This window comes from Alexandromys fortis, unplaced genomic scaffold (genome assembly GCF_014885135.2).
Source record: "Alexandromys fortis isolate MF-2015 unplaced genomic scaffold, M_Fortis_MF-2015_v1.1 scaffold_375, whole genome shotgun sequence".
Lineage (NCBI taxonomy): Eukaryota > Metazoa > Chordata > Mammalia > Rodentia > Cricetidae > Alexandromys > Alexandromys fortis.
The window spans coordinates 62,046-189,765 of NW_026068279.1; the positions used below are offsets into that span (position 1 = coordinate 62,046).

The window sequence follows — 127,720 nt, forward strand, 5'->3', positions numbered from 1 at the left end:
AGAAATATTTGCAATCAGAAAATACATAGTATTTTTCACTGGATCCTTTAGAAGCTAGCTCTTCCTTATTCCATCACTGCTCCTCTTTCTAGCCTCCCCTCTTTATTCTGAAACTTTGTAAGCTTATGTTGGGTGGAGACCTCATTTTTAATTCTCTGTATCTTCATATCTGCTCTTCTGAAGAAGTTACTTATTCTAAATTATGTAGATGATGAAAATAAACTACAAATTAAAGACATGGATTTTCTAGAGCTTCAATGTCTAAAGTGAAATCAAGTTCTCCAGATGCAAACCTTGTATACTTAAAAACAATACTCACCCTTTCTTAATGAGACAGTGGAAATGTCATACAAGGGTAAATGGTGAAACCATAAAAACTGATATCAAACCTGTTTTAATTATGCTCCCAGGCATATTCATACTGTGACCTCCAGGCTTCATAGTCAAGGAGAGCTTATAATGCAGCACAAAATAAAGTCCTAAATAGTACTAATAATGTTATGAGGTTGAGATTGTTTTCTCTGTAACTCATTTGTGTGGGTCCCTATTATAAACTTGTAGGTGACTGGGTGGTGTTACACTGTCAGAAGGATGGTACTCTGTGAGCATTATAAAAACACTAACAACCTCTCTTGAAGAATTTATGTTGTTTTCTACGTAATTGAATTCTTATAACTTTGTTTAAAAATTGCTGAAGAGGAAAAAAGGACAATCGCAGAAGTCACCATGGGCAAATCATGGAAGCAAGCCCAGCATGCAATAATAGAAATATGGACCATTTGTTTTGTTTAGCTATAAAGTGAGGCTCTCCTGTCAGTCTTATTTATAGAAGTGCTTTAATGATCTACGGTACTAACCAAAACAGACAAGTCACAAAAGATAAACAATGTGACTCTCTCATTTGTGCTTTCTGAAATGGTTATACTCATAGAAACCAGGGCATACAGAAAGGAAGAAGAGTGTAATTTTGACCAATCAGTAGAATTTCAGATTTATAAATTGAAAAAGTTCTAGAGATTGATCATATGTTATGTAAAACACTAGCAAATTCTATAATTGATGTGGTAAAGCAGATAAATATTGTATTTTAAACCACAATGTCAGAAAATAATTTCTGGCTAAAAGGGTAAAGCATTATACAGTACATGATACCTTTATTCCTATATACTTATCTGTGATTTAATTTTTGAATTCATCAAGTACACATTCAGCATTCTCTCATGATGTTTTCTATGACGCATATCATTAAGTTCTTAAAACTTCATCTCATTTACCCCCTAAATATAATGTATTGTGATCATCTATTATGAAAGCAAAACTCTCATCTCTTCCTATAGCCTTTTCATTTTCTATCCCATATGGTACATCTGAGTGCAAATAATTCTTAAAATCTCTCTTGTCTTGTGTTGTGGAACATCCTATGTGTGTGCCTTTGTTGTTGTCATCTAAGACAACTTCACCGTTATCATCATCAAATAAAATGTCTTTAAACATTTAATTTATGTTCCTGTGTCATCTTATCAGCATCATGATTGGACAGAAAAACTTCAATAAAACGCTAATAGCACTGCTACACACTTTGACTGTATATGTGAGATTATACAATAATATAAAAAGACATAACATACAGATAATATAAGAAGACTTAATATAAATTCTAGCACAGTTAGATTATCATCACCTGTCGCTAAAATGATAAATAGGAGCTCTCAAGAACAAACTCCATGTATGAAAGTTGAACACACTTGAACATCCTCACCTACATCTCTTCTCTACTTCATGTCATCCCCAGTTGTTTCTCAGTCCGTGTTGTGACTTTAGACAGTACACATGTCATAAACGTTTAACTATCCCTCACTTTCCATCTCACACAAAAATACCTTTATTCATCAAAACTGGAATTCACAGTCTTGAATGGGATTGGTCTTGCCCAATAGGTAGTTTTTCTTTAGAGTCAGCCTTAATGTAACTGATTTCTGAAGTTTTCTACTTAGTGCACAGGCAAGTTGGCTATTATTGTCACAAAATCTATAAAACATTTGAACGTATGTCTCAAAGGCAAATTTAAGACTATCCAATATATGCTTCCATAATCTTAGAGAGGCTTGCTGCTTCTACATTCTTTAAACATACATTTAATTCTAACAATTGTAATTCAACATTGTTTGACATATACTACTGGTTTATTAAAAAACAGATTACTGAAATAATAAAAAGTCTCATGCTGGCACATTTACATTCATACACTTAAAAACTGTATTTGAAAAAGGGGGAAGGTGGGTACTAACTCATTTCTCACATGTTTTCCAGTTTAGAAGTCTCAGGCTGCATACTGGATATGCCTGATTCAAAATTCAAATTGTAAAAGAAAGTGAGAAAGGAACACCAAAATGGAGACATCGACAGAACAAGAAGCAGAGGAGAATATGGGAGCTCAGAAGTAAAAGTCAAGAAGAGCAGAGGATAAAGACGCTTCCTATGGGAAGGGAATGAAGAATCAGATTCATTGGAAGGAGCAACCCCCTCACCATCTTCCCTAACCTCACCTGGAGCACTGGCAACTGTGAACACAGCACAGTGAGACCAGTGATGGATGGAGAGTGACAAACAGAGTGTGGTTTCTGCAGCCTGCTTCCTTATCCTAGGAAGTATCCTCCATTGCTGTTTCCCACATATAGTGAGACTGGGACATCATCTGTGCTGTAAGTCTTACTCTGTCCTAAAGCAAGGATGCTGTTTGTGAAAAGATCAATCATAAATTCAACAACCAGCCTGGAGGAGGTTCTTCCAGGAAGTCTTCAAACCAGAGGTCCTAAGAGTTGTTATTTCCAGACCATTCCCGGGAGCATTTGGGCTGTTTACTTTTTAGAAATCATTCTACAAGAGTCCCCAGGGGAAATTAAAATTCTTCTCAGTAACTGAGATACTTGACTCTCATCTGATCGGAAGCCAAGGTCCCCTTGATCATCTGGGATCTCAAATATTTGAAATCTTATAGTAAAGCATTCAGGATTTGATAGTATCATAAAATGCAGCTGATAGTATTGTATTCCTGCCTTGGTATCTGAGGGAACTTTTCTCTCACATTTCCTGAATTGTTATATCAACACTGTTAGATAAGAGTAATCTGTGTTATAATTTTAGAGTGCTAAGTAGAGAGTTCACATCACTGAATGCCTACATAAAGAAAGTGGGTAAAGTTCACTCTAGAGACTTACAGCACACTGAGTGCTATAGAAAAAAAAAAGCAAACTCACCCAGGAGGAGTAGATGACTGGAAGTAATCAAATTGACGGCTGAAATGAATAAAATAGAAAAAAAGAAAATAATACAAACAATCATTGAAACTAAGAGCTGATTCTTTGAGAAAATCAACAAGATAGACAAACCCTTATCCAAACTAATCAAAAGGCAGAGAAACAACATTCAAATTAGCAAAATCAGAAATGAAAAGGGGGACATAACAACAGACACTGAGGAAATCAAAAGAATCATTAAGTCAAACTACAAAAATCTGTACTCCACAAAATTGGAAAATGTAAAAGAAATGGATAATTTTCTGAATAGATACCATATACCAAATTTTACTCAAGAACAGGTGAACAATTTAAATAAACCTATAAAATTTAAGAAGTAGATGATTTTTTCAAAAGCCTCCTTTCCCTTCAAAAAAATGGGCCAGAGGGTTTTACTGCAGTATTCTACTAGAACTTCAAAGAAGAGTGAATACCTATACCCCTCAAAGTGTTCTACATAATGGAAACAGAAGGATCATTGACAAACTCTTTGTATGAGGCTACAGTTACCCTGATAAATAAACTACACAAAGACTCAACCAAGAAAGAGAACAATCTCACTTTTGAACATGAATGCAAAAATAATCAATAAAATATTAGAAAACCAAATTCCGGAACACATTTAAAAAATCATGCACCGTGATCCAGGCGGTTTCATTCCAGAGATGCAGGGATTATTCGAGATTTGAAAATCTATCAATATAATCCATCATATGAATAGACTGAGAGAAACAAAACATGATCATCTCATTAGATCCTGGAAAAGAATTCAACAAAATCCAACATCCCTTCACGATAAAGGTCTTGAAGAGATTAGGAACACAAGGAACATATCTAAACTAAATAAAAGCAATATACAGCAAGCTGACAGCCAACATTAAATTAAACAGAGAGAAACTCAAAGTGACCACACTAAAATAAGTCAAGATTGTCCACTGTCTCCATATTTCTTCAACATAGTTCTTGAAGTTCTAGCTAGAGCAATAATATAGCAAAATGATATCAAAGGGATTCAAATTGGAAAGGAAGAAGTCAAACTTTTGTTACTAGCAGATAACATGAGTATACATAAGTATCCACAAAATTCTACCAGGGAGTTCCTACAGCTGATAAATACCTTCAATAATGTAACCAGATACAGGATCAACTAAAAAAAATCAGTAGCCGACCTATATACAATGATAAAGAAGCTAAGAAAGAAATCAGAGAAACATCACCCACACGGTAGCCACAAATAGCAAAAAATATCTTCAGGTAAACTAACAAAAGAAGTGAAAGTCCTATTTAACAAGAACTTTAAGTCTTTGAAGAAAGAAGTTGAAAAAAATAGAAAATGAAAAAAATCTCACTTCTTTTTAGATAGGTAGAATCAACATAATAAAAATGGCAATCCTAACAAAATCAATATATAGATTCAATGCAATACCCCATCAAAATCCCAACACAATTCTTCACAGACCTTGAAAGAACAATAATCAACTTCATATGTAAAAACAAAAATAAAAAAATGATAGAAAATAGAATCCTGTATAGTAAAAAAACTTCCTTCTGGAGGCATCACAAGTCTTGTTTGAGCTACAGCAATAATAACAGTTTGGTATTGGCATAAAAACAGACAGGTTGACCAATGGAATAGAATACTGATATTAATTCACTAAGAACATCTGATTTTGGCAAAGAAGCTAAAATTACACCATTGAAAAAAGACAGCATCTTCAACAATGGCATAACTGGATGTCAACATGTAGAAGAATGTAAATAAATACATCTATATCTATCCCCATGTACAAAACTCAAGTCCAAATGGATTAAAAATCTCAATATGAATATGGCCCCACTGAATCTGATAGAAGAGAAAGTGGGAAGTAGCATTCAATGCTTGAGCACAGGAGACCACTTCTTAAATATAGCACCAGTAGCTCAGACACTGAGAGCAACAATAAATAAATGGGACCTCCTAAAACTAAGAAGCTTATGCAGTAAATAAGACAAAAACTTTAGCCTACTGAATGGGAAAATATCTTCATTAACCCCACATCAGACAAAGGATTGATCTCCAAAATATATAAACTCAAGAAATTAGACATCAAAATTTCAAATAATCTAATGAAAAATATGTAGTATAGAACTAAACAAAATTCTCAACAGAAAAATTTCAAATGGACAAAAGATACTGAAGGATGTGTTCAATATCCTTAGCTATCAGGGAAATGCAAATCAAAACAACCCTGATACCATCTTACACTTGTCAGGATGTCAGAGATCAAAAACACTAATGATAGCTTATGCTGGAGAGGATATGGAGTAAGGGGAACACTCATCCATTGCTGGTGTGAATGCAAACTTGTTCAACCACTTTGGAAATTAGTATGGTGGTTTCTCAGAAAATTGGGAATCAACCTACCACAGGATCCAGTATTACCAGTCTTGGGCATATACCCAAAAGATACTCAACCATACTACAAAGAAATTTGCTCAACTATGTTCATAGCAGCATTATTTGCAATAGCCAGAATATAGAAAAAAAACTAGATGCCACTTAACTGAAGAATGGATAAAGAAAATGTGTCACATTTACACATTAGAGTACTTCTCAGGGGTAAAAAAAATGACATCTCTAAATTAGGATGTAAATAGATGAAACTAGAAAACACCATCCTGAGTGAGGTAACCCAGACCCAAAAAGATGAATATGGTATGTACTCACTCCTAAGCAGATACTAGCTGTAAAGCAACGAATATTGAGCTTGTAGTTCATGATCATTGAAAAGCTAAGTAACGAGGTGAACCCAAAGAAAAACATATATAGATTTACCTGGAAAGTCGACATAGATAAGACCACCTAACAAAACTGGGGTGGGGACAGATGGGAGGGTCGAAGAGGAAAATGAACAGAGAAGTCAAATATTATGAGAGGGTTTCGGGCTACCCTGGGGACTCTTGAGGTTCCTAAGTCTTTGTCACAATGTTTAAATTAGAGGTTTCAGTTCTGCTGGTAGTGTGAAGTATGTCTGATAGAAGAACAATTGTTCCTTAAAATCTGTAATTGTTTCAGGACTATGGATACCATAATCATTGGGCAGTAAAGAAACTCATGACAATTACATGGGATTTACACATAATCTATATACAGCTTGTCACATATTTTCAATCATTCTACAGATTAGCTATGATGCCTAAACTGTCTTCTGCTCAAAAAGGTCTTTCATAGGTTTTTAAGGGTCTCACTCTATGACCTAGAATTTGTAGGTCTCCTACTGTAGACTCTAAAACGCTTTTTTATCAAAATATGTGTATACGTTGTATTCACAACCAGTTGCAACATTGGATGCAGAATCTACAAATATAAAGAGATAGCTTATTGTTCATCATCTGTATGATAGTCCAAGAACAAATGACTACCATAAAATTCAAGACCTTTGTCTGTGTTCATACTCAAAACATTCTGCTTATGGGGTCTGGAGAGATGATTTGGTGATTAAGACCACTTGTTGCTCTTCCAGAGGACTCTGGTTTGATTCCTAGAACCCACTTGGTAGCTTATCCTGTGTGTAACTCTAATTCAAAAAGATCTGTCTCCCTCTTTTGGTCTCTGAGGGTACATTGCACACACACAGTACACAGACAGAAGTGTTGACCAAATACTTCAACACATAAAATAAAAAAAAAATAATTTTTGGAACTAAGATAAACACTACTTCTCTAATTAAAAAAGTATACCATAGAAAAATGGAAACACATACATATATGCATGTGTGCATATATGGACTAGCTTACAATATAGCAGATTTGCTATATTCTTTCCATAAAATGAAGTCTACTACTTCAGGAAATAATAGGAAGAATTGAAAGGCAATTCTCTGCACTAAAGTAGAGACAGTGGCGAGAGGAGGCAGCTACAGGATGAAAGGAAAGCTGTTCAACCTTAAGCTGTGGTTTGCTCTGACAGCATAAGCTTTCTCAGAACAGGTTTCCTCAGTGACTCTGACTTCCTGTACACTATGTGTTCACCTGGCTGCTGCTACACAGTCATTGATAGTCTAGGATCTAATTGATGTTGGGTAAAGTCATCTAAACATTGCCATTAGTCTCAGATTTTCTTAGCCTGCTGACTGCTCTAATTTTCTAATCATGGTCATTTACACAGTTTTTATAAACAATGTGATTCAAACATGACTTTATTTCATCTTTGTGATGTATAATTTTTACATTTTTAAATTTATTTTTTAATGTTAAAGTGCTGAAACATTACTATTTTATCAATGCAAAATAAATTTTGTTTTTATTGAAAAAAAAAAAGGGACTGAGGAATCTTAGAACATGTAGACTTGCCTTTAATCTAGCAGTCTATTAAGTGTATGTATGTCTTAGCTGAGGGCTTGAATCGCAACAATCTGTAACTGTACGTAAGCCATACACAGCAGTTTTTAACATTAAGTAATTTAATAGAAAATATAATTTTCATGAACAAAGTAACTTAAGAGCTTGTTAAAAACAGCACAAGCAAACACAGACCTGTTAATGAAACAATTTATTCCATGCTTAAGAATACGTTCAACTTTCTCCTTCATCTTTTCCTTTTCTGCATGTTCTATTTCTGCAACCTTTGCTGTGGAATCAACTCTTACTCGAGAGCCAAATATCTAAGATGAAAGACATAAAGGCAGAGTTAAGTTTCACTCCTTTTTCACGTTCCAATAACACAGTGTATCATTTTTATGAACACACATATCAAAGTATATATGGATGTAATATTTTAAAGATTCTAAGCTGTTTAATGTAACCGACTCCTGAGTTAACAGCAACCAGCAACAGAATTTCAGGAAATATAGCCACATACTTTTATTTTGTCTGTATCCATTCCAGTATTTGCAATAAGAATTTTAGCATTTTCAATTCTCTTTGGTTGATTTACTCCAATTTTTTTATCCAATAGAAAACCTACAACAAACATAAAAATAGTAATAAATACTTTAAGGATATACTTGTAAACCTGCAAAGTTGTCTGTATTACTAAATTAGTGATTCAAATAATGCATTTAAAGTTCAATGTACATGTTCCCAGAATCTTAAAAGCATTCCATTATAGCAGTGGTCATAAACATCAACTCATTATTTAAAATAAATTTAAAAGCAGAATGCAAGGGTCTGGAGAGATAACTTAAGAGTACCTGCTGGCTTTTGCAGCGTACCTGGGTTCAATTCCCAGCACCCACAAGGTGGCTCACTACCATCCAGAACTCCAGTTTCAGGGGATCCAATGCCCTCTTCTGACCTCCAAAGGCACTTGGCACACACATGGTACTGATATTAATGTAGGCAAAACACTCATACACATTAACAATGAAGTATATAAGTAACTGTTAAATGAGAATACACACAAGGGAATACTATAGCATTAGCAGAGAAACAAAACACACCACCAGGACACTTTTGTTTCTATTCATACAACAGACCAGAGTCTACTGACTATAATGTAAAAAATTTAAGTGCATTTTTACTAGCTTAAAACCAACAAGACAAAACAAGCAGTGAAGAGCGGAAATCAAAGGATAGTGCTATGCCTTTCAAAAGAACTCCATCTAGCCCATCATAGTGGTATGTGCTTTTAATCTCAAACTAGGGAGGCAGAGGCCGGGACAGTCAAGAAAACTCCACGTAGTAGTAAAACAGAAACACAGACAAACCTGGCCCCAATCTATGCAAAGTATGTGTGACTAGAGGTAGATGCTGATTACCAGCCTAGCTGTGTTGACTGGATGCCATCATATGACCTAATAACATCTGCATAGGCTTCTTTCAGACACATAAGAAACTTAGCTCATTAATTCCAACCTGTGCTTTCTGATCTATTCAGATTATCTTGTCCTCAGCAGATCATCACTACAAGAACTAAAGGATTGAAGTTCCAATTACAATTCCTGGCACAGAGCACATATACAAAGATGGGGAGCAGCAAGCGACTCTTTAAGATTTTTCCCCCACCTGCCAGACCATTAGAAACATTAGAAACATTACAAAGCCCCTGAATATCAATGGAACCAAAACATTTTCAGAACTGCATAAACAAATGGCATAAAGCACACAGCAAAACCAGGATTTCAAATCACGTGTAGCTTCAAAGCACAGCTTGACTCTTCTTACTCCTTTTAAAACAATGCCTACACAGTCCATGGTCCTTTTGAAAGTAAATATAAAGACACTGGAAAACCTATGCCCTGCAAACCACACTATTAAGAAAAAAAGCATCTCCCAAGACTTAGTCCTCAAAAACTACAGTCCTATTATACATTAACTATATACAATTATTTGTCAGTTAAAGAAACTTTGAAAACATTTTTTCTTAAAACAACAGAATGAGCTGAGCGAGCTCAGACATGAAGAGCACTTCTTACTGTTACAGAGGACCTACGGGTGGCTCACACCAGTCTATAATTGCACCTTGAGCAGAGCTACCACCTCTGGCCACTGACATGCACAAACACACAGTCAGACACAAACAAGCACATGACTAAAAACAATCTCGTAAACAAAACGTTTTCCAGGGCTAATGATGTAATGTAGTTCAGTTAAGAGTGCTCACTTAGCACTCACGAAGTCCTATCTAGATGGATCCTCATATTGCACAAATCAGTGAAGTTTGGGAGACAAGGGCAGAAGGAACAGCAAGTTCAAGGCAATCAAAGGCTACAAAAGACTATCTTTAAAAACAAGTAACAAGTTGGTGATGGTGACACATGCCTTTAATCCCAGCATTAGGGAGGCAGGGGCAGGCCCATAGGCGGATCTTTGTGAGTTTGGTCAGACTGGTCTACAGAGCTAGTTCCAGGACAGCTAGGGCTGTTTACATAGAGAAACAATCTCGAAAAACCAAAAACCACCAAGCAACAAAGCTGGGCGGTGGTGGTGCACTCCTTTAATTCCAGCACTCGGGAGGCAGAGGTTCAAGAATCTCTTGGTTTGAGGCCAGCCAGGTCCATACAGGGAGTCCCAGGACAGTCAAGGCTACACAGAAAAACCCAGTCTTGAAAAACCTAAAAATAAAACAACAAAAATATAAGTAGCAAGGTCTGCAGAGATGGCTCAGCAGTTAAAGAGCACTTGCTGCAGACCTGGATTTGGTTCTCAGTACTCAAACCGAGGTGCACAGCCGTCTTTACTCCAGTTCCAGGGAGTCTGGTGCCTTCTGACCTCATGGGCACCAGTCATGCATGTGGTACACATACATGTAAGTAAAAGGCTTATATGTACATTTAAAAACTTTCAATAAAAAAGATAAATGCCACACAAAAGTCATAAAAGTTAATCAAACAAAACCCTTTTATCAACAACCTGCTAATTAAATGATTTGACTTCTCCAGACTGGGCTTAAAAAATACATGTAATCTTGAAAAAAAAAAAAAGCTCTGGAAACAGCTTTTGGTAAAGCTATCATTTCTCTATTAGACAGCAAATGACTCCACGTGAGAACTCTAGAAGCTAAGATGCTGCTGATAAAGTGTGGAAGATGAAGAATACTATCAACACTACCAATTGATTAAAATGTCAAAAACAGTTGCAACGTGAATGGTTCTTAAAGACAAACTTTTAAGCAGGGATGGATGGGAGCCGACCAAATCTTTTTCGTATTGGTACACATACATACCTTCATCTAAATAGGAGTCTGCCAGACTCCCACCTAGTTTCTTGATGACATGAATGGCCTCCAGATTACCAGAACCCTTCAGTCTGAGAACAGCTTCTACAGCTAATTGAGTAAAGTGGTCCTTGTGATGAGTAAGGAGTTTTGAGGATAATGTCGTTCCTGCAATATTCATTAAATCTTGCCGGAATCTGACTTCATCAGAACTAATGGAACCAATCAAAAAAGAAAGCCCACCTGTTATTGAAATTATTCAAACATATTAAGCATAGTTTAATTTTCAAAATTTACCTAAGTACTCGACTCTAACCAGTCCTGTAATGTCAGCAAAATCAGGAAACATGTAAACAAATGGGACACCATGTTTCCCATCAAACTGCCAAACAGGATGAAAAGCCTAAATAAGCAAAACTATCATATGTTGTCAAGAATGTGGGGAAACAACCATGTGCGACATACTCAGCACAAATAGAAATCGTTTCTGGCTGGGCAGTGGTGGCGCCCATTTTTAATCCCAGTACTCAGAAGGCAGAGACAGGCGAATCTCTGAGTTCAAGGCCAGCCTGGTCTACAGAGAGAGTTCCAGGACAGGCTCCAAAGCCACATAGAGAAACCCAGTCTTGACAAAACAAAAGAAGAAATCGTTTCTGGAGATTTGGTAACATACATAAGAGTAAACTAAAACATATACATATGTTTGGACTCAGCAATTCCACTTCCAGAAATATTTCCTGGGCAACAAATTTCCCACATTAAAAAGCTAAAACTTCTACGGAGAAACCCTGTCTCAAAAATCCAAAAAAAGAAAAAAATGCTAAAACTTTTCAAAAAGACATTTCTGCAAGGGCAGAGAGTATAAGGAAATCACCCTTCAGAAACACGTTATTACCCAATTTAAAAGAGATTAAAAAACCATGCACAGAAACACATGCCTGTCCCAGCACTCAGGAGTCAGAGGCAGGTGGATTTCTTTGAGTATGAGGCTCAAGAGTCTACACAGCAAGACTAGAGCAGAGAAGGCTGAGGTGAAGAATCAGTTCCAATCAGTGCTAGCGGAGATTACGAAGGCTATCTAGGCACACTCGTGTATGTTTCTCCTCGTCCTCTAGATCAGACTTTCCCACCAGGATCTTGGTGCACCCACCCATGATCAACAGCAGAGGTCAACAGCGCCTCTCTGGCAGCCTTGGTGGCTTCTCTCCAGCCTGCGATGATGGTCTGTGGATGGATCTTTTTTGCAATTAAAGATTCTGCTTCCTGTCAAAAAAAAAAGTATACAAATAAAAGTAATAAAGGATTGGATCACTTCAACTGCTCAAAATCAGTCAAATAACAAGAAGGAAGTATCAAATGGCTCTCACCCGGAGGAGTTCTGCTGCTAGAACAGTAACAGAGGTAGTGCCATCACCAACTTCATCATCTTGAACCCTGGACATATCTAGGAAAAGAATAAAATTATTTCTCCACATCCCTAAATTCTTTTAAAACATTCACAACAAATCTAAACCCCACTTATAGGTTTCTCCATACCTGACTAAGTTTGGGAAACTTTGAAGTTTCAAATACTATAGCCTGAGTATGTCCTCCCTAAGTTCATGGAAACTTAATCCCTTATCTTTCTGTCTCACCCATATTATGACAGCAAGCATCTCACTGACAGGGCCCACTGGTCTTGGACTTCACAATTTAGACAAACGACTTTTATCATTTAAAAACTACCTAGTTAGTGGCTGTAGCAGGCGCAAATGGTTGATACTTCTAAAATTCATTTTAGTAATGGCAAATGATGGCTATCATTTGAACAGTTTAGATCTAGAGACTCACCAACTAAAACTTTGGCTGCTGGATTGTCAACACCAATGTTTTTTAGAATGGTGGCGCCATCATTGGTTACCATTAGCGAGGCATCTCGTCCACTGCTTAGAAGAATTTTGTCCTGAAAGGAAATGTGTTTGTGTCAAACTGAAGTTAAGTACTTGAAAAATACCTCGAGTCAGTAAATGCACTCAGCTGTCCACTGCTCACACGGTAACACTCTGGATGGTTATTTGGCCACCAAGTGTTTTCAATGCAAGTATCCTACAACCAAGCCTCAATGTTCGCTCAGAAACTTAGAAGTACAGGTAACACAAACTAGCTTTGTTACAGCACGACAGACAACGATGGAAACAAATGTTCAGGAACAAAGTTAAAAGCAAACCCCAGAATATGATACTGTGGTCAAAAGGAATATAACATATTCTTATGCTAACTAAAAGATCAGTTAAAAAAAAAAATCGGCAACTGGGTTATCAGCCTCCAGAGGAAGTTCGACTAACATAGGGTGCTGAGGACAGGCTCAAAGAAAGCAGTGGAGGCCCTGAAGGAGGTTACCAGGGAAGCTGAGTTTGCTGAGTGACCTTGACCAGAGAGGGATGGGGGGGGGGGAGGGAGAGACAGAAGGGGAGAGTCAGAAAGAAATGGCTTGGGTTTAGTTATGTCTTGTAATTGGCAATGTAGGATTTGTTCAGAGTGTCCGATATCTAAGGATATCTGGACAGTTGGTGAATTTAGTGGAGTCAGTTGGCAGTAGGTATTCAGCAATCTCTTGGGCAGAGGAAAAGTAGGAGTGTGAGAAAAGAGATAAGATTTATGTGGAATAAGTGATCCTGAGAGAACAGGAACTGGAGGGGATGAATACTGATAATAGAGGGGGTCAGTGTGATGTGGCCGTCTGACAGAAGGAGCTGCCATCCCTGTAAGTGTAGGCAGAAACAGCTAGAGAATCCACTTCTGTATGAGGGATGGAGGGAGGACGTCTTTCAAAGTTTTTCTGGTGGGAGTGTAGAGGATCTGGGGCAGAAAGGAGAACGTGAGGGCAAAGCGTAAGGAAGTATGGAGGGACTAAGTAAGGGGAGGGCAGAAAAGGAAAGTGAAGGATGGGTGAGCTTTCAACGAGAAGTTTGGTGAGAAAAAGCCTGAGACAGCGGAAAGGACAGCCGAGTCCTTTGGAAGTTAGGCGTGGAAGGAAAGCGTGGTGGGCAGGGATGGTGAGAGTGGATCCCAGAGTTTGTTAGAAGGCAACGGCGCAGACAAGGTCAGCCGTGAAGGGTACTATACAGAGTTCTGGAGAAGCCTAAGCGACAGGGGCAAAGGTCAGCCTTAGGCAGTGTCTATGTGTTTTGGAAGGGTGAGGATGAATAGGTTTGTAAAGGTCTGAGAGTCAGAGGGCTGGAGCAGAAAAGAGAACATTTTAAGGGATTGTTTGTGGGTGGGAGGACAGGTAAGGCTATAAAAAGTTTATGCGTTAAAAAAAAAAACCAAACTCTTGAAATTTAAAACAGGACACTAAAAAGCAACCACACACCAAGAGCACACTCACATAAAACAAAAACAGCATCTGCTATTTTAAAAATGTGTTTCGAAAATCTAGGACAAACTTGTCCATAAATGATCAGAAAATAGAAGCAGGTTTTGCATCTAAATGGTGACACTTATTGCCACGGGAGAGCAACGACTGGGGATAGTGATACAGGAAGAGGACTTTTTATAATGTAATGTTTTGGACTGCAAAACATAAAAAAAGTGTTTATGCTAAAGGCTTTAAACAATTTTTAAAACTTATTTTTTTGGCCAGCCGCCTCAACACAAGACCACATCTCAGGAAAGCAAAGAAAACTAGAAACAAACAGAAAAACGCCTTCTAAAAATTTCCGCTTTTTCTTACCATGCCCTTTGGCCCCAAAGTGCTCTTCACCAAGTCTCCAATGGCGATGGCACCAATAAAGGATGACTTAAAAGAGAAAAACCAGAAAAGGCAGTCAAGACTTACTCATGATAAAACACGAAAAGTACAATTTTGTCATTTACAAGAGGCGGGCCGGGCTTACCAGGCGCGCGGTCTCGGCTCTCTCTTCATCAGCTCCAGCCTTGAAGATATTCACAGGTGCGAGGGATAGGGAGGCCTGGAAGGGGAAACCGAGACACTCCGTTTCAATGCCTGTACTCTTTAACACGTTTCTGGGGCCTCTCGCTAGATTGGGAAGTATATTACCTAAAGGAAATTTCATTTACAATATAATTTCTGGAGTCCGTCATGGGGGGGTGGGAATTGATTTAAATAGCGAGAGTTAGAATTGGGCGACAGGAATAAATCTACTGGTGTGTAAGGCAAAACGAAAGGCGACATTAAGGCGGGGGCAGGCAGCGGCCTAGGAACAGGGGCACCAACCACCACGAAACCCTCCATCTTCCACAGGCCTACGCCGCCACCCGCCCTTCAAGCCCCGCCCCGAGGAGGGCGGGGCTGACAAGAGTGCTAGAAACTTCTTCGTTTGGGTTGAGTCCCGGGGGTCGTCGGGGACCCCTAACCACGAAGAAGCCCGATTTTAGTAAGAGATGCTGGCTTAGGGCGCATCCTCCCTTCGCGCCCCCCGTGAAGAGCTCGGTCTGCGGATCACACGCAGGCCTCACCCCGGCCCGGGCCATGTGCGAGCGGCCCAGAGGACGGCCGCAGGGAGCCTGCGACCCCGGTTAGACAAAGGGGAGCAGCGGGGGCACCGGCCACAGCGGGACCCGGGCAGGAGCACAGGTCGTGGGCCGGAAGCTAGGCTCACCATGGTTCCGACGAACTCAGCACAGAGGATAATCCCTCGCAAGCCGCGCCGGGAAGACGGCAGGAGAAAGGAAGGCGGAAGTGACGACACGCGCTACCGCAGGGGGCGGGGCCGAGCGCGCAGGCTTCCGCCCGCACCGCCGCCGGCCTCCCGCGGTAGTGGGCTAGGCCAGAAGCGCAGCTCGCCGTGGAGGGGGCGGAGCCTAGCTTTCGCCACGCCCACAGAGGGCGTCACTGGGGTGTGGGGGGGCTAGGGGCGGGCTGCTTTAGATTGAGTAGAACGCCAGGACAAAGAGACAGTGTACCCGGTGGGTTGCCACAGAAATGTTGTTCCTGCTTATGTATATTTTTGAGGTCAGATGTACAGTTTCAGGTGTTGCACACTAATCATTTCTGTCATTTACTCTCCCTGGAAGCAGTCACTCAATTTTTCGTGTTTTTTTTTCCCCTTGTGGGGGCTATTTACCAATATACTACTAAGCAATACTCTTATTATATTTATATATTTATTATGTATACAATATTCTTTCTACGTGTATGCCTGCAGGCCAGGAGAGGGCACCAAACCTCATTACAGATGGTTGTGAGCCACCATGTGGTTGCCGGGAATTGAACTCAGGACCTTTGGAAGAGCAAGCAATGCTCTTAACCTCTGAGCCATCCCTCCAGCCCCCTCTTACTATTTTTTTTGTTTTGTTTTTGTTTTTCGAGAAAGGGTTTTCCTGTAGTTTTGGAGCCTGTCCTGGAACTAGCTCTTGTAGACCAGGCTGGCCTCGAACTCACAGAGATCCGCCTGCCTCTGCCTCCCGAGGGCTGGGATTAAAGGCGTGCGCCACGACCACCCGGCCTCTAACTAATTTTATTTTAGGCATAAAGGAATGTTCACTTAATTTTTTAGACAGGGTCTTACTGTGTATCTCTGGCTTGGCTTGCAACTCAACGAGGTAGACCAGACGGGCCTGCAGTTCAGATCCACCTGCCACTGTCTCTGGGGTACAGATATTAATGGAGGGTGCCACTACTCTGGAGTTCTTTTAACTTGAAAACGCTGTAATTGCATGGATATTAACTGCCCAGGACAAGGGCTAGTCAGTCTTTCAGTGAGACTTTTACCTTGGCCCTGGTTATCCACTTGCAGTTTTTCCCTTCATTTTGTTTTCCCTGGGGAGAGGGGAACTAATGTGACTGTTACATGGCATGTCAACGGAGACCAAGAACAGTCTCCTTCCTCTTGACACCCTACGGTATCTAAAGCAAAGCTTCAATACTTAAAAGTTTTTCCTCTTTTACAAACTTAGCAAGTCCTTTTATTTTGGACAATTGATAACCCTAGGCATTTTCAATGTTTAGTTATCTCTACCCTCAGACATAGTAACTTAGTTTATATTAGGTGGACAAGCTATGGAGACTCAAATCTAGTTACCAATTGCTTTTGAAGTTTTTAAGCATTCTTTGAAAAATAATGTGTGCCTATGTATGTGTGCCATGGTACACGAGGGCAACTTGAAGAAATCAGTTTTGTCCTGCCAAGACGTAGGTCCTGAGGATTGAACTCAGGCTGTCAGGATCAACAGCCAAACCTTCACTCACTGAGCCTACTTTTCAATTTTTTTATTTCTGCACATGTGCGTGCGCATGTGTATCACAAATGTGTGTAAGTACTGGCAGAGGCCAAAGAGGGCATCAAATCCCCTGGAGCTGGAGTAGTGAGCAGTTCACTAAGGCACTAAGAGTGGTTTATATTTAAATGGTTGGTAAAAAAGCCACGACACATGAAAATTTTTATGAAATTGTATTTTTATGCCAACAGAACTTTGAAGAAGGATATATTCTTGTATCCTGTGACAGTTACAAAGAATTAAAAGATTATGATAGTCTATGGGTCCAAGCCTACAATAGTCATTATTTTAAACAGGTCTGAGACCCTGGTTGACACTATTCTAAGGTCCACTATGACCAGGGGTAAATTCAGGCCCAGCAAACTGTTACTTGAAACTTCCTAGTTTTCTGTTGCAGGGAAATTTCTCTAGGACATGTGTTTTAATGGGCAGATCCCAGGTGGTGTTTGGAAGCAAGTCACGCTGAGAAGCTAACATGCCCGCACATTTTAAAAGGCTAATTTTATCGCAGATAAATTATATACTAGGAGTTACTGCTCTCCTGTCCGTCCAGTGGATGGCGAGCAAACTTGAGATTGTGGACGATGGGCTATCCATGTCCCCTTCCTGTTCAGACTGTGGAAGAGTGGTGGACACAAGGGCATTTGGACCCTGTACATCATTTCAGATCCTCTAGATCTGAAAGGAAGCCAGGAATCCCCTGTAATGAGGGCACTGTAGACTTTTGCTCTTTCTTCTTCATATCTTTGGTTTCTTCCACCCATCCCCCTTTACTTGGTGCCTCTCCCACACCTGAGAGTTAAACATTCAATCTCTAGCACCAAGCTCCAATGAATTTGAATTTCAGCTTGTTTTTAGCACTAGCCATCTAGGGCTTCCGAAAGCACTCTGAACCAGTTCACTCACTATTTCAGAACATCCCGCTCGCTGAATGTATCATTTTACCCCCAAAACATCTTCTATAAATTGTATAGCAGCTTATACTGGGTGTGTTCCAAGGTCCACGGAAATAGTGAGACTGTGGGAACTGTTTCCACAGGCATCTTCTGGTTTATTTCCTTCTTTGTTCCTCAGGTTTTCTCTTAGCTCTTCCCACTGTCTTTGTGACCCTCCCTGTGTGTTTGCTTGTTTGTTTGTGAGACAGGGTTTCTTTGTGCAACAGCCCTGGCTGTCCTGGAACTCTCTCTGTAGACCAGGCTGGTTTCGAACTCAGTCTCTGTCTCCTTTACTTCCCTGTGGTTTGGATTCCTTTTAGTGAATTGTCTAGTGTTAATTTGCCACCCCTAAGCTACATCACCTCTGTGCCTCAATTTCCTGGTGTATGAAATAGACATAGAATATATCTCATAAAAGCATTGCTTAGAGGATGCCTGAGCTACAAGCTCTATTTAAGTTAGCTATAACTCCAATATGGTTTGCAAAATATTGTTTCCTCAGTTGCTGTGCTTGGAATAACATGCAAAGCTCTGTAGGAGATTATCAGACAGAGGTGACTCCTATGAAAGGACCGTTTGACCTCCAAAGGGGTCGCGACCCATGGGTTGAGAATCACTAGTTTGGAGTCAGATAACAGAAAAACACACAACATATGAGACCTCTCCACATTCCTCAAGAACTTTCCTAATACTAGAGAAGGGAAGTCAGGACTCCACAGTCAAAGTCTACTTGGACTCTTGCTGCTTGGCACTAAATTGCCCTACCATTCACACAATGCTGCCGCTTACTAGTTTGCCAATGGAAACAGACAGGACAGTCTTTAAACGCATAGGGGGCTGGAGAGATGGCTCAGCAGTTACGGGTGCTTGCAGAATACAGGAGTTTGGTTTTCAGCACCCATCTCTGGGAGCTCACAAATGCCTGTGACCCCAGGTCTGGGGAATCTGAAACTCTCTCAGGCTCCCAAGGATATCTGTACGTGTGTATACACATGCAAATGCACACAAAAATTAAAATTCTTAACGTTTTTAAATAAAATAAGCTAGCATTTGTGATAGCGCATGGCAGTTGTTAAGGCGCTCACAAGTCAAAAATTTGAATTTCTATGAAAAACACCTGTCCGTACTAAAACAGTACGCATTACAGTTACTCTTTGCTGTCTGTTTATAGGTGGATTCTGGATCCCGTGGTTCTCAGTGGGGACAGTACTGACCCCTCTGGCAGTAAGCAGGGAAAAGTTTTTTCAAAAATTTGTGGCGCTTCTATAAAAGAACCACTATTCGACTTTACAGGAGGTGGGAAATAGTTAAGGGAGTCTCAATAGCCACAGTGCACAGGAAACACTTCTTCCAAAACCAGTGCGCATTTCCTAGGGTCCATACAGGCTTTACCCACACAGTTGAATGAAATATTCATAAGGAAGTCTCCAGAACCTGTCTGTTACACACACACACCTTTTTAAAAAATAACACCCTCCTCAGTTCTCCTAAGGAAACTGGCTACTGTCTAAAGGTATCATAGACGTTGTTGTAATATGCTATATGCTATATATGTCTTAGGGCTTAGTTCATTGGGAGGAGAGGCGTTGCCTTCTGCCATCAGTGATGGTCTAGCTATAGACTGTGTCGACGACAAAGACTGCTGTCTCTGTGACTAGCACAGGGCCTAATTTAAGCCCACCTGCTAAATAAGAACACATGAACAGTTACTGTCCTCAGAAGCTCTCTTCAAAGGAAAAAGACATAATCAGAAATTTTAAAATTCTGAGCATTAACACCCTACTGTTGAAAGATGCTTTGTATCATCACAACCAACTGGAGTGTTCTCTAATGTGTGGCATGTGTACACACCCAATTATTTGTGGATTCGTCTACCCCTCCATCGCTTAAATGACTTCCATCTCTGCTGTATTAGACAAGGCTTGGCAATCTCATTCAGTGGTTAAAAGCAGGCTTGGGTTCCCAGAACTAGGGAGGATAAATTGGAATGAGCACACATATTAGTGAGAAAGTCTGCCAAGTGAGCACACATATATTTTCTCTTTGAAAACAAATCTGGCTGGAGATATGGCTTAGTAGTTCACAACTCCTACTGGTCTTGCAGAGGACCCTAGTTTGTTCTTCATCAACTGCAAGTTGGATAGCTAACAAACTATCTGTTGGGAATCAACTCCTCTTCTTACTTACAAGGGCACTGCATCCACATGCAAAACACCACTCCCCAACATAAGAATTATTAAAAATAAACTCTTTTTTTTAAATGTAAGTGATATATGGAATATAAATACAGTAAAACTTTAAATAAGTATCCAACCAAGCTTTTATTTGGGTTTTTATTGCAATCTACTTTTGGCAATAAGGGAAAAGTGACCATAAGAACTCATCAGATTTTATTTAACAAAGCAGTTTTTCATGAATGCTTAAGGTCAGTGTATAGTCAGCTCGGCTTACAGTATCAACTTGAGTACCTCATCACGGATATCTATGCCAGAATGGTAACAGTAAGGCATTGCAAGATGCTACATTGTCTAAGATCAAACCGTATTTTACACATTATAATTTTAGGATAGTAAGGTATACTAATAATCCACAATAAATAAGAACTTTTAAAAAGTGTTGCTTAGCCCTTGTTTAACAAAATTCCATTATTAGCTTATTCTTTAAGTACTCCAGTTAATAAAGGTTTGATTGTACTTCAAGAACTCTGACTTTTCCAAAGATTAAAAATTAGTTATTAATTCTTACATTAAAAACAAAGTTTTAAAGCACATCCACAACTTGTCCTTAAGAGCATGTTCACATCATATATAACTTCTTATGCCTGACAACATGGCTTCTATGGCAAAGAGAGTTACATACCAGGACCACTAGGTGGCGGTCCTCCCACCCCACTGCCTTCAAAAAGCCACACTTGGCCGCAGTGTAAAAGTTATTTTATTGCCATGCTACAAAATGTATGAATTGGCACTGACAGGGAGAGTAGAGAACAAAGGGCAAGAAGGGGTAGAGGGCAAATGATGCTGTTACACATACAACAGGGTTTTCATTGACAGCGGTTAAGTTTTGCCAATACTAAAAATGCAAACCCAAAATTAAAATGCTGATAATGAAACAGCATTAAAACACAATTTATGCATAGTACAGTATCACGTCTTTCATTAGAGAAACATGGAATGTTTAGAAATTAACCATAGGGGTAGAATTCATATCTCTCATATACAATTTGGCAATGGTAGTCCCACTGTAGACAACCTTTATAAGAGAAAAATTAAAATCTAATAAGCTACCTTTATACAAAGTTGCTATTATTTATGCCTTTATGTAGGAAAAAACATTTATAATGCAAATTAGGACATACAATAATCTTACAGTATTATACAATGTAATGAAAACAGAGATATAACACAAAGTCTGTCCTTTATAAACACCTGTTTTGCACTTCCTAATGCAAATGTGGCACCCTGGTGACTGTACTGTTGACAACAGCCTGTCTCCATGCTGTCTTGTCCAACTACAGGATACTATCAAAGAATTGTGTTTCATTACACCCTGAACAATGAGGAAGCAGGAATGGGGAACAGGCAGCAAGAAGACCGGGTGCTGGTCTGGGCAGAGTACATTGTGAAAGGTCTGAATACTTTCATTTTTTAACTTTTCAAGCCAAAATGTTTCCTATATATTCTGTAATTTCGTACCAATGCCTCGACTCAAATTTGGCAAACATTAAGGAAAAATAGTACCATGTACTTCACATCAGAAATGAATGAGATGCCAATACATTACTTCTGAGTGTCTCTGATGTTACGTCTATTTCAAGAATATATATATACACTTATACATACACACTACACATTGCACAAAACACTTGGGCATTTTTGGGTAGAAAACAGTACAGGGGAAACTGGGAAGTACTTGTTAGCTTGAGGCAAATACATGGTGGCACGTTGTTGGAAAAACCATGAAAACATAAGGCCCCTGTCCCATTTTTAATAGAACATTATTGAGGTACATTTTTATATGCTGTGCCACAGATCTGGGGTGGGAGCAGTGGGGAGAATAACAAACATCAGTTTTGACTTATGACATTGTGTGTGGGGTCAACATTGATAACTGTAATGACAAAGATTGCTTGGCAAAGTTTAAGTCCCGAATGTGATCTTTTCTGGGTATACTGAGAAGTGAAAGCTTTTTGCTGAGTCTTCGAGAGTAAAGTGCATGTCTCATCACTCCACAGCAGCAGGAACAAAAGGAACTATTTGCCAATCTTCTTGGAAGGAGGGAAGGCACCATATTTTCATTTTTTCAAAGGAAGATGAAACTGAGAAGCAAGCCATTGAGAAGAACACTAGTAAGACCTATATCACTTTTCACCCCTGGTCTCAAAAAAAAAAATGTTGTCAGGATCTGTATGAATAAAAAAGGATTTTATTTGGGTAGGGGGAGGAAACAAGGGTTATATTTTCAAAACCAAAAAGTAGTGTCACATAGTCTAATCAACAAAACCAATTACCTAAAATTAAGTTTATCTCAGAAAATCTGAGACATATGGCCACAAATATGAGGCAATAAAATATCTCACTCTGAAATTCACCAAATAGTAATAGGTACATTCTTCCGAGACAGAGCTTAATGCCCATTATGAGACTACTGTAAGGACAGGTATTCTAAATGACTGATTAAACAGAAAGAAAGGCAGTTTCCAGAAGACATCTAGAAGTTAACATATCCTGTTTACCTCTTCCTAATGAATATTCAGCTAGTCCCCTAAAATCAAATGGTTAGCAGACAAATTGGTCCCGTTTTCATTCTTAAACCATACATTATTTAAAGCATAAACTGTAGTGATTTTATTAGAATCACCAAAAATTAAATAAATCTAACTCAAATCTGAAGGAAAAGTGAAGAGCACAAAGGAAACAAAGAACACCCAGCCTCCAGAGCAATCAGCCCCTCACTCCAGAGTCAGGCTGTCCTAATGCTCGCTCTCAGGAAATCGTGTACACTGCTGCTATCAGAGTTCTTACCCCATGTTCAAAAAACCACCGCTGAAATTTGGCACAATTAGCAGTCTACTCAGAAGAAAGGACAAACGGAAGAGGATATTAAACAGGAATCTGCACGTCTGGTCATTGCTCTCTTAGGGAGAACAGTGAACATTTTAGTAAGCACCAAGTTTACAGAGGAAAAAAGGAGGAAAAAGAAAATTCTGCTATAAACCAACGGCACTAAAAAACCATGAAGACAACTGAAATAATTCATTTTCATATGGTCCCACTCTACTGGTCTGCTAATCTAGTCATGGTTTTATGATGAGTTCCTGAATACAGAATGCTCTAGGACTGAGACCTGTTCTTGTTAAATCAACTTTAGCCACATCTGGTATAGCTATATCATTATATGAAACTTCCTCAACATTAGAGAAAAAAGTAAAATATTTTGTAAGGCTACCTGTCCTTCCACTCTTGTCTTTATTCTACAGTGGTTTAGGAATCTGGAGCATTCTTGATTTCTAAGAGTCCAACATCTGGACTCTCCATTAGTTTATATAAACGTTCATTTCAGATCCTCAAGACTTCCCTGTACTTGCTATGCTGGCAACATTAATAGCTCACCAAAATCAGGGGATAGTAAGAGCCTAGCTCCACGGGAAGAACAGCAGAGTGGGCAGAGTGGGACTGCAGCCATGTAGCTGAGCAATCCCCACTAAAGTGCTGGGGAATGTGCCCACAGGGAGGACAGGACCATGGGAACTCATATGTTCTTCCTTTTTTTCTCGGCTAGTAAAGAGATCACCTATGGACACAAATGAAATTTAAAATCGAGACAATGCTTTTTTCATCAACTTGAAGAGTAAACAGCAGATAAATAAATACTGGACAAGGGCAACCCTGTTAGAAATTAACAGTCAGTTCCAAATGGACCTTCAAGACCATAACTTGACAAAAATGCAAACCAAGTAACAATAAACACACAATCCCATTCCAAAATGATATATAAACTCAAACATTATATTGTAAATTGAGAAAGACATTACAAAACAAAGTAAGACAACCCAAACACCAAAGGGGGAAAAAGCTGAAGCTAAATGGGAATTTAATGGCACAAATGTTTCCAGAAAACAATGTGCTGTCAATCTACCGAAAAGAAACGCCAAGAGATCATGGTGTGGATGTTTCAAATGTTTTTGGGTAAAGTGACCTGAGACTGACTCCTAACCCTATAGTAATTCTGAGTAAGATATCTGGACATGCCCTTCAAATGACACCATGAGATGAGTAAACAAAACTTGGTCTCCTGTCTGCCTTCCAAAACGCAAGCAACTATATTCATGATACTGCACTCTTTCTAGTAACACTGAAGACAGAGGAGCTGACTGGTACAAAAGGAGGTGTGGTTCTTTTGCTTCGTCGTCGTCGTCTTCTTCTTCTTCTTCTTCTTCTTTTTTTTTTTTTTTTGGCCCAAGTCAAAAAGCCTTTAATTAATGAAATAAGATTCCTCATGTTCCATGCTGGAGACCATACACTGTGAACAGTGAATCTACAAGTCCTACCTTCAAAGCCTAGAGCTATGTTAGCAATGCACGTTATCAAGAGACTTTATCAAAGGTTTAAATGCCAACACAACTTAGACGTGAAAGATACACATATGTCCTGGATATGGAATAAAAATCAACCAGCATGTCATTCACTTCAAATCTCATTTTAAATAGGCACTGTGAAAATGGGAATGCTGCTGTACAACAATGAGTAGAATATAATGAAATTAGTGTTCTGTAAGGAGTACCTGCTCTACATTAATTCCCTTTAAAGATGCACATGAAATATTCAGAAAAAAATTCATCAGTCTATAAAAGGAGTTAGTGTAGAAATGAAAGTGAAGCATTGCATCTTCATTCTTAAAAACTTCACGAAGGTGCAGACGATGTAATGCTTTCCAGGCTCACATGGGCAGGTCAGTACTATTGTGTCTCGTTTTCCTAGACGTACCGTCGTCACGGGGCAGTGCTTTCTGCAAGTTGGACATAGCAGCAGTTCTCTCGATGTCTATGACAGCATACAGCTCTGTGCGCCTGGTAGGGGTTTGTGGAAGGGGAGTGGTAGGGGTTTTTGGAGTCTGAGGGTTGTCGGAGTCACTGCCACCTTCCAAATCCACCTGTATATAATTGAGTTGCCTGTGTTCTAAGCTGGGGCGCCTGATGTCAAAGTTAAAGACTGTCGGTGTACAATCCCGACGCCTTGAATAGTCTATTTTGTGAGCACTTGCCGGCACAGTTACATTCTCTGTATTAACATAGTTATGCATTGGATCTAGATTATTATGGTAGCCATTTAGAGATGGGGTCTTTGGTCCTAAATTGTCATCTTCATCCCTACTTAGTTTGCGGGCTTCCCAAACAGGAGGCAAAGATGGTAAATTCTCATAGTTTAACAATGCAGTTCTCCTCTGAGCTGAATTGTTGATGTTCTGAGTATCTGAGGTACTGGCAGATGTCAGACGACCTCTCCTGACCCCTGAGGCACTAGGGATAGATAGCCCATTGATATTTTCATACACCAGTTTGTTAACAGCGGGTACGTCTCTCCGTTCGTCACTGTCATAGCCAGTGTCCCAGTCTGCGCCATTCGCACCACTTCCACAACCTTGGTCTCTTCCAAGCTGCTCCAGTTTCTCCTTTTCCATTAACTGCTTCTGAACAGGGGTTGGTCCTAAAACAAATTTGACTCCTTCGGGTTTTAGAAGAACCTGAGGGTCCCTGTCTTCAGTATTACTTGGTTCTTCTTTTGGTGTGTTGCTTTCCGCATTAGAAACTCTCGCCTCCTGGGGGACATGCACACTTGCACGGTTTTTTCGCTCTTCTTGCACGCCTGTGGTGTTAACATAAGTATGTACCTAAAAAGACAACAAAGCAAATCAGTCAAGGGTAAAGCACAAAGCAAAAAGAGCAGGATTAACCAGGGAGCTGGGGAGATGGCTCAGTGGTTAAGAGCACTGGCTGCTCTTCCAGAGGACCTGGTTCACAATTCCTAGCACCCACATGGCAGCTCCCAACTGTCTGTAACTCAAATGCCCCCCTTCTGGCTCCTATAGGCACTGCATACATCAGGTGCAGACATACACATGGGCAAAACACCCATACACATAAAAATTTTTAAAAAGATATTGGTCACGCCAATTCATTTTATTTATTTTGAAGCGGTCTCATTGTGTTGCCGAGGTTAGCATCAAACTAGATCCAACTGCCTCTACTTCAAAATGTTGGGATTATTGGTTTGTGCCACTTAAGTTAATTTTATGACTTCCTCTTTAAATATACTGTTACCTTAAAACATTTGCACTTATTTTTTTGCCTAATAAAAAGACAGGAGGAGAAAAAGGATGCAGAAAACTTTAAAATAACACACAGCATTATATTTAACAGCATTGTATTGGGAACCAGCTGATCATGGTGACACATACCTATAGTCCTGGTATTCTGGAGGCAGAGGCAGGAAGATAGCCAAGTTTGAGGCTATCTTAGGCTACATAACAAGACCCTGTCTCAAAAAAGGGGGGAAGGAAAGAGGATTATCATTTTGCAAATGATTTAGAAAACCTTGCTAAGCTATTAAAACCTGGTTAATAAATAAGAAATGACAAGAACTGACAAGGAATAGGTAATTTTATCACTATTTCCTTATGCTCTGACCTGACAAAAAGAAAATCCCTATGTAAGAGTTCTATAAAATACATAGATGGAAAGTAGATACCATCTAATAAGATACCATTACCACTTAGAAAAGCTCAAGAGTATTTTAGAAAGAGAACCTAAAAATACCAGAGGTCCAGACCAAAAAAATTTTAGGATTAAAAATGAAATGCAAAATTGAGGAAAATGTAATTATAGTAAACAATATAACAGTTTACTACATAAAGAACACAAAAATTGATTTAAAGACACTAAAAATCCCCTAATGATAAATGACCATAACTTAGAAAAGACAAACTTAGCTGATAATATATATAACGTTCAAACAAATATGTGGTTCCACATTTGAACTAGTGAGGAACACTAAATAGCTCCAAGCAACTTTGATGTGGAAGTGTCATATATCAATCTGTTGATTTCATTGGTTAAGCAATAAAGAAACTCCTTGGCCCTGATAGGTTAAAACATAGGTGGGAGGAGTAAACAGAATAGGATGCTGGGAGGAAGAGGAAGTGAGCTCAGACCCGACAGCTCTGCTCTCTGGAGTAGAGACGCCAGGCTCCGCTCTCCTAGGCAGCTCCGACCCAGGATGGATGTAGGCTAGAATCTTCCTGGTAAGCGCACCTTGGGGTGCTTACACACATTATTAGAAATGGGCTAGTCCAGGTGCGAGTTAGCTGAGAAGAGGCTGAATATAATGGGCAAGCAGTCTTTAAAAGAATAGTTTGTGTGTTGTTATTTCGGGCATAAGCTAGCCAGGCAGCTGGGGTGCTGGGGACGCAGCCCCGCCGCCCGTATTACTACACAACTTCAATGCCAAAATCTACCCTTGCACCTATAGTTCACTGGTAACAAAGACTAAGACATCAAAAGTAGGATAAACTCTAAATCACTAAGAACTGACTGAGTTTGTCTCTCTTCATCGACAGATGTACCTCTCTACAGACATACAAACTACTCAGAAGGCTCTTCAATTCCAGCACTCAGGGGGCAGAGACAGGCAGATCTCTCTGGGAGTCCAAGGCCAGCTTGGTCTATTGTGAGTTCCAGGCAAGCCAGGGCTCCATAGTGAGACCCTTTCTCAAAAAAAGGAAAAAGAAAAAAAAAATTAGGCTCCCCTTACATCTGTACATATTTCAGCACATTAGCAAATACATGCCATTTCTCCAATTTTCAATGCAGAAGTAATTCACAGTGGAAGCTAAAAATCACAATGAATAAAAGCTCCAAGTATTAACACAGCAACACAATACTGCACAAACAGTTTTGCACTCAATGGCAGCTGCTTACCTGTTCCTCGGCCACGAGCAAAGGATGGGTAGACTCTTCACCGACTGAGGGTAAGCGAGCGCTTCCCACAGAAGGATGCCGGCTGGAGGGGTGGGATGAGGCATCTCCAAACGAGGGGTAGCGGGGATATCCGTTAGGTAAGTTCTGAGCGGCAAACCCTGGAGCTGAGGAGAAAGGCAGGGTATGGGAGTAGGGCAGAGAATAAAAATGAGTGACATTCTTGTCAGGACACACAGAAGCTAGAGCACAACAGCAGCGCATCCAATCTTACTTTATCAGCTAACTGGTCTTTCTGCAGTACTGATGATAAAACATTCCCTCCAGCACAGTCAAGCATTTCAACACTGAGCTATACACCTGGCTTTTAACTCACATTTTAGGTAATGTGCGATATTTAATGTTTTTATTTTTAAAATGTTTGTCACTAAAGCTAACAGGGGTTTTGTTGTTGATGATCATTTCTAATTGTTATAGATTAAATGTCCATAACCTGTACCTTATAAGTGTCTGACATGTAAAATGAGAAAGAAAATGTCTACTTACTTGTGGGTGTTCGAGGGGTTCTAGGGACTTCCAACTCTGTCTGATGATTATTTCTTTCTACAACAGGCTCTTCCACCACATTTATACTATTATTTTGCATAATCTCTTGCAACATATTAAATAATTCTTCTGCACGGGCACACTTAAAAGCAAAGATTCCTACAAATATAAATCAAGAGGGAAACATGGTCACAAGAGGGGGCTGGAGAGATGGCTCAGAGGTTAAGAGCACGACTGCTCTTCCAGAGGTCCTGAGTTCAATTCCCAGCAACCACATGGTGGCTCACAACCATCTGTAATGAGGTCTGGTGCCCTCTTCTGGCTTGCAGGCACACGTGGAAGGAATGCTATACACATAATATAATAAATAAATAAATATTAAAAAAAAAAAAGCATGGTCACAAGAGCAGTGGTCAGCAGTGACTGCAGGACACCCGGCTGTAACTGGACACCTGTATAACACCTCCAAGGCTCAGGAACTGCACAGAAGAAAGGGCAGAAAACTGTCAGACCCAAAAGGCAAGGAGTTTGGGATGGAATGTTGACTTCCAGGCACAAGCTGCTGCACTCTTAAATGCACAGCAGCCATGATTATATGCATAAGGACTGAACTTACTAAACCTACCAGCATACCCTGTCATGGGGTAGGGGAACTGGCTCAAGGGGGTCTAGGATTTCTACCGAGTTAATGGTTAATGTGGGACAGAAAGACATTTTATCAATGGTGAAGGCACAGTAAGGTACCTGTGCTCCTGTAAACAAACCCTCATCCATGTTCCTGTAAAGGACTCTAATGATAAACTCACTGGAGTTCTCCCAAATCCCCTCCCCATGACATCAAAGTAGATGGGGACTAACTGGAAAGAGAAAGGGACCAGCAACAGCGGGAGCTAAAAAAAGGGAGGAAGAGGGGCTACATGATCAAATTTTATTATAAACATGCATGAAAATGCCAATGAACCCCATTTTATGTATAATTAATATACAGTAATACATTTTTGAAAAGTTATAAGAACTCAAAGAAAAAGAATTTGTGAAATAGGCATCTGTGGTGGTCTGGATAAAAATAGGCCTCCTGGCTCAAATATTTGAACATCTAGTCCCTGGTTGTGTTGCGGGAGGTCCTTCCGCTCGCTCCAGCCTATAGCTGCTGAGATACCAGCCCATTGGGGCGTGGTCTCTCTCCTTTTAAAAAAGCGGCCACTTCCCTCTCCTCTCTCTCTTCACTTCCTGCTCCGCCGACGACTAGACTCCCTTCCTGGTTGCACAGAGGGCTGTTGTCTGGGACGGTGATCTGTAAGTTTTTTTCCCCTTGAAATAAATACCACCCTATTAATCATAATTCCAAACTGGTATGGCATGGTTTGTGACCTACGCCTTCATGGTTGGTGGAATGTTTAAGGATTAAGTATGGCCTCATGAGGGAGTGTGTAACTGGGAAGGGTTTTTGAGGCGTCGAAAGCCCAGGTCAGCACAATCTCTGCTGCTATCAGTGCATCAGGATGAAAGGCTCTCAGCTACTGCTCCAGCACCATGCTCCCTGCCCTGCAGACAACTGTAAGCCAGCCCCAGTTAAATATTTCCTTTATAAGGTTTGCCTTGGTCATGTTGTCTCTTCACAGCAATAGAACAGCGACTAAGACACCATCCTAATGTGCCAACAGCAAGAAACAACTTCTGATAAATCAATTATAGACATCTTATTTCAAGGCATAAACCCATAAAGCTAAGATAATTTCAGTTTGTTTACAGGACTTTTCAGAGCAAAGGGGATCTATCTGCACATATACTCCAGAGGCTTTAACAGCAGGGGGAGCCCAGTCACCAGGAACAATGCAACACTCAAACAGGTCTGCTTGTGGGCATTATAATCATGACCTGGTTCACTATCGCAATCCCATGAGACAGGCATTATCATTGCCCTCTACAAAGTTCCAACAGAAGGCATATAACTTGCCCAAGCTACTCCATTAGTAAGGAGTCAAACTTATTATCATCATTATTATTAATCAGTTAAAAAATAAAACCATGTTCTATCTGACTCCCGTGTTTACACTGCTTTCCCAAGAAGTTAGGATCAAAAATAATACTTAACCATTTTACTTCTACCAAGGGCAAAGTGTTTAGTGCATGCTTGATAAATGAATGGACATTAATCTTTTCTTTCTTTCTTTCTTTCTTTCTTTCTTTCTTTCTTTCTTTCTTTCTTTCTTTTTTTCTTCCTTCCTTCCTTCCTTCCTTCCTTCCTTCCTTCCTTCCTTCCTTCCTTCCTTCCTTTCTTTGCTCTCTTTCTCTCTCTTTTTTTTAAAACTGAGACAGGTTTCACTGTGGAACTCTGGCTGTTCTGGAACTCACTCTGTAAGACCAGGCTTGCCTCAAACTCCAAGATCTACCTACCTCTGCCTTCTGAGTACTGGAATTAGAGAGGTGTGCCATCCCTGCCCAGCCATAATTTTCTTTTTTTTTTTTTAACCATTCTGTTTGGGAGTTTTGTGGGGAATTTATTTATTGGCCGGCTTGGAATTCGCTATGTAGAGTTTGCAAGAATCCTCCTGCTTCTGCCTCCCAAGGGCTAGGTGTACAAGCAAGCATGTGTCATCATCATTCCCAGCCTTCCTCACAGAAATGAAACGCTGTACACAGAATAACTGAAATCATAATGTTTCAAATATATCTGAAGAAATGAAGGCTTTACCTACCTTGTCCAGTCTGACACCTTCGACCACTTTCAAAAGAAAAAAGATTTGAGTCGTAGCCATATCGTCGCAGGCAGAGGTAGTGCCATTTTACTGAATCACGTTTACGGGTGTATAGAATCAGTTCTGTGTCTGTAAGCTCCATTATGCCAGAGCCTAGCTCATTCCCATCATCATCCACATTAATGACCTAAAAAGAAATAATAGCATCTTAAACATTTCACCAACTTTCAGAAAAATGCACTGCTGATAATTATACCAACTCATTTTTCATCCACCTGTCAATGTGTGTAGGGTATGATCTATATAGCAATAAAATAATATCCACTCACATGTGTAAAGAGTTTACATTTCCACTGGAGAAATAAGATACAAACACCAAGTCACACTATGCTAGACGAGCTGACAAATGAACGCAGCAGAGACTAGCCAAGGCAGCAACAACTGCCTACGGCAGCTGAAAACAGTAAGGAGGGATTTTAACTAGACTTGAGTAGGATTAACTTTATAGAGGAAATCCAGCAAAAGGGAAATCTGGTGGCTCACAAGATACAAACACAATATGAAGAAACAATGCTGAAACACAATGAAGAAAGTACCTTTAAAAAGGTCAAATTAAGACAGGCCCAAAGTTCATCTTAAAAAAAAAAAAAAAAAAAAGGACTGTAATGCCAAGCTCCAGAAAACACCCAGAGATGGGCTGAGTTAATGGCTCACTTGACTAGTGTGCATGAAGCCCTAGGTTCCATTCCTAGCACTGCAAACAAAGAAAACGGCCAAAGACTAAGAATAAAGGGTAATGTTTATGGAGACACTGTCATGCCCCTGGGCACAAACAGGAGATTTGTATATACTTTCACCACTTAATTTTTCTAACAACCCCTGACTACAGGTCAACGGTGCACCAACGGCAGTAAGACTTATTAATCATACAAACTGCCCCAGAGTGCAAAGCTGTTAAGTAACAGAGCTGGAACTCATGCAAGATACATGCCATCCAGAAGCTAAGACAAGCACACTGAGGTCAGACTGGAAGTGACACTAAATAGCTCTGGAAGAATTTAGCCTATTTTAGCACGTTACTGAAGGAAGAAAGATGACCAATTGTGCAGCGACCACAGGGTAAATCCAAGTGCAGTGAAGAAATCAAGCCAAAGATGATAGCACAAGCCCTACAATCCAGCTAGAGACGAAAAAGAGTACTGGGGCTACAAGGTAGACTCGGATACAGAGCAAGACTGTCTTATCAAGAAAAAATATGGCCTGGCATGGTGATGTAAGCTTTTAATCCCCGCACTCAGGAGGCATTGGCAGGCGGATCTCTGAGTTAGAGGTCAGCCTAGGCAACAAAGCAAGTCCCAGGACAGTCAGAGGAACCCTGTCTCTAAAAATTACAAACAAAAAAGCGAAAAGCAACAACAAAAACAAAAAACCCAAAAACAAACAAACAAACAAAAAAACAAATTAATCATCCATTTAAGCATGCATGAAGATGTCTAAATGATGACGCTACTGTTGGGATCTTAAGCATCTCCCTTCGTCCTAAGTGTCAAAGCCATAGACCCCAACCGTGGCAGCAGCACTTATAAAGTGTCTTCCAGTCACTGTGGGCATGTCTCTGAAGACCCACTGCGTCCTTTTCTGTATCCCCACCACGACACTGTACTCTACAGCACTCTGTCTCGCTGTGCCGTCCCATAGCAGCAGGCTAACAGATCACGTACTGTAACTTCCAAGGCTGACCCCAAATAAAACTCTTCTTCAAAATAAGGTCTTTGTTAGTGACAGAAAGTTGACAAGTGGTAAGACTACAAAGACTACTCGAAAATGACGTTTTAAAGAAACGATTATCACAATCATGTGATCAACGGGACACAAAGGACCAAATAAAAACTAAAGGAAGATTCCTGTTATGGTTTGTCCCCATGGCCATTCATCTGCGGAGGCTTGGCCATCACTGTGGCAATGCTGAGGTGGCGGTACTGACTTTTAAGAGGTGGGCATATGGGAGGTCCTTAGGTTACTGGAAGTGTGCCCTCAAAAGGGTCAACATAGGATCTGTGAGACCCCGGCTAACCCAGTCTCTCAGAGTTCTGGTTGTGTAGGCCACTGAGATACTATACCACAAGGCAGTCAAGTAAAGGGGTCCTTGGTTAGGGCCAGTGCTATGTTGATTGACCTCTTCTATTCAAAATTGTAAGCTAGACACACCTCTTTCTTTTGAAGTATTGAGCCAGGGGCATTTGTTACAGTAATGGGAAATGGACCAATAATCCATATTGTTAGTAAGAAAGTACCATTTACAATCAAATAAGAAAAGGCAGACTGTGGGAAAGATGGAGAAATAAAAGGTTCTGGGTAATAAAAAGAAAGACGGCAAGATGAGTTAGTGTTCAAGTACATCCAAGGAGGCAGAAGAAGAACAACATAGTTTTGCTGGCTTTACTGACCTTAAACTTGTTCCGATGGTTATCTGGGACAGTGTCTTTATCTGGACAGCTACAACAGCTACCCATGGCTTCTTCAGAAGACCATGTGAGCACTGCACAGAAAATAATTTGAAGAAAATTATACCAGGATACAAAAGTTGCAAAACAGGAAAAGACTAGAAAGCACCACACACAAGCATGATACTTTGATGCAGAAAATAAAGCCCAATGATGTTAATGTTTAGAATTAAATTTCATTCAACCAGTTGGTCAATTCTGCTTGGTGATACATGCCTCAGAAATGAGCATTTCCAGTTTAATTTATAAAGGTCTGCTTACTCTAAAACCATGTACTACACCTAAACAATTAGCTTACAGTTATTCAATAGTTAATCAAAAAACTAATTGGGGGAGAGGTTTCCGAGACAGGGTTTCTCTATGTAGCCCTGGCTGTCCTCAAACTCACAGAAATGCACCTTCCTCTACCTCACAAGTCCTAGGATTAAAGGTATGTGCCACCACTATCCAACAAGAAACTAATCTTTTATGGCTTATCAGAAATTTCATGTCCCTTCTTTTAAAAAAAATAAAAGCTGGGCATGTGGCACATGTCTTTAATACCAGCAGAGACAACCAGCTCTTGGGAGTCTGAAGCTAGCCTGATTCATAAGGAGAGTTCCAGGCCAGCCAGGGCTGCATGCGTGCGTGCGTGCGTGCGTGTGTGTGTACAATTTTTTAAAAAGATGCTACATTTTTAGCTAGCAGGTATTTTGATTCTTATTACTCATTGTAGTCCCTTTTACGTGTACTATTAGACAAGAGTTCATTGGCAAGCAACACACAACAAACTTTAAACAGTACATTAGTAAGAAAGAAGGCCAATTTAATCCAACCTGTAGAATAAAACACACAACACTGGTCAACCTTTGTCTATTTACTTGTGATATATTTTGTCTATTTAGTCCTTTGCCACAGAAGGTCAGATAAAGCTCACAGAGGTGACAGTAAAGGAGAATGTCACAGAGGTGACAACAAAAGAGAATGTCACAGAGGTGAAAATAAAGGAGAATGTCAAAACATATACTTCTAAACAAATCAGAGAAGCAGAATACATTTGCCATTTGCTACATGGGGTAGGCAAAGATGCACAGGAACCAGACAATGTTCCAAACACAGATGTGATTAAAACTGTTTAAATTCAGTGGGGTTTTTTTTGTTTTGTTTTGTTTTTTTTTTTAACTGCTTTCAGGTTTAAAAACCAAAACCAAACCCCCTGGTATGTGAGGTCCTTTTGTCTATGTGTTGCTTTTATTGGTTCATATTCATTATTGGTTAATGAATAAAGAAACTGGCTTGCCCTGATAGGGTAGAACAGAGCTAGGCGGGGAAAAACTAAACAGAATGCTGAGAGAAGGAGGTGGAGAGAGAGAAGTCATGGAGCCACTGAAAATAGCCATTAGGAATTTTAGTAAGCCACAGCCACGTGGCAATATACAGATTAATAGAAATGGGTTAAATTAATTTAAGAGTTAGCCAGTAAGAAGTTAGAGCTGATGGGCCAAGCAATGATTTAATTAATACAGTTTCTGTGTGGTTATTTCAGGTCTAAGCTAGCTGGGTGGCTGGGAACCAACAAGTGGCCTCCTCAACGTGGGTAAGATACCAGCCCAACCTCTCTGCTCCCCTGCTCTAACTACCCTACCTCTAGTTAGAATAAACAAACTACCATCCCCACATCAGCTGTTGTCTCACATCCTTCTACAATAGCTGTCTGCAGCTTCTCTTTCCTGATGCCAACCTATCAGGTTAATTAGAATTTTCACACAACACCATCTAAGCACTCTAGGTTGTCCAACTGCACCTACATCGCTTTGTCTTTAGCAGAAATTGTGGCTGGCTATCCACTTACATACTGTTCTCCCTCTATTATGAGCTCCTTCCCAGCAGGAGTGGGCCTTACTCATCCTTTCTAATGTTCAACAGTAAGTGGGTACTTTAGGCTATTTCTGAACTAAGTGAACTATATTACACTAAGGTAAAGAATGCTTGGCAATTAAAATTAAGATGAAAAATTGTACTATCATATAAACCTAGAAGAATGTAACCTGCAGTATTCTCATAGTAAAACGGCATGGTCTTTTAAGGTGTTCTGTGTGTTAAGTCAACTAACTTTGCTGTGATTTCTGAAGACAGGTATCCTCTCTTCTTCATTCCCTAGGGCACTAGCACACTATTTAACGTAGCACATGTTCTATATATGTTTTAAGTTTTTGACTGACAAGTATCAAATTATTAAAAGAGAAAAATATTTTTAAGTTTACAAAAGGTGTAACTGGGCTGGAGAGATGGCTCAGTGGTTAAGAGCACTGCCTATTCCCAGCAACCACATGGTGGCTCACAACCATCTGTAATAAGATCTGGTGCCCTCTTCTGGCCTGCAGGCATACATGCAGACAGAATACTGAGAATACTGTATACATAATAATAAAAAAAGGTATAACTGATAGAAACATTTTGAAAATCTTAAAATTATGTCATTCTTTCCCTATCCTCCTTAAACACATTCATTTTAACTATGGAAGGGAGCTAGTCAGATGTGCACTTAAAATTCACCTGCCTGCAGGCTACATTAACCCAAAATTCTTCACTTTAGCCTTGGGAAAACTCTTCAGACAAGGGTAAAAGACAGCCACTTTTTTTTCACCAAAATATCACAAGAATGATCTCTAGACAACATACTAAAATTCTTCTCTGAAACCTCTTGAGTGAGCCTCAGTCAGTTCAAATAACTCTTAGCATCTCTGTCTTCCATGCTCCTACTAGTATGCCCCATTAAGCAGTGCTAAAGCACTCCACTGTCAGAGTTATGGGATACCTGAGGAGAAGAGCTACTAACAGGGAGTGGAACCAGCCCAAAAGAAGTAAGTTGTAAACAAATCTGAACAGAACTGGAGACCTGAAGAGCGTTTTGACATCAGATGCAAAGATGCAGAGTTTAGAGTTTGCCCATCTGGTTTTTGCTCTTGCTGTGGGTTAATATTTCCTTGATATGCTCCCTTCTCTATGTTTTGGAATGGTTAATGTATATCCTATGACATTATATGTTGAAGTATGTGATCTGCTTTTTTATTTTGGTTTTTATAGGTGATTACAGTTAAGAGATTGTCATGCATCTCCGAGGAGACTTTGGACTTTGAAGTAATTTGAGACTGAATAGACTATGGGGACTTTTGAAGTTGGACTGAATGAAGCTGGGTTTTGAGATGAGGCGACCACAGCTGAGAATGAGGGACAGACAAGACAATAAGACGACGCCCTTTATTAGTGGCATCCAGCAGTCAGAGGGGTCATCTGACCTAGGGTGTGGGAGTAAGGGAGACAAAGACATGACAAGATATTGGTAATAGGAAAGAAACAAAGGAGAGGGGTAGCCAACAAATGAAGGGGGGGGGGGGCAAAACCAGGACAAGGTTTTGACATGATGAGAGCAGGGGCTAGTTCTCGAAAAAAGCTCAAGCTGGTGAACACAGGCAGTGGTTTACATTCCAGTTTTGGGAAAGAGACCTGTTTAGAAACTGAATGAGAATTTTGACAGTTTCGCTGATGTGCACAATGCACTCAGGTTGTTCTCTTCCTATACCTCTTCACCATCCTCCTTCCAACTTGTCTGTTCCAAGACTCATGATGTCTGGTCTTGCTGTGTGACTCCTTTAGTTTAACCAGGACCATACCTGTGACTACTGGACTAGGACTAACAATGGAAACAATGGAACCTGATGGGGTCACCAGTGGATGCCAACTGACTCCTCCTCTCTCTGACTCTATCAGTAAGAAACAGTTCTGCAGTAAGGGGCAGGGTGCCCTGAGTCTGCCTGCGTCTGCCTGAGGACAAGCCCATTCTTGTGTGGATCCAGTGCAGACTTTCAGAGTTGGTAAGAGTTCCTGATTGCTACGGCTGTGCATTGCCCTAAAAGATGTGAAATCTCTATTCAAATCTCCGAGGCCCTCCTTCTGACGCACAATCTCCTAACAAAGGGAAAGGAGAGGTACTGGATAGTTTTCACTTTTGAATAGCACATTAGTATCTGGTTGCCACATCTCAGCTGTGACACCTTATAATATTCACTGACACTTTAAACACTGAATAAAGACCCATGTGCTCTCATAAGCACACGTCTCCAGAACTCGACACACACGTAGGTGATCTTATGCTCCCCAAGGACAACACTGATATCTGACGATATTCAACAGCAACAGGCAGCTTTCACCTGAGATCAACTTCCACAGGCTGTGTGAATATTCTCCACTAGGAAATACTGTGTTTGTTTAATTAAGGTCATTTGCACTTATTTTCTGGGAACGAGGGAGTCAGTAATCAAGACTCAACATGGTTACATTCAACAAAACAGTATTAAGTTGATTGGTTCTTTCTTTTAAGGTAAATTTCAACTTACCTAGATTTGGCCATGAATATTGTTAGCCTCTGATGCTGCATCAGGAGATTAATCATATTTCAAAATACGATGTCTTCATTTAATGACTTAACCTAGAAATAACAGAAAAAAATCAATCTCTTTCTGGCAGTTGAAGCTGGAACCTCATACATGCTGAGTACTTCTTTTTAACCACTGAAGAACACAGTCCTGAGACTTTGCTTCTTTTAAGATAAAAGTTTTCACTCTAAGACTTCTGGTAGTACTACTAGTTCAGCTGACCAATATAAAAAAAAATTCAAAGATCTAAAATATTGATTTAAAATTATTTAATATCCAAGCTAGATTTTTAAAAAAGATAAAGTAATGCATCAACCTAAGTTCTACAATGACTGGCTTCTGGACTACGGCTACAGTACTGTCCAGTCCACTTCTATATACATATGTCCTACTACAGCCACGACACTGACCAGTCCACTTCTATATACCTATGTCCCACTATATTACGACACTGACCAGTCCACTTCTATATACATATGTCCTACTACAGCTATGATAATGGCTGATTCACTTCTCTAAACATATGTCCTCTGCTATAAATATGGCTCCTTTCCAGACTTAGTCCTTTTTAAACCTGCGGTACACTAATTCTGCATTCTTGGTGATTCTTCCTAAACCTCGAGACCCCTTTAGAATCCAGGCTCTGTATCTTCTATTCCATAAGACCTCCCAGTCAGGGACATTAGTAAATCTGAAAGTTGATGATAAGAAAAACATTCCAGCTGGGAGGTGGTGGTGCACGCCTTTAATCCCAGCACTCAGACAGCAGAGGCAGGTGGATCTCTCTGAGTTTAAAGCCAGTCTGGTCTACAGGGTGAGTTCCAGGACAGACAAGTTATGCAGAGAAACCCTGTCTCAAAACAAAACAAAACAACAGCTAAAAGAGAAACATCCCCAAAAGAGTCAGGGACTGGCATTCTAACAATAAATTAGTCTACAATCCTAAGAGACTTCATTGCAACTTTGTACATTTTCTGATCCATCTGTTTACTGCAGAAGAAAGGGGGTCAAACTCACTCAAACAGAAAGGTACTTACCAAACACCTACACTGTATCTACCAGGAAGCTCCAGAGGATCCCATTTTGACCTACATACTAACCAGAATTCACTCACAAACAGATGGTAATTCAAAATAAACACTTCCAAACTTGTATACTTACAGATACTAATTACAACTCTGACTTTAATACCTGTACATAAAACAAGCACACCAGGTACTTGCTTGCATCTCCATGGAGGGGGATGCGCAGCAATCCAGCATCACTTTTAGCACAGCTTCTTGTCTGTCTGTCTGTTAAGATGGGGACCTTGCTAGATAGTCTACTTAGATTTAACAGACGTTTTCAACCAGTGGGTCACACCCCACTTTGGGGTTACATATTAGATACCCTGCATATCAGATATTTACATTACAATTCGTAACAGTAGCAAAATTACAGTTATGAAGTAGCAATGAAAATAATTTTATAGTTGGGGGGTCACTATAACAAGAGGAACTGTATTAAAGGGCCACAACATTAAAAAGACTGAGAACCACTGCTTTAAACTATCTACTATATTTATAGTCCTGGCCTCCCTAGTGCTGGGCTTATGAGGACACACCACATTTGTCTTCTTAAAAACTATAGGTCTACAGGGAAGTCTCAAAAGAATTTACAACAATAAAAGGAGCTCTGGTTTGTTTGTTTTTTTAATATATTTTATTGTTTTTGAGGGTTTCATACAATTTTTTAAAAGAATTATTTATTTATAATGTCCAGACTGTTTTGCCAGAAGAGAGTGCCAGATCTCACCCATGTGGTTGCTGGCAACTGAACTCAGGACCTCTGGAAGAACAGTTAGTGCTCTTAATCTCCAAGCCATCTGTCCAGCCCCTTATACAATATTTTATAAACAATCATTTTTTTTTATTTTTAAGAATACATGTGTCTTAGGCCAGCTTGGTCTGTGTTCCAGGCCAGCCAATGCTGCCTAGTGGGACATTTTGGTTTTTTGAGACAAGGTGTTTCTGTGTAACAGCTCTGGTTGTCCTAGAACTTGCTCTGTAGACCAGCCTGGCCTCAAACTCATGGAGATCCACCTGCTTCTGCTTCCTGAGTGCTAGGATTAAAGGCGTAGGCCTCAAACTCATGGAGATCCACCTGCTTCTGCTTCCTGAATGCTAGGATTAAAGGCGTATGCCACCTTCGTGTGGCTGGGACCTTGTCTCAAAACAACAAATAAAACAGCTGGGCATGGAGGCACATGACTTTAATCCCAGCAGTGAGGAGGCAGAGGCCGGTAGATCTTTGTGCATTTGAGGCAAAAAAAAAAAAAAAAAAAGTATACATGTGTCTTGCCTACATGTGTGTCTGTGCACCACATGCACGCATAAGGCCTGTGGAGGCCAAATAAGGGCATTAGATTCCTTGGAACTGGAGTCAGTTGTGGGCTGCCATGTGGATTCTGGGAATCAAAACTGGGTCCTCTGGAAGAGCAAGTAAGTGCTCTTAACTGCTAAGTCGCTTCTCCAAGCCCCACTTTTTTAAAAATAATTTATTTATCTTTATTTTATATGCATAAATTTTCCTGCATGTGTATCTTTATACCACATACATGCTTGGTGCCCTCAGAGGCCAGAAGGTGGTGTTTGATCCCATGTAACTGTAAAATTACAGTTGGCTGTGAGCTGCCAGAGAACTGAACCCCAGGTCTTCTTCATGAACAGCAAGTGCTCTTTCTTAACTGCTGAGCCATCTTCCAGCCACAGTCAAAGACTTTTTTTTTTTTTTTTTGGTTTTTCGAGACAGGGTTTCTCTGTGGCTTTGGAGCCTGTCCTGGAACTAGCTCTTGTAGACCAGGCTGGTCTCGAACTCACAGAGATCTGCCTGCCTCTGCCTCTCGAGTGCTGGGATTAAAGGCGTGCGCCACCATCGCCTGGCTAAAGACGTTTTTTAATGTTCAACAATTAAAAGTATATTTAATATCAAATAGGTAATACATCTGAGATGTCTCCACCATACTGCAGTGCATAACTTCACTAACCATTCATGTTACATCCCCACTATCGCTTAGAACACCTTGGCTCAGACAGGAGAATTCTAACTGCTGTAAATTACAGCTAAGAAAACTTACATAGAGTAAAATGGTCTGTAAACAGCTAACACGAGGGTAATTAAAATGCAGTCTACTCGCATACTGGAGCATCCAACAAACATTTTCTGAACATCCACTTTCTGTGGATCAAATAAATGTAGCAATTCCTATGGTAACAGATTCCGCAGGGAGGAGGAATACACAGAAGAAGAAAAATACCCAACAAAGTCACTGGCAAGTGCTATGAATCCCTTTAACTGAGGACAACGTGTGAAGAAAAGCTTCTGGGGGAAAGAGATCTCTAAACTGGGTTCTCAAAGGTAGATGGAAATTATCTAGGAAGGTGTGATTCAGATCAAGAAGTATGTACACAAAAGCACACAACCCAGAACAAAGACTGCTCTTAGAAATGGTTTGCTACAGTTCCTTCAAGCTGGAATGTAGGGAAATAGAAGTATCTATGGAGGTCAGAAGATGGCACTGGATCCCTTGGAGCTGAAGTCATAGGTGGTGGCGAACTGTCTCATATGGGTGCTGGCAACCAAACTTGGGTCCTGGAAAGAGCAGCAAGCTCACTAACCAGAAAAGGCTTCTAACCACTGAGCCACCCCTCCAGCCCCAGTCAGAGAAATACTACTAAAAAGGATTAGTGAGGCTGGGGGTGTAGCTCAGTTGGCAGAGTACTTACCTACCATGCACAAAGGCCGAGGTTCAATCCCAGGACCACATAAACTCAACACAGTTCGTACACATCTGCAATCCCAGCACTCAAGAGATGGAGGTAGGGGATAAGAAGTTCAAAATCATCCTCAGCTACATAGTTTGAGCCCAGCTTGGAATATGTGAGATCCTCTCAATCAATTTTTCCAATCAATCAATCAATCAATCAATCAATGTGTTAAGGACTTGGGGTATGTATGTGCACCAGACGAATGCAAGTGCCTGTGGAACCCAGAAGAGGGAGTCTGACTGGCTCCTGTACCTGTAGTTAAAGATGGTTGTAGTCACCTGATATGTCTGCTGGGAACCAACCAAACCCAGGTCCATTACAAAATCAGTATGTGCTCTGATTTCCAGACCAGCCAGGGTTACATACTGAGACCCTATTTTAAAAACAAAGAAATCATGGCTTTTCAAAGATGTAAACATACGTAAGACATGAATTAACTGTTGATGGAACTAGTTTGGAGAGAAATTCTAAGAACCACACACAACAATAAAGAATTCTGAAATGAATTTGTAAACTGATATGAAATAGGTATACTACTGAGCCAGGATCTAATTGCATTCTACTGAACACAATATACATGCCTATGAATAACATTCAACTGTATTATGATTGAAAATTTGCTATCTTCGCCATATGAACACACAGTGGCACTAGACAGTGTGTGCTACAGTCATCACCACCACTACAACTCCTTTTGTCTTGTAAATTAAAGTTTCCATGACAGCAGCCAGTGGAAACTAGACCCCACCTTCATCTCTGCTTTTGAGTGTCTCATTGTAGTGAAATCACAGACTACACAGGATCTTTGTAGCTGGTTAATTTCACTTAGCATGTCTGCAAGATCCATCTGTGTCTCACTATATGTTGTAAAATCTTCTTTTTTCAACACAGATTCACTATGCTGGCCTGGAAGCAGATCAAGCTTTCCACTTCTGCCCCCAAGCACTGGGATTACAGACATGTGCCTCCATGCCGGGCTTGGAAGGAGTAGTTAGAAGTATTCCACGAGATAGCTTTACTACACATTTGATTTATCAGCTCTTCCCTCAGTGGCCATGTGGGTTGCAGTCTTCAAGTCTTTGGTTGTGTTTTCAAGACTCTGTACAGCTCTTTTGGACATTCCCAAGAGACTCAGCACTGCATTATGTGGTTTTTCTACTTTTAGTTTTCAGAAGAAGTGCCATACTGTTTTCCACAACATTGGTGCATTTATATATATATACTTATAGTGAATAGGGGTTCCAAAATTTTATACCCTTACCAGTATTTGAATTTTCTGTTTTTTTGTTTTGTTTTTTGTTTGTTTTGTTTTTTGAGACAGGGTTTCTCTGTGTAACAGCTCTGTAGACCTTGAACTCACAGAAATCTGTCTGCCTTGGCCTCCCAAGTGCTGGGATTAAAAAGGTAAAAAGGTGTGAGCCAGCACTGCCCAGCTGTTTCTTTTTTAAATAGTAATCATCCTAATAATTATGAGTTGGTATCATTATGATTCAAATCTGCATTCTCTAATTCATTTGTATATTTTCTTTGGAGAAATAGCTATTCAAAGGACTTTACACACAGCTTTTTTTTTTTAAACAAAGCTGCTTTTTCCAGTTTGTACATAACTTAGATTTCCCTAGATTTCATTCAGTCTTCTATTATCTACATGGTTTGAAAACATTTTCTATTTTTACTTTTTTTTTTTTTTGGCTTTTCGAGACAGGGTTTCGCTGTAGTGTTAGAGCCTATCCTGGAATTAGCTCTTGTAGACCAGGCTGGCCGTGAACTCAGAGAGACCCGCCTGCCTCTGCCTCCCGAGTGCTGGGATTAAAGGTGTGCGCCACCACTGCCTGGCCCTATTTTTACTTTTACTGTAGTGTCTTTGGTGAGGGAAACAGGAGCTAAGAAAGCATCTCACTACAGCCCTGGACAGCTTTAAACACGTAAGGACCCACTGGCCCTCCCAAGTCCTGGAATTACAGGGCGTACCACTATACTCAGCTACTGAAACTGTATTTGGATGCTAAACCTCTAAATCATCATGAAATACCATTAGCCTTTAAAAACTTTTGTTGTATCCAAGAAATTGAAATGAATGTGAAACTTATTTACATTTATTTAGGTGTTCATTAATATATTTCAATAAATTGTATATAACAGGGCTGGGGACTGAACCCTGCCTGATCCACACACATGCTAAACACGGTCACTCTATTCCCCAGTCCCAAGCCTGTTTTATCATTTTATTCTTTTCTATATTTACATTATTTTTTAACTTTATTAATTTTTCCAGGCTGACCACCTCCCTTCTCTCTTCCAAGTCTCCCAATCTCCCCCTCCCCAATCCATTCCTCCTTTTATTGTTTTTTTTTTTCAAGGCAGAGTTCTCTGTGTCGCCCTGGCTGTCCTGAAACTCAGTGGACCAGGGTAGCCTCAAACCTCAAATTTAAGAGACCTGTCTGCCTCTGTTTCCCCAGTGGTGGGATTAGAGTGTGTGCCATCACTCCCAGCCAGTTCCTGATTTTAAAACCTTTTCATCTTCACAGTGAACTGTTCAAACACTGCTTTTGTTATGTCGGTGAGGTTCTCTTCTCTTTCTGATATGTTGTACTAATATTAAATTCTAAGTAAACTTTAATTAAGGGAACTAATACTTTAAGAGTGGACATGCTGGGCTGAGGTAACTCAACAGTTAAGAACACTTGTTCTTTCAGAGGACGACCGTTCAATTCCCAAGACCATGACAGCTCATAACCATCTTTATAAATCTAAATCTTGAAGATCCAATGTCCTCTTGTGACCTCCTCAGCACCAGGCATACACATGGTACACAGACACGTGAGAAACACTCATATAATTAAAATAAATTTCTAAAAAACTAGCGGTGTTTAGCCAGGTTTGGTGGCACATGCCTGTAAATCTTAGCAGTCTGTATGCTAAGGCAGGTGGGGATTAGCATTAAGTTTAGGGCCAGCCTGGGCTACATATAGAACCTGTCTCAGAAAAGGTCATATATTCATAAATTTTATCTATAAATTTCTGCAACATGAAAATGTTAATAAAACTACACTGTGGTGGTTTGAAAGAAAATGGCCTCCAAAGGGAGTGGCACTATTGGGAGGTGTGGCTTTGTCTGGGTGGATAAGGCCTTGTTTTAAAAGAAGTATGTCACTATGGGGGTGGACTTTGTGGTTTCCTCTGCTCAGGATACCACCTGACTTCCTAGCTGCCTGCAAGATGTAGGACTCTCAGTTCCAGCACCATGTCTGTCTGCATGTCACCATGCTTCCCGCCATGATGATAATGGACTGAACCTCTGAAACTGTAAGCAAGCCACCCCAATTAAATGTTTTCTTTATAAGAGTTGCTGTGGTCACGGCGTCTTTTCACAGCGATAAAAACTCTAATTGAGACATGTACACACGCAGTCTTCCATGTTTACTTCTGTTACACTGTCAGCTAGTTCATGGGGGAATAATGTTTTGAAAAAGATACAGCATTCCAAAATTTCTTTTAGAAGAAATGTTTGTCATGCTGTTGTCCAAGTGAAGAGCAACACCCCAGTCAAGACTGTAACAAATGTCTACCTTTTTTTAAAGATTTCTTTATCTATTTAGTTAGTTAGTTATTATGTATACAGTGTTCTGTCTGTCTGTATGCTTGCTGGCCAGAAGAGGGCACCAGATCTCACTATAGATGGCTGTGAGCCACCATGTGGGTGTGGGAATTGAACTCAGGACCTCTGGAAGAGCAGTCAGTGCTCTTAGCCTCTGAGCCATCTCTGCAGCCCAAATGTCTACCTTTTCATGTTACAGAGATTCCAGCACAGTTGTCTGGCTCCTGTCTACATCAACACTGTCAGCCACGCCGTCACTTCCTCCCAGCTGCATCACTCAGTTCCTCGAGTTTTAAGACAGACCTAGGTGAGGGTGAATGTGTTCTAAGATTTCCGGCCCTAAAGCCATAAGATCTTTCAATTTTTGTTGTTTTTATTGCTGTTTTGTTTTTCAAGGCAGAGTTTCTCTGAATAACAACTCCGGCTGTGCTGGAACTCACTGTGGCCTTGAATTCACAGAGATCACCTTCCCCTGCCCTCTGTATGTATTGCTTCCAGCAAGCATACAGACAGACAGAACATCTGCCTTCTGGGTGCTGGGATTTGAAGGTGTGCATCACAACCACCCAGCTAAGATCTTTTAGTTTTTAACATAAGGTGCTAAATACTGGAGCCAGGGATAGCTCAGTGGTTAAGAACACATACTAGTCTTGTAAGGGACCAAAGTTTGGTTCCCAGCATGACACACTGGGCGGTACCATGGGATCCAACTCCTTCTTGTGAGGGCAATGCACAAATATGGTGCACAGAAACACATGCAGGCAAAATCTTCATACAAATGAAATAAAAATCTTTACAAATAAACATTTTAAAGATGTTAAATATTTGTTAACATCTATTTTGCATATCACTTTATTTCATATAATCCCAGCATTGGTACCTTTGGCTGAAAAGAGTGACTCTAGCTGAAACAGGAGCACTTGACACACAACAAAAAGTGCAACTTCAGAACATCACAAACTACTGCAATGACAGTTTATGAGTAGAAGTTTCTCCTAATATTAGTTTTCTTTATACTAATTTACTCAAAAATTTGGAAAAATAAATCAATGAACAAAAAGAACACTTTCTTCTCTAACCTTAAGGGTACAGCCATCACAAGACTCTAAGCTCCTCTTGTTAACAGGGCTGAAACTGTTGGGACTGCAACTGGCAGCATATGTGCTCTTACACTTTAATTAAGATGCCAGGAATCAATGTGCTCACTCTGTCAATACTGAGAAAATCTGTGGTTAAGGAAAATATTCAGAACTCTTCCTCTCCCCAAATCCACAAGTGGGAAGCGGTGAGCACTGTTCCCCTCCTCCACGGCTCTGGGATATCTGCTTTGTTAACAAAAAATAACCACAGCATTCAAGAGTCTAATACAAAATTATTCTGAAAAATAAATGTTACTTATGTATCCCTCTTTAAACTACTAAAGCTGTATTAACATTATTGCTAATAAGGAAAAATTTGTACAAAAAGTTATTCTAGATTAAAACCCAAACTGCTCCATCTAAATTACGACACAGTGCCACTTCTGTACTAGAATAAAGTGGACTTAATAACATTAATGTTGCAGCCTTTCTTTACAAGTTAAGCTATAAACAGAAACTCAGTATAAAAACAGGCAAAAAAAATTACACAGTGTGAGGTATAGTAAGTATTTTATTAGAATTTTGATCAATTTGAAGATTAAAGCAAAAAAAAAACAAACAAAATAACTTGAAATGTCCTAAAGAAGTTAAGATTTAAAAAAAAAAAAACCCAACAACGTAACTCTAACTTTTATGAGCATGTCTTCAGAGGGCCACAAAAACAGCCAAATACTGGGCCTCTTTGCAAGAATCATTTATCCAATCCCTCAGGCAAAGTACTCCTTTGTTATATTTGCTAAAAACGTGAGCTGCTCAAGAGTGTGATATTATTTAAAATATGGTTTTCAAAAAGTATGTGGTACAGATTTTTTAGAATGAAAAAAATCCTTGGGAAAAGCCTAGTTTAATACTAGAAAAACACTGAGGGGATGGTGCAGAGGAATTACCTTGTCCCACCTTTCTCTACTATTATCATCTTATATTAGATAGGTTATTTGCTGTTTAATGGAAGAACACAGATAACATCATTAACAACTAAAATATACATTTATGGCCAGCACAGAAGCATAAGCCTGTAATCCCAACAGCCAAGAGGCTGAGGCAGGAGGACTTTCATGAGTTTGAAGCCAACGTGGGCTATACAGGGGCTACAGTGTGAAATCCTGTGTCAAAAAGCAAAAAAAAAAAAAAAAATTAAAAATGAATTTTAAAAAAAGTATATACTTATTCAGACTACTTAGCTGTTAAATAATTTCTTCATTCCATACAGGATATCTGAATTATATGTAGGCATTGAATGTCTCATGGCTTCTCTTTGCTGTACCACTGACTCCTGATGTTCCTTGTTTCTGGTGACCCCTCCAATTCTCAGCAATACTAGTTAAATACTTTATAGGGGGGCTCTTTGCTCGAGTTAGTGTCATGCTTTTCTTATAATTAGACCAAAATTATGAGGTTGGAAAACCGGAGATAAAATTTAGAAACACTATCAGTGGGACTTGTGGCTAATGTTGAACCTGGTTACCTAGTAGGGGCAGTGCCTGCCACCTTCCTCCACCCAGAAGCTATTCCACTCCAACTTACCCTTCACATTGTATGTTTTACAAAGAAGGTCATCACTTACAAAGCTAGGATCCGAGCATGGTGGTGCAGGTCTATATCCTAGATACTCAGGAGGCTAAGACAGAATTCTAAACTTAAGGTTAGTGTTGTAGAATAATCTATTTGTACACTGTGAAGATGTGTCTTTGCCAAAGTGCCATCTGAGTATTTAATAAGCTGAATGGCCGGAACTGGAGGAACAGCTCAGAGGTTAAGAGCACTGACTGTTCTTCCAGAGGTCCTGAGTTCAATTCCCAGCAACTACATGGTGGCTCACAACCATCCGTAATGAAATCTGGCATCCTCGTCTCACCTGAAGGCACATGCTGGCAAAACATTATATATAATAAATAAATCTTTAAAAAAAAAAAAAGCTGAATGGCCAAAAGCAAGACAGGAAGAGGTTAGGTGGGACTTCAGGGCAGAGAGAAAAGAAGAGGGGATAAATTTAGGCATGGAAGATGCCAGAGGAGATGGACAGGAAGCAGAACATGCAGGAGGAGAGGTAAAAATACAAGTCATGTGGCAGAATGTAGATTAATAGAAATAGGTTAAACTAAAGAGCTAATTAGAAATAAGTCTACGCTAAGGCCAAGCTTTCACAATCAATAAAAGGTCTCTGTGTCATGATTTGGGGGCTAGTGGGCCAAGAAAGCCTGCTACAGGTTAGCCTGGGCAATTTTAGCAAGATCATATCTCAAAAAAAAAAAAAAAAAAAAGAGGTGAATGGTGTGGGCTTAGTTCCCTAAGTACAGCCTCGAGCATTCATGAGGCTGAGTCCAACTGCACTTCTGGGTAGGAGTAAGGCAGCAACTGAGGTTCTAACTTAGTGGTAGAGAAATATCTTACCTATCTACATAAGATCCTGGGTTCAATCCCCAGAAAGCCACGCACAACAAAGGAGATGGTGTAGCCGCAGTTTCAATTCCCTGTGAAGGTAACATTGTCCTTTGAAGGTGTCATTTGAAAGGTGTGCAAGGCTGGCACTCTCCACTAAGCTCCATCTGCAGTACTGACCAATTATTTGCACAAGAAGAGAGTGGTCTTTCCCTGGTTTTATTCTATTCAGTCACATACCAGTATCGACCCGTGGACATTTCTTTTACACTCTGGGATATATCTAATACTACTTCACATGACTCTGTTGCTCAAATGATTTCATTTTTGGCCACCAGGAGCTCTTCCATTTGGTCCCTATGCTCTTCTGACATAGTCCATCTTTGTGGGGTTTATTCCTTTGCTTCTTTCTTGTTTGCCGCAGCCCAGAATCAGCCATTTCCCTAAAGGACGCTGGTTCCTTCTACTGAAGAATTTTTTTTTTTTAGTGGGTATGTTTCAAATATTTAAAGAGAACAAAACTTGAAAACTATAAAATTAGAACATAGTCTTTTACTTGGAACAAAAAGAGAGTAAAAAATAAAGACAGAAAAAATTTAAATCTCACTACAGGGGGCTGGGGATACAGCCCCAGTCGGTAGAGCATTTGCTAGCATACATGAAGCCCTAGGCTGAGACAGACTTAACTATGTGGCTCAGGCTCGCTATGTAGTCCAGCTACCTTAAACTCCTGATCCTGATCCTTTGCCTGAGTGCTGGGATTGGAGGCCTCACGCCCAGCAGGGTTTTTTTTTTTTTTAAAGACTTTGTTTACTTACTTGTTTGTTTGTTTAGAGACAGGGTCTGTGTAATTGTAGCTGGCCTAGAACTCACTGTAGGTCAGGCAGGTCTTGAGCTCTCAGATATCTAAGACACACCTCTGTGAGCAATGGCTCAGGACTAGACAGACCAGTAACATAAAGTAGAACATAAAGAAACAAAACTGCTCATATATGAAAACTTGACCTCTTTCTTAGGATGAGCCATGAAGGGAAAACAACTTCCCATCTGACTCCATAGAGATGAAGGGGCTGTGGGTGCAGGTGCATGTGAACTGACTCTACTTTGCTTCTGTGGGGTGGCATCAAACGTTATCCAGGCTTATTGTAAAATGTCAAGCAGCCAAATGAACTTAGAGGTCAAATTATTTTAATTCTTTAATTACCCTTCATATTCTACAATTATAAAACTAATCAAACAAAAACCTGTCAAATCAAGTAGGCTATCTAATTAAGAAAAATCAAAAGCCAGGTGCTGTGGAAACTTTGGAGGCTGAGGAAGGAGGATTTCTAGTTGAAGCTAGCATAGGCTACTTAATAAGACCTGACTTAAAAATAAATATGAGGCTGACAGAACTGTAATTCTTCCAATTACTTCACACCCTAATGTTACCTTTGTGCCTCATTTACAATAGATAGATTACTGGGATGGGGGGGGGGCTCCACTGCTAGACCACTTGCTGAGCATGTGCGAAGCCATAGATTTAATCTGTGGCACCACATATACAGAACGTGGTGGCACTCACCTGTAATCCCAGCACTTGGGAGAAGGATCAGAAATTCAAAGCCATCTACAGAACACATCAAGTTGGAGATAAGGCTGGACACATAAGACACCGTCTCATTAAAAATAAAACAACAAATACCAGTCATGACTGTAGGGATTTGGAAAGAATTATTTGGAAAATCAAAACAATCCATGTTTCGGCCCATGTCTACATGTATGTACGAGCAACGGTGCCCGTGGTAGACTGCAAAGGGTCTGAGAACTGAAGCCTAGATGTACTTTCTCCCTGTACTTGAGTGAGGGAATGTTTCTTTACGAGTTTGTGTCTGCGAGAATCAATGCCATGTACATGGTGCCAACAGAGGCCAGAAGGAACATGGGATCCCTTGGAGCAGCAGTCAGTGCAGGTGGAAGTCACCTGACTAAGCCCTGGGAACTGAACCCCAATTCTCCAGAAGAGAACCAAGCAACAGCTCCCATTTGGTCACTGCATTTTTCACTTCTGCAAATGCTTCAGAGGATGAACAATGTGTAACGATCTCACAAGGCTGGGGAAATGGCTCAGTGGGTAATGTGCTTACTATACAAGGAAAAGAACTGAGTTCAGATCCCAGCACCAACTTAAAAGCTGGGAATGGAACATGTGCCTATAGCCACAGCACTGGGAAAACACAGAAATATCCCCAGGACCCACTGGCTGACCAGCCTAGCCAAAATGGCAAGCTCCATGTTCATGAAAGACTGTCTTAAACACACACACATACACAAAGGTAAGATCTCCTTAGCTGGGCAAAATGGTACACACTTGTAATCTTAGCACTCAGAAAGTTGAGGCTGGAGAGTCATGAGTTTGAGGTCAGCCTACAGCCTACAAAGTAAGATCCAGTCTCAAAAATGAAAAGTAAAACACAAGCAAACAACAATCAAAACCAAGATAAGATCTTCCTTGGAAAGAGCAATAACAGAGCTGGGGAGAGGGAGGGGGCAACTAAGACAGGCACTGTAGGAAAAGCTGGCTGTCCAGCCTACCTGTGAGGCTGAGTTTGGAGGGTTGTTCTTACACCAGAGAAAGTGGGGAGGAGCTTTCAAATAATTCTGATTAAAGTGTTAAGTCAAAGAAATACACATAATTGCAAAGAACACATCCTTAATCTGGGAACTTATCAACACTATATTCATTACTAAAAAGGATGAGAAGGAATAAGTAAATATTTATGTCAAATACTTTTTAAATATTGGATATGACTGTTTATATCATCAAGCAAAAGAAATTCACTCTAATTTCATTCACTATCAAAGTACACACACACACACACACACACACACACGAGACATGTTCCTTCTGGACTCTAAGTTTCTGGCTCACACAAAAACAAGATGGTTAAACACACACCAACGTGGGCTCTGAGCCCTGTGCTTCTGCAGCCACCCACACAGCACTTTGCGAGCGTGTGATTAGGAGGAATGATGCACAGTCACACCACATTCTTTCCCTCAGCTCACACGTCAAGAACTTGCCCTCTCAGCGGCATTCTTCTCTAAACAGCCATGGTCACCTTAGCAACCCTATGCTCCCAATATGGACAGCTGGTCCGTTTCAAGTCAGTCCTCCTTGGCAAGGAAAGTGCTTGTTCTTCAAACTGGAGAGAGGAGGTTCCTTTCAGCACACATTACAGGGCCCAGTTCATCCTGGTCAGCGCTTTTGTTCTGTAGTAGCAATCTGTAGAGTTTAAATCTACTCTGAGTTTGGGGTTTTGTTTTGTTTTTTAACTATAAAAGCAAGTAACTAAATAACAAAATCCAGCTAAATCATATGGGACTCTCAGAGGAACATGAAACAGAAGTTATAAAACAATTTGTTTTATACTCTTATTACAGCTTACAACTATTGAGTTTCAAGAATAAAGTTCAAAAAAAAAAAAAGAATAAAGTTCAGCTTTAGTTCAATTTAACTGTAACACCTGAAGCCTCGGTACACATAAACGGATCTGGGTCCGAAAGCCCTAAATATCACAGCCTATCTTTGACCCTCAGACACAACAAAACCTGGAGAAAGCACTTTTCTACAAGTGAGAGACCTGGGTTGGATCTCCAGCACAAACTGCTAATTAATTAATGGACTATCAGTCAGTCTGTATTTTCTACTCTACTGCCTTCATGGGCAATTTCTTAATTCTTCCAAATGTTCAAACAAAACCAAGTAATAAGCATATCTGAACACCTTATTAGACTGACATAAAAACCATGAACTACTCAAAAATAATCTTGATCACTGCCTGTACCTGTGACTGAACCAAATTAAACCTTTCAGAATAAAAGAAACAGTTTTATAAGAATATGTGATGTTCACACTATGAACAAAGAGAGAAAACTGACATCTAAAATATATTCAATCAAAATTACTCATTACATAACCCACAAAGGCATTTTATATCCTACCCAACAAAACTAAAACACTAACCTCTAACGAAATTAAAGCAGAATATTCTAAACTAAAAGTCTGTGATATTTATAAGTTGGAAAATATATGAAATGTTTTTCTATAACAGAGGTAAAACAAATCCTATTAATTTAATAAATGCTGCTTTAGTGAAACTCAAAAATAAGTATACTTAAATAAAAAAATAAAAGAATTTGGGGTTAGAGAGATGGCTAAGCAGTTAAGAACACTGGCTGTTCTTCCAAAGGACTAAGGCTTGATTTTCAGTACCTACATGGTGACCCAAAACCATCTATAACTCCAGATCCAGAAGATTCAATGCCCATTTCAGGCCTTTGTGGGCACTCAGTAAACAGACATATATGCACATAAAGCATTCATACACATAAATTTTTAAAAATTAAAAATGTTAAAACATTAAATAACTACTATCTAAATTATTCACTGGCTATCTTTTAACTGTATACATGTGTTTTTTAAACTTTCAGGTGATAAAGTTCATGTTAACAACACTTCTTTAGGAGGCTGGCAAGATAGTTCAATGGGTACAGATGCCTGCCACCAAGCCTGACCACTTGATTTTGAGGACAAGAGAACCAACTTTCCCAAGCTGTCTTCTGACACCACCTATGCACCAAGGCATCTGTATGCACACACTCACATAAATGCATGCATGCATGCATGCATGCATACACACACACACACATAAATGTAATAAAAATACAAAAATAACAACAAAGAAAAACTGCTCTAAAGACTTAACCTAGTTTCCTTTATCTTCTTCATGTAGCAAAGCATCAGCTGACAGGGCAGCCATACTGGTAGAAGACCCCCACATCCATTTTTCTAAATCTGGCGACTGTTTGTAAAATAGAAATACTATTGTTCCCCATATGCAGTGTGCTAACTGGGAATAATGAAATTAGTATGCCATATAAAAAAACTCAAAACCAAATATACTCAAAAAAGAACTATGCTATTTATTCAATTCTCTGAGTTGTACTTTTTAAAAAGTGGACCAATATTTGACCATCCATGGAATGTGAAAATCATTATTAGCTTCAAAAGTTTCCAGTCTTCTTGCCAAATCTATCCTTTTTTTCTTTCATTTTTTTCCCCTCTTTTTCTTGTTTTGGGTTTTCAAGACAAGATTTCCCTATGTAGCGTTGGAGCTGAAACCATCCTGGAACTCACTTTGTAGGCCAGGCTGGCCTTGAACCCTGAGATCTGCCTGCTTCTGCCTCCCCAGTGCTGGGATTAATGGCGTGAGCCACCAACAACAACCAGCCTTACTGAAAACTTTTATAAATACTTCACTATTGCCTTCCTTTCCCGCTAAAGTCCAAACTCTGCCCAGACAAAATTCAGGCCCTGACACTCTGATAGGAGAGGAGGGGGTAGGGTGGCTCTGGTGGCTCTAAGAGGTGATCAGGTCATGGAGCTCCTCTTTGTGAGTGGGATTAAGGCTTTCACAAGAGTCTTCATCTTGTTCTTTTCTTCTTCTACCATCCATCACACCACAAGGCATTCCTCCTCTCTGCAGGAAGCAGCCGTCAGGCAAGGACCCTGCCAGGATATGCATCTTAGAATTCTCAGCTTCCATAATGGTGAGAAATCAATTCATGTTCTTTATAAGTTGCCCAGTTGGTGGTGTGGTAGTACAGCAACACAAATAAAGACACTTCCCTATTCCTTTCCACCATGTATTGGTCCCCTCGTCCATGAACTAAAACCCTCTAAGACCCTCACTTCATATTAAGAAACTGACCCAACGAGTAAGTACCTTTAGCTTCTTCCAACCAAGTCTGGTTCCAGCACCTACATCAAGAGGCTCACAACCACTTTTAATTCCAGCCCCAGAGATCTGAGGTCACTATACTCATGTGCACAAGCCCATGCATATGCATATATACAAAGTATATCAATCAATAAAAATTAGGGAGAGACTATAATATTGGACGCCATCTTCTGGCCTCCACACATGCTAACAAGTTCACAAACACAGATACTAATACTTTCACACACACATATATAATAAACATTTTTTAGAAATCTATGTTATAAACAAAATAATATGTACAACAAGCATTAAAAGTTGATTGGTCTGCTGGGCAGTGGTGGGGCGTGCCTTTAATCCCAGTACTAGGGAGGCAGAAACTGGCGGATTTCTGTGAGTTCAAGGCCAGTCTGGTCTACAAGAGCTAGTTCTAAGACAGACTCCAAAGCTACCAAAAAACCCTTTCTTGAAAAACAACAAAAAACAAACAAACAAAACAAAACAAAAACTTGGCCCTTTAAGCGGACCAGTCAATGATGATGAGTATGGAACAAACTAAAGATTTTAATAGCAATGTTCCTGAACTTAAGTAAAATGCTGATATGTTCAGACATTCAGCCTCTTATGGCTTCACAAAAATTTAAATAAATACAAAATATACTATGCAAAACTTACCATTTCAACTAGTTTATAAAATGCAGACTCATTTTTAAGGTTGCCACTGTCCCTTTACTACATTTAACTACACAGCAGTATATGTGCATGTGTGTATAATGTGATAATTTTCTATAATAAATACAAAAATATCAGGTGTTGGAAAGGAGGTTCAGTTAGCGAAGTGCTTGTCTTGCAAACGGAGTACCTGTGATGGGTCCCCAGAACCTAAGTGAGAAAAAACTTGAGTGTAATGATATACCTTTTAAATCCTAGCACTATGGAGACATGTTAAATCGAGACTGCTCATTCATTTTCCAGCTGCCCAGACCCAAATAGTCACACAGAAACTATATTAATTACAACACTGTTTGGCCTATTAGCTCGTGCTTCTTATTAACTAACTCTTACATTTTAAATTAACCCATTTCTATTCATTTATATTTTATGATGAGCTTCGTGGTTTGTTACCACTTGCTTCTTGGGCAGCTCCATGGCATCTGCCTCCCTGGGCAGAGTCTCCTTGAGTCTGCCTACTCTCTCTGTCTCTGTCTGAATTTCCTGCCTGGCTTTACTCTGCTAAGCCAATGGCCAAAACAGCTTCTTTATTAATCAATGGTAATAAAAATACATTCACAGCCTACAGAGGTAAATCCCACATCATCTCCCCTTTTCTGTCTAAATAAAAAGGAAGGCTTTAACTTTATATCAGAGACAGAGTCAGGATCCCCAGGGCTCTCTGACCAGCCAGCCTCACTTATTTGACAAGCAAGTGAGAAACCATGTCTACAAAGAAAACAGTGGTTGGTGCCTAAGACATGAGAGCTAAGGTTGCCCTCTGGCCTCTACATACAGAGACATGCACCCACATGGGCATATATCTGCACACATGCACCACCAAACATGCATACACATAAACACAAAATAAAAGCACTGGAATTTAGGCCTAGCTTAGTAATAGGAGCATGCCTACCACATGAGGCCTTGTTTCAACCCTAGTATCATTAAATACAAAAAAAAAAAATCTCACACACACACACACACACACTCACACACTTACCACTCCAGACAGGAGCCCTAAAAGTACTAAACACTAAGAGCCATCGTCATTATGTATCATGCATTACATTGATGTAGGAGATTTAAATTTCACTTTGCAAAAGAAAATAGCAAAGAAGAACAGATTAAGGTCAGTGAGATTACATTTTCTGAAATTTCTATTTTTGATTTAAGCACTGTGGTCTACGAAAAGAAGATTCTGAATTTCTTCTGAAGCACTTTTTCAATGCTTTCAACAGCACCGCGGAAGGTGTGAACACGCTATTGGTTAGCATGGTGGAGGCAGGAGGCCATGAGTGAGCGCACGCCCAAACCTCTGCTGTCAAAGTGACAGTCTTGGGTGCTACTCTTCCCTTCTCCTCCTCAGCCAGCGGGTCCCGTTGTTTTAATCCTTTTTTTTTCTTTTATTTTTTTAAATTTCTTTTTATTGTGTGACACTTTATTCTTTTGCTTTTTGTGGGGGGAGGGCGCCACCCAGATCCCAAGTAAATCACATGCAGACTTATTCATAGTTATGAATGCCCGGCCTTAGCTTGGGTTGTTTCTTCCCAGCTTTTCTTATCTTAAATTTTCCCAACTACCTTTTGCCTCTGGGCTTTCATCTTTCTCTATTTCTGTATACCTTACTTTACTTCTTTCTCCATGGCTTGCTGTGTAGTTGAGCAGCTAGCCCCTGATATCCTCATCTCCTTGTTCTCTTGCTGTTTGTTCTCCTCATTTCTCCTTCTATTTATCCTCTCTGCCTGCTAGCCCCACCTACCCTTACTCCTGCAGCTCTTTATTAGGACCATCAAGTGTTTTAGATAGGCAAAGAATCAGTTAATCAAATACAACGAAACAAAAGTAACACACCTGAAAATAATATCCCTTAACTTCTTCCTTCCATCTTTCCTTCCTTTCTTCCTTTCTGTTTTTCTTGTTTATTTTGGGGATTTTTTTAGACAGGGTTTCTATGTATAGCTCTGGCTGTCCCAGAATTCACTCTACAGACCAGACTTCCTTTGAACTCACAGAGACCTGCCTGCCTCTGCCTCTGCCTCTGCCTCCTGAGTGCTGGGAATAAAGGCGTGTACCACCACTGCCTGGCTTCAATACATTTTTCTAAGGCTGTAATTCAATAATGCTGCCTATATGATTCTTTCAAGAAAACACAGCAGGCACATTTTCTAGAACCATATGCTAGAATTTTAATTACACAGTCAAAATAGGAATGTAAGTGGCTCTCCATGGCCACCCTGTTTTCAGGGTAGACAACTGCGGAGATTAAGGAAGAGACTCGTGACTTACCACTCTGGAGGAATGTTCGCTCTGCTGCATCTTACTTCATGACATGTGGATTACTTCCTCACCGGGACATCCGGGCATCTACTTCTTGGTGGTCATTTCTGAAATAAAGGTATAGTAATTGAGAATGTGATTCATATATTACAAAATCATACTCTTTAAGGACACTTAACTACATTATCATGACCAGTAAGGACTATTAACAAAGCTTTTAAACAAACTCCTAACAGAAAACATTAGCAGGGTTAAGAGTTATGTAAGATTTAAAAGCAAAAAACTGGGTACTGTCCCACAGGACCAGAATGTTTCAGCCCTCAACACCTCCCTCTGTCCCTGCTGAGCCTGATTTGTGATTTATAAACTGGAACAAAAAAGACACACAGGAAACCGTAAAATTGCAGTTTTGAACACCATGAAGTGATTGTCCGTTCATTGTTTATGTATCCATTACACCTAAAATGAAAACCCAAGAAAGGGATTTCTGTCCATTTTATTTACCTACTTTAGGCACCTGAAACAACTGCTATTGTGCCAATGAGTTCTACACACTTATTCTAAGATGAATAAACTGATCATTGGCTAACTCCAACTGATAAAATGGCCCCCACAGGCTCAAGGGAACCTTGCATGAAGAAACCATAGGGCCATGCTGAGTCAGCACTGCCCTTTGCTGGCGGCCCTGGAAAAGCTGGTCCTATCCATCCATTGCTGGAAGCTGAAGCAAGAGAGCAGCAGAAGAAATGGCCGCACCCGCACCAAAGGCAGGGAGAGCTGAACCTGAAGGCACTGGTTTAGAGGAGCTAGCTCCACCCCTCACCTGACTGACCAGCTCAACTATCATCCAGGCCCAATGGGGTTGGCCTACCCTATCGACCTAACTAGATCTACCTGCTGAAGCTCATGCAATGACTGGTCCTGTGGAATGATAACTGCAGGATCTCCATGACTCGGGGCAGCCATGGAGATCCAAGAGGAGTAAGGATGGTGGACCAGAAACCAGAGCCCTTGAACTAGACCAATGACCCACTGCAATGAACATCTGCAAGTAAAGCTGATTGGACAAAAGCATAAGCTGTGTGACACACTATTCCCAACACCACCAGCATGAATGAAAAGGTGGTGGAGAGAAGAGGTTCATTCTTCCTTTACTTTCTTTCTTTTCTAGTTTTCATTGGGTGGGGGACACTGCAATGGGAAGGGGAGAATATGGAAGGGCTGGGAGGTGGGCAGAGTTGGGGGTGCATGATGTAAAATTTCTAAAGATCCAATAAAGAAATTATGTTAAAAAAAGAAAAGAAAAAAATAGAAAATGACTCCCACAGACTCATAGGAGTGGCATTACTGGGGGTATGGCTTTGTTGGAGTAGGTGTGGCTCTAAGGTTTCAGAAGCTCACTGTGGTGTCATTCTATCTTCCTGCTGTCCACCAATCTAGATGCAGAACTCAAAGCTACATCTCCAGTACCATGTCTACCCCTGTACCCCCATGCTTCCCATCGTGACAATGGACTAAACCTCTGAACATGTAAGCCAGCTATTAAATGTTTTTCCTTTATAAGAGTTGTCATGAGCCAGAAAATGGTGGCGAAGGCCTTAATTTCAGCATTAAGGAGGCTGAGGCAGATGGATCTCTGTGATTTCGAGATTAGTCTGGTTTACAGAGCAAGCTCCGGGACAGGCCCCAAAGCTACACAGAGAAACCCTGTCTCAAAATCAAAACAAACAAATGAAAAAAGGGATGTCATAGACATGGTGTCCCTTCACAGCAATAAAAAAACTAACTAAGATAAACTGCTTAAATCTCAAACACCATTTCTTCCACAGAAATGCCACTAGTGCCAACTACATCAACACCATACACAATACACAAAAGCCATAAACCACCAAACTAGAACAAAAGCCTAAGGTTCCTTAGAATTTGATCAACTTCACCTTTGATAAAGAATCCAAGGAGACGAACTGAATGTGTGATTTCTGCCAACTCTCAGGCATGGGGTGGGCAGGTGTTTTTTATTAAACATTCATGTTCTTTAAGTTCTTTAAGGTATTGTAGAGACCATTCAGGATACAAGTCTTCTGTAGGGAGGCAAAGTTGCCACTCTTACAGACTGCAAGAATAAACCCATAATTCTAGCAGTTCCCTACTTCTCAAGCTAGAACTGAATGATAAACCACAAATGCTACTTGTGGCTGGGGGTAGTTGTGAGAGAGAGGCAGGGGATCTCTTTGAGTTTAAGGCCAGCCTGATCTACACAGCTAGTTCCAAGACACTCAAGCCTGTTACACTCTGTCCTGAAAAATCTAAAAAAAAAATGATGCTCCCAACTTCAAAAAATTAATGATGTATCTACCACACTGTTTTGTTTTTAAATACTCTGTCCCACAACTCCACAAAGGAATGGTTCAAAATTTTAATCAAATGAGTACCATTAGAACAATTCCCAAAAGAAATGACATTCCCTTTCTCCTATTTATTTAAGCACTTCTGTTTGTGATTATAAAGTTTCAAGTTTTCTCAGGAAAAGTTCAAGTATTTCAAATTTACTTGTTATCTCTAGGCACCGTGGCCACTGGAATCAAAAGAGCACACTAACTCTCAACAAGACTAAATTGGATGCAACACTGTAGGAATGTTTGAACTTAATTTTTTTTTTCTTTAAATAAACTCCCTCTGGGCTGAGGTCTACTTTGCCTTTTGAGTATTATGTGGCTGCAAGCCTCGGGGTTTTAACAGAGATTAGCCAGGGGACAGAGGAACCACCAAGTATGACTCAGTGATCACATTTAATAGTCCCTGAAGACCAAACCAAACACATGCAATCACCAGAATTGTCCCCAAACCACTGCCAACATACCTTTCATCTGAATAATCTATTTTCACTTCAAGTTCACAAACCTATTATCATATAATCCAAGATGCAAACATAAACCCAGAACATCAGACACTTGGTCAGCAGGGGCCTAAAGGGCTGAACAATGAATCTGACAAGCAAAGCTCACCTGGAAGGAGGCAGGGAGGACTCTTGAATATTTTTAAACAGAAAATCTTGGTCACCAAGAAATCAGACTAGTAAATTCAACTGTCTGAAAGATGAGTGACAGGACCAGCAATAGGCTAAGCAGGCAAAGGGGCTTGTCATCCTGACGCCTGTGCTCACTCTCCTGGACCCACACAGTGGGAAGTCTTCGGACCTCCCCATGGGTCTGTGTGTACAGAGTCACATACAAGGTAAGTCAAGGTAACTGAAAACTTTAAAGACATTTAATAACTTGACTTTATCTACAAAGTATATCTTTTAACATTAATACAACAACCTACCTCTTTGCACAGAGGAGAAATGCAACAGAATTATCAACTTTAAAGTTCCCAAATGACTAAATATAAAAGCTAATTTTCAAACTATTTTGGTCCTGGGTTGTCAAAAAAAAAAAAAAAACCTACCACTTAAAACTGCCCCTCAGAATCTAAAGTCCTTGTAGGGATGATGGAGAGGGAGGGAAGAAGGTGTCAGAGAGAACACATTTTCAAGGTAACAATTAGAAATAATACAACCTGAGTTAAAAGGAAAAACTTGAGATTTTGGTGTTCAAAACTATAATTAAAATCAAATGAGGACAATGAAATGATCTGTGTGGTTTCAATTCAATACTTGAGGCACCACTAGTATGTTTGCTTTTAGACCTTCGGCTCTAAAGAAAGGGAACTTGTGGCATGGTCTCTTGAAAGTTATATATACAATCTTTATACTCAGTAATTGTCTGGTCTTCCTATGTACGCTCATAAAATGAGTAAATGTCCTATTTTAAAACTTCTGTTTTAAATAGACTTCCTGCCCACATTCTAGGTCACTATACAAAATGTATTTCTTTTCCACAAAATGTTTTCAAGACAGGGTTTTTTTATATAGCTCTGGCTGTCCTGGAATTCATTCCATGGACCAGGTTGACCTCCAAATCACAGAGATCTGCCTGCCTCTGCCTCCAGAATGCTAGGATTAAAAGCAAGTGCCACCACACCCGGCTACAAAATATATTTTTAAACAGAAAATGTTATTACATTTCCCACTATGATCTATTTGGAATATCAAGGTAGAAACTTGCTAAGTTTTCTTCTATATCTCCAACATCACACACAAAAGATGTATACAGTTCTAAATAAGCATTACCAGAACTGTAACTTTATTGTTTTCATAAACTTAAATGCAATGCCTAAAATATTCACTATGCAGAAAGGCTTGGCCTCAAACAGGCTTACTACCTTTTATATTTTCCAAGGAGCTGAGTTACCTGGCTACTAAAATATTCAGTTTCTACGCGTGTCCTATAGACTGTCACCTTACCCCATCCATTAACTTCTCATTGCATTTAATTGATTGATTGACTGACTGACTGAGTGATTGATTGAGACAGGGTCTATGAAGGCCTCACTGACCTAGAATTTGTCATGACCAGGCAGGCTGTCCTCAAACTCACAAAGATCCACCTACCTCTGCCCTTCTGCTGCTAGGATTAAAGGTGTGTGCCACCATGCCTGGCAGGGTTTTGTTTGTTTGTTAAGAGTTTTATTTAGCTCACAATTTTGACGACTGAAAGTCCGAACAGCATGGAACTGGCTCTGATGAGGATCTCCAGAGAAGCATGACAACAAAGAAAACAGATGGCAGGGCATTGGAAACTGGAAAACAAGGGCTATCTGGGGACAACTACCCAGGGCCCCACGTTCTAGGGACGGCAACCTCTGGATCACTGGGCACACATAAACTAAGAGCACAAGTACACCTGAAATACTATTTATCCTTAAAGCCCCTGAAATTAATTATAGCTGTAAGGTATTCCACAGAAATCCATGGCTCTCCCTAACATATACCTACTTCATATACATCAATAATCTGCTTAATGTCCTATCTTTAAATGACACACAAGAGGGGCTTGAAGAGATGACTCGGCAGTTAAGAGCACTGGCTACTGGGTTCCTGTCCAAGGACCCACATGGTGGCTCACAGACATCCACAACTCCAGTTCTAGGGAATCTGAAACATTCTAAGATTTCAGTGGGCACCAGGCACATGTGGGACACCAAAATACATGCATGCAGGCAAACCATCTGTACACATAAAAGATAATTTAAGTGTCACACAAGGAAAAAAAAAAAGTAGGAAGAATAAAAAGAAGAAATTCCATAAAATGGTAATCATTAGAAATACCAGAACAGATTTTGGGAGTGCCAAGAAAAAAGGAAACCAAACAACGCCAAACATACTAACTAAAACACCTACAAAAAACTATGAAATCACTTCAGGTTTTACAACTAAAGTAGCTAAAGCAACTCAGAAGTAAGGAAGTACTAAATTTCAAATGACAAAGATTATTTTTTCTCAGACTTACCCAGTCCAATGTACATTTAGAACACACACACAGTGTCTGATTTATAAATAACAAATCATGCTATTGAAGAATTTAAGTTCATCTGTTAGGGACCAGCGGGACGACTCAGCAGTTGAGAGCGCTCACTGTTAAGAACCAGGAACCAGGCCGGGTTCTCCACTCTTACACCAGATGGCTCACACTACCTACAACTCCAATCCCATGGGGTCTGACACCTCTGCTGGTCGTCATACACAGAAAAATAATAAATAAATCTTTAAATAAGAATAGAATAAATTCATGAATTCTGAGTATGATAAATGTGTATGTCAAGGAAAGGGAAGGAAGGGGAGGGGAGGGGAGGGGAGGGGAGGGAGGCAGAAATGAGGCAGGAAAAGCTCAATGGCAAAGCACTTACCTACCATGCACCTGGGTTTGATACATGTATCACACAACAGAATAAAACATTAATTATTCAGATACTGATTAAAACGTCAAGTACAGTGTTTGCCCGTCTGCATGTAAGTGTGTGACAGAAGAGGGTATCACATTCCCTGGAATGGAACTGGAGTATTAGAAGGTTGTAAGCTGCCATGTGGGTGCTGGGAAGTCAGGTCTTCTACAAGAGCAGCCAGTGTGATCTTAACTGTGTGTGATCTTTTCAGCCCCTATTCTACTCTTTTTGACACGTGTATATGTGTTTACTTGGGAGTGGGTGTACACACATGAACAGAGGTGCCCGTAGATGCCAGAGGAGTTATATACCCCGGGACTGGAGGCCCAGGTGGTTACGAGTAGACTGACTAGGTGCTGGCAACTGAACTCCGGTCCTCTGGAAATATGTGTGCTTTCAAGTGCTGACCCATCTCTTCACTCCTAAAGAGATTTTGATATCCATTTTAAGCATGTTGGCTACAAAAAAAGGTGTTCAGAAAGAAAATAAGACACAGACACGCCTGAGACCGTGGGTGTAAACTTCTCAAAGGAAAGCTAGCTGCCCACACTACAGGATTTTGAACTAAATAGACCAGGGAAAACAAGGAAGTCGCTTAGCATGCTGGATATGAACATGGGCTTTGGAGTCACGGCTTTGAATGTATGCCCCAACTCTGCCATGACTAATTGTATGATCTTGGGCAAGTCGCTCTCCAATCTCTTCTCTAACCTGATGAGTTACCATCGCTGCTGTGTGAGAGTGACATCAGGATAATGCTTATAAAACGCTCAGCCTGGCACCCAGTGAGGACGCAAAGAGCAGCAAAGCACCAGGAACCATTCTTTCCGTCTGCTAAAACTGCCCCTGTGTTACTATTTTAAAAGATCAAGCACTTTCTCACTTTGAGAATTTTACACATCTGATCTCAGAAAGCTAAATGTTTCCCATATTTCATCACACGTGCATCTAATGCAGACTAGGAGAGACCAAGTGAACAAGAGAAGTAGAAAGAAGGAACTTGTTCTCACACTAATGCTGGCACAACCATAGCAAGGTCAAGTCTGGGGCAGGGGTGGCAGCATTTAGTTGTCCAAAGCCAGCCGTGTCATTGGGACAGGCTGTGGCGTCTGTCTGTCTCTGTAGTTGTCACTGGTGTCCTCACAGGGACCCTTGTGCAGTGATTCTGGGCACTGTTCCTGGCTGCTTATCCTGAATCTGATTCGCTAACCCCTGCAACAATATGAACTACTGAATTCTCCCCAAGTAACCTTTAAACTGTAAGATACACTTCAATTGGTTTTTCCCACTGCAGAAATTCTGTTGGCACATTGAGTAGAGGCACCATCATTCTCACCTCCCCTAAGCACCGGCAAGAAGGGGAGTGAGATAGTGTTTTCAATTCCTTTAAACAAAAATAAATAAACAAACAAACAAATACACAGAAAAAATACTGCCCACTTTCAGTCTATGGTTTATCCTGGGAATACTTGCAGCCTTGTTTTAATAAAGTATGAACAACTGTTTTCCTAACTTAGAAAATTATCTACTTCTAAGGAATATTACAAAGAAGTGGTAACACAGGAAAATAACTGCAAAAAGAGCTAACAAAAGTTATTCCAGCACAAGCAAGATGGCTCAGTGGGTAATGACATTTGCTGCCAGACCTGACCATCTTGAGTTCAATCCCCAGGACTCTCAGGGTAGAAGGAAAAAACAGACTCTCCAAAGTGTCCTCTGATTGCCACAGATGTGCACTGCTGAGTAAGTAAGCAAATAAATAAATAATAAAGTGAAGCAGACAGACAGACAGAAAGTAGCTATATTTTATGAGAGGCCTAGAGATAGCATAAAGGGCCTAAACAGATTCTGAATTACTACTCCATTGTAAGGAGCAGGCTATGAAGGGAAATCCAAACACTGGAAGTAAAAATGGAGCTAACAATTTCCATCAAAATAAAGTATGTGAGCAAAAAGTCCATGAAACACAAGAGAAAACAGAAGTGTATACACAGAGACCCAAAAGACAGCCCAGAAAACAGAGTGACAAACCAGAGGCACGTATGCTGTTACTTCTCTTGTGAGGAACAAACAGAGCTACAGTTGACAGCTGTACAGCCGACCTGACCTTAGAGACTGAGACGGTTCTAACAGTCATGAGCATTGTTCAAACTTAATGAAACTCCCTGTCTCTGAGGAAGTTAGACTGCAACAAGCTTGTGGAGAAAGCCTAAGAAAGAGGGAAGGAGTGTAAAGAAAACAGCAAATACTTACACACTGTTTCACTAACTCCCCAGAACAGATTCCTTAGCTACTAATACTATGCCCATTTCATAGGCCAACAGTACCTCCGATTTACAGAAGTTTAAACATGTCTAAGTCTCATAGTGATATGTAACATGGTACATTTTTCATCTCTCAATTTAAGTTACTATCTACATGTTTAGATATCTGCTACTGCCCATAAACATCATTTCAGAGCATGAAAGCATAAAGGTGCTAAATACTTTAAATTCTAGTTGGATCTATTATTTTACTTCTATTTTTACTTAGATTCCAATACTTCTACAGCAGACAATGTGCAAAGCATCAGAGAGTACTTTAGATGTATTCATTTCAACATCACAACATCATTTAGTAGGTATTATTTTTAGAGGTAAATAAACCAAAGCACAAGCAAGCTTTTAAAAGAGACAACACAAGCTATTTCTGTGCCACATCCCTAATCCCAACATGGTTCTGATTACCAATACCAAACAAAAGCACTAGATTTAGGTCTTGGACAGCTTTTGATAATCATTGGTTGGTGATTATGGGCACAATGACAAAATGCTTCCAGAATATATGATATTCAATCCGTAAAACTGGATATTTTCACTCATTTAGCAAGTGTTTATTGTCGTCATAAACTAAGAACTCATCAGAATGTGGCAGTGTTATCTATGTCTTCAGAACACAACCCAAGAAAGTGAAAACAAAACAAGCACGCCATGTAGAAATCCCATAGACCTAGGTAGATGCAGCAGCAAACAAACAAAGGGGAATTGCTCTCAGGGGTCTAGACACAGAAGGAGGAAAGAAAAACCTAACAGCAGTGTCCTTTTACTAACATGTGTTGTCTGCATGCATGGACTTATATTTGCATGTGTGGGCACACGTGTGTAGAGGCCTGAGATTGATATTAGTAATCTTTCTCAGTTTTCTCCATTTTAATTCCTTGAAGCAGAATCTCTCTAACCCAGAGCTGATACAGCTTGTCTGACTAGTCAGCTTGATCAGTGAGTCTTGTCACAAGATGACATCACACCCACCCATCACATGCAGGCTGAAATCTGAATCCTGGTCCTTACACTTGAGTGACAAACACTTTAACTACTGAGCCATCTCCCTAGCCCCTCAACAGAATCTGGAAAGTCTCTTCCAAAATCACTCCCATACAAGGTTAGTTCTCATTATGAAAAATGTTGTGGCAGGACAGAATATATGTAGCACAATTATATCACCTTAGGTGTACAAGAGAGAGGAGAAGGGATTAAAGGGTTGAGGTGGGTATGTGATATTGAACCCCTGCAAACAAAATGTTATTGTCGTTGTTTTGTTTATTTGTTTTTCAAAACAGGATTTCTCTGTGAAACAGTCCTGCTATCGTGGAACTCTGTAGGCCAGGCTGGCCTCAAACTCACAGAGATCCACCTGCCTCTGCCTCCCGAGTGTTGGGATTAAAAGTGTGAGCCACCATGTCCTGGCAGTAAATTAAATCTTAAAAATGCAAGTCGTGATTAAATCAAAACAAAACTGAGCCTAACTGCTCAGAATGAAGAAGCCTGTCCCTAAGAAGAAAATGGAGCTGAAAGATTATGACATGTTCAACTTTATCAAAAAAAATGTTCAGACTTGGTAGATAATTGCAAATGCATTAATAAGCACAAAGTACACACACACACAATAACATGAGATAATTACATGAGAAACTATAGGCAACTCAGGCCAAATAAACATTTTTTTTGACATTTTATACAGTTAAAATTTTATAAGTGAATGTCAAATGATACAACTAAAGGGTCTCCTCGGGGAAATATGTACAAAATACTAAATATGAAAAAGAAAACAGGAAACAATCTTATCTGCAAGAACCGTAGCAACTTGCAATTTTTTAAAAGTCACATTTTTGTGGGCACAAATTTATCAACTAAATATAATCTAATTACCATACTTCTACAGTCTAAACCAAGAACCCAGAAAAAGAAAACACTTCAAAGCACAAGATTAAAACCACAAACCACATCAGGATTTATTTTTTTCAATTAACGAAGCTCTTTTCAGATGGAAGCTTTTACAGCACTGTTGGCAGAAGGTGGTGATCCATGACAGACTTCACTTACCAACTGTGCAACAGTGATTTAGAAATAATTAAGCAATTGTTATACAATTTAAGGCCATTAATAATATTTTAAAATCTCATATATATGCTATAAATCTCACGCATATGTGTGTGTATGTATGTATATAGTGACAAGAAACAAGAGTCAGAGAGCAGCAACCAAAGAAAAACCCAAGTATCTGTTACCAAGTGCCCACTGTATGATGGGAACCTGTATCCAAGCATCTGCAAGACAGGAGGAGGCTACAAGAACTGCATTGTGAGGGGCTGAGTTTGTGGCTCAGACATGGAACACTCACCTAACACTGGCAAGGCTGCAGATTCTATTTGCAGAACCAGAAAAAAAGAAGACCAAGGGAAAAAAATCCAATACAGAACCAGGAGTGGTACATGTGTGTAATTCCAGCACTATAAAATCCTGAGGACTGCTTCAGGTTCAAAGCCAGCCTGTGCTATACCGGGAGTTCCAGGCCAGCCAAGGCTATGTAACAAGACCCTGTTTCAGAAGGATTAAAGAAGTGCCTGGTCGAGTTACCAAGGCTAGGACATAAATAACCATGAGCAAGACAAAACAGCAGAACATCTGAGAACTAAACTACAAACATAAATTTAAAGAGGAGAGAAAATAGAGGGCCTGAAAAACACAGAGACCAAATTCAGTCCCAAACATACTATGAAAGCATCCAAAGAGATGGGAATACAAATCAAGTCTGCACTCCTTCTTGATTTCATTCTATGAATTTTCTCATAATGAAAAATAATGGGGAGAATATGATTGCAAAATCTAAGAGAAGGGAAATAATCTAAAAAGAACTTCCCAGAAAAGAAAAAATAATACATAAAAAGAAAATCATCCATAAAAAAGCACTTTACTAAAGAATAATAGACCATGTATTTCGATTAACATTCACATTATTTTAGTTAACCTAACTCCATTATTTGAGAGAGAACAAGAGCACACAGACACCGTACTTCCAGTGAGATGCTCACAGCAACAAAACTACTCAGTCTGAGACCACAGGTCTGAGCGCTCTTAGGGCCCTGAAGAAGCACAGAGCAGTGCTGACATGTTGTATTGCTTTATTATCAATCTCAACCTCTTCTACCAACCAAAACATCAGGGAACTATAGATCCTATGTTTTAAAAAAAAAAAACAGCTACCCTCAGCTACAGTGCAAGCTCAAGGAGAGCCTGGGCTACAAGAAACCCTATCCCAAAACAAAACAGATCACTTACTTTCAAATAACTATGCTGTAACATGCCATGGTTTTACTTTCAATCAAGAAAACGTTTATGACTAGTTCCACAATCGACAATATTTTAAGTAGGCTGAGATATCCCTAAGTAGCCACTAGATAACAGAACACTTACTTGATGGCTTGAGAAAAGTTAATGCCTCCTAGGTCAGAGCAAAAGTCACAGTTACAAAGAATTTATACACAGAACTTTTTCAAAATTTCTTCTAAATTATTTAATTTAAACTGACAGCTTTATCACTAAATAGGGATTGAAATATACATTGAAAATAAATAAAACAAAAATATTAATATGTTCAAATTCAACAGCATAAAGAAATCAACCATGAATACGCTATACTACATAGTTATTAACTGAGTTTATATTCTCAGATATTAGAATACTATCATTTACACCAAAAAATGAGATATTATATTCTCTAACAAATTCTTATTACTGCTCTACATCTATGAATGGAATCCATGTTTCTGGTGCACCCAAAATTACTTGTCATAAAAGAAAGCATTCATTAGTCTAACATCTGTAATCCAGGACCTTCACCCACTGTCTTCTGATCCCTATAACCATGGTCAGAAGATGCACGTGTTCTCCCACCACTTTCCCCCCTGAAACATCTCTGAGCAATAGCCATGTCCTCCCACCACTGTACAGAAGGGTGTACTTCTGAATTAATTTACCCCATTTATTTAACACGCAGACGTTTTATGGTTATAGTGTGTGCTACACGCATGTGTGCGGGGAGTCTTCCTATATCACTGTCTACCTCATTTAGTAGGTTGCATGTATGTGCACGTGCAGATGTGCACGACAGCATGTGTGGCAGTCAGGTGACAACTTCTCATGAGTTCATTTTCTCTTTGCTTCCTGGATTCCGGGAATCAAAGTCCTCATCATGCTTTCGTAGCGACCGTTTTTATCTGCTAAACCACACCACCAGCCCTCCATCTTACCTATTTTGAGACATGGTTTCTCAATGATCCTGTAACTCACCAAAGCAGCAAGCAGCAGCAAGTGCCAAGAACCCTCTTGTCTGGGTCACCCCAGTGCTAGGGATTACAGGTGCACACCACCACATCCAAGTTTGTAAAGGGCACTGGGGAACTGAACTCAGCTCTTCATATCTGCACAGCAAGGATTGAACCATCTGAGTGATTTCCCCACCTGGCTGTTTTTATACGTGATTATTTGTGCCTGGGTGCAGGGGGTGAAAAGTATGAGATGGAGTTCCAACAATTCCCTCCAGCCCTCTGAAGTAGTTGTGGCATGACACAAAAACAGAGTAACTGTAGCAGAGGAGCACAGTCCTAGTACAAAGTCGGCCACTTTTCCACTTACTGGCGTGATCTTCCTCCCATATCACTTCCAATTCCTACATTTAGCCTCCAATGGCACACGAAGGAAAGCCATTGTGGTACTGGTGCTGGTGGACAGAGCGTGTGGGTAGGTAGGTGATAACAGTAACAGAACTACACAGCTGAGAAGCACAGGGAAGAGCTCCAACACAGAGCTTCCTGCGACCGCAGTAACAACCAAGGGGAAGAACACACAAGCTGTAATTTCAAAACATTTATTTAACTAACACTTCGGCAGAGCTTACCATGTGCGCCAGCAACTATCTGAAGCACTCTACGATTCATTTTAATTCTCTATGACGTAGATACAAACTATGTCTGGTAGATAAAAGTATTAAGGTAAGAAAATCTCTTGCCTAAGTCCCACAGGTAATTAAGTGGTAGAAACAGGAACCAAATACAGATAGGCTGACCTCAAATTCCATGCTCTTAATCACTCTAAGTAGTCATGCAGCGCCAATGCATAATTGTGATTTTCAGTATATGTCATCCTGACCATGTGTTAGATAACTAAAATTTTATTATCAGAATTATATTTTGGGAGTAAGAACAAATCAGCACCAATTGGAAGAAAGAGGCCATGAATTCGAAAGAGAGCAAGCCAAGGGGCTACATAAAAGGGGTTAGAGAGAGGAAAAATAAAAAACTGTAAGAAATAAAAGAAAAAAATCAAGTATGTAAAACAGTGTTTACTGCTCATATTCATAAAATCAATCATAAATAGCAACATTCACTAAGATGACTTACAGATCAGTCAGGACTTTATTATTTTTAATTCTGTGAAATCCACACATACACAACACTTTATTTAACCAACATACAACATTCAGTAATGTATGGAATTATTGCCATAAGCAACGTACCAAACCCTAAATTTAAGTTCACAAAAAGAGGCTATAGCAACTTTTACTTATCAATCTTTATGTATTAGATCATAACTTTTGTTGCTGCCACCACCAAGGTTTACTCTAAGATTACTCTGATTACAGTGTTGACAGTTATGTAACGGCCTTCTACTTAACAAAAATGTTATTAATGGTATTAATTTATTATTATTCTCCATTAAAGCATATGTATCAGTTCTTCCCAAATTCATCAGCACAATTTTATTTGCAGCACTATTTAAAAATTCTTAACAGACTGGAGACACTATTAAAAACTGATTATAATTGTATGGAGGATCTGAGATCAAACCAATTCAATGTTATAGGGACCAATTAGAACAATAAAATCAAATATCCTCTGGGGATACAGGACAAAACATCAAGAACAGAAAGAAGAGCCCTCAAGACTTCTGGAACTCCTATTACAAGTAAGATAATAAGCTAAATTTTGAAATAATTCCCAGACACGTTAATACTAAAAAGTAACTTCTCCATGAAGAGAAAATTATGCAAAATAAACATGTCTTACCAGCTGATTCAAACAGTGTTGGGGTGAAAATAAAAGACATCTGAAGGCAACTTGATTGTCTTATAATTTTTTAATGTACTAAGGGAAATTTTATGTTAGTATAAAACATTAAATACTAAAACAAGGGAAACTTAATGAAGCACTTCTCAAACTGGAAGGTAACTGGCGGAGAGGAGCTCAAAGTAATCAAAGATGAAATAGGGCAGGCAAGGACAGAAGTATTCCTGGAATCCTATAGTAAAAAAATCACATAGAATAATTATAAAGTGAGTCTATCTACTATGCTTACAGTGTAATGAGTTTATATCATACTTTTTTGTAAAAGCACAACGAACATTTTCCCACTATATATACATAAAAGGTTTTTTGTTGGTACAATTTACTATGCCCATTCTCAACCCTAGGGTATTTTTGTACCCAATCTCAAATTGGAACTGGGATGTTATCTGTTCTCAAAATATTGGGTTACTGGCAGAGGCATAGCTCCATGTCTAATAGCACCTTTATGCTCTACTACAAGTCTTTTTAAAGCAGTATTCTTATTTAGATGTAACTAAAACCACCCATACACTTGAAAGCATAAATCAAGGCTTACGGAATACACTGTTCACTGATACAATGGGGATCAAAACTTGTCCCTTGTACCAAGAATGATCCTGGTATTTACCCAGCACTTTAGCTTAAGGTTAAACAGATTAATTCCTATTATTTATCCATTTTATTTAAGGAACTAGTATTCCAAAGCTAGCTATATAATGAATGCTATTTTCCCACCACTGAAAAACAGAGAAATGCTCCACAAGACTATATTCCCAAAACATTAAGCCCCAAACTTTCTACTACTAAATACAGCCACCTTGCTTATCAGACTGCCATGGTATCACAACGTAATGCCCAAGGAGCTCTCGTAGGCAGCAGTCTAACCCAACACCAAAATGCCCATGTCATTCACTTCACTCCATCTCATTGTGCAGACATTCAATAATATCTCATCACAAGAAGGGCAAGTTCAGTTCAGAGAGATACTTTGGAGAGGCAGGGATGGTGGTGCATATATGCAAGTTTAGGAGGCTGAGACAGGAGTGGAGGTAATGGGAAGGGTGGGAAGATCATGGCCAACCTGGAGTACAAGGCAAGCTCTTGTAACAAAATAATGCTGAAAAATAACCATGATCAAACCATTTTATTACCGTAGAACGTTATACTTTTCTATATTTTTGATATTAATCTCTGATTTATTAACTAAATTATAAATTATTCTTTATAATAGGCATGAGGATAAAAAAAACAGCATATGCATGTTTCAGTAACCCATCTACCAGGGTGTCAGAATATATCTTTCATAGACAAGGAGGGATTAATATAAATGTTTGATGATGGAATGCAACTATCGGACTTCGTTTCAGAGACGACAAAGACACAGATGAACTATCAGTATATCCATTTTCTTCACAAAGCCATCTAAGTAAAAATAGCTTTATTCTGTGCTTGCCACAACAGATCACCCATTACAGTGTGAAAATTACCAAGCAAATTTAAAAAATTTACTTTGTGCCCTAAGGAAGTTTTAAATGTTAAGAGCTATCTAAGAGTAAAACAAAATACGTAAATATGTTTAACCCGGGAGGCACTCAAAAAAGCACATGAACTGACATGCAAAATTCACATCGACTGCTGAGGCGACAAATACACACTAACAGGATCTAGGTAGGTGAAACGAAATTAGAACGATAAATCTGATGGAAGATTATTGTTTTAATTAACAGAATCCTAGCTATGCAATTAGTATTTCCTAAAGGCAATAAGCAATATACTTAAAGAACACCATCTATCATTTCAATATTTTAGTATATCAATATACTTAGAGAACAGGTGCTATCATTTCTCATTTTAGCAATACTTGGCTAAAGTTCTAATTCAGATGATGACAACACATTTTTAACAGGCTTAATTAAGGACTAAGTGATGTTTTAAATGTGTATCACATTTAATGGACGTTTATTGAGTTCTTGACTTCCACAAGCCATCTTAATTACCCTAAATGCTGCAAGACAGAATAAGACCAAAAGGACTGGTACCCAAATGTCTGGATACTTGGGCATGAATACATGCCCAAGGTGTGCTACAAGCAACTTTTTTCATTTGTTTGTTTTTTCGAGACAAGGTTTCTCTGTGTAGCTTTGGAGCCTGCCCTAAAACTCCTCTATAGACCAGGCTGACTGCGAACTCACATGGATCCACCTGCCTCTACATCCCAAGTGCTGGGATTAAAAGTGTGCGCCGCCACCACTCCCCCGACACAAGCAACTTTTAAAATGCACAAATGTAGCAATCATTTTTAAACTAACAATTTTCAGAAAAGAACAGTTCCCATCTATAGGCAAAATACTAGCTTTGCAAACATCAGCAGGTTTAAGATCCTTTTCTAAAGTAAAAGTATCTCTCTTTTTTTTTTATTAGTACCTTAATTTGCCTTTAGTTTCAAAACTGAAATTGCCAACACTCTTACTTTCAAAACCTCAGGAATTCCTTAACTAGTTTTAAGCTACATGAAAGGAAAACAAACACATGCACACAGAGCAGGAGTGCGCACACAGTGTTAGTTGATGCTTACAGACTGCGCAGTCTTCACCATCTGATGGGCAATGTCCAGCCCACGGAACTAAATAGAAAAGAGAATTATCGCTACTCCTTCAAGTAAGACCAAAACTAGATACCTTTAAACTAACAGGACAGGACAGACAGCACTTCACTTCAGCACTCTCTTGAAAAGCCCACAATGTGGCCAGGCATGGTGGCTTACGCTTCTAATCCTAGCACTCTGGAAGCAGAGGAGGGCAGATGTCGGGGAATTCCAAACCAGCCTGTTCTACATAGCAAGTTACAGACAGTCAAGGCTACATAGAGAGAACTTGCCTCAGTTAAAGGGGGTGAGGGGTGTCCATATTACATGAAGATGCTACTGTCCCCTTCCTCAGAACAATCTTTAAAAAGAACTCCAGTAACGTATATAGGTTTTTAAAGTAAACTGGTTTGCTATACACAGCTCCTAGAAATCTTCTCCATCCCATTTCCCTATCTTCAGACTGAGTCTGACAATTACCACGACTTTCATTGCGTCCCCTGCTTCTCCACCACCTCCCTTAAGACTACCATACCTTGGGGCTGGAGAGATGGCTCAGAGGTTAAGAGCATTGCCTGCTCTTCCAAAGGTCCTGAGTTGAATTCCCAGCAACCACATGGTGGCTCACAACCATCTGTAAAGAGGTCTGGTGCCCTCTTCTGGCCTTCAGGCATACACACAGACAGAACATTGTATAATAATAAATAAATATTTAAAAAAAATTAAGACTACCATACCTCAACTCATGGTAATCCAGGGATTAGGATTCCCCAGGTAGAACTAGTTCCTATTTTTCACTTCCTCCCTAGCTTGTATCATTAAAGTAAATCAATCAGAACAATGAACAGACTTACCTTCATTCTATCATCATCATCTCTCAACCTTTCACCCCCAACTCACTTCCCTCCACATTTTCTGCTCCACAGGGTTTGATGCCCCAACCATTGATAATAAAACCACAATGGCTCAGTAAGTAAAGGCTCAATAACTTGCCTGAGTTCAATTTCCAGAATTCATATGACGGAAAGAGAGAACTGACCTGATCCCTCAAACTATCCAGCAGACTCCATGTGAGCACCACCACACAGCTCCATCACTAGATAGCTCACATTTTACAGACTTGGAGGCATTTTTTTTTCCTGTCTAAAAAATAAGTAAAATAAAATAAACCATGGTCTTAGAAGTCTTGAATATATCTTAGAAAACAAAAGATATTAGTTGGTATATAAAAAAGGATTCAGGTCCACCATTTGCAAGATTAATGACACCCCTCCAAAAAGAGACTCATGAAACAAAGGTATACTTAAGAGCAAGCAGTGGTGCCACATAATTATCATGTGTTTATGTACCATTTACAAAGAAAATAGACCTTCACAATGTCATCAACTATTATTTGTTAATTTACTAATTACAGTTCAAGAAACCTCAAGTGCTGAGTACGATCAGAATGCAGTCAATTACATTAATTATAAACATATGTAAGGGATTAATGAGCACACACAGAAGCACTCAAGTTCATGTGTAAGGACAATGATGGTCAATCCCACCTTGAAAAACACCTAAATTAGAAAACAAGTTTCCAAGATTTAAAAATGGCTTCCAATATTATTTACCATTCAAAATACAGATAGCTTTACATGTTAACTAAATAGCTGCAATGGTTTGAATGAGATGTCCCTGTAGGCTTGGGCATTTGCACACTTGGCCTTGTTTGGTCACCTTTTGGGGCAGTTTAGAAGGTATGGTCTTCCTGGAAGAAGTGTGTTTCTTCTTTGAGGTTTCAAAGGTCATGTGCTATTCCCAGTTCACACTCTGCCTCTTGTTTGTGATTCGAGACGTGAGCTCTTAGCTCTGAGCTTCCAGGCTTGGTCACTGTGCCTGTATGCTGCCACACTTCTCTGCCCTGATGGCAATGGACTCATTCCACCTTTGACAAGTAGCCTTGGCCACAGTGCTTTTTCACGGCAACAGAAAAGGAACTAATACAGAAGGTGGTAACCAGTGGGGCACTTCTATGACAGACCTGACTATGTGGTTTAGACAAATGTGAAGTGGCTGTACATTGCAAGTGGAACTTAATAAGCCATCCAAGTGTAGGAGCTTTGGAAGACAGTCATGCTGAGAACTATAGACTGTGAGGGCACTTCTCCAGAAGTTTCAGAGGGCAACAATAGAAGCAGCTGGGTTAGAGGCCATAGTGATATTTTGGCAAAGAATATGGTTGCTTTCTGCCCTTGTCCTAAGAATTTGCCTAAGGCTAAAATGTAAAGTAATGAACTAATTCTTTGGCAGAGATTTCAAGACAGCCTAATACTGACTCTGTCACATAGTTAATAATCACTCTGATGCAGATTTACAATGAAAAGAATGAAAAGAACTAAGTGGGACAGAAAGAAATAAAAATGAAGAGAAAAAAGACCAGGAAACAATGTTGCAGCCAAGTCTTGTAGTGAGAGAGACAAAGATATTAAGGGAAGGCCTGATCCTTCACTGGAATAAAGGGAAAGGTGCCCTAGGCAAGACCCCACCGGTTAAGCTTCCAACTTGTGAAAAGGGCCAAGAAAATTTCTGTCGCAAAAAAAAAAAAAAAAAAAAACACCCATAAAAAGCTGCTATAGGTGGTGGTGGCGGGAGACAGAGGCCAGCCTGGTCTACAGAGCAAGTTCCAGGACAGGTTCTAAAACTACACAGAGAAATCTGTCTCAAAAAATGAAAGAGAAGGGGGTGGGGAGAGAAAGGAAAGAAAATGAAGGAAGGAAGGAAGGTAGGTGGGTGCTACAAACATGATTTAAGAGTGCCAGGATCCATCCCAAACTGGCAGCCAAACTTGCCAGTATCTTCCAGGTGGTGCTGCCTTTAGAATTATAAAGGACAGATGAATGAAGGAGTCATGGAATCAAACTTCACAGTTTCAGAGAGCCGTAGAAGCCAGAGATGTAGAGTCCCTGCAAGGCCACCGCATCAAGTTGTGGAAGTAAAGCTTGGGTTGCACTGGGGACATCAGAGCCATGGGACATAGACTGGGGAGAGCTGCATAGAGGCAGCACAACCTAAAAGAAGCAGCAGCAAAGCTGGAGAAGCAGAACATCTGAGGCCTTTGACACCAGACATGGAGCGACAGCATTTGGGGTTTGCCCTATTGAGTTTATGTCTTGTTTTGGTCGAGTAGTTATTCACCATGCTTCTACTCGTTCCTTTGGGAGTGGTAATGTATATTCTGTGCCACTGTATGCTAGAAGTATGCAATTTGCTTTTTGAATTTACAGAGTTACAGTTAAGAGATTGACTTGAAGTCTCAGAAGAAACTTTGGATGTTGAACTTTAAACTTAAAAACAGTGTTGAGACTGTGAAAATCTGTGGACTTTTGAAGTTGGACTAAATACATTTAGCAGACTGGTGGTTTGAATGAAATGCCCCCCCTCCCAGTCTCAGGCACTTGTTCCTAGCTGATGACCCTTTTGTACAGTGTAGGAGGTTTGACCTTGCTGAAGAATTGGGGGCAGGCTTTGAGATTTCAAAAGCCACAGGCCATTCCTAGTTTGTACTCTCTGCTTCCTGTTTGTGGTCAAGATGTGAACTCTTCAGTCCTCAGCCAGCCTCAGCTGCCATGTCTGTCTACTGCGATGCTTCCCCACCTTGATGGCAATGGACTCATCCCTCTGGAACATACATACTTATAAGTATCAGATAAGGTCATGTGACCAGTTGCAGAAACGAGATGTAATTGACATGAGTATTCTCTATTTTTAAAAATTTATTTATTTTTATTTCATGTGCACTCGTGTTTTGCCTACATGAATGTCTGTGTGTGTGGTATGAGGGGACAGGGGCCTGCTTTTTGTCTCAGCCACCTGGCTCCCGGCCGCCAAAATAACCACACAGAAATTGTATTAATTAAATTACTGCCTGGCCCATTATCTCTAGCCTCTTATTGGCTAACTCTCACATCTTGATTTAATCCATTTCCATTAATGTGTATTGCCACTTGACTGTGGCTTACCGGCATGAGTCTAACCAATGTCCACCTCGGGCAGGAGAATCATGGCGTCTGCCTGTCTCTGCCTTCTTCCTCCCAGAATTCAGTTCTGTCCTCCCCGCCTTTCTAAGTTCTGCCCTATCAAAAGGCCAAGGCAATTTCTTTATTCAACCAATGAAAGCAATACAAATACAGAAGGACCTCCTATACCATGTGTGAAGGTGTCAGATCCCCTGGAACTGCGGTTACAGGCAGTTATGAGTTGCCATGTGGGTGCTGGGAATTAAACCCAGGTCCTCTGGAAGAGTAGCCAGTGCTACTGGGCCATCTCTCCAACCCATTTCTTCTCTATTTTGTTGAAAACATATTTGTGCATATAAACACAAATACATATATCAAGCAGATATTTGTGTTTTCTCTCCATTGTTTATCATGTAATGTCACAACGATTATAGTGTTTATTATATTTCTTATGAGACACTAAAAGACTTAAGCATTCCTTAAGGTACATTGCCACCTATCCTAAAATATATGATTTTGTGATTGTAGTTATTTCATGTTAGACAGAATTATGACCTGGTTATTGCTTTCATTTGGAAATAAAGTATGACACAAGAAAAGTGATTATGTCAAGTTGACAAGGGACAAACCTGCAATAGTTAATCACGGTTGTCACCTAGAATCAACTAGAACCCAAGCTTCTGGGCATTCCTGTAAAGGACTTTCTGGATCTGATTATTTGAGGTGAGAAGACCCACCCTATGTCAGTGGCAGCCCAAATAAAATGGCATTAGCCTGCTCGTTGTACTCTTTCTGGTGAGTTCGTTTATCCTATTACTGGGGCATTTCTGTATTACTATGACAACTTACTTCTTCAGGATTCTAACAGACTGAAGATCAGTTCTCCAGAAATTCTTTAGGACTCCAGTGCCAGATTGGGACTGCTCAGACATCCAACATCATGAACTGAACAACTACCAGAGTCTCAGCCTTTCCAAGAATTCCATCAGTTCCTTTAGAGAACCCTAACAATGTAATTGCTAAATTTGTTTTTACTGAAATTAAAACTCAAAGTAATATCACTAATTATCTCATAACCAGAAACCTCTGGTGGTAGTTACAGTCCTCAGTAAAAATAATTAAAAGCCTGGGCAAGAGAGATGGTTCAGCAGGGAGAGGCACCAGCTGCACAAGCCTGGGGACCTAAATTTGATGCCTAGACCCTACATACCTACTACACAAAACTGTCCTCTGACCTTCACACAGGCGCATGGCACCCATGCATCCCCACCAATCACATAAATAATCAATTTTTCCTAATAAAAAATCTAGAAGCTGCAGATACAGCTTGATCTAGAGAGCTCTTGTTGCTCTTGCAGAGGACCTGGAAGTGATTCCCAGCACTACATGGTGGTTCATAATCATCCTTAATTCCAATTCCAAGAGATCTGATGACCTCTTCTGACCTCCACAGGCACCAGGTACAAGTCTGATGTGCACACAAACAGGCAGGCAAACAACCAGACACATAAAATTAGTACATCTTTAAATAAACGTTTTTGAGGGCTGGAGAGTTAGCTCAAAGGTTAAAAATACTTGTCACTCCTGCAGAGGACCAGAGTTTGATTCCTAGCATGCACATAGATTACAGCTATCTGTAACTCCAGTTCCAGGGGGTCTAATGCCCTCTTCTGGCTTCCCTGGGTACCAGGCATGCTTATGGCACACATACACCCATGCAGGCAAAACACTCATACACATGAAATAATAAAATAAATCTAAAATAAAAGTTTCAAATAGAAAACCTATTTTGTAAAATAATTTCTGAATCTCAGATCAAGATTAATAAAAAATAAAAAATTACTTTTTAAATGTTCTAGAAAAGTAAAATGTAAACTAAAGCTACACATTGGGCATTAAATACTGAAAAAAATATTTCAGCTTAATCAGAAAAAAAAGTGGGTGTGTACCAGATGAGATAGAAGCATACTTAGGAGCAGATATACACATATCTATATCTCTATCTACAATCCTCTTGAGTCCTAAATTAACTTATGTGTATGAATAAGGGGAAAAAGATGAACACAGATAAAGAAAACTGATCAGACCTCAAACCACTAAAGAATTTCAACAGGAATAATAAAAAGTTTCCCCTTTTATTTCAATCAGCTCCACACCCAGCTAACCTACCATATGCACATTTTCAACAAATTATTTCTAAAGTAATTATGCTTAATTTTCATCCTTACTTTTTGAAGGAAAAAAATCTGAGTTCAAGACAAGAACCAAGGAATATAATAAAGAGGCCCAAGGATATGGGACAAGTGTAAAGCAGCTACCCAAACCAGTCTAAAGAGACCCAAGATTACTTAATGACTGAACAAATCAGGAGACCTCAATGGCATCCAGTACCTCCATAATACGGAAAAATTTACACAGATATTTGAATCTTTTTGGATCTAGGTACAATTTCTATTGTTTAATCTTTTCTTATTTACTTGACTTTGGGGTTAATGAGTTCCTGATATCTCAGTTTTCTCAACTAAAAGATGGAAATCAGAAGAATCCTTTTTAAAAGTCTACTTTTCAGAAACAATTCAGAATTCCTCCCTGATTCCCTACATGGAGAAATCGTCTAAGTAAACTACTTTCCTGGAGTCTCTACCTTTCTGCTCTCACCAAATGAACAGATGCTTAATACGAACCAGCTATTTGTTACCAAACCTGTCCGCGCCAATCTGTCACTGTAATTAGATAAACTGATGAATTACAACAAAGTTTCTGTGAAAAGATCAAAAAGACTCAAAGTGTGGTGTGTGTGTGCACAGTATACAGACAGAGGTCAGAAGACAAGAAATAGAAGTAGGTCTCTTCTAGGATATAGGTAAACTTAGGTCACCAAGCTTGGCATCAGCCCGGACCACCATACAAATAAATAAAGAAATGCATTTTAAAAAAAAAGTAATTCAAGCTCACTCCCAGCTATATACTGAGTTCAAGGACAGTCTGAGCTAGCACTCCAGTTATATACCGAGTTCAAGGCCAGTCTGTGCTACACAAGACTCTTTTTCAGATGAGCAAAAAAAAAAACAAAAAAGTATTGCTGTCTCCTGAAACATGCATAAGTAAAAAGATATATTATTTCCTTGTTTTCTACTATGTCTGCACAGAAATACACAAACATACTTCATACAGCATTAGTCATATACCTTCTGTGGTGACCATCAAAAAAGTACAGCCTATAATTGAGAGTTCTGGGCGACAGTTCTACTTCACTGCGAGGACAAGATCACAATGATACATTGACAGTCAGCAGGCCCAGGCATTTGAAGATGACAAGAACAGGAGAAATGGATGAAGTGCTGCTGTAGTATCAGTGAAGGAAGTAGAGTTCCTAAGCAAGAAATGGTGGGGTGCTCAAGGATTCGGACTGAGAAAACAACAGCAAAGACAAAGAAAGCCAATGCATAAACTAGCAATAATTTTTAAAGTAATTATTGTAAACTAAATATAAGCATCGAGCAATTCGACCTCTAGATCAGAACTGTTGAGCACTGGCACTAATATTATAAAGCTTTTCCAGTTACTTAAAAAGATATATCACATTTTAAAAGTTCATGTCACTGAGGCATCAACTTTTACACATATTACAACTAACTTTTCTTCATGGAAAAACTTTCATGAAGAAATGTACTAAATAATTAGAACAGTAAAATAAGGCCTCTTTCACCAACGAGTTAGGAGAAAACAGAAACACTAGTAATTTAACATGAACAGTGAATCATTCATACCACCACTCTTTTGAAAAGCAATGTAATCAAATATTCTATATTGATATCCTTTGATCGAAAAACTAAAATCATACATTGGAATCTGCCCTAAATTAACAACTAAGAACAGGAAGAGGGGCTGGAGAGATGGCTCAGTGGTTAAGAGCATTACCTGCTCTTCCAAAGGTCCTGAGTTCAATTCCCGGCAACCACATGGTGGCTCACAACCATCTGTAATGAGGTCTGGTGCCCTCTTCTGGCGTGCAGACATACACACAGACAGAATATTGTATACATAATAAATAAATAAATATTAAAAAAACAACAGGAAGAAACCTTTATAGGAAGGATATTTTCTGTAAAATTTCCTATAACAGCAAAAATTAAAAACGATGCATTGCTTTACAAGAACATGTATTACAGGCACAAGAGCACAGCTTAGAGACATGGTATTCGTCTAGCGGATACAAGACCTCAACGCTCAAGCCCCATAATGCAAAAAACAAAATACTACTTTTTTTAAAGCAGCAAACAAAACTGGACAGATACTATAAGGCAGGACTTCTGAAATTGATTCCACTGATGACCCCTTTTTGTCCAAGAAATTCTGATGTAAGCTCAGGTATGAAGTGGACATAAAAAGCAAACAATAGTTGATAATACATCATCCCAAAACAATTCTTTGATATATTTTACCATTTACTTAAAAACAAATTTGCATACTAATGAGATGAAAGTGCCCATTTATTTTTACACAATTAAATTTAGGCTGGATTCACAATGTCAAAGAAGAGCCTCTTTAATGTCTTCTAGAGTTGGCTGATACTGATACTTTGATTTTATAATCATCAAAATAGAGAGCAAATGAAGTCCTGAGTCAATGTGTATTGTTGACAGGACCATGGACACGTCAAGAACCCTGGAATACCTTAGACCAATGGGAACAGCAAGACCTTCCCAAAGGCAGAGTACTACAAAAGCTGACAATGTGTGCAGAACTATCAACCACAGCCTCCTATTTCAACAGAGTGGCGCCCAACGTGATGGGCTGAATCCACTTAAAAACCTGAGAAGGCTTAAAAATAAGGGAGAGAGAGTTTAACACAGATTTTTGCTGTTTGTTGGCGGCGTGCTGTAGAGAAATTTCCTGATTCAGCAACAGCAGCAGAAAAAAAGCTGTGTCATTTTAAAGCGCGGCTTCCTGGGGCTGTGCTGCCAGTGTGAACTCTGGTTTTAAAGCATTTCAAGGCTTTTATGGGACTGGATGTTTGTGTTCCCACTTGGGATCAGAAGGAGAGTGCTCCGAGACTGTGCTGATGGCTCAGCGCTCCCCACCTGCACCTGGGCAGACAGCCGAATCAGGCTTAGGCAGGCGGAAGAGCATGGCAGATTAGAACTGTGAAGTGCTCTGCGTGTCAGATTTGGATGTAACTTGGATGAAAAGAATTTCTGTGCTGCACACTCAGTCTCTAATTCTAAGTGCTGAGTGCCGCTCCTACCTGGCAGCCCCAGAGCTAGCACAAAATGGTACGCCCTCCAATTTGAAATTATGGTTTATAAACGTTCTTTTACATTTAAAGGGGGATATGACATAGATATGAATAATTTGCATTGGTATGGATTTTAAGGTCAATTTTATTATATGTATATGTATTTCTGATCTTTATTAAGGTATTGTGATTGTGTAGTTCATTTAAAAATGTAATGTATATAGGTTGTTAATGGATAATCATTAATAATAGTCAAGTTTGTAGTCATGTTAGATTTTCTAGATATATAGATATATATATTTCAGTAAGACCAGCATTCTTCATATTTTTCAAAGGCTACGGAATATGCTATTAAATGTTTTAATAACTTAGGACTTTTCATGACAATGAGACACTCTGCTCCTGGCAGCACCAATCTACTTCAAGAGGAAGATGGGCATCGAAGAGGATCCTTATGGCGTTTGATAGCCGTTTGTGCAAGAAACTGCTCTTGCCTGGACTATTGCATAAACTGGACACAGAGAACCCACAGAGAGAGAACTGCTGAACTTGCCTAAAGGTGAGATGACCTTTTGGGGTTCCTGATTCATGAAAGAGTCTGCAAGACATTCTTCAGGACAAGCAGATAGTGACTGCCTTTGAAATTTCCTGCTTTGTGGAAATGTCTGCTGGAAACTATGGGCCTGTAGGCCAAAGATGGATGCCCCAACGGTACAGAGGAACTTTGGGTGACTGTCCAGGCAGCGAGATGTCTCTGTCATTTCTAGAGTTTGAAAGTTGCTTTTTTCTTGTTTGCTTAGGTAATATTGTATCTTTCTGGACTCTTTGATGGAGTTAAGAATAGTTAGCTATAGTTATAGTTTTCCTTAGTTATGATATAGATTATTGTAATTTTTACTTGATAACTGTTTTGTTATATGTAATTTTGCTATGTTAAGTTAAAGCCTTCCTTTTTTTGTTTAAACAGAAAAAGGGGAAATGATGGAGGAAGGTCATTGGCTAATAAAGAAACTGGCTTGGCCCATTTTATTGGTTAGAACATAGGTGGGTGGAGTAAACATAAGAGAATGCTGGGAGGAAGAGGAAGTGAGGTCAGAAGTAATGCAGCTCCTCTCAGAGCCAGACGCCTCAGACAGAGAGGCATGCTCCACTCTCCCGGGCAGATGCATGCAATGAAGCTCCTCCGACCCAGGATGGACGTAGGCTAGAATCTTCCCGGTAAGCGCACCTTGGGGTGCTTACACAGATGATTAGAAATGGGCTAAATTAATATGTGAGAATTAGCCTAGAAGAGGCTAGATAGAAATGGGTCAAGCAGTGTTTAAATGAATACAGTTTGTGTGTTGTTATTTCGGGCATAAGCTAGCCAAGCGGCCGGGGTGCTGGGGACGAAGCCCCACCGCACTTATTTCAACAGCCTCCTCCTCCCAGATGGCTGCAGCCTGAGACTGTTCCCCCAGAGAGAACCTCTACCAAGATTAGCTAACCCGCTTCTCATACAGTACACTCCTCCCATCCAGATGTAAACACTAAGTGCACTGAGTTCCAGGCTTCTGGGGCCACCTCTCTCTGTACATGTGTCTGCCATTTCTACTCATTCGCTACGGTCCCAGCCATGTCAATCCCAAAGCTCTGCAGGCTGAGGCCCATCAATGCTGAGAATACCACTTCACACTGCAAATGGCAGGGGTGTGCTCATTTCATTGTTACTGTTGTGTATTTGTGGGTCATTGTTTCATTTTCCAGTTTTTTTTTGGAATAAATATAGTTAGGTCATTTCAGAATTTGCTGGAAATTCTGCCATAATCCCAAACAAAATTCATTTCTTTCTGGTTTTTTTTTGGGGGGGGGTCTCAAGACAGTATTTCTCTGTGTAACAGCCCTTGCTGTCTTGGAACTTGCTCTGTAGACCAGACAGACTAGCCTCAAACTCACAGAGATCCTCCTGCCTCTGCTTCTTGAATGCTGGGATTAAAGGTGTGCACCACCACCCAGCTCATTTAACTGTTTTTAAAGGATTTATTTATTTTCATTTATGTGTATACATGTTTTGTCTGTATATATGTGTACCATGTATGTGCCTGCTACTCTTGGAGGCCAGAAGAGAGCATCAGATCCCCTGGGATTAGAGTTACAAATGGTTGTTAACTGCCATCTGTGTACTACAAACTGAACCCAGGTCTTTGCAAGAGCACCAAGTATTCTTGACCACCCAGCCATCTCTCCAGCCCCATTTAACTTTTTTTTAAAGTGATGCTTAAGTCAACAACTCCAGCAAAAGCTTTTTAAATATAGGCATTCTAACACAATACAACCCAAAGCTTTTCTAATTTAACACATCCTGAGGAATGAAGGTAGGGAAAAGTTAAAAGTCTCTGTCTTCTGAGATAGGGAAATGTTAAACGTCCCTGTTTTCTGTAATGAACCCACTGTGTTTCTCTAAGAGCAGAAACTCTGTAGAGGTGGCAAAGCCTCAAAATCTGAGCCAAGGTGGTTTTGGGACCACTCACGGGCACAATAGCTACCCAATGTAAAGTGAGTGTGTTGTGTGTGCAGAGTGAGCGCTGCACTGTGGACAAGCACTAACAAACACCTCAGATTCATTATATGCTTGATTCTGAATTAGTTTCAGGTCCTGCACATTCAGAAACCCTTCACTTCACTGTTACCAATTTTTTTTCAAAATCTGCATACAGTTATGTGACTGAAGTTTTGCTCGAAATGATAATTTATGAAATTGGAGTTATGGGCTGGAGAGATATCTCAGTGTTGAAGAGCAACTGAGGGTTCCTCCAGAACTCCTGAGATCAATTCCCAGCAATCACATGCTGGCTCACAACTGTCTATAACTGTAGCGCCCTGTGACCCAGTACCCTCTTCTGGTATGCAAATGTATATGTAGACAAAAATGCCCAAATATATACATAAATCAATCTTTTAAAAAAAAAGTTGGGTTATAAATAACATAAAATCACTGTTTAAAAAGAAAAAAGCAAACGATCTCCACGCCTGGGATGTCTGGCTTAGCGGCACACCTTTCACCTGTCATGGGGTGGCCACGGCTTTAACCTCAGAACCAAAGAAGAAAACCTCTGAAATAATTATTTTATTCAGAATAGTAATATTTTCTCTATTGTCTAAATTTCCAGAATCTTCTTTATCTATTTTCATCTATTATTACCCTACATCCTCATTCACTTTACCTGAACTGGAATAACATTCTCTCTCCTCCACTCCTGAAGGCATGGCTGTGTTTTGGTTTTTGGCTTCTTTTGTTTTTTGTTTTTTTTTTTTTTCTAGTTTTTGTTTGTTTTTGTTTTTGAGACAGAGTTTTTCAGTGTAACAGCCATTGCTCTGTAGACCAGGTTAGCCTTGAACTCACAGATTCTGTCTCTGCCTTCTTAGTGCTGGGATTAAAGGCATATGCCAGCCGGGCGGTGGTGGCCCATGCCTTTAATCCCAGCACTTGGGAGGCAGAGGCAGGCGGATCTCTGTGAGTTTGAGACCAGCCTGGTCTACAAGAGCTAGTTCCAGGACAGGCTCCAAAACTACAGAGAAACCCTGTCTTGAAAAACCAAAAACAAAACAAAACAAAACCACCACCTGGCTTTTTTTCTAGTTTTTACAGGATATTCCATTCTCAGTTATTTCTCTGTTGCAGTGATAAAATACTCTGGCCAAAACAACTTAAAGGAGAAAGCGATGATTTTGTATCAGAGCTCAAGATTATGGTCCTAAGAGGTGGGGAAGCCACAGCCAAGCTTGAGACAACTGGTAACCACTGTCAAGAAGTAGAGAACAAGGGCTATTGCTCAGCTCACGTTCTCCTCACACAGTCCAGCATCCTAGGTTGGGTTACCATGTCACACACCATGGGCAGGTTTTCCAACTTTAATTGACCTAATCAAAACAGTTCCCCACAGATAAACCTAATTCTAGATAGCTGACAATAGAGATTAGCCATCACACTCCACAAAACTTTTAGAATTTCATGTCAACAAGTTTAGTGGGTATGCACACCTCAACAGAAGCACTGTCATGGTTTGAGGCCAGCTTGGGCCACATAGTGAATTCCAGGCCAACATGGCTTACCGAGTTATACCCTACCTTAAAAATTAAAAAGAAGCCAGGCATGGTGGCACACACATTTGATCTAGCATTTAGAAGAAGCAGGAGGACTTTCGTGAGTTTTAATCAGCATGGTCTACAGGGTGAATTCTAGGCCAGCCAGGGTGAACAAAAGAAACCCTGCCTCAATTAAATAGATAGACAGATTAATACATGAATGAATAAATTGATGAGTGAGTGAGTGAATGAATGGGTAAGTAATGGGGAGGGGGAGGAATGAGTGGAAAGAGGGTAGACAGGGAAAAGAAAAAAAAGGGAAAAAGAAAAAAATTCTATTTTCATTCGTTATTTTACATCTGATGACTAGCATGGCTCTCGATACCTAGTACCTTCCAAGAACTACTTACTACAGTCAGTAGATTGATTCATGGTCTAACTTCTCATTGCCAAGCCCTTCCAGAACTGACTCAGAATAAGAGGCAGAGGTCGCACAGGCCCATGCTCCTAGAGACTCCAAAAGGCTGCAGTGGGAGAGAGAAATCCCGAAACAGAAAAAGGTGAGTCTGGAGAACAGCCAGCTTCTACTGGTTCATGGCCCAAAGGAAAATACTAGCCAGCATCACACCCCAACAGCAACATGGTATCAGTGTAATTCAGTCAACTCCTCTGATTAGCCGAATCTTTTAGATTTATTTGTTTTTATGTATATGAGTGTTTGCTTGCATTCCTAAAGTACTTGGTACCCACGGAATTCAGAAGAGGGCACTGGGTCCCCTGGACTGAAATTACAGACAGTTGTGAGTCACCATGTAGGTGCTAGGGATCAAACCTGGTCCTCTGCAAGAGCAGCAAGTGCTTTTAACAGCCGAGCTAACTCTCTATCCCTAACTACCGAAATCCTAAGGGCTTGTTTAACAACTAGAAAAAGAACTGAACAGATACCAGAAAATCCGCCTGCTAACCTCCATCACTTGATGCTTTTAGATTTTCTTTGCTACATAAAATCTCTATGAAGAGTTGAAGTTACACAAAATAGCAGAAACTCCCTCCATATGAGCCTTAAGCTCTCAACAATTATATACAATTATGTCTATTATAGATATATGCATTATATCTACATTCACATATAAATAGATATTATAATATATAATTACACTGAAATTACTACCTTTTCAGTAATCTATTTTCAGTCAGCAATCATGGATATGTAATGTGTATATTAACTGTACAAGTAATATAAACATTAACAGCAATTTCAAAAGCAACTGTAGCCAATAAAAAGTCTCACATGTACTGGGGTTTGAAATCTACTGCTACCTTTGTCTCTAAGTCTTAATTTCCAAGACTATAAAATAGGCAAAACTGCCACAAGATTAAAATAAAATGATGAAAGTCAGACATGGTGGCTCTCATGCCCATAATAACAGCACTGAGAGGCTGAGGCAGAACTGCCGTAAGTTTCTGGCCAGCAGGGCTAGGATACAGAGTAGTAGGAGAGAGTCAACTTCCACTCTATAACCTAAACACACACACACACAATAAGAACGCAAGAGGGAGAGCAAGGCGATCATGAATTCAAAGCAAGTATGAGCTACTTAGCAAGATTTGAAAGCAAAAACAAAAATAAAAAATATCAACAGACCTTCAACTGAGAAAATGTTCTGAGTAGGGGCTGGAGAGATGGCTCAGAGGTTAAGGGAACTGGATGCTCTTCCAGGGGACCCAAGTTCAATTCCCAGCAATCTCATGGCGGCTCACAACTGTCTATAATTCCAGTTAGAGAATCTGATGCTCTCACACAGACAAACATACAGGCAAAACCAATGTGCATAAAATAAACAGACAAATAAATCTTAAAAAAGTATTTAAGTCGGGCAGTGGTGGCAAACACCTTTAATCTCAGCACTCAGGAGGCAGAGGCAGGTGGCACTCTGTGAGTTCGAGGCCAGCCTGGTCTACAGACCAAGTTCCAGGACAGGCTCCAAAGCTTCACAAAGAAACCCTATCTGGGAAAAATAAATAAATATTCTGAGGCACAGTGGGTAAAAGGACTTCAGAGGTAAAACCTGACAACCTCAATTTAGTCCTGTGACCCACTGTGGAAGGAGCCGTCCTCTGGTGTGTGTGTGTGTGTGTGTGTGTGTGTGTGTGTGTGTGTGTTCAGTCCTTGTGACCCACTGTGGAAGGAGCGGTCCTCTCTGGTGTGTGTGTGTGTGTGTGTGTGTGTGTGTGTGTGTGTGTGTGTGTATGTTCAGTCTTTGTGACCCACTGTGGAAGAAGCTGCCCTCTGGGGTGTGTGTGTGTGTATGTGTTACTTACATATTCACAAATAATAGTAATTATTTAATTTCTAAAAATCATTGAGATCTTGCATTGCTTGCACTTTACAAAAACCTGGGTTCAATCCCTACAGAGCGCGCTCTCTCTCTCTCTCTCTCTCTCTGAATTTCTCGTGTAACAGAGTCCTTGCTGGCTGTCCTGGAACAAACTCTGCAGAGCAGGCTGGCCTCAAATTCACAGAGACCTGCCAGCCTCTGCCTCCTGAGTGCTAGGATTAAAGGCGTGCGCCACCATGCCCAGCATGTTCTCTTCCTTTTTCTGAAACAGAAACTGATCCCAGGATAAGTAGTGAAAGATACCTATGACCCAACATATGGGAGGCTGAGGCAAATGGCTACTAAGGACAGAGGTCAGGCAGTAAAACACTTTCCAGACACATGCATGCCCAGGTTCAATTCCCAGTACTACACACACACACACACACACACACACACACACACACACACAGTAGGGGGGGCGGGAGGGTAGGACATGGGACACAGAGGAAAAAAGGCAGTTCTCACAAGATGAACTGTCGCTCCTAGGAACGTCAATTTTAGCTGAAAGTACTTTACACAGTTTACATATATAAAAGACACAAAATGCAAAATCCCTGAAAATGTAAAAAAATACAGCTTCATAGACATCAAAGACTTTTCAACTTATAAAAGGAATATTTTGGGCTGCTTCCCTACGTTTTTTAAGGGTGCTCATCCAACTCATTTGCCATCGGGAATGCTTGGTAGAAAAAAAAACTCAGCATTATTAAAATAAATGAGTTACATCTGATTTTTTTTTTAGTTTGCCAGAAACAATTAAATACAGGAAAATTCTACGCCAACACCATCTTTAATATCTAAGGCAGTAAACTTCCAAGGCACTTGGATTGCTCCAACTTTACCTCAACATTTTGTTTTAGGTATCCCAACACAAATCCAAGTATTTCTACAAATCACCCAAGTTTTTAAGATTACCCAAGCTAAAATGCTCAAAGAAAACTAATGTTAGGGCTGGAGAGATGGCTCAGAGGTTAAGAGCATTGCCTGCTCTTCCAAAGGTCCTGAGTTCAATTCCCAGCAACCACATGGTGGCTCACAACCATCTGTAATGAGGTCTGGTGCCCTCTTCTGGCCTTCAGGCATATACACAAGACAATATTGTATGCATAATAAATAAATAAATATTAAAAAGAAAAGAAAACTAATGTTATATCTTTTTTTTTTTTTTTTTTTTTTGCAGGGAAAGGGGAGAGGTTGAGAGAGGGTTTCTCTGTGTAGCTGGCTGGCCTAGAACTCACTCTGTAGACCAGACTAGCTTCAAACACACAGAGATCCACCTGCCTGTTTCCGGAGTGCTGGGATTAAAGGTGTGCGCCACCACTGGCTGGCTCTAATATTACACCTTGATTCAGTAGCCTAGAATAGGCTTGTCCCTTAAAGGTCCTGCGCCTCTCCCCCACCCCAAGTGAACAAGGACTCAGTGAGCATCTAGTCAAGTGATGCCATTTCATAAACACTCTTGTTAATCATTGGTCTGAACCCCAGGACTTCTGTGGCTCGCCCTGCATCACCCATTATGCACAGCACTTCACTCTTCCCTTCCTCGAAAAGCCATTTTGAATACTAGTATCTTATTTGTCCAAGGTTTGCTTGCTATTACAAATAAGTCTTTCCTTGCTCTAGTTTCTGACTTTCCTGTGTACAGGGAAAGGAAAGCCAGTTTCTGATATTTCATATGTCAAAGGCAAGTTCTCTATCTTGTTGGCTGATAGACTTAACACCCCATCCCAACAGTTCACTACTTTCTCCTGGGACCCTAAGAAACACCTAAAAACAGTCTGCACTGTTCCTCAAAGTTCACTGCAAGGACCAATTTGGAGGGAAGAGTGAGGCTCGTGAGCTCCTCCAGGGAGGGGTCAGGGTAGAATGAACCCTGAATTGATTGGTGGTGCACTCCTGTGACATAAGCAATTGAGAAATGAAGCAGAAGGGTCACATGTTTCAGGGGAATCTTGGCAGTACAGGGTTCAAGACCAGCCTATACTACATACATGAGAAGCTCCCTGAAAAGAAAACAAACTATATAATCATTACTATTACATCAAAGAACTAATGTGTTCCCTTCAAAATTGGTAAATAATAGTTTTAGGAAAAAAAGGATTATCTTTTAAATTCAACAGATTTAGCCTTATAAAAAGCAGACCACATTCTTATTCCACACAGCAAGTGATAACAGTGACATAGGAGAATGACACTGTAACATACTTCAGCATTTGAGAACCATAGGTCTAACCTGCGAGGTCCCCAGAAGAAAGCAGCTGTAGTACAAGCTGAAAACAAGGATTAACCTCTCCAATAACAAGAAATGGAAGTCTGGAGGAAGTTTGGGGACTCTCCCAAAGTCACAGGTCAAGAATTTTAACTCAGATTTGTATATCTCAGAGTCAATTCCCAAACCATCAAGCTAAACTTTCCCACTTTTATCCAGCCACTTTTGGGACCAATGACAACCAAAGCATTTCCTAGACAGCTGGTAGGAGTGAGAGGTGCATCATGGGCCATTACTCAGACTAAAGCTAAATGGAACTCCTGACCTTTGCCCCATTAACACCAAGCTCACTGAAACTAAACCAAGCAGCCCAGACAAAGCACACACACAAGCCTCCTGCCTCCAACCACACCACTGCAGACCCTATGGACATCCCCTAGTGCCTGGGATGCAGCGGAAAAAGTACTCTTGAAAAGCAAAAGGAAGGCATTTTTTCTTAAGAAATACTTCTACAGCAACTCTGACTAAAAACAAACTTGCCTTTAAAGTGTTACAGCCCTGAGTTTCATTCTGCAAACTATTACAGTGTTTTACAGGTTAAAATACAATTTCTTCCTATTTAACTATCTAAAAAGCAAAGGACATGAAACCCCACAGATTTAGAGCTCTTAAAAATTTTCAAAGTACCGGGTGGTGGTGGCCTTCAATCCCAGCACTTGGGAGGTAGAGGCAGGTGGATCTCTTGAACTTGAGACCAGCCTGGTCTACAAGAGCTAGTTTCAGGGGCTGGAGAGATAGCTCAGTGGTTAAGAACAATGGCAGCTCTTCCAGAGGTCCTGAGTTCAATTCCCAGCAACCACATGGTGGCTCACAACCATCTGTAATGAGATCTGGTGCCCTCTTCTGGCGTGCGGGCATACATGGAGGCAGAATGTTGAATACATAATAAATAAATCTTTAAAAAAAAGAGCTAGTTCCAGAACAGGCTCCAAAGCTACACAGAGAAAACCTTCTCGGAAAACAAAACAAACAAGAAAAAAATTCAAAGTAAAACATAATCTTCACATATATTATATGATAGCTGTGAGTATCTTATTCTTTCATCCCTCTATGGTAATCAGAGCATTTGAATAAAACTGTCATGCTAATCAAGAGTACTTTTACTGGGCAGGGAATGGAGTTTGGTGGTACATCACCTATCTGTGATAGATGTCTATGATGGAAGGCTTGATCAGACACCACAAAAATAAGAAAGGTATTATAAAAGAGCCAGAGGGGAAAAAATATGAATACCATTTTTTACAAAAGGTAATGTTAACAGTCACTGTCATGAGAAACCCAAGTAATGTCTCTGAATACCAGACGTTCTTAATATCGAATTAAAAATAAGTCATACACATTAAAAGAGGGGAGAAAGAATACATCAAACAGCCTCCAAATCTTTACAAGTCACCCAGCAGACAAGCCTAAAGGAAAGAATCGCTCCGGCACTAGGGTGACCAGGCTGACACTCTGAGCCAGTGAGTCTGAGCGCCTGACCTCCCTGGAAACAGAACAATCCTAACACAATATTCTGCTACTTCTTGATTTTGTTGTTATTTGTTTGTTTGGGGTGTGGGCAGGGGTATTTGTTTTAGAGACCAGGTCTCAGGTAGCCTGGGCAGACTTCAACTCCCAGTGTAGCTGAGGAGACCTTGACCTTCTGGGCCCACAACTCCTTCAAGTGCTAGAGTTAGAGACAGGCATAGAGCTTGTCTAACCCACAGTCCAGCCTAAACTATACCCGCAGCCTGCCTCAAGTGGATGTTTTATTTTTGTTTTTTGGGTTTCTGTTACTGTTGTTTTTGAGACAGGGACTTTACAAAGTGCCTGCAATTTACAAAGATCTGCCTGCCTCCATCCTTCGAGTGCTGAGATTAAAGGGCACCACCACAGGTCACAGGATTTTTGAACTTTTTAAAATTAGATTTAGTGTGTGTGTGTGGGGAGGTCTGTGATAGGAAGAGAGGGGTACCATGGCCCATGGCCTGCAAGTGAAAATCAAAGAACAACTTCAAAGTTTTTCTTTCCTTCTACCCTGTGGGTGCCAGGAACAGAACTCGGGGCATCAGACTTGTCAGCAAGCACCTTTCCCTGCTGAATCATCGAGATACCCCTCAACTGGATTTTAATGACAGATTTTTTTTCTACTCCATCTGAATTTATAGCTCAAGGAAACTACAGATTATCTAATTCCTTACCCACTGCATAAAATATACTCAGTGTTTTTCTGTTTTAAACAGATGCCATTTAAACACAGGGTTGGTTTTGCTGCTGTTGCCTTGGTTTTATTTTCTCTCTACACACTCCCTTGGCACTTTAACCTCCTTATACAGATTCAACACATAGATCTGTCTGGATAATCTATTTGTGTTTTCTCTCTATTTGTTTTGTGTATGTCTAGCTCTAACCTCTCTCTTGTACCTCCATTTCCAAAAGCCTTCATGCAGTCCCAGCAGGTAAGTATGTTCAAACCTGGCATGCCAGGCCTGGAAGCACACCCTGGCAACCACAGCTTCTATGGAGAGCTAGGCAGGAGTATGAATGTGAGGCTTTACCCATCTTAGAACAATGGAACCTAATGATGCAACTCATTGCTCACATCCCTAGTAACCACCATCAACAAGATCCAGTTAGAAGGTGTAGCTTTCGGTTTCTGACTCCACTAAACCTTTCCTATCAGGCCCTACCTCCCTACTGATGGGTGCTAGGTAGGCCCTGCTGGCCCTTGGCCCTTATCCTACTATCATCACTCCCAGAATGCACAGCACTGCATTAATAGTTTGCAATAATAAATCATTCTGCACACTAAACTATCACAAGGTACATACTTCTTGTTTTCTTCCAAATGCTGAACTTCTAAATACAGCATCTAAACATGCGCCACAATCCAGCCTTAACTTAAATCCAAACTTCACTTCTAATTCCAAAATAAACCATCCAGGTCGTCTGGTACACTAACTTTTTCCCTACATCATGAGCCTTCTCATCTCTAAAACTGTCGTTCTCTTAACCAGTCACAAACTAATTTAAAATAGTTAAAGAGCAGGGTACAATGGAACATGCCTATAATCCCAAGCAGAGAAGTGGAGACTACAGATCAGAAGACCAAGGCATACTTAACTGCAAAGGAACCTTAGGCCTACTTAAGACGCAGGAGACTCTGTCTCAAAAATTACATGAAATAAATAAAAAGAATACACGTTTATTGGAAGTACCAACTTCCCCACAAGATCAATCTGTTGTTACACTAGCCACATAACTCCAGGGGAGGTCACCAAACATTTGAGACTCAGTATCTAGACTATTCTGAGAGATGCCTACACAGTAAAACCCTGTCTAAACAGAAAGAAGCTTCTATGTTGTTGTGACAATAATAATAAAATTAAGTGCCCAATAAATAATAGCAATGACCCACCCTTAAGTGTTACCATGTCTCTACAGTTTTTCATGACGACTTAAACTAAAACAAACATTTTCCTTTTGTGCAACCCCAAACTTTAGATAAACCCACTCACGTGGTTAAGTATTTACATACATTTCTTCTTTGTTTTCAGAGGCTCTTCCTTTGCTGTGAACAGGGTTCTCTTGCTAGCAGTTCACCATCCTCTTGTCCCTGTTTCCTTTGCCTCTGCATGCACACCATCACATCCAGCCAATTATGTATTTATACTATGAACCTTGTACAAATATCTTACATCCCTACTAGACTCAAATTTCTAAAAACCAGCCTTAATCTTTGTGACTTAGAGTGCCTGACACAGTATTTTTCATGAAGCACTCAACATCTTCATCCAAATTGAGTCCCAATTCAAAGGAGGTTTAGTATTCCTAGACAGTGCAATTCAATTCTTCATGATTTCAACACACCTTGGAAAATTATCAAAACATGAATCTTAAGTTATAATGGCTTCGCCTTTATTTATCCCTACATGGTTCCCTAAAAGAGCCTGACACAGAGAAAATGCTCAATATCATTTGACTTGACTTAAGCAATAAAATTTACAATGCCTGAAAGTATACGATTTTCACCAATTTCTTTTTTGCTTTTATAACTGCCATATTTTTTCCCCTTCAAAATAATTATATCCAGAGTACAAATCCATAACCAAATCTAACTTGACTCATTTTTCAGACTCTAATTTCAACATCCCAATCTTAGGCGCTGAACAATTGAGTATTTCAAGGTAGGTATATAAGAGGCCACATTTTCCATCCAAACCTAAAAGTTGTACATCTTAGCTTTACTCACATTTTCCCCACAAACTTAACACACACACCTTTAGTGTTAAGTATCAATAACATTGATTTGGGTGGCTGGGGAGACGGCTCACAGGTAAAGTGCTTGCTGAGCAAGCATAAAACCTGAATTGGGATTCACAGCACCCACATAAAAGCAGGTCCTGTAGGTCCTGTATAGCATGTCTGTAGCTCTTGGAAGGAGATAGGGGGACACGAGCAAACACAGGAGGATCCCTGGGACTTGCTGGCCACACAGTAGAGCCCAAAACTCCAAGCTCCAGGCTCAAGGACACCCTGTCTCAAATAATTAATAGTAATAAAAACAATGAGGAAGAGGAGGAAGAAGACACCCAATGTGAATGTCTGGCATTACACAGAGACATTTTTTTATTTTGGTTTTTCAAGACAGGGTTTCTCTGTCCTGGCTGTCCTGGAATTCAATCCGTAGAACAGGCTGGCCTCAAACTCACTGAGATTCACCTGCTTCTGCCTCCCAAGTACTGGGATTAAAGGTGTGCACCACCGCCTGGTGAGAAATTTTTTAAATGAAATAATTCTTCCTTTGCATAAGTCAGTTCATGGAACTTGTCACTTCAAACTATCCCCCTTATTCTTGATATCACCTTCCTTTCCAGCGGTAGAGAGAATGACAAGAAAGACAGACAGACCAGACCAAAAAAAGTATAGATCCTAACATAAGCATAATATAAGAAGAGCAGATAACATCACTGGTTTGATGGAAAATGACTTACGTATACTTGACACTGTGACGACACAGGTCGTCTGCAACAAATGAACTTTCTGGTTATAATTTAAAACTCAATGAAAGTGGAAAATATACCCATTATTTGCGACAAACCTTTCACGTGTAGTTTATAACCTAAACTCCATTTACTAACAGTAGTTACAAGATTTTCTTCTCTAGCAAATTCTAAGTTTATTCGAGCTAAACGCTTCATACATTTAAATCAACAAACACACCTCTGCCCAGCTGTAGGAACCTCCGACGCGTTGCAACAACAGCTGGACTACACAAAGAACCTCTGATGAGAAACTGAGGAATATTTTTCTAAGCTCAAGAAATGACAGTTCCAAGTATGAAAGTAAACAAATTTGGGGTAGAAAAGAATACCATTCTCCTGCCCTTTGCAGTCAACTCGTGAAACGTCCAGACTGAACTCCTACAACCGCGACTTCGGTTGAGCACAGAAATTCGAAAGGCCGATTCGGGAATTAGCATCTTTTTTTTTTTTTTTACGTCAGCAAGAACACGGGAAAACTCATCTGAATCTACGATTCTCCTCCAATCTTCGTTTTGTTTTTGTTTTTGTTTCTTTAAGAAGCGACTTCAACAGTTTCAGCTTTCAAGCAGAGTCAAGAAAGACCCTTCGAGGAAAGCTACTGCCTCCGTGACCCTCCGCAGGCATCCAGACCCTGTTAGTTTCAAGCCGAGTCCAAACGGAACCCAGGGGACCCCGACGCAAAACTGGATGAAAAGCCCCGCACGAGATCTCCAGCATCCACACAGGGAGCGCCCCACCCTGGGACCGAGACTACACCCCTGGGACACAGGATAACTGCTGAGCAGGGAAGGGGGGACAGACCCAAGAGGCGACGAAAGTAGGGTACCGCTGTCCAGTGCGGTATAGCTGTGCAGGTTCCCGGCACCGGGGTGCACAGACCCCCACTATAGAGGCGCCGAGCCCACCATAGCCCGATCAGAGAAAGAGAGAGGGATGGGGGGGTCGCAGCGCGGGCGGCCCGGCCCCGCTCCCGAGTCCCCTCCGCGTCCCCAGCTCCGGGAACCCGCTCCTGCCGCGCCCCGCCCACTCCGCGACCCCGCAGCGCGCCTCTCCCCGGGCCCCGCGGGCCGCGCGCGCTCCCCGGCGCTCGACGACCCCCTGCCCGGACCCCGACAGCTGAACCTGCAGCGGACAGCCGGGTCCGAGGGCGCCCGCCCGCCCCGCGCAGGCCCGCTCAGCTTCCCCGGCTACTCACCGCCGGCGCGGGGGCGCTGCGAGGGCGCGGGGCGGCGGCGGCCGCGGAGCTCCGCAACTCTCTCCGCGACCCGACCCCCGACTCGGAGCCGACGGAGCCTCGGCGCCTGTGTCTACCAGGCCTCTCTCCTGCCCGAAGCCTAGACAAGCACTTCCGGGGGAGCGGGGGAGGGCAGGGTTTTGGCACCGGAACTGCTCCCGGGCTGGAGTTGCCAGGCCTCCCGGGAGGGGCGGGGCCTCTGAACCCGGCGCCCGCCCCCGGACTCCTTGCTAACCCCTGTGGCCCCGCGGGCCCCGGGCGACGGCTGGTACCCCTTATTTTAACTGCTCTTAGGATTGTTCCCCTCCAGCCACCTAATTCAATGGAGGCTCGGAGAATCCAGCCGAGCCCAGTGCATTCACCCGGCTGGCCAACTGTCCCGTGGTGGTTTCCCCACTTGCTTCTGTCTCGCTTAAAAACGCAGTTGACATTCATCGAAGGCTTACTGAGTGGTAGATAGTGCATCACGCGCTTCGGCTGCGTTAACTATTCTAATCACCTTCAAACTCCTGGAAAGCGGTGCTATTCTCTACATCTTACAGAGAAGGAAACCGGCCAGGTACCAAACTTTACCGCAAATGCTGGCTCTTGGGTTTATTTTAATTTGTGGTATGTGTAGAACTCTCGTCTGCTCCAAACAAGACTTTTCAAACTATTCAAAGAGAGGAGCTAAACTCTATTCCCCTGTATCGTTCATCCTTTTCATATTCAATAAAAGCCGGGATGAGGGGCTCTGGAACCTCAGCGTCTGGAGTCTGTTATTTTACTTTTCACCTTGACGAGTTAGTTACCCTTTTTAAATTTGTATGCGTGTGCGTGTGTTCATCTCTGTACTGTAGAAGTTAACAATACTATAATGCATGGTAACCCTTTCACGAACTGACCAGTAACAGGCACTAGAGAAGACCTGGGATTTTGAAGCTCTGACCAAAGACGATAGGAGAACCCACAGAGTCAGACGCCAGGCTAGGAAAAGAGGGAAGGTCTTTAAAAACTTCCTCTGCCACAAAATCAGTAAAACGTCAGGTATTGGAGGCAGGTTTTCTCTCTGGAGCTAGATCCCACGGAAGGAGAAACAGAAAAAGGGCTCCAGCCTGCCTGACAAGATACCTTGTGTCTGGAGTCCCTGCAGTTTAAAGGCGGAGGCAGGGAGAGTCCTGGGAGTTTGGGCCAGCCTAGGCTTTTACAGTGAGTTCCAAAGCCAGCAAGGACTGTGTAGCAAGACCTTTGGAGAGAGCGAGAAAGAGACAGAGACAGACAGAAGAAAAAGCCTCTTAGAATTCAGAAAGAAAGAGAAAAAAAGAAAAGGCCTCCTAGAATTTATAGTGTCAAACAAATACTTCTGCGAAGAGTCTTGAAACAGAAAGGCAGAGGAAAAGAAAACCCCTTATTACAAAGTTAAGATGCAAACAGTCCCATCACTAGTGCTGTATTTAAAGTACTGCCTTGTCTTTTATGTAATTGCAGAACCGTTTGTAAACACTTCCATAATTCCCAAGTTCAAGTCGCCTTCCATGCCTCCTAGGAGAGTGAAGCAAATACCAGACTCCGCAGTCAAAACTTCGGTTGTCTCCAGCCATACCAGTGTGTGTGCGCGCGTGCGTGCGCACGCGCGCGCGCACACACACACACACACACACACGCGCGCGCGCGCGCATGCCGAGACCTGGAGCCCTAATGAAAGGAATCCTCAATCACAGACTCTTGTCTAACTGGTAAGAGATGTAGCCTGGATTTAAAAATGAATTTGTTTTCTTACGAGCTTCTCACCACCTTGCCAAGCAGTTCTTAAGCTTGGAAGTGCAGCGCAATCACCCGGAGGGCTTGCTGAGCCACTTGCTGGTCCCCATCCCCAGCCTTTCACTCACCCGGGCTAGAGCTTCTCAAGGTGTGTCCACGGTCTAGCAGCAGCTCAGCATCACCTGAGAACTTGTTAAAGATGCAAATAACCAGGCCCCGCCCCAGACCTTGTAAAGCTGTAACTCTAGGGTTAGCCCTGACAATCCTTGTTTAGAGTCCTCCCCCCCTCCCCCAGCCAGGGCATTCCGATAAACTCTTGAGTTAAAGACCTGCCGCATTCTAGAAGCCTAACGTTCACGTACATATTCTTTTCTAATTCTAGTAAATCTACAGCATGGGATTGTTTTTGTTTTGGAGTGTTGAGGGCTGAAGTCTGTCTCTCAGCCCATTGGAAGCAAATGCCACTGAGCCACATTCTCAGTAAGAAAAAAAAAGTCTGCCTGTTAATTAAATGATATTTTGGAATATTTTAATTTTTTTATTCGTCTTTTTTTCTCTCCATAGGAGATGAGGTGGGGTAAAATGAGTTTTAATGGGAGTTCCTTTTGATTTGTACTTCAATTGAACCAGATACTTCTGGGTTGGGGTTGGGGGATGGCGTTGGAACGAATCTTACTTGAGGACTGCTCGGTGTTGAGGCTTTACCTGCATTTTCTAAATTAATCTTCACTGTGCTGTGAGGTTTTATGGCCTTACTTTTACAAATGAGACTAGCTGAGACAGAGGTGAAGTAATTGACTTAAGGCCACATTCTTGTTCTGGGGTCGAAACGGGATTACTCAAAGTTCCCTCTAATTCCAAAGCTCATGCGTTTTCCATTTTGTGGCTGGAGGCTGGAGAACCGAATTCCAGTGGCTCCACCACCCCAGCTATGCGGCATTGAGTAAGCGATTTCATCTCTATTTTCAATTTCTCCGTCTATAAATAATGTTATCGTAAATCTGCCCTTCCCACATGAGAATGTCAAAATAAATGAGGAAATAAAAGTGCTCTCAGTTCTTTGAAGGAAACCAGTGAAAGGGCTGTAACAAGTTACGGTCTTGTGCGTTTAGACACGGCATCCCATTTGTGAACTTTTTGCTGGTTCTTCCCTTGACTCACACAGAAGAGAGCCCCACCCCCCAAAAGTTGTTCAAGTTCATTTGCCAGGGTCTCCTTTTTTCTTTTGGGGAGTGGTGGTGGTTTGGTTTGGTTTTTCAAGACAGGATTTCTCTGTGTTGCCCTGGCTGGCCTTGAACTCACTCTATAGACCAGACTGACTTCAAACTCAGAGATCTGCCTGCCTCTGCCCCCCCCCCCGCCCCCCACACTCCAGTGCTGGGATTAAATGCATGCACCACCACCACCCAGGGACAGAGGATCTTCTCTGTGTGTTTTTAAAACTCTACAGAGACCAGGGCCCAAAGGTTCACACGAGTGCTTGTAATATCCGTGTTAAGCATGTGGAGGCAGTTACAAGCGGGAAGGCAGCCTGAACTATACAGTGAGCCCCTGACTAAAACTCAAGGTGCTGGGGTTTAGCTCAAGGATAGAATGCTTAACACGCCCAAGGCGCTGGGTTTTATCCCCCCCCCCCCACCCTGCCACTCGCGTAATTTAAATGACAGGAATTTCTTACAAGGTTCACAGATCCCGCTTTGTTACCAAATGCTAGCCCACCCTCATCCTAAAAGCATTTTTAATCCAAACCATTTTTTTTCTTTCCATTCCAAGCACCCCTCCACCCTCCTACCTCCATCCCTCCCATCCCCCCCCCACACACACACACCCTCCCCAACCCCGGCAAAGGAAGACTTAAAATTCCTGTTATTTTATTATGTAGAAGGATTTAGTTCTTAATCTTTATCTCAGACCAGACTCCAGGCCCATCTTTACTGACTTAATAGCCAGGTTGCACAACCGCAGGGGATGCTGTTCACAGAGAATACAGCTTGAATGTTGCTCAAGGGGGTGCCAGTCACACCAACCCCATGCCTCGTGGAGCCACGCAAGGCGAGGACCCGGCAGCTGCTTAGCAGCTATCCGCAGAGCCATTAAGGCAGCTTGTTAAACAAAAGAGCGGCACTTCAGCGTTCACCCTTTGCCAGGCCTGGAGATAATGGGGTTCTTTGTTTATGCTTTGTTTGTTTTAACATAGGCCTGATCCCTTACCACCCAGCCTAAGTCGAAGGCTCCACACTTCTCTGTGGCATTTTTCACTGCCTTCCCCTCCCTCCCGATACCGTCAAATCTTCCCAAACCTGGGAGCTTTTTAAATGCTTCGGTTTTATTTTTAGGTAGGCGTTTATGAAGCAGTTCAGGCTAGCTTCTAGTTCTCGTTCCTCTTGCCTCTACCTACCAAGCATTGGGATTACAGACGAGTGTCACTCTGCCTGACTGGAGTCTTTTAAACGTGAAGATGATCACACTTTGTCTACCTCAACTTTTCTGCTTTCTTTGGCACAGTGCCTGAAAAAACACTGCTTTGGGTGGGGGCACTATGGACACTGTGTGTGTTGAAGTATAGGTAGAAGAAGTTGAAAATCCGCTCTAGAATGTGTTTGTCCCATAAGTTTTGTACTGAATTGTACTAAATTTTGTACCGAAAATAAATAACCTCTAAGTTTGCTCTTTTTTTTAAAGATTTTTTTCTTTTTTTCTTTTTTTTAATATTTATTTATTATGTATACAATATTCTGTCTGTGTATCTGCAGCCAGAAGAGGGCATCAGATCTCATTTCAGATGGTTGTGAGCCACCATGTGGTTGCCGGGAACTGAACTCTGGACCTTTGGAAGAGCAGGCAATGCTCTTAACCGCTGAGCCATCTCTCCAGCCTTTTTTTTTCCTTTTGAATTTGTTTTTAGACTTACTTTCTGTGTATGAATGACTTGCCTGTGCCCGCATACGTCAGAAGAGGGGAACTGGATCTCCTGAAACTGGATTTATAAATGTGTGTGAGCCTTCACATATGTAAAGGGAATTAAACCCAAACCCTCTATCTAAGAGCATCCTTTGCTGTAACCATTGAGCCATTTCTCCAGCCCCAAGATTTATTTTATTTTTAATTATGTGTGTAGGCGTGTGTCTTCATGTACTTGTGAGAGCAGCTTCCCGTGGAGGCCAGAGACTTTAGATGCCCTGGAAAGCCAGTTTCTTTTGATTGTAAGCCACCCACCACTGGCACTCGGAACCCTTGGGGGCCCTGGGAAAAGAGTGAAGTACATGGTCTTGTTTGTTGTCAGTTACTGGTGGGAGTAGTATGGGTTTTATTATTTGTGAGTTTGTTTGTTTGGTTTGTTTTCCTGTGTATGAGTGTTTTACCTCCATGTATGTCCGTGCACCATGTGCAGGCATACAGAAACCAGAAGAAGTCACAGGTGATTGTGAGCTGCCCTGTGAGTGCTGGGAATCAAACCCAGTCCTCTGGAAGAGCAGCCAGTGCTCTGAATCACAGCAATCTCTCCTGCCTTTTGTTTTGTTTTTGAGACAGCATCTCACTGTGTCTCCCCAGCTGGCCTGGATGGACTGTAACTGTGTAGACCAGGCTGGTCCCAAACTCACAAAGCTCTCCTATCTCTCTGCCTCTCAAGTGCTGGCATTACAGATATCCACCACGATGCTCAGCAAAGAACCATACAGGCTCTTAGCCACTGAGCCGTCTCTCCAACTTTATCAACTCAAAGCTTTAAAATTGAGGCTCAGTTTGTAGAGTGCTTGTGTATAAAAATCCTTGGCTTTGGGTGTAGAGAGATGGCTCAGGGCTTAGGAGCACTGCCTGTTCTTCCAGGAGAGCTGGGTTCAATTCCCAGCACCCGCATAGCAGCTCACATCTGTCTGTAACTCCATCCAGTTCCAGGGGATCTGACACCTTCACCCCAATGCGCATAAAACAAATTTAAACAAATTATTAGAGAAAAATCCCTGGATTTGACTCTTGTAGGATGATGTGGGAGTGATTTCTTATTAATAAAGAAACTGCGTAAGCCCCTTGATAGGCCAACCCATAGGTGGGTGGAGTAAACAGAAGAGAATGCTGGGAGAAAGAAGCTTAGTCAGGAGTCGCCATGATTCTCCCACGCCAGACAGATGCAGGTTAAGATCCTCCCTGGTAAGCCACCTCATGGGCTACACAGAATATTAGAAATGGGTTAGAACAATATGTAAGAGCTAACCAATAAGAGGCTGAAAATAGCCGGGCCAGGCAGTGTTTAAAAGAATACAGTTTCCGTGTAATTATTTCAGGCATAAACTAACCATGCAGGCGTCCGGGTGCCGGGGACTCAGCCCTGCCGCTCCTAATTCAACAGTAGGACCACATTGAAGTTTTTTTTAAGAGCATGGAAGTACTGATGCACGCCTATGAGCCCAGAATTTGGGAAGTAGAGACAGAAAGGTCAGGGGTTCAAGACCCTGTCCCCAATTTCTCTTTTTCTGGCAACTCTTGAAACTTAGCATACTCTGGCAAGCATCTGGCACAAGGCACCATTGTCTTTGGTTCAGACACCTCTTGCCTTCTTCATCAAAGTTAGTGAATTGTTCTCCCTCACAAGTAAAATCTCCACTCTAAGTCTGGGCCACTAAGGTAGAAGAGAACATGGGCATTTTAAAGAAACAATATAGAATCTTATTGTAACTATTTATTTGAATGTATTTTGAAAGAGTTTAAAGGTATTTTCTTGGAGAGCAGTTCCCCAGTAGACAACAAATTATATAGTCTACACCAACGGGTTTTGTTTTGTTGTTTTTAACAAAGTGAGTAGCTCAGGCTGGCCTTGAACTTACTAGGTAGCGAAGGATGACGTGAGCTTATGAGGTGCTGGGGATGGAAGGATGGAAGCCAGGGCTTCACGCATGTTAGATAAATACCGGAACAACTGAGTTACATGCCCAGATCGCCTACCACCACCAACTTAAAGGAGTTGTAGATTCTAGTTGTCAACTGTTTGGAAAGAGAAAAGACAATATCAGATACTTAGAAGTAACTCTGAGATTGAAATTGGATCTTTCTGTCCCCTTTGTTCTGAATGGAGAAAGAGCCCCAGAAACAGCTGCACAGCTGGTTAAGGTTGGATAGCAAGGGACAGAGCTGGGCTTAGAAACAGACAGTCTGTCTCCTGAGACACGGTCCTAACCACTAAACTAGTATTTATGGAGCCTTTCCCATGTGACAGAGCCATGACTGCCTCCCACCTGGAAGACCTGATTTATGGAAGAATGTGCCTATCTCCTCCAGGCCTTTTAGAGGAATCTGTAACCAACCCACAAGAACCTTCTCATCTCCCTCCCCCTGCTTCCCACGATGTACTGACATGTTGATCATCTTCCTTCTGAAGTGTACAAACTGCCAGACATCTGAAGTTTTCTGAAGTCTCATATGATACTTGTGTGAAGCTTGTTTTTACCGAAAGTTACTACCGAGTCTTCTGCCCATAGTGAAAGGTTTTGTTTTGTGTTTTTTTTTTTTTTTTTTTTTTTTTTTTTCTCACAGACAATGGATGCAAGCTAACAAGATCAGCACTGGAAACCAGTATCTGCAGTCCTGTTGTGCTGGGGTAGAAAAATGGGAGCTAGTAAGAGTGAATCTGAGCAAAATGTCACTTTGACACAAATGTAGCAAAGCCTCAAAAATAACCTCAAGGGAATAAGCACCGATTTTTTTTTATTATATTTTGCATTTTATTTTCAATTGGCTATTAAGAAAAAGTATTAGAACTTACACTGGCCTATAAAAGGGTTAAATTAATTGGCATCTTGTCCCTAGGACTAAGTTATTTTAATGAGTTTAAAGAATGAAGGGTTATAATCCCAACACTCGGGAGGCAGAGGCAGGCGGATCTCTGTGAGTTCGAGGCCAGCCTGGTCTAGAAGAGCTAGTTCCGGGACAGGCTACAGAGCTACAGAGAAACCCTGTCTCGAAAAACAAAAAAGAAGGGTTACACTTCCACCTCTACTCTCTTTTTATTATTATTATTTTTATTATTATTATTATTATTAACCAAAGTGGTGGCTCAGGGGGAAAGGGTGTTTGCCCGATGACCTGTGGTTGATAACTGGAACGCACGTGGCGTGTGGGTTGTCCTCTGCCGACCCTCCTCCTGCTACACACACACACAGAACGCATACACTATAAATATTTTTCACTTCATTTTAAAAATGGTTGCCACTCTGACTCGGCCTCAGATTTTTCTCCTGGAAAATACAGATGCTAAACGCATCTTTCTGTCATGGAGATGTTTTGAGACGTAGCTAATAAAGGATTATAAAGCACAGGGCTTTGAAGTATAAAGCCCTGCATAATTAGTAAATGCTATAATAATCATCCTTATAATAATAGTAATTTTCAGCCAACACATCAGCCAGCCCCAGATGCCTTTAGTCACCTCCCAATTAGACAAAAGTGTATATGCCAACTATGAAATACAATCAAAACCTTAAACCACAGACCAGTTCCATCCCCTCCTTCTTGCCCTGCCAGAGAGACAGCCTAGCCCCGGTGCCTCCTAGCAGTGAGACCAGTTTGTGCAAAACAAACTTCTCTGGCCTGATCCTTTTATTTTTAAACCATGGTTATTTATTGGTTTGCTGGAGATATGCATTCGTGCCGCAGTGCACATGGGAGGTCAAAGGACAACTTGAGAGAGTAAGCGCTCCTCCATCCACCACAGGGACCTCAGGGACAGAACTCAGCTTCCTCAGCCTTGGCAGCAAGCACCTTTCGCGCTGAGCCGGCTCGCTAGCCCATGGTCTGTTTCTTTAACTGTGAAGTGATGACTGGTGGTGCCCAGCTGTGTTTCTGTGAGAGATTAACAAAGTAATACTAATAGAATCCATCCGGAGGTATACTAGAAGAGCTTCGTGGATGTCAGTAAGGACGGCAACAAGGCCCGATGCATGAAAAAGCTTAAAATGGACAGTAATCTAGCCCATGCTTTTGAATAGAAGAGAAAGTAAAGTCAATACACGCAACCTGAAGAATGATTTAAGCATTTACCAAACAGAGTCTAAGCACTTGAGTGCTAGGTTCAGATTGCACAGGGAACAGTGGACCACTTTATTTCCATTTATAAATGGCTGATTTTGTAATAAATGACTATGTTTAGGTTGTGTATGATGGGGGGGTTAAAATGTGAAGGTGTCTCTTTCCCTGTAGTGACCCCAACCCCTGGCTCCTTCCTCTCCACAGATGTGATCATTATACCGTTTTTCTGGGCCCTCACCTGATCCCTTACATCCCTACAAACAAAATCCAACATGCAGGCAATGTATGTACTTACAACATCCGTGCTTAACACCCTAGAAGAACAGAACCTTCCAAAGATTGTTTTAAGAATTTAGCATATAGGGCTGGAGAGATGTTTCAGTGGTTAAGAGCACTGGCTGCTCTTCCAGAGGTCCTGAGTTCAATTCCCAGCCACCACATGGTGGCTCACAACCATTTGTAATGAGATCTGGCCCTCCTCTGGTATGGGGGCATACATGGAGGGAAAATGTCGTATACATAATAAATAAATAAATCTTAAAAAAAAGAATTTAGCATATAATATATAAATATATAGTTTACATATATATTGTAATTTAATATAATATAAATAATATGATATCTATTTAATATATTAAAGTTTTCATTGACTTATTTATATATCTTTATGGAATATAGTGTGATATTACAGTACGTGTATACAATATCTAACAATAGGATTGAGGTAATTGATATATTCCTTATTTTAAACACTTATTGCTTCTTTGTATTAAGAATTTTATAATTCTGTGAATTTTGCATTTGTATTTTGAATTTGTATTTGAATTTGGTATTGAATTTCATAACACTGTACATTTTTTTTTTTTTTTTCTGAGACAGAGTTTCTCTCTGCAGCTTTGGAGCCTGTCCTGGAACCAGCTCTTATAGACCAGGCTGGCCTGGAACCGAACTCACAGAGATCCGCCTGCTTCTGCCTCCCGAGTGCTGGGATTAAAGGCGTGCACCACCACCCCCCGGCTTGAGTCAATTGTTACTGAGGAGTGTAGCTCAGAAGTAGAGTGCTTACCCACTGTACTCAGAGCCCTAGGTTTGAAATGCACGCGCGCGCGCGCGCGCACACACACACACACACACACACACACACACACACACACACACACTCGAGTCAGCCATGTCAGCCCACTGTACTATGAATGCTGCCCCTCTGCACCCATTAATGCGTGTGTGGTCTTAAACTATGTGATATTTACCAAGCAGTGATCTAAATCAGGAACTTGCCCATTTGCCGTTTTACCTCCTTGAAAACGATGCCCGTTGAAGACTCCTGTTGGAACGAGCTGCAGTGCAAATGCTTCCTTTCTTGGTAAAGCAAATTTCATTTTCCGTCACATTTTCAATGCCGTGTAATAGAATCCCCTTCTAATCTCCACAGAGCGTATGAGGGCGAGGAACCCAGAAGCCCAGGGAGTTTTCTAAACGGTGACTGTGGAGAGCAGCCAAGGATGAAGAATGGTGCCAAGAGCAGAATCCTCGAGTTGCTCCCTGCAAGAGCAGAAACGCGTGCACAAAGTGTACTTTACAGGGGCAGAGCATCTCACCTACAAAGATAGAGCACAGGCGGATAATAGCGGGGATCAGGGAATAGAGTGTTTCAGGAGCATGTTCTCTGAAGAGAAAGCCAACGACTTTTGGAGAAGGAAGAAAGGAGAATTAAGTAAGAAGTCCTACTACACACATTTAAAATGTTTCTCTTATAGTAAATTAATGGCTGAACTCTTATTACTCCTACAGCAAGCTCGATGCACTTAAAAAGGTACATACAAATGTGGAAATCCAAAGTTATTCCTGATTTGAAAGGTGTTTAATTTGAAATATCCCTGGACCCAAACCAGTGCAAATGTTTATTGCGTGCTTATTGTGCACGGGGCACAGGATGTTACAGAGAATACCAAGAATGCCGAGCACCAGAAGAGAATAAAAATGCCAGTTGGGGAGATGAGTTGTGGTCTCATAGAAACGAGCCATAAGGCTGCAGCGCATCTCGTGATGAATGCAGAAGGAGTAACAGAGCCGTTAATTCGGGGAGACTGTTTCCATCATTCATGCTCTTAAGACCAACTCTGAGATGGAACTTAATATTTTAAAGGATTTGCAAAGGATCCCGCCGTTTTTTTATTTTAAGTATGGCTGTGAGGAAGTTTAAAGCACAACTAGGAACTCTCCTGCCTCAGACTCCCAAGATCTGGGATTACAGGCACGCTTCACCACACCTGGTCTTCTGCGTGATTACAGTTTTACAGCGTGATGTTCGTCCTTATGGAGTCCTGAAGCAAGACAGGTCGCTCCCGTGTTTCCCTTCAACTTCTTACATTTGAAACACCCAGAACTTCATCCTTTGTCGTCTTCATCTGTTTTCCTCCGTTAGTGATCTCATCCACTTTCAAAGATGTGAATGTTATCTATAAGCTAACCATGGACAGAGGATTTCTGGGGAGAAAAGAAAATCAAGAATTTAAAATGTTAGCCGGGCTGTGGTGGCGCACGCCTTTAATCCCAACACTTGGGAGGCAGAGGCAGGTGGATCTCTGTAAGTTCGAGACCACCCTGGTCTACAAGAGCAAGTTCCAGGATAGGCTGCAAAACCACAGAGAAACCCTGTCTCGAAAAAACAAACAAACAAACAAAAAAGAATTTAAAATGTTAAGTTGAAAATGTCCCCTCTACTCCAATAGTATCCAAAAGGAGAAATTCCCACAGGCTACTGTAGTGCCCTGAAAACAGGCTAGCAAGAGAAGACTCTTCAAGTTGAATGTGGGCTACAGCCAAAACAAAAACCTGGAGACAGAGCAGAATGGTGTGCTGGAGTCAGAAAGGAGACAGCACTCTAAAGTGAGGGGATGGGATAGGTGTGGGGGGTCCCTGATCAACCTCCTTTGGACCGCTCCTTCATGCCACTGTTCCTAGGATTAAGACTCCAACATCATCATTTGATTTTGGTTTCTAATGAACTGATGTAGGTATTGGGAGAGGTGATGGAGGACTATGTAGAAGGATGAACAAAACGGTACCCTGAGGCTGAAAGCAACTGTATGCCATCCTATGTTTCCAGGACACTGTCCATACAGATGCTTCTCCCATTGTTTCTGTGACACACTCTGCTTTTCATTTAAGTACCCTTTTCACAAGTAAAGTTTGCAGAGTCCTCTTTCCATATTGGAAGGCCTGGCCACTTTTCTGTGATTGCAGTTTACCCTGCATTCTGTGTGAGCATAAACACATAAAATATTTATACATCCCTCCAATCTATAGAAAAGTCACTTTGGGGACTTGAAAACAGACTCGTTACAGATGGAGAGGATGCGAGAGAAAGGCCCTCAGTGTGCTGGCTCAGACCTGCAGCGTCTGCCCAGCACTGCGCCTCCTCTCATAACGGGATGCTCTGCTGAATGAGCCCTTGTATGTCAAGATTCAAAACGTTCTTGTTTGCTGCAGTCGAACAAAGCTCTCACAGACAGTGGGATCTGCAGGGCAACCGCCGAGTGTATGAGACCAATGTTCCCTCGACCACACTGTGAATGGTTTATCGTAATGGCAGTTCACACCTTCATGTATGGAGGCTGGTGTGCTGTTTGCGCAGCCATCCTGCACAGAGCCCCACTGACTTCAAAGGAAGTGACATAGAACAGAACCCCAAGGTGTAAGGAGAGGCAAGCAGTATCTCCTCAGAACGGGGCTAGTTTTGGTTATTTGTTTTTCGTGCTCTCCGTAGATTTATATACTAAATATCTAAAGACAGGCTCCCACTTTAACAGTTTATGAGTTGTCAAGTTTGTGAATATGTATTGAGAAACTAGACATTGAACTGTTTTTGTTGTTGCTTTGGCTTTTTTTTTTTTTTAAATGAAGGAGAGAAAGAGAGTTGTAGTGTAAAGAAACCCATCCCAATCCCGATCCCATGGTTTTCTTGCGCTACAAGCCCCCAAGAGGCTGAAGCAATTTTCGACAAGCTTATTAGTTCTGTATAATGGAAGCCACCTTGATGCAAACCCTAAGGGGAGGCAAAGAGGAGGGAGAGGAGAAAGAGGAAAAAAATGAAAATATAAGTGTATATTAAATATTTAAACAGTGAGGCCTTTCTAAAGCTGAAAAGCAAGGAGAAATCACTAATGATTAATAGACTAACCTACCCAAATTTTACTATTTCTACATAAGCAAAATCAAAATAAGATAGACTCAAAAGGGAAATAAAAAGTTGTGGCGATTTTGGAAGGCATAATAATGATATTTCTAATGTATTAGAAATTTTTGCACATTGGCTAAAAGTAAAGCAAAATAAGTTCCAGATGGATGGAGTTAAAAGTAGAACTTTTTTAAACTGTTCAGCAAAAACAAAGTAAAAGAGACTGTCCAGCCCGTGGATAAGGAAGTGGGATCTGCAGGGTGACCACCTGCAGAAAGCCTAGTCATATAAAACTATAAAGAAACATATCAACATATTTAACCATATAAAATTTAATTTTAAAAATTAAAAAAAAATACAATTAGAGCTTTAGGTATAGCCCAGTCATACAACATTGCTTAACATTTTAAATTTTAAGTTCTGGGTTTAGGCTTTGGTATATCAAGAAAGAAAAAAAAAAAGAAGAAAATATTTTTAGTTAACTTAGAAAATATTTACAACAAACAATTCTTTTAAATTTACAAAGAACTCAGTAAAATTGACTTTATTATTAAAGGAATATTGATATAATTTTTTTCTTATTTCAGGTGCATAGGTGTTTTGCCTGCATGTATATCTGTGGACGATGTGCATGCTTGATGCCCACATAGGCCAGAAGAGATCAGTGGATCCCCTGGAACTGGAGTTATAGAGAAGTGTGAACTGCCATATGGGCTCTGGGAATTGAACCTTGGGCATCAGGGAGAGCAGGCAATGCCCCTAACTGCGGAGACGCATTTCCAGCCCCTTGACTTACTTACTTACTTATTTTTGCTAAAGTACTGGAACCATTCATAGTGGTATACATCTGAGCCCTCAGGAGGCAGAGGCCAGAAGACTGCAAGTGAAGGCCAGTTTAAACTAGGTGGTGAGAACATACGCAAGGAAGAAAAGAAAAAGGAAAGGGAAAAAAATTAAAAGCACTAAAAGTTCCCTAGAAAAAAAAACAAAGAATTCAAATATTTTACAAAAATATATACAAAAAATATATAATGGCTGACTAACAAGTGTTTGAAAAATGGCCAGTTACTTATAAGGCTCGATGGAATACTCTTTTTTTTTTTCCTGGCTTCATATTAGTTGATAGCAAAAGATGAACCTGTTTGCTGTAGTCCTCTCCAATGCAAGCAAATAGAAAATATCTTGAAAAATGACTTCGAACATCAACAGAACGAAGCACTGAGGAGATGGCTTGGCCAGGTAAGAGCTTGCAATGAACGTGGAAGGTCTGGGTCACCAGTACCCACACACAGCACACAAACAAACAAAGATATGAGTGCGTGACCCTGAAATCCCAGTGCTGGGGAGAAAGAGACAGGAGGATGCCCAGGGCTCACTGACCAGTCCCTTTAGCCGAACAATGAGCTCCAGGTTCAGTGAGAGAACCTATCTCAGAATATAAGGTGGCTAAGGATGGGCTGAGTTGGAAGAATCCCTAGGGTTTCATCCGCAGGACCACGTAAACTGATGGCGCACATCTGCAACATCAGCAGTCGGGAGGGGGTCGTAGATGTGGTCAGGAGTTCAAGGTAATCTTTAATCCCAGCACATAGGAGGCAGAGGCAGGGGGATCTCTGTGAGTTCAAGCCCAGCCTGGTCTACAGAGCTAGTTCCAGGACAGCTAGGGCTGTTACACAGAGAAGCCTTGTCAAAAAAAAAAAAAAAAAACCTAAATAAATAAATAAGTTCAAGGTCATCCTCACTTAGAACATAAGATACATAAGACCCTGTCTTTATATGTATATATGTGTATATATATGTGTATGCAATATACATATATATATACACATACACACATAAAATATGATAGAGAAGCGATTAAGGAAGGAAGATTACCATTGTTAACCTCTGACCTACACACACACACACACACACACACACACACACACACACACACAGAGCATGAGCAGAAAATGAGCTTTCTGTCCCCAAGGAAAAGGCAAACTCTGGGGACCAGACAAGCCCAGACTTGTCTGATCTGGTAATGTGACAGCGTAAAGATGTCCAACGATTGGCCAGATGCGTGGACTTAAAACCAACTGCTAGAATATTGAGGGTAATGGGTACGTGTGTCGAAGAAGAATCTAAGAGAGGCTGGGAGTGCTGAGGTAAGTAAGCCCTGCAGCCGTAGGTTAGAGTTGAACCCATCAGTGTGAATGGGGGATTTTCTTTATGTTTGCACCTGTGTATCACTTCTGTTGTGTGGCTGTGCCTGTGGGGCCTAGTGTGAGTACATCAGAACATACAAGCAGAATCATGAGACCGTCTTTGGGAACTGATTCTCCCCTTTTAGAACTGGATCCTGGATCGAGCTCAGGTCGTCACAATCAACACAATTCTCCCTCACACAAACTACAACTGTTTTTATACCACTGCTGTGTTTACTGCCTGTCGGTGTCACAGAAGTCCAAGCGATCTTGCCATTCTATGTCCTTCCTGCCTTGCATAGTACCTTCTATAGCCCTTGTAGTTGATGTTTTTTGTGAATTCAGAACATAACCACAGAATATATGCCAATGAAAAAGAATATGAAAATATTTACACAAATTTACTGTGAGGGAAGAGCATTTGCCTAGCACTTGAGCGACCAACCCTGGTTACTTTCCAACACTGGAGAATAAATAAACCAACAAACAAACTTACTCTGTGTTAGGTCCTAGGGATGAAAGAGGAGAACATAAAATTTTGTTTTACAGGGTTTTCATTGTCGTTGATTTTATAACATTTCTATTTTGTGGCAGTGTGGTTGTGGTGAGGTGCCGGTGGGTTATGTGTGTGCCGTGGTATGCAACTTGCCAAAGTCAGTTCCCTCCTCTACCATGTGGGTCTTAGGGACCAAACTCAAGACACTAGGCTTAAACTATCCTTCCTGCCTTTAAAACAAACCCCCCCCCAAAATTATTTATTTTTAAGGCAATGGCTCTTATAGTTCAGGGTAGGCTCAAACTCTCAAAGGAAAGGGTGGCCTTAACTATTGATCTCTCTCTGTCTATCTCCCAAGTGTTAGGATTACAGATGTGGACTGCTCTTCTCTCCCAAGTGTTAGGATTACAGATGTGGACTGCTCTTCTAGGTGCTATGATAAAACACTCTGTCACCAAAAGCCACATAAAGGAGGAAAAGAGTTTATTTAGCTTATACTTACTTCTAGGTTACATTCTGCAGGAAGTCGGAAGGAAACTCAAGCAGGAACCTGAAGGCAGGCTTGCTCACTTTCCCATGAAAGCAACTCTAACCAGGCAGGCGGCTCACTCACAGCAGGAAATACAGCAGACACTGGGGAGGAATGCTAGTTGGTGACTCACGCATGCTCACACTCCGCTAGTTCCTTACACAACCCAGAACTCCTTGCCTAGAGACCACCCACAGTTGGCTTTGCTCTCCCACTTCAGCTAACAATCAAGACAGTCCCCTACAGGCATGCTCGAGGGTCAGTCTAATGGAGGTGACTCATCAAATGAGGCTCCACTCCTGGGTGATGCTAGGTTGGGTCACCTACAGATAAAACTAACCCCGGCAGCCACCGTGCTTGGTTCTCATGTGGTTTACAATCTAGAAGACGGAGAAGCAAGCTATCGCAACTCTCCGTGATTAGGGCTGTGGTGGGGAAGTATGGGCAGTATAGTATGCATGGGAGAAGTCCTACTCTCTGGGCTCAAGGAAGTTGATCACAAAATATTCTCTAAAGGACATGCTCTCCTGGTGAAACCTGATGGACAGATGACTTGGTCATCCAAAACACAAGGAGGTAGGTCAGAGGTGAAGTGGAGCAGATATCCAAGTAAGGCATACTGTGGAATGTTCAGCGTGCTAAAAAAAAAAGTCCTTAGGATAGGCTATGGGGGGGAGGTAGTTTTGCACACAGGCAAGACTGCACTAGTCTAGATAAATAAGCTAGCGTCATTCAGCCAATCAAATATAGGAAATTGGATGAGTACTGAAAGGTTGCATACAGAAGCAACATGATCAGTTTTATGTTACACAAAGGTCATTCCATCTGAATTGTGTGTAAGAGACTGAACACCAGGAGTCAGAAGGCGGCAGCAGTGATCTAGATAAAAGTTGGCAGGAAGTGACCTAAGCTAGGCGGTCAACAATGGCATTTAAAGAATAAGGTAGAAATGAAAGCTATTTGATAGGTGGTGGTGGTAAAAATTAGCATTCAAATAATTTGATAAACTGTATGAGGGCAAGTAGTTAAATATTTGGAGAGAAAAAGATCCTTATTTCAGATTACATCAAAATTGATCCCAGGTCAGTGAAAGACTTGAATGCTTAAAAGTGAAAATATAAAACTTCCAGGAGAGTTCTGGTCCTCCAAAGCTCCCCGTCTATTCCACTTGCGCCAACAGCCAAAGAAAACCGGTCTTCTCCAGAGACCATGACGCATGGGGCTGTAGTCTTGAGAAGGTGGAAAGACGCGGACACAGCAGATAATGACTGAACAGAGTTGGCCTTTGGAGTGGTGATTGGGTTTGCAGCATCTGCAATCTTCTTCTAGAGTAGGAATTTCGAAATGTTAGCCTAGGAACTGCTTTGGGATTAGTAGCTAGAGTCAGAATGTGGGTAGCCATAAAAGCCAGATAAGGCAGGCAGGCGGACCACAGGAAATAAGGGGAGAAACTAAGCCAAAACAAACAACACACACACACACACACACACACACACACACACACACACAAATGAGTCTAAAGGCTGTTTGAACATCGTGTTGATGGGTAAACCATGGGTTGGAAAATTCAGACTACACAAGGCATACACAGCAGACATTCACATGGCTGCTTTAGCCCCTGTTCTCTGCCTTGTTTCCTTTTGTTTCTGAGACAAGGTCTCCTGTAGCCTAAGCAGGCCCCAGACTCACTATGCAGCCAAGGATGGCCTTACATTTCTGACCAGCTGTCCTCCATCACCTCTTATGTGCCGAGTACAGGCATGCGCCAGCACATCCAGTTTTATGTGGAGCTGGGATAGAATCTCGGGCTTCCTGAGTGCGAGGCATGCTTTCTACCAACCGAGCTACATGCCCAGGAAGTATGTATGTAGCTAAGACTTTTTAGCTCAAGAAGTCTGATGGGGGAACTGGCCGGAAGATGATGGAGAGATAGCTCAGCAAGTTAAGGCACTTACTAGCTGCCAGGTCTACTAACCTGAGTTTCACCCCCAGGATCAACATGGTGGAAGAATAGAATCGACTCCTATAAATTGTCCTCAGATCTCCATACATTTGCTTGGCATGCACATATCCAATACATAGGTTAAATATGTAAATATTTAGATTTTTAAAAAAAGTCTCACCTTTTGAACACTTATCACTATCTTAAACCCAGTCCTCCACTTGGCTCTACACCTACACCGCTTTCTCTGAATGTTGTTGGAAGACATGCAATGGTCCCTTGCCACAAGTGCCTCTTCGTGTTACCCCCAGTCACGGTCGTTTCCAGGCCCAAGCACATTTTCACTCTGCTAGGCTAGTCATACTTTCCTTCAGCTCTTCGAATATATCCCTGGTCTCCCAATCAAAACCACTTATCTTTATTTCTAGTGAATGACATTAATAAGACCCGCCAGACAAGACTTAGCATATGCATCCAGTATCACCTCTCCTCACCTATCTACACTTGTTTATTTTGCAATCTTTTTTTTAAATCATTTATTCTATTGGTGTTTTGCTTGCATGTATGTGTGAGAGTGTTGGGTCCCCTGGAACTGGAGTTACGGACAGTCGTAAACTGCCATGTGGGTGCTGGGAATTGAACCTAAGTCCTCTGGAAGAGCTGCCAGTGCTCTTAACCACTGAGCCATCTCTCCAGTCCTTTGTTCTGCATTTCTTTTTTATTTATTTATTTTTTATTTTTATTTTTTGTTTTTTGAGACGGGGTTTCTTTGTGTTACCCTAGCCCTAGCTATCCTGGAACTAGCTCTGTAGATCAGGCTGGCCTCAAACTCACAGAGATTGGCCTACTTCTGCCTCCAGAGCTCTGGAATTAAAGGTGTGCACCATCACTATCTAGTTTGTTCTGCATTCTTACCTGTTACTGTGAGTTTGTTTGTTTGGTTGGTTTTGGTTCCACTTTGGTTTGTTTTGGTTTGAGACAGCATTCCACGTAGGCCAGGCTGACTTCGAACTCGCTGTATAATTGAAGATGACTTGAAACTACTGATCCTCTTGACTCCACCTCTGAAGTGCTGAGACTGTGGACATGACCCATAATGCCTTTCTTTGGATTATACTCTTAATGAAAATCAGTCATCTGCTATGTACTGGATCTTATAACTTCTAGCCTATCAAAGGACCTAACAATTCTCTCCTGGGGTACAGATGCGGACAGATCAGTAGCCGAGCACTCGCTTAGTGTCTGATAGAGTCCTGGGTTCCATCCTAGATACTGGAACAAAGAAAAAATATTTCCCTTCATCAGTTTTCCGTTCTCTGTTGGGCTTTTTTTTTTAAATTTATTTATTATGTATATAGTGTTCTGGGCACCAGATCTCATTATAGATGGGTGGGAGCCATCATGTGGTTGCAGGGAATTGAACTCAGGACCTCCAGAACAGCAGCCATTTCTCTTAACCTCTGAGCCATATCTCCAGCCCCTCTGTTGGGCTTTTTTTGTTGTTGTTGTTGTTGTTTTGTTTGTTTGTTTGTTTTTTCGAGACAGGGTTTCTCTGTGGCTTTGGAGCCTGTCCTGGAACTCGCTCTGTAGACTAGACTGGTCTCGAACTCACAGAGATCCGCCTGCCTCTGCCTCCCGAGTGCTGGGATTAAAGGCCTGCGCCACCACCGCCCGGCTCTGTTGGGCTTTTTATATTATCATAAAATCCTACTTCCATATCTCGTGTCTTAATAAAATTCTTGCTATTGCCCTCACTTTTCCACCCAACCATTCATTTATTTTCTACTTTCTCCCAAGAAAAACGTCTTGGAGGAACAGCCTACCAATAGCCACCAGGCCTCACTTTTCTCTTCCCACTGTTTTCAGTCCATATCAGTCAGGCCCTTGTTTCTCAGTCCGTTTTGGACTATTGTAACAAAATACCACAGGCTCTATTTATACTGCATAGAACCATATCGGCTCACAGTTGAGGGACAGCATCTAGCAAGCACCTTCATGATGCTCATCCCATGGCAAATGAGCAGAGAGAAGGGGGAGAATAGAAAACAGGGAATCAGTCCTGTCCTTTTGTAAAGGAACCCATTTAGCCCACTGATGAGGGGCCCAATTACCTCTTAAAGGAAAGATCATTAGGGGCTGGAGAGATGGCTCAGAGGTTAAGAGCATTGCCCGCTCTTCCAAAGGTTCTGAGTTCTATTCCCAGCAACCACATGGTGGCTCACAACCATCTGTAATAGGTCTGGTGCCCTCTTCTGGCCTTCAGGCATACACACAGACTGAATATTGTATACATAATAAATAAATAAAATTATTTTTTAAAAAAGAGACGGCTCCTATTGGTAGATTCTTTTCTAGAGTTTCTACTTTTCAGAGCACACTGATGAGAAAGGGTAAGAGTGACTTCTAACACTCATCCTGCATCCGCTGAAGAAATAATGAAATAATAAAGCGAAATGTTNAACTCAGGACCTTTGGAAGAGCAGGCAATGCTCTTAACCGCTGAGCCATCTCTCCAGCCCAAGATCATTACTCTTAACATCTTTAATATTTCATATGGTTAAAATGAAGATTGTATTTCAACATGAGTTTGGGAAAAGGCATTTAAAACCCAATCCCTTCTAATCCCCATAGCACCTCATCACTTTCCAGGTCCAAATCGCACGAGACTGACATTGCTGAGCGTGTTGAGCGATGTTAGCCCTCATCCTGCTTGATCCATTTGTAGCACGCAGCACGTTTGATTCTGCCTTCTTGAGAGATATTTTCTCTCTTGGCAGTTTTCCACTGTTGTCTCTGTTTTGTCTTCTGCTCCTTCTCTGTTTCGTTGGTTTTTTTTTTTTTTTTTTTTTTTTTTCCTTATTTCCACAGTCCCTGAATGCTGGAAGAGCTCAGTCTTTGAATTTCTCCTCCTTAGTGTTTACCATATTCACTGTGGTAGCTTAAATTATGATTTATAAGCATTTTCTCCCCCTCTTCTACAAAGATTATGTATCTACACTGTTTTTTTTTTTGTTTATTTGTTTGTTTTTGTTTTTGTTTGTTTTCGAGACAGGGTTTCTCTGAGGCTTTGGAGCCTATCCTGGAACTAGCTCTGTAGACCAGGCTGGTCTCGAACTCACAGAGATCCGCCTGCCTCTGCCTCCCGAGTGCTGGGATTAAAGGCGTGCACCACCACCACCCGGCTATATCTACACTCTGGATTTCCTCAAAATCTCTCCTCTAAGAAGAATATGCAGGCAGCAGGATTCTATTGCAGGGCTGGGCTACTTTCGCGGCTGTTAACTTCCAAATAAGGCCAAACTTGAATCAGGCCTACATCTGGCCATTAGGCTAGAGAAAATCTGGGATCCATTTGGGTGTAACACTAGCAAGAAATAAATGCGAAATAAATGCGAACAAGTTTAATCCATTGAGATTTGGGTTGTTTGTTTTCTTAACAACAAACTCTTAGCAAAAACTCCTTAACAAAACTCTTATTTATTTCGAGATAGGATCTCCTGTACCCAAGGCTAGCCTCAAACTCACAATTATAGCCAAGTCAACTTCTGATCTTCCTGCCTCTTCTTCTCAAGGGCTGCGATTACAGGTGTGCACCACCATGCATGAAGCTGCCTTTAAATCGTGCTGAGTTCCAAGCTCCTGTAAACGATTGCGAACTTGATTTCTGCATTTGCCATCCAAAGACTTACCAAATCCAGTAGATCTAAAGGGAAGCACGTGCTCTTTCCTATCAACCACGGTCTTTTTTGGGCCTTTCCACTATCAACTCATGGAAACATCAACATTCCAAGACCAGAAACAACAACAAAAACATACAGTCAATGTGATTTCTTAATTTTGCTAATATCCCACGTTGACGCATCAATGAATCTTGTTGCTTCTGTTTGTTTTGAAAACCAACCCAGGCTCTGCAAACTCCACTGCTTTCATGCATGTCCCAAGGCATGATTGCCTTTGCCTATCCACTGAATGACAGACCAGCCCTTACCAATGGGATGGAAACTTTGCTTTGTCCATCTTAGTCTGAGTTCTTTAGTATTCCTTGAGATAGTTTCTCGGGAGAAGAAAAACAAGTTAATCAACAGCTACCCAGTGAACTCTGCTCAGCTTCAGGTGGGTCAGAGATAACAGGTTATCTTTTAACTCCCTTTAATCAGGAGCCACTGCCCCATCACTATCACCTAGTTCAAGCCACCATTATCTTCACCTGGGTTATTTTGAGAGCCACCACACTTGCTCCTGTTTGTCCCTCCTAGTGGGCTTTTTAAAAAGTGATGGTATCATACCTCTCATTTGCTCAAACTTTCCTTCAAATAGCTTCTTCCCACTTCTCCACACCAGGAAGGGAAAGGCAAGTCGTTGGAACAGCCGACTTCACAGCGCTCTTCTACAGCACACACAGCTCACCTGACTGCTGGGATCCCATTTGTTGTGAACCACAGCATTCTCGCTCAGTTTAGGCCCCAGTGGCCTCTTCCTTCCTTACACGATCCACTTCTGCTCTCACTTCAAGCAAGGCCTTTGCATTTGTGTTTGTTAGTGTTCCCTCTAGTTAAGATCTTCTTTATCGTTGTTTGCCAGTGTTTTGTTTATTGATTTGTTTGCTTGCTGCCTTCCTTTCTTTTTTCCTTTCTCTGTCTCTGTCTCTCTCTCTCCCCCCTTCTCTTTCCTTTCCTTCTTCCTTTCTCCCTCCCTCTTTCCTTCCTCCCCTTCTCTCTTTCCTTCTTCCTTCCTCCCCTCCCTTCCTTTGCTTCCTTCTTCCTTCCCCTCTTTCTTTCTTTCTTTCTTTCTTTCTTTCTTTCTTTCTTTCTTTCTTTCTTTCTTTCTTTTTGGTTTTTCGAGACAGGGTTTCTCTGTGGTTTTGGAGCCTGTACTGGAACTAGCTCTGTAGACCAGGCTGGTCTCGAACTCACAGAGATCCGACTGCCTCTGCCTCCCAAATGCTGGGATTAAAGGTGTGCGCCACCACCGCCCGGCTTCCTTCCTTCCTTCCTTCCTTCCTTCCTTCCTTCCTTCCTTCCTTCCTTCCTTCTTTCTTTCTTTCCTTCTTCCTCCCTCCCCTTCCCTTCCTTCCCTCCTTCCTTCCTTTCCTCCTTTCTTTCTTTTCTTTTTCTTGAGCCCAGGTTAGCCTTAAACTTGCTACACATCCAACAATGCCCAACCTTGGACTCCTGATCCACCTGCTGCCACATCTGGCTCCTAGGGTGCTCTTCCCTCACACATCTCTTTGGCCTGTTTTCTAATCTTAAGGGTTTTACTTACATTCTTCTTAAGAGTGAGGCCTTCTTGGCCACTATTTAAAACGGCCTCACTCACTATCCTTCATCCCTACTTTCCTCTCTATAGTGTTTATCACAGAGGGTATAAAATTTAATAGATAATAAATTTCTGCTTATTGTTTCCATGCCTACACTAAACTATAAAATGCTTCATGAATTTCAAATGTTTTATTATTTTTTTTACTTCATTGTATCTTCTGAGAATGATAAATGCTCAAAAATTATTTGTCAACACAATCAATGTAATTAACCAAATATAATTTCCAGGATACATACTCCTTGTCAAAAGGAAATAAAAAGGTTGGGATATAGCTTAGAGGTAGAATGTTTGCCTACAATGCACCAGGTCCTGAATTTGCCCTCCAGTTCAGGGAAGCAGGGAGACAAAAATAACCAATTGAGGAATTAGCCAATGCTATGAGTTTATAGGTGAAATGTATAATCAATAGCCCTAAGAAAAGGGATTCACGCCAGGCGGTGGTGGCGCACGCCTTTAATCCCAGCACTCGGGAGGCAGAGGCAGGTGGATCTCTGTGAGTTCGAGACCAGCCTGGTCTACAGAGCTAGTTCCAGGACAGGCTCCAAAGCCACAGAGAAACCCTGTCTCGAAAAACCAAAAAGAAAGAAAGAAAATTTCATACTTTCTCATAAAGAAAAAATAAAATAAAATCACATAGGAGTTACAGGAGTTGGANAAAAAAAAAAAAAAAAAAAAAAAACCCCAAAAAAAAAACACAAAGAAAAGGGATTCACATCACTAGTGATGAGGTATACAAAATGAGATCTTTTTGTAACCATCTGACTTATAAAAATCTATAAATTCTTAAATACTGAAGAGACTTCGAGGACCAATAAGTTCCATAATGCTGGCACACTTGGGAGGCTGGGGACACTGAAACCTGGAGGACACAGATTCATCCACCTGGCAGTTACAGTTGTACATCCAAAGCAGTCAGTACCAGCTGAAACTGGTCCCAGCATCCTTCTGACAGCACATGTGTACAAAAATGTTCATAACGTTGTTAACGATAATCCCCAGCTAGAAATGTAAATGCCCTTTGGTAACATGAGAAACACATGAATTCTGGACATGTACATAATGGGATTTTTAATAACAATGAAAATGAACAAACTATTGCCCAACATAACAGGAAACCCTCTGCAATATCATAAACGCAAGGCAAGGTCACCTGAATGATGCAGTTCTTAAGACAGTCCAGAGCAGGGCACGAGTGAGACTCATTTCTCAGAATGAAACAAGAAAAGAGCACAGGAGAGGGTTGGTTGGGTTTGGATGCAGCTCCTCTTGCTTGACAATATGGAAGAACCCCTCACCAGGTGGGTTCAGTTCCACACCATGTCAAATGAGCACGTGGTATCGTCTGGGATGGTTTGACTGTGCATGTTACAGTGTGTTTTCCTGTGTGCCATCTAGTCCTCTACCCGCGTCATTGCCAACCGTTTCATTGACCAGGTAAGGTGTTCGGTGCCATGGAAGCAAGGACACATAAAGGTGGCCCTTGTCCTCTGAGGGTTTGGAATCTAGATGCAAAGGTGGTACTAGCATGTACTCATTTAAAAAATATATAGCTGGGTGGTGGTGGCACACACCTTTAATCCCAGCACTTGAGAGGCAGAGGCAGGAAGATCTCGGTGAGTTCGAGGCCAGCCTGGTCTACAGAGTGAGTTCCAGGACAGCCAAGGCTATACAGAGAAACCGTGTCTTGAAAAGGGGGGAAAAAATCTATCTACTGGCACATGGCATTAGTCCCAATCTGGGAGGCAGATGGATCGTCTGAACCCAGAAATTTGAGGCCACATGAGACTCCATCTTATAAAATAAGGGGTCATCAGTTACTACACTAACCTTTCTGGAAACCCATGTCAGGAAGGGACTGCTTCTGATTATAGTAGACAAGGAGATTTCTAAAAAAAAAAAAAGTAGAATTTTAACCTTAAGTCTGGTTAAGGTTTCAGTGGGCACATTAGGGGGGAAAGCCAATGGCTAAGGTTGAGTGACGTGAGAGACTCTCAGTGGGGTTCGCAGAAGGGCTTTCTTGGTGGAGCCGTAAGGTGAGTCACGGAATAAATATAGAGAAGACTCAGAATAGAGACAGGTACATGAGGAGGTAATGAGAACTCATGGCACAGTCTTGAAAGGGATGCTCAAGGGTTTCAGTTTAATAGGCTTTTGGCTTTTGTTTTTAATGAAGCAGAGTTGGACTTTTATAAAGGCACTGGCTTGCTCCTCGGGTGACGGACAAAGGAAGCCTGTGTAGATGGTTGTGATGGCAAAGGAGGCCCGTGGTTGTGGGCTTCTCGAAGATGAGTCACAGAAACTAATGTGGGAGTGGGTTCCTGAGGAGAGACAAACCGTAATTCACTGCATTTTGATGTAGGAATAATTTGGTTTAAAATATTACAGAAATCTGGGTGAAGTGGGCGGTGGTGGCCATGAATTTAGTCCAGCACTTGAGAAGCAGAGACAGGCAGATCTCTGTGACGGTTTTCAGCCAGCCTGGTCTGAGTGTGAGAGTTCAAGGTCTACAGAGTGAGTTCCAGGACAGGATCCAAAGCTATAGAGAAAACTAAAACTCGGTCTCAAAAAACAAAACAAAAAAGAAAAGAAAGGAAAAGAGGTCTGGGTGTTGACTCAAACCTGTCATCCCAGCACTCCAGAGGACAGGAGGACTTTTTAGTTAAAGGCTAGCCTGGACTTCATGGCAAGACCTGTGGGAGGTAGGGAGAATACAACTATTTTTTTAAAGTATGCTAAGAATGAACTGGTAATGATATGCTAATTAGTTTAAAGGGACATATGTATTTATTATGAAGTGATATTACATTAACTGCTCTTCTTTGAAAAAATTAAAATGAAGCCAGGCGGTGGTGGCGCACCCCTTTAATCCCAGCACTCGGGAGGCAGAGACAGGCGGATCTCTGTGAGTTCGAGGCCAGCCTGGTCTACAAAGGGAGTGCCAGGACAGGCTCCAAAGCTACAGAGAAACCCTGTCTTGAAAAACCAATAAATAAATAAATAAGCCAGGCGATGGTGGCGCACGCCTTTAATCCCAGCACTCGGGAGGCAGAGGCAGGCGGATCTCTGTGAGTTCGAGACCAGCCTGGTCTACAGAGCTAGTGCCAGGACAGGCTCCAAAGCCACAGAGAAACCCTGTCTCGAAAAACCAAAATAAATAAATAAATAAATAAATAAATAAATAAATAAATAAATAAATATTAAAACGATATTATTTTGTGTTTGGATTGCCTGTATGTCATGTGCATGTGTGGTCCTGTCAGAGGTCAGAAGAGCCTGTTAGATTTCCCGGATCTAGAGTTACAGACTGTTGAGAGCTAAGTCACTATGTGGGTGCTGGGCACTATGTGGGTGCTGGGCACTATGTGGGTGCTGGGCACTATGTGGGTGCTGGGCACTATGTGGGTGCTGGGAAGCAAGCATAGGTTCTCTACTACTCGGAACTGCTGAGCTATCTCCCCAGTCCCAGTGTTAGCTGCTCTAGGCATCAGTCAAGTTCATCCTTACAGGAGCTCCGTGTGGTAGCTTTCACTCTCCTTACTTGTTAGAAATGAAATTCAAATCCAGAAAGGGGCACATATTTTAATAAATTCACACATCAAGAAGGGTCTGGCTCACACACAGATTCTGAACCCTTCCTCTCATTCCAAAGTCAGCTCTTTTATTCTCTGGTATATTAACTCTACTGCAATACTATAGCAATACTCCACTCCAAAGAGGAGACAGTGTGCATCTGATCCAAGGTATGAGAGGGAAGGAGTGTCGTGTCAGAAGACTAAAACACACACACACACACACAAACCCAAAGATGCTGAAAGCAATGATTTTCATCTGGAGGAAAGCTCTGACATTTCTGGATGTGGTAGGCACTTTCTAGATGATCCCCCACAATTCAATGGATTGAGAGACCCATTTCTTATGAACAGAGATACATTGTAACCTAAAGAGGCATTCTGATTCCTGCCATGAAATTCTAGAAGTCTCCATTATATGAGGGAATGGTTAGAACCGCAGATCATCTCATCGGTCTTGCCCAATGGTAGAGAATTAGGAGATTGCATTGATAGACACTTATCCTAACATCCCAGTGGTCAGCAGCTACAAAATTAAAACAAATAAACAAACAGAATCAGCATGTGTATCTGGCAACTTTGCTTCTAAGGCGTTGGAACATAAATTTGGAGTCCACAGTTTAACACGCTTGTATTAGTTTTGGGCCGGAAGGATTGGGCGGGGCCATCATCTTCTTTCACTATTGTTTCCCATCAGCACAGATACAGCAGTGGGAATTTCTGCTACTGTTCCCGGTCCTAGATTTGAGGATACGGGGAGCACAGCGGCAGCGTGGAGTAGGTGGCTTCCTGAGCATCAAGACACAGATGTGTGAACCTTGACTCAGTCTCCTCAAGACAGCCTCAACTTCTTTTTAAGCCCTCCCCGGTGAATTTGGTAACTCATAATTACTTGGATCTAATTTCTTTCTGTTGCCAAAAGTACCTGCATTGTTTTCTATTTTCTTTAGTGAACCTGGCTGATATACTTATCCAGGCGGTGGGAGTGGGGCACTCTAGCTCTCTGCAGAGGGTGAACCAGAAAAACCATGGGTCCTGGGACAGTTGAAGAATCAATGAAAGTCTACATATTGATCGACGAGATCTGTAGTCTTTTAGTACTAGCGGCAGACAGAAAGACTTCACAAAGGAGATTAGTCTCTGTCGCTGGATCCACTGGTTTTCTCAGAGAACCTTTGAGGAGAGAGGGTAAACACCCTGCCTAACAGAGCAGCATTCTCGAGGCACTAGTGAACACTTCTGTCTCTGTTGATTGATGGACTGTGGGGCTGGGGACCAAACCCTGGCTTCACATCTGCTGGGTAACTGTGCTACTCTATCACCAAATTGCCTCGTTTAGATAAGACACACCACAGTAAACAGCTATTAGAAGAAAGATTCTAATGAAAAACGGAGATGGGGTAGTGCTTCTGCAGAGCTGGTTCAGTGGTAAAGAGTATGTACCACTTTCTCCTTCCTTCCTTCCTTCCTTCCTTCCTTCCTTCCTTCCTTCCTTCCTTCCTTCCTTCCTTCCTTCCTTTCCTTTTTTTCTTTCTCTTTTATGTTCACTGATGTTTTGCCATGGGTGTCAGATCCCCTGGAACTTGAATTATAGACAGTTGTGAGTTGCCATGTGGGTGCCGGAAGTTCAACTCGGGTCCTCCGGAAGAGCAGGCAATGGTCCTAACCACTGAGACATCTCTCCAGCCCCCCTTTCTTTCTTTCTTTCTTTCTTTCTTTCTTTCTTTCTTTCTTTCTTTCTTTCTTTCTCTCTCTCTCTCTCTCTCTCTCTCTCTCTCTCTCTCTCCCTCCCTCCCTCCCTC

The 127,720-nt window shown here is 41.0% G+C and overlaps 2 protein-coding genes and 1 long non-coding RNA gene across 6 annotated transcripts; 1 reads left to right on the forward strand and 2 right to left on the reverse strand.

The window, feature by feature from the left end:
* Nucleotides 1–7,723: 7,723 nt before the first annotated feature.
* LOC126494739 (T-complex protein 1 subunit beta) lies at nt 7,724–15,682 on the reverse strand. Its single transcript, XM_050132148.1, has 9 exons — nt 15,534–15,682; nt 14,808–14,882; nt 14,645–14,710; nt 12,763–12,874; nt 12,300–12,376; nt 12,083–12,195; nt 10,942–11,144; nt 8,137–8,237; nt 7,724–7,939 (listed from the first exon to the last, which is right to left on the reverse strand). The coding sequence occupies exons 1-9, from the start codon at nt 15,534–15,536 to the stop codon at nt 7,739–7,741; spliced, it is 951 nt and encodes a 316-aa protein (XP_049988105.1). The 5' UTR covers nt 15,537–15,682; the 3' UTR covers nt 7,724–7,738.
* A 4,706-nt stretch (nt 15,683–20,388) lies between these two features.
* Nucleotides 20,389–100,824, reverse strand: Frs2 (fibroblast growth factor receptor substrate 2). Of its 3 annotated transcripts, XM_050132134.1 has the most exons (9): nt 98,899–99,054; nt 57,908–58,005; nt 52,247–52,410; nt 38,185–38,276; nt 33,752–33,843; nt 31,305–31,491; nt 28,606–28,764; nt 28,063–28,226; nt 20,389–25,976 (listed from the first exon to the last, which is right to left on the reverse strand). In XM_050132134.1, exons 5-9 carry the CDS (start codon nt 33,815–33,817, stop codon nt 25,026–25,028), a joined length of 1,527 nt encoding a protein of 508 aa, XP_049988091.1. In that variant the 5' UTR covers nt 33,818–33,843; nt 38,185–38,276; nt 52,247–52,410; nt 57,908–58,005; nt 98,899–99,054; the 3' UTR covers nt 20,389–25,025. The 3 variants fall into 3 exon arrangements, with proteins under 3 accessions (XP_049988091.1, XP_049988092.1, XP_049988090.1); XM_050132135.1 differs by lacking the exons at nt 52,247–52,410; nt 98,899–99,054 and adding an exon at nt 100,806–100,824; XM_050132133.1 differs by lacking the exon at nt 52,247–52,410.
* LOC126494723 (uncharacterized) lies at nt 99,133–113,565 on the forward strand. 2 transcript variants are annotated; one of them, XR_007590052.1, is made up of 4 exons: nt 99,134–99,496; nt 100,405–100,652; nt 109,130–110,586; nt 112,465–113,565. It is a non-coding gene; the product is annotated as an uncharacterized lncRNA (long non-coding RNA). The 2 variants fall into 2 exon arrangements; XR_007590051.1 differs by lacking the exon at nt 112,465–113,565 and having other exon boundaries at nt 99,133–99,496; nt 109,130–112,446.
* The last annotated feature ends 14,155 nt before the right edge of the window (nt 113,566–127,720 follow it).

Bases quoted from the DNA above. Each gene is read 5' to 3' on its own strand.
- Frs2 (XM_050132135.1), bottom strand. From the start codon at position 33,817: ATGGGTAGCTGTTGTAGCTGTCCAGATAAAGACACTGTCCCAGATAAC. The intron at 28,765-31,304 runs GTAGGTAAAGCC...TTATATTTGTAG, and splicing joins AAGGTGTCAGACTGGACAAG to GAATCTTTGCTTTTAAGTGT. The intron at 28,227-28,605 runs GTAAGTAGACAT...CTTTCTCCTCAG, and splicing joins AACCCCTCGAACACCCACAA to CTCCAGGGTTTGCCGCTCAG.
- LOC126494739 (XM_050132148.1), bottom strand. The intron at 12,377-12,762 runs GTGAGTCTCTAG...TTCTTTTCCTAG, and splicing joins AGCAGCCAAAGTTTTAGTTG to ATATGTCCAGGGTTCAAGAT. The intron at 12,196-12,299 runs GTGAGAGCCATT...TTTTTTTGACAG, and splicing joins TAGCAGCAGAACTCCTCCGG to GAAGCAGAATCTTTAATTGC.